The sequence below is a fragment of the Amblyraja radiata genome, chromosome 6 (genome assembly GCF_010909765.2).
Source record: "Amblyraja radiata isolate CabotCenter1 chromosome 6, sAmbRad1.1.pri, whole genome shotgun sequence".
Lineage (NCBI taxonomy): Eukaryota > Metazoa > Chordata > Chondrichthyes > Rajiformes > Rajidae > Amblyraja > Amblyraja radiata.
The window spans coordinates 90,661,324-90,793,542 of NC_045961.1; the positions used below are offsets into that span (position 1 = coordinate 90,661,324).

The window sequence follows — 132,219 nt, forward strand, 5'->3', positions numbered from 1 at the left end:
TAGATATTCATCCTCCATCATATTACTGAAAGTGTATTTTATTCATGTTATATGAAACTCAAAGAGAGATTGGCAGGGTAGATTTCGCAATGATAGTGTCCTCAATGATAGTGTCTAGAGCTAAACACAAAATGCTGGGGGAGCCAGGCAGCATCTATGGAGGGGATGGACAGATGACGTTTCAGGTCTGGACCCTTGTTTTCATGTTTAACAATAATTAATATTTGTAGGAAGGAACTGCAGATGCTGTTTTATACCGAAGAAAGACAAAATGCTGGAGTAGCTCAGCAGGTCAAGCAGCATCTGTATTTATATATCTTAGCCAGGACTCCTGCTATTTCTTTCCAAGCTTCCCACAGCCATCTCCCAGTTCTGATAAAAGTCACGCACTCAAAATATGAACTGTTTCTCTTTCTCTGCCTGACCTCAGCTTTTTCTGTTTTCATTTCAGATTTCCCAAATCTGCAGTTTCTTTATTGTCAGGCTACTTCTGTTGGTTGGGGAGTCTAGCACCAAGGGGCACAGTCTTAAAATGAGAGTAGGTGAAGTTAGAAAACAGGACAAGGTGGACATTTGAAAGTCTCTTCAGTAAATGTCAATTGCAATGAGATAAATTGACTTGCACATATCCAAAATGTATGGATTTGTGTCAATTAAATGTGTTAAAAAGATATCAGACAAACTTGGATATAAGGCTTTCAGACATAAATAAGCAGCACAATGGTGCAGCAGAGGGCCTGTTACCTCAGCACCAAAGACCCAAATTTGATCCTGACCTCATATATGCTGTTTGTGTGGAGTTTGCATACTCTTCCTGTGACTGCGTAGGTTACCTCCGAATGCTAATTTCCTCCCACATAGAAACATAGAAACTAGGTGCAGGAGTAGGCCATTCGGCCCTTCGAGCCTGCACCGCCATTCAATATGATCATGGCTGATCATCCAACTCAGTATCCTGTACCTGCCTTCTCTCCATACCCCGATCCCTTTAGCCACAAGGGCCACATCTAACTCCCTCTTAAATATAGCCAATGAACTGGCCTCAACTACCTTCTGCGGGAGAGAATTCCAGAGATTCACCACTCTTATCCTTAAACTGTGACCCCTTGTTCTAGACTTCCCCAACATCGGGAACAATCTTCCTGCATCTAGCCTGTCCAACCCCTTAAGAATTTTGTAAGTTTCTATAAGATCCCCCCTCAATCTTCTAAATTCTAGCGAGTACAAACCGAGTCTATCCAGTCTTTCTTCATATGAAAGTCCTGACATCCCAGGAATCAGTCTGGTGAACCTTCTCTGCACTCCCGCTATGGCAAGAATGTCTTTCCTCAGATTAGGAGACCAAAACTGTACGCAATACTCCAGGTGTGGTCTCACCAAGACCCTGTACAACTGCAGTAGAACCTACCTGCTCCTATACTCAAATCCTTTAGCTATGAATGCTAACATACCATTCGCCTTCTTCACTGCCTGCTGCACCTGCATGCCTACTTTTAATAACTGGTGTACCATGACACCCAGGTCTTGTTGCATCTCCCCCTTTCCTAATCGGCCACCATTCAGATAATAATCTACTTTCCTGTTTTTGCCACCAAAGTGGATAACCTCACATTTATCCACATTATACTGCATCTGCCATGCATTTGCCCACTCACCCAGCCTATCCAAGTCACCTTGCAGCCTCCTAGCATCCTCCTCACAGCTAACACTGCCCCCCAGCTTTGTGTCATCCGCAAACTTGGAGATGTTGCATTCAATTCCCTCGTCCAAATCATTAATATATATCGTAAATAGCTGGGGTCCCAGAACTGAGCCTTGCGGTACCCCACTAGTCACTGCCTGCCATTGTGAAAAGGACCCGTTTACTCCTACTCTTTGCTTCCTGTCTGCCAGCCAGTTCTCTATCCACATCAATACTGAACCCCCAATACCGTGTGCTTTAAGTTTGTATACTAATCTCTTATGTGGGATCTTGTCGAAAGCCTTCTGAAAGTCCAGATATAACACATCCACTGGTTCTCCCTTATCCACTCTACTAGTTACATCCTCGAAAAATTCTATAAGATTCGTCAGACATGATTTAACCTTCATAAATCCATGCTGACTTTGTCCAATGATTTCACCACTTTCAAAATGTGCTGCTATCCCATCTTTAATAACTGATTCTAGTAGTTTTCCCACTACCGACGTTAGACTAACTGGTCTGTAATTCCCCGTTTTCTCTCTCCCTCCCTTTTTACAAAGTGGTGTTACATTAGCTACCCTCCAATCCTCAGGAACTACTCCAGAATCTAAAGAGTTTTGAAAAATTATCACTAATGCATCCACTATTTCTGGGGCTACCTCCTTAAGTACTCTGGGATGCAGCCTATCTGGCCCTGGGGATTTATCGGCCTTTAATCCATTCAATTTACCTAACACCACTTCCCGGCTAACCTGGATTTCACTCAGTTCCTCCATCTCATTTGACCCCCAGTCCCCTGCTATTTCCGGCAGATTATTTATGTCTTCCTTAGTGAAGACAGAACCAAAGTAGTTATTCAATTGGTCTGCCATGTCCTTGTTCCCCATGATCAATTCACCCGTTTCTGACTGCAAGGGACCTACATTTGTTTTAACTAATTTTTTTCTCTTCACATTTCTATAAAAGCTTTTGCAGTCAGTTTTTATGTTCCCTGCCAGTTTTCTTTCATAATCTATTTTCCCTTTCCTAATTAAGCCCTTTGTCCTCCTCTGCTGGTCTCTGAATTTCTCCCAGTCCTCTGGTAGGCTGCTTTTTCTGGCTAATTTGTACGCTTCATCTTTTGTTTTGATACTATCCCTGATGTCCCTTGTTATCCACAGATGCACTACCTTCCCTGATTTATTTTTTTGCCAAACTGGGATGAACAATTGTTGTAGTTCATCCATGCAGTCTTTAAATGCCTTCCATTGCATATCCACCGTCAACCCATTAAGAATCAATCGCCAGTCTATCTTGGCCAATTCACGTCTCATACCCTCAAAGTTACCTTTCTTTAAGTTCAGGACCCTTGTTTCTGAATTAACGATGTCACTCTCCATCCTAATGAAGAACTCAACCATATTATGGTCACTCTTGCCCAAGGGGCCACGCACAACAAGACTGCTAACTAACCCTTCCTCATTAATCAATACCCAGTCTAGAATAGCCTGCTCTCTCATTGGTTCCTCTACATGTTGGTTTAGAAAACTATCCCGCATACATTCCAAGAAATCATCTTCCTCAGCACCCTTGCCAATTTGATTCACCCAATCTATATGTAGATTGAAGTCACCCATTATAACTGTTTTACCTTTGTTGAATGCATTTCTAATTTCCTGTTTGATGCCATCCCCAACTCCACTACTACTGTTAGGTGGCCTGTACACAACTCCCACTAGCGTTTTCTGCCCCTTAGTGTTTCGCAGCTCTACCCATATCGATTCCACATCTTCCAAGCTAATGTCCTTCCTTTCCATTGCGTTAATCTGCTCTCTAACCAGCAACGCTACCCCACCTCCTTTCCCTTTCTGTCTATCCCTCCTGAATATTGAATATCCCTGGATGTTCAGCTCCCAGCCTTGATCACCCTGGAGCCATGTCTCCGTGATCCCAACTATATCATAGTCATTAATAGCTATCTGCACATTCAACTCATCCACCTTATTACGAATGCTCCTTGCATTGTGACACAAAGCCTTCAGGCTTGTTTTTACAACAGTCTTACCCCTTATACTATTATGCTGAAAAGTGGCCCTTTTTGATTTTTGCCCTGGATTTGCCGGCCTGCCACTTTTACTTTTCACCTTGCTACCTATTGCTTCTACCCTCATTTTACACCCCTCTGTCTCTACGCTCACAAATTTAAGAAACCCTTTCCCTTTAACTCCATCCTCCACTAGCCCATTCGACACCCCACCCCCCTTATTCAGTTTAAAACCACCCGTGTAGCAGTGGCAAACCTGCCTGCCAGAATGCTGGTCCCACACCTGTTAAGATGCAATCCGTCCCTTTTGTACAGTTCCCCCTTACCCCAAAACAGATCCCAGTGATCTAAGAATCTAAATCCCTGCCCCGTGCACCAGTTCCTCAGCCACACGTTCAGGTCCCGTATCTCCCTGTTCCTGCTCTCGCCAGCACGAGGAACTGGAAGCAAACCGGTGATAACAACCCTGGAGGTCCTGCTTTTCAGCATTTTTCCGAGCTCTCTAAAGTCACGGTGCAGAATATTCATCCCCTTCTTTCCGACATCGTTTGTGCCGACATGCACTACCACTTCCGGATGTTCACCTTCGCCCTTGAGGATTTTCTGCACTCTGTCCGTGACATCCTGGATCCTGGCACCAGGAAGGCAGCACACCATCCTCGCATCCCGTCTGTTGCCGCAGAAACCCCTGTCCGTACCTCTCACAATGGAGTCTCCCACTACACTGGCGTTGCCTGCCTTAGGCCTTTTTGGTTTTGGCTCAACAGCCCTATTCGCATCGCAAGCCAGTCCGCCGTTCAGTGTAAACACGTCTTCTGTCCCGACAGCTTCTAAGTGGGTGAACCTGTTCACAAGAGGTACAACACCCGGGGACGTTGGCATTCCATGCTTCCCTCCCTTTCTCACTGTCTCCCACCTTCTCTCTTCCAGTACCTTAGGTGTAACAATCTTACTGTAGGACTTGTCGAGGAACGACTCAGTTTCTCGGACGAACCGGAGGTCATCCACTTTCTTCTCCAGTTCCCCAACACGGTCCTTCAGGAGCTCTACCTGGATGCACCGTGTTGCATCCAGGTAGATGCACCACATCCCAAAGGCATGCCGGTTGCAACTTAATTGGCCTCTGTAAATTGTTCCTATTGGATGGATGTGAAAGTGGGATAATGTAAAGCTAGTGTGAACGGGTGACCGATGGCTGGCGTGGACTCAGTGGGCCGAAGGGCCTGTTTCCATGCTGTGTCTTTCAATCAAGTAACTTCTTTTCACGGTTCTTTGAGTCATTACAAGGCTCAAGGTACTAAATGGCCTTATCTTGCTCCTGTTACTGAGAGGGGATTTTTTCTAAATCAGAAATGTTTAAATTATTTTTTTTAAATCACAGCCTCTATATTGATCAGACATGTTTGGTGATTTCTCTCCCAGCTCTAATTCCTTGGATGAGAAGAGAGCAATCAACCAAAACCCCACAGGTTTATCACCTTCATCATCAGTGTACTGCACTTCCACCTCGGGGAGTTTAGTAAGTTAAGTAGCTTCCGTACCACAAATTGTAAGATGAGAAATATACTTTGTGCACTTTCTGGAAATGACATGAAAGAAAGTTATTTTCAGAATGTGACTGTATTTCTGGATCCTTCTTGCTGCAAACTAAATTATTTAGATGCTTGTTGATGGAATGTTCCTCCCTGGTGGAACAATCATCTGAGTCACCATATTTTCCTGAATCTTGTAAACCAATGCAAAGGAGTTTAGTTTATAGTTCAGTTTGAATTAGAGATAGCCTAACCCAAAACCCGAACACTAACACTATCCCACACACACACTAGGGACAATTTACAATTATACCAAGCCAATTAACCTACTCTTCGGAATGTGGGAGGTAACCAGAGTACCCAGACTAAACCTACGCAGGTCACGGGGAGACCATACAAACTCCGTAGTTCGGGTCGAACCCTGCTCTCTGGCGCTGTGAGGAAGCAACTCTACCACTGCGCAACCGTGCCTCCCCTCTATCACTTCTCGCAATACCTTTGGGCGCATGAAAGTGGTTAATTACCTTCTCGATTTGAGATGGTCAAACTGCTTTAACACATCACAATGCAGGCGCAGCAGCAGAGTTGCTGCCTTACAGCGCCAGAGACTTGGGATCGATCCTCACTACGGATGCTGTCTGTGCAGTTTGTACGTTTTCCCTGTGATCGCATGAATTATCTCCGGATTCCACCCATACTCCAAAGATGTACAGGTTTGTAGGTTAATTGGCTTTTGTAAATCGTAAATTGTCCCTGGTGTGTAGGATAGTGCTAGTGTACGTGGTGATCGCTGGTCGGCGTGGACTCGGTGCGCTGAAGGGCCGAATTGCACACTTCCTTTTTTTTTTACATTTTATTTATTAGAAGTACAATACAGTGGTACCTTTTTACAGGTTCCCAACATTATATTAACATATTACATTCTCTGTACAACTTCCTTTTTTTTTTCTTTTTTTTTTTATAAAGAAAAAAGAAGAGAAAAAAGAAAAAGAGGTAGTAAAGAGCGACGGATAGATTAGTGTGTGTGAGTAAAAGGCAGAAAAAGAAAATGGTGAGGAAATGAAATAAGTGAGGAGGGAGAGCAGGAAGGAATTTATTCAATCGCCACAAGGAGATTATTTTTTATGTTCTAGATCGTCTTTCACCCATACCTGAAACTTTTAATTTCCGGGATACTATACTGTAGCACCACATGATTCCAAGAAATCAGTAAATGGGGACCAACTCATTAAGAATTGGTGAATTCCACACTTCCAAACTAAACTAAGACAAACTATAACAGAAGCAAATAATAGAGGATCCTGTACCGATCCCTGTGGTACATCGCTGGCCAGACCTCCAACCTGATAAACAACCTTCCACTGCCACACACTGACTCCTTCCACCAGGCCGATTTTGTATCCATTTGGTTAAATCATCCTGGATGCCACACGATCAAACCTTCCAGACCACCCTCCATGTCAAAGGCCTGACTAAATTCTATGGAGACATCCACCTGCCACCCTGCCAATCCTCAGTCACTGCTTCAAACATGGCCACCTATGGATTTTTATTCCTGATCGTTGAAGACTGATTTTCTTTTTTATTTGAATGGTAAAGTGGTACTTTAACTCCTGCTTCCAGATTCTTAAAGCAGGTCTCTGGATTACCAGTCTAATTACATAACCATTATGCTTTTGTTCGTATTAAAAATAGAGATGGCATAGAACAATTTTATCGGATTCTCCCAACTAAGTCAACACCGTCTCCTGGCTCCCCATTTAACACAGCTTAAAATGGCCTCCCTAACTACAAGAACAATTTGGTGAAACTGAAATCTCTCGATTTCTTTTTTTGCGGGAAGTATACTTTGTGTGCAGTTTAATAATGGGTGATTGAACAATGCCAGATTCTGGGCCAGGAATTAATTATTTAAAAAATGTACAGCTAGATTTTTATTAACACCAGAACTAAATTATTGAAATGTCTTTGATGTGTACTGATCCCTCAAAGGTTATTTTGGTGTTGGAAGATTTATTACTCTGAAGATTGCTTTGACTCATTTGTCCATCAGGAATTTGTTGTTATTTGGGAGTACTCTGGCTGGTTATGCTTCAGGGGGCCAGTTACTGTATCATAGTTTTTTTCTGGGCATTAATCATTGATGCCTTGATCACTAAGTGTGTATATTTACTTATATCAATAAAAGATGACCCCCACTACAGATCTGTTCCATTACCATTGTCTCAGACTGACCATTGCAGTCCCTACTTATCCTTCCACTCCATCATTGTTTGTGGGTAGATAGACACTACCTTAGTTGCACGCATTATACAGATGAGTTTTGGGCTCCCTAGGCAACAGTGACAATTTTATTATTTAGATATGCTGCTTTCATTTGAAGACATTGACAAAGTGGGGGCGAGCTTGTATTTACCCATAGGTACAGTATGTGCAATCTTCAGCAAATGCATTCCAAACTTAATGCTAGTTTTATCAATTTTGAAGAGTGCCGGTAGTGACAAATCAGCTTAGAGTCATAGAGCATGGAAACAGGCCCTTTGGCCCAACTTCCCCCACACCAGCCCACATGCCCCATCTACACTAGTCCCACCTGTCTGCGTTTGACACATACCCATGTACCTGTCCAAATAACTAATCTCATCCCAAAGGAACTCTCAGGAACAAGACAGGAAAGTCAAGGGGAGTTTTTTTTTTGGTCAGTAATAAATGTGAGCCTCATGTGCCACGGCAACCCTACAACAGGCGGCGTGATGGCGCAGCAGTAGAGTTGCTGCCTTACTTTGCTTGCAGCGCCAAACACACGGGTTCGATCCCGACTACTTGTTTGCACAGAGTTTGTACATCTCCCCGTGACCGCTTGCGTTTTCGCCAAGATCTTTGGTTTCCTCCCACATTCCAAAGACATACAGGTTTGTAGGTTTAAATAATTCGTCGAATTTGTAAGTTAATTGGCTTGGTATAAGTGTAAATTGTCCCTAGAGTGTGTAGGATAGTGTTAATGTCCAGGGATCATTAGTCAATGCAGACTTGGTGGGCCAAAAGGGCATGTTTCCACGCTGTATCTCTAAACTAAACCAGTCATTCAGTTTGCATTGAAGTTCCAGCCATCCAATATTGAGCAGCTGCCCACATGCTAGTGCAGTTCGCCTATCCATTCAATGTACCCTTACCTGTTCATGCAATGAACCATAGGAGTGACTTGGGTCACTGAGGATCTTCTGGGACACGCTTCAAAGCTGCAAGAGCTGGTACAAAAAAAACTTTTTTTTTAAAAAACAATGGGCAAATCACTGACATTATGCCTGTTGTGTTTATAAAAAAGTGCTGATTTCTGCAGGAAATGCTGTCTAAAACATGATTTAAACAAGTAGACACAAAAAGCTGGAGTAACTCAGCGGGACAGGCAGCATCTCTGGAGAGAAGGAATGGGTGACGTTTCAAGACCCTTCTTCAGACTGAAGAATATACATGATTTAAAGTATTCAAACCAAGACAAGATATTATTATGGGCCAAGCACATCCGGAGATTAGGCAACTCGAGTTGCAGAGGATGAATGACTTACTCCAAAGTTAACATGTGGTCACAGATGTGATAGCGATACTTCTTTAGTACTACTTTTGTGAAAGAATTATCATCTTCGTCAATTGATTTCTATTCCTATACAGATTTTGAGGATGTCCTAATATTGTGGTATGATTTGAAATGAGACCACATTACACAATGGCTTTCTGTATGAGACAATAAAAATGAATCATTATGCTGGGTGCAGACAGCCCAATAGTTGTATTGCTAGTGACCATTTTAACATAATGTGTGGGCTTTATTCCACCAACCTCCCACTGGGTTGCAGTCAATTAATTAGCTTAGGACAGCAGAAACCATTTTCATAAAATTAAAATGTATTACATCTGAAATGCATGTAAAACAGGGACGGCTAGTTATCTTTTTCATAAAACGAATACCCACACACATATTAAATGCAAAATATTACTGGCAAGGAATTCAAATATAGTTAGCCCTCGCCAATGAACTTGCAGGGGAAATAAAATTACAATCATATATTTCCAGCTTGTTATAGCCTGACTCATTGTTTTCACTGTCAAACAAGCCAGCTTCACAATTAATTTAAATAGCCATGCCGTATCCACTGTTAATTCAAGTTAAGATGCTAACAGAGCACCCTCTGCTGGCTTTCCAACCATTTTCCTGTTTTAGATTGTATCAACCATTTTCTACAAACTTCTTTAAAAATCTTTTCCTCAGCATTAAAAATCCATTTAAGATAATAGCAAGGGATAAGGAGGGAAAGATGGAATACCAAACCCAAAATAAGGCAAAGAATATTATTGATGATCGCCAAAGTTTAGTTTCATTGTACTATCACAACCCTGTTGAGTAATATTGGATGATTAGTTAAGGTTAGAAAACAATTGAAGTATTGTTTGAATTGTATGAAGGATTCCAAATGGAAATGTCGTCAATGTTCTCCAGAGATGCTGTCCAATCAAGAGTTACTCCAGCATTGTCTCTCTTTTGTTTTGTAAATCAGCTTCTGCAGTTGCTTCTGTCTAAACAAATTGCTGCCTTACAGCACCAGCACCAGATTGCTGCATTACAGTGCTGGAGTACGAGTGCTATCTGTACGGAGTTTGTACGCTATTCCTGTGACCGTGTGGGGCTTCTGGTTTCCTCCCACATTGCAATGACGTGGAGGTCTGGAGGTTGATTGGCATATGTAAATTGTCACTTGGGTTTAGGATAAGGTGTCAAGAGTTTATGGGGAGAAGGCAGGAGAATGGGGTTAGGAGAAAGATAGATCAACCATGATTGAATGACGGAATAGACTTGATGGGCCAAATGGCCTAATTCAGCTCCTATCACTTATGATTATGAACTAGTGCAAGGGTGATTGATGGTCAGCGCAGACTCAGTGGGCCGAAGAGCTTGCTGCCACGCTGTATCTCTAAAACTAAACTAAAACTACATGCACACAAAAACATTAGAACCAAATACCAAGTGTTTTGTAGACTGACCATGGGTGGTGCATCCTAGTTGTTTGCTGCTTGTTCCAAACCTCGGCTAGAGCAGCGCCGCTTGTGGCTCAAGAGACCAATACAGGAGTGACAGTCTGTCGCAAAGGTCATATATGTGTGTGTGGTCTCTGGTTTGTCGAAGTTGCTGCGCTCCTTTCTGCATGCCTGCTTGTCTGCCGCGGCGTTCATCAGCGTTCATTAACCATAAACTATGTGTTTATAGTTACGGCCCTTCAATCAGTCTTTGTAATCAATCTACCAGCACCAAAAGCAGTCCTTAAAGTGGTGAACACTTTAAAGCAGCAATTACAATATTAAATATACTACGTGGCTTTAACTTTTTCATGAAAAAAAAGATTTAACATATCTACAAAGGAGCCACTGGTTTGCACATTCTCTATGGTTTTCTCAGTGGTACTATTGTTACCAGTTTTGAACTTTTGAAATCTGGACTCAATTACATTATCATATGTCCACTCTCACCAGAAATTATATATAGACTCTTCCTGAACAAGTACGAGATTAATTTCAGAACCATCTTGAAGCTTCGGGGTTTTATTTTGCAATTCTATCAGGTGCAAATGATCCACATGGACCTTTCTAAACTAATTTTCATGAGTTAATTTCTACACCCATATACCTCCACTATTTCCCCATGTTCTAACTTCTCTTCTCAGACCAGCTAAAGATCTCCGTACATCAATCAATTGTGCAAACAAAACATTTCTTGCAATGTGTGCCACAAATGTTTTTTTCCAAGCTGTTTGCTGCCAAATTGGGCTGAATAAGAATCAACCACATTGTGAACCTCCTACATACTATATTTCTGTGGAAAAGTACCCTGTTGTGAAGTGTGGTATCGTTCAGCAGATATGAAGAAATGCTGCAAGACAATGTTTCTTTGTGATGTTTAATCCAAGTTGGGTTTTTTTAATTTCTCTTCTGCCAGCCCAACTGAGCTTTCTTTTCCCCACTCGAAGGTGATGTGAAGTAAACTGGTGCTTTAATTGCATTGCTATCCCCAAACTGATCAAACCAAACTAACCTAATCTGTGGACTAGAATCGGATTTGTTTCCAAAGATTATATAGGGCAAACAAAAAGATCTTAATCTTTCTACCATGCATTCTGTGGTGAGGCACAATCCTATATGTTCAATTTCTAACCACTATGGCTAGCTGCTGATTAATATTAACAAACTGTACACACCCTTTTCACAACGATCTAAAATGGATCTGCTGCTTTGGTCTTGTAGGCCGTTTCACAGCTGGAGTTGTGCTTTAGCAGTGTGGCCCTGACGTGGCATATCTGCGGGCCAGATCCTCTCTATCTTTGCCTAAGCCAGGTCAACAGACAAATCCTCTGGCTGAGGTCTTCATATTCACTACACCAGACTGTTATAGAAACATAGAAAATAGGTGCAGGAGGAGGCCATTCAGCCCTTCGAGCTAGCACCGCCATTCATTGTGATCATGGCTGATCGTCCCCTATCAATAACCCGTGCCTGCCTTCTCCCCATATCCCTTGACTTCACTAGCCCCTAGAGCTTTATCTAACTCTCTCTTAATATTAATTAATTTCAACAATATTCTATCTAACTCTCTCTTAAATCCATCCAGTGACTTGGCCTCCACTGCCCTCTGTGGCAGGGAATTCCACAAATTCACAACTCTCTGGGTGAAAAAGTTTTTTCTCACCTCAGTCTTAAATGACCTCCCCTTTATTCTAAGATTGTGGCCCCTGGCTCTGGACTCGCCCAACATTGGAACATTTCTCCTGCATCTAGCTTGTCCAGTCAATTAAAAATTTTATATGTTTCTATAATATCCCCCCTCATCCATCTAAACTCCAGTGAATACAAGCCTAGTCTTTTCAATCTTTCCTCATATGACAGTCCCGCCATCCCAGGGATCAATCTCCTGAACCTACGCTGCACTGCCTCAATCACAAGGATGTCCTTCCTCAAATTAGGAGACCAAAACTGTACACAATACTCCAGATGTGGTTTCACCAGTGCCCTATACAACTGCAGAAGAAGTTATGCATCAGGATCTTCTTCTTCTTGCATGCACAGCCTAAAGTTGTAGGACAACTTGTTCTATTTTATCTTATTTGATTGTGCACGCCAGGTTGATTACATTCGTCGAAACAGGGCGGACCACGTGAAGGTTGCAATCTTCCACCCCCATCAGGATCTCACCACCAGTCACATCTTCCCACACCCACCCCTTTCCGTTTTCCATAGAGACCATTCCCTTCAGGTCTCGAACCGAAACATCACCCATCCCTTCTCTCCAGAGATATTGCCTGATCTGCTGAGTTACTCCAGCATTTGTGCCTATCTTCTAATTTAAACCAATATCTGCAGTTCTTTCCTACATTCCCTTCTAAAAATGGTTTCACTCATCCCTTCCCACCCAAAATTCCCCCTCCCCAGATACTTCTCGTGCAACTGCAGATGTAACACCTGCATGTATACCTTCTCTCTCACCACCATCCAAGGATCCCAGCAGCCCTTTCAGGTGAAACAGATGCTCACATGCACCTCCTCTAACCTCATCTGGTGTTCCAGATGTGGGCACCTGTACATCAACGAGACCAAATGTAGTCTCAGTGACTGAATACTTACATCTGGTCTGCCTGACAAAACTTTTGTCTCTTCTGACAAACCTTTCCCTTAGTAATTTATAAAAATCTTCAAAGCTAACTGGAATGGATAACAGGGAGAGAGACTTGTGATCTTGCAATTATATCAATTCCAATTCCAATCATGTAGGCCAGATTTTGTATATTTTTCATTTTGATCTTTTCAAAATTGATATATTTAATGGGATAAAAATTTAATCTGGTTGGAAACACTGAGAGCAAGCATTTGGGAGAAATTCTGGACCGAGTTGTTTGGTAGAAGTAATTGAGATAAGACCTTTTGTTTTTAAAGGGAAAGGTAGAAGTAGATTTAGAATAGTGTAGGAAAATTAGTGTGGGATCGTATTAGTAACAAGAAAACAAAAATATATAAACAAGGAACTGAAGTTGCTGGTTTATAAATGAAGTGCTGGTGGAGCTCAGAATCAGGCAGCATCTCTGGAGAACACGACAGATAAGGTTTGAGGTCAGGACCCTTCTTCAGACAAGCATACTTTGCACAAGGACCCACCTGTAAAATTCCATTGTTTCACGGCTGTAGAAATAGAGAAACATAGAAAAGTAGGTGCAGGAGTAGGCCATTCGGCCCTTTGAGCCAGCACCGCCATTCAATATGATCACGGTTGATCATCTAAAATCAGTACCCTGTTCCTGCTTTTACGCAATACCCCTTGATTCCTTTAGCCATAAGAGCTAAATCTAACACTCTCTTGAAAACATCCAGTGAATTGGCCTCCACTGCCTTCTGTGGCAGATAATTCCAGATTCAGAGTGAAGAGGTTTTTCCTCATCTCTGTCCTAAATGGCCTAACCTTTATTCTTAAACGGTGACCCCCTAGTTCTGGACTTTGGGAACATTTTTCCTGCATCTAGCCTGTCCAATCCTTTAAGAATTTTATATGTTTCTATAAGGTTCCCTCTCATCCTAAATTCCAGTGAATACAAGCCCAGTCGACCCATTCCTTCATCATACGTCAGTCCCGCCATCCCGGGAATTAACCTGGTGAACCAACGCTGCATTCCCTCAATAGCAATAATGTATTTCCTCAAATTAGGAGATTAAAATTGCACATAATTGTAATAGGATCTCCTTGGTCCTAAACTCAAATCCTCTCGCAATGAAGGCCATCATGCCATTAGCTTTCTTCACTGCCTGCTGTACTTGCATGCTTACTTTCAGTGACTGATGTACAAGCACATCCAGGTCTCTTTCCACCTCCATTTTTCCTAACTTGACGCCATTCAGGGACTGCCCAGGAGCCTTAGTAGCATCGCCCTTTACGGAAATAACACCAAGCTCCAGCTGCCCCTGAAGTCCCTGGAGGAAGAGTTCAAGGTGACTCGGGCCAGAGGTGATGATGTACAGGGACTCCAGCGACCCCAAGGTGGCTCAAGCAGGGGTGGAGGTGAAAACTGGGAGGAAGTGGAGAGCCGGCGAAGCCGTGCTGCAAGCAGAGTCCCGGATACGCCACAGAGTCCTGGTGGGAGCAGTGACTCGGGGAAGAGCAGGCCTGGGAATCTTCCCATCTCCCCAGTTTGACAAGGCCAAGGGGAAGGAGAGGCGCAGGCTGGTCCAGGAGGAAGTGAGGGCAGTGGTGGAGGAGGAGAGGTGTACCAGAGCAGTTGGATTGAGGCAGCAGGGAGCCTGGACAAGGTGGGAGCAGGCCATGGACCGAAAAGTCACATGGACTGAGCTCTGGCAGGCTGAACCACAGCGCATCAAGTTCCTGGTCCAGGCAGTGTATGATGTCCTGCCCAGCCCATCGAACCTCTTCATCTGGGGCAAAGCGGAATCTCCAGATTGCCAGCAATGCTCAGGCAAGGGGACGTTGGAACACATCCTGAGCTGTTGCCCAAAGTCTCTTGGGCAGGGCCGGTACACCTGGCGTCACGACCAGGTTCTCAAACCTATTGCAGAAGCCATCAGCATGGGAATCAGCAGCTGCAGACGAGAACGCCCCACCACCCAGATGATCCTCTTCATCAAGGCCGGAGTGCAGCTGCCAAGAACCACAGCAGCCAGGAATCAGTCAGGAATCCTGGCGACTGCGCAGGACTGGCAGCTTTCTGTAGACCTGGTGAAACAGCTGAAGTTCCCACAGCGCATTGCCATGACCACCCTGAGGCCAGATATCCTCCTGGTTTCAGAGGCGACCAAAAACATCGTCTTGTTGGAACTGACAGTGCTGTGGGAGGACCGTCTGGAGGAGGCCCACGAGAGGAAGATGGCCAAGTATGAAGAGCTGGTCATAGACTGCCGTAAGCAGGGCTGGAAGGCAAGGTGTATGCCCATCGAGGTTGGCTGCAGAGGTTTTGCAGGGCAATCGCTCTACAAAGCCTTGAATGCACTGGGCATCAACGGAGTGGCAAGGAGAAGGGCCATCAAGAACACCACAGAGGCAGCGGAGAAGGCATCAAGATGGCTCTGGATCAGGAGAGGAGGTCCATGGGGAGGAGCGAATGCCACCTGAACACAAGTCGTGGTCTGATCAACCACGGCTGGGTCGCCTGGGTGAGGGTGTCTGATGTTGAAAGACCCGAAACACCCAATGACCCTAGGTTACATCACTGATGATGTGTTCAGGAGCATCTATCGATGTATTTGTATCAATGCCTTCCTGTTCTTGCAACTAAAGTGGATAACCTCGCATTTATCCACATTATACTTTATCTGCCATGCATCTGCCCATTCACCCAACCTATCCAAAACACCCTGCAGCCTTATAGCATCTCATCGCAGCTCACACTGCCATCCAGCTTTGTGTCATCCACAAACTTGGAGATGTCACATTTAATTCCCTCGTCTAAATCGTTAATATATATTGTAAATAACTGGGTGCCCAGCACTGAGCCTTGCGGCATCCCACTAGTCACTGCCTGCCATTCTGAAAAGGACCAGTTAATTCCTACTCTTTACTTCCTGTCTGCCAACCAGTTCTTTATCCATGTCAATACCCTACCCCCAATACCATGTGCTCTAATTTTGCCCACTGATCTCCTTTGTGGGACCTTCTCATAGGCTTTTTGAAAGTCCAGATACACCACATCCACTCGCTGTCCCTTATCCATTCTACTTGTTACATCCTCAACAAATTCCAGAAGATTTGTCAAGCATGATTTCCCCTTCATAAATACATGCTGACTTTGATCGATCCTGTCACTGCTTTCCAAATGCGCTGCTATAACATCTTTAACAATCAACTCAAGCATCTTCTCACTCCCGATGCAAGATCAACTGGTCTATAATTCCACTTTCTCTCTCCCTCCTTTCTTAAAAAGTGGGGTTACCCTCCAGTCCACAGGAACTAATCCAGAGTCGAGAGAACATTGGAAAATGATCACCCATGCATCCACATTTCTACAGCCACCTCGAGTACTCTGGGATACATGGCAGATGCAGTTTAATGTGGATAATTGTGAGGTTATCCACTTTGGTAGCAAAAACAGGAAGGCAGATTATTATCTAAATGGTGTCAAGTTGGGAAAAGGGGAAGTACAATGGGATCTGGGGGTCCTTGTTCATCAGTCAATGAAAGTAAGCATGCAGGTACAGCAGGCAGTGAAGAAATCGAATGGCATGTTGGCCTTCATAACAAGAGGAGTTGAGTATAGGAGCAAAGAGGTCCTTCTGCAGTTGTACAGCGCCGTAGTGAGACCAAACCTGGAGTATTGTGTGCAGTTTTGGTCCCCTAATTTGAGGAAGGACATTCTTGCTATTGAGGGAGTGCAGTGTAGGTTCACAAGGTTATTTCCCAGGATGGCGGGACTGTCATATGCTGAGAGAACGGAGCGGCTGGGGTTGTATACTCTGGAATTTATTAGGATGAGCGGGGATCTTATTGAAACATATAAGATTATCAAAGGTACACAAAAATGCTGGAGAAACTCAGCGGGTGCAGCAGCATCTATGGAGCGAAGGATTATCAAAGGTTTGGACACGCTAGAGGCAGGAAACATGTTCCCGATGTTGGAGGAGTCCAGAACCAGGGGCCACAGTTTAAGAATAAGGGGTAAGGCATTTAGAATGGACATTGAATTCTCTACCCCAGAGGGCGGTGGAGGATGGTTATCTGGATACTTTCAAGAGAGAGCTTGAAAGGGCTCTAAAAGATAGTGGAGTCAGGGGATATGGGTAGAAGGCAGGAACGGGGTACTGATTGTGGATGATCAGCCATGATCACATTGAATGGCGGTCGTGGCTCAAAGGGCCGAATGGCCTACTCCTGCACCTATTGTCTATTGTTGCAGACCATCAAGCCCTGGGGGTTTATCTGCCTTCAGTCCCAACAGTTTGCCTAACACAATTTCCTGACTAATGTGGATTTACTTCAGTTCCTCCCTCCCACTAGATCCTCAGTCCCCTAGTATTTCTGAGATTGTTTGTGTCTGCCTCAGTGACACCCAGGTTTCTTGGCAAATAAGTATTTTCTTGTTACATTAAATGCTTTTTGTTGATATAAAGATCAAATGACTGCAGGATGTTATGCACGCACCTTTAATTTGCTGCAAACCACCTAAAGTTATTTGTGTTTTTGTTCTTCCTCCTCTAACCTATAGAGGGTGATGGTGCACCTAAAAACATTTCTGGATTCTTTAAATCATGATGAATTCTCACCTTAAATTATGTAATTTACTACATATAGGCAAATGGTAAATACAGTTGTTTAATTTATGGGCTGTTATTAAAGGGCTTATCCCACATGGGCGACCTAATCCGCGAGCCCAGAAGAGTGCCTTCGACCTTCAAGCTCGAGGGCACTCGCCTGGAAAGCCTCGAGCTCGATCGACCGGCCGCGTTGAAACCGCGAGCTGGATCGACCGAACCGCGAGCTGCATCTACCGACCGCACGCACACACACACACATCGCGAAAGTGGGGGCCAGGGACAGCGGAGGAGCTCTATCTGCGTGATGAAGAGGAAGGTAAACAGCTGCCACAGAGTCCTTTAGAGAGCGCAGGGGGGAGGGCGGGGGGTGGCGAGGAGAGAAGGGGGAGAGAAGGAGGGGAGAGAAGGAGGGAAGAGAAGGAGTGGAGACACTTTAAAAGTTTAGCAGGCATTTTACCTACCAGCAGATCTCCCAAGGTCGTGAAACTCCAATGAGCCAATCAAAATGGCCGGTCAGCGAAGGAGATGGCCCACGGCTGCCCTCGAGTGCCTGTAAGTAAATAGCGACCCCACTCCACCACGAGTTAAAAAGTCCCATGCCAACCAAAGTTTACTCGTGGAAATTTTTTAAATATGCTTAAAATGTTTCCGCGACCTAGCTGAGGAACCTCCCTAGAGCATGAAGGAGAGTTCCAGCCACCTCATACGACCTCGTGTTGACCATGCTGCGAGTCTGAGTCCAGGACAAACTCATCTAAACCCGCAGCTTAGGTCGCCCAAGTGGGACAGCCCCGTTACATTGTAAAGCAAGTAGTTGATGAAAAGACAGCAACATTAAAAGTGCACCTGCAAACATGACAATGGCATTCCAATAAATGCAAGGAATCATGGGATTTGTCAAATGTCATTTGAGAATAAAAAGCGGAATCAGCGCTGTATAAACTGTGTATAAATTGTGAACTATTCTACCAATTAATTAATCTAGAATTTTTTTTTTTTTTTTTTTTTTTTTTTTTAAAGCTTTAAGAAAAAGATAGAAGTAAGGAAAATAAAGAAGGTGCGCAAGAGTTGTGAAGTGCAAGAGAGTGTTGGGAAAAGAAAGCCCCTTAGAAAAGAAGTTAGAGAAGGAAGTAAAGTAAGAAAGTAGACCCTAGAAAAGAAAGAAAAAGAAAGTAAGGACAATCGCTCTATTATAACATTAAACTCCGCAGAAAGACTACCAACCAAGTCTGTTTTTGTTGTTTTACCTCCCAATGCCAGGTCCTGATACCATTTATTTATTTATTTATTTTTAAAATTACTATTGCACCTCATGCTTGTAATAGGTCCATAAACGTAGACCACGTCTTTTGGAATTGGTTTGCTTTACCTGCTAAGAGGAATCTCATCTCTTCCAGATGTAATGTTTCAAACATATTTGATGTCCACATTTTTATTGTTGGTGTGGGCGCATTTTTCCAGAATTTAAGTATGAGCTTTTTTCCCATTATTAGCCCGTAATTGAGTAAATTCTTCTGATACACGTTTAATTCAGGGATACCTTCCGATATCCCAAAAATGATCCATTCTGGTTTTGGTACCAGTTTTATTTTAATTAATTTTGAAAAAATATCAAATATTCCATGCCAGAATTTTTGGATTTTTGTACAAAAAACAAAAGAATGCGCTATGGTAGCTTCTTGACACAGACATTTATCACAGATTGGTGAAACATTAGGAAAGATTTTATTTAATTTAGTTTTTGAATAATATAGTCTATGTAATGTTTTGAATTGGATAAGCGTATGTCGTACATTGATCGAGCATTTATGCACCTGTAGTAAATGATTATCCCAGCTCTCTTTTGAAATTTTTATAGCTAATTCTTGTTCCCAGTCTCTTCTAATTCCATCTGTTGTGGGTATTTCTATGTTTAAAATGATATTATATAAGTACGATATTAGATTAGCTGATTCCGCCTTTGTCTTCATTGCTTCATCCAGTAAGTCGGAAGGCATATTATGATAGTCTTTTGTGTATTTTTTCAAATAATCACAAATTTGAAGATATTTAAAATATTGGTTATTTTTCAAATTATATTTCAGTTGTAGTTGTTGAAATGATAGTAATTTTCCCACTTCATACAGATCTTCGAGCGTTTTGATTCCCATTCTTTCCCATTGTATAAATGATTTGTCTATGATTGATGGTTTAAACGATGGGTTATTGGCTATTGGTATTGAGAGAGATAGGTTTCTTAATTTTAGATTCTGTTTTATTTGTTTCCATGTTCTAATTGTGCTATGTATAATTGGGTTTTTATTATAATTTTTATTATTCAGATTTATTGGTGAGAGGATAATCGCTCCTATATTACTCAGGGAGCAGTCCCCTTTTTCCATTACAATCCAGTCCGCCTGCTGGGCAGAATTGTCCAGCAGGTGAATCATATTTTTAATATTTACTGCCCAATTATAATACATAAAGTTAGGGAGCATTAGACCCCCCCACTCTTTTCGTTTATTAAGGTGTGTTCTTTGTATTCTATGGGGTTTATAATCCCATATGAAATTTGTAATGACTGAGTCCAATTTTTTGAAAAACTTTTTTGGGAGATATATAGGTATTGATTGAAATAGGTATAGAATTTGTGGTAAGAAAATCATTTTTATAGCGTTTATTCTGCCTATTAAGGACATCGGAAGTGTTTTCCAGAATTTAATCAAATTATTTAATTTCTTAAGTAGGGGATTATAATTGGCTTTAAACATATCCTGGTAATTTCTAGTAATTTCAATTCCCAAATATTTGAATTTTTCTGTAGCTATTTTAAAGGGGAATTTCCTGAGATGTGTTGAGTCTTGGTTTTATCGACATAATTTCACTTTTGTTCCAATTTATTCTATATCCTGAAAAGGATCCAAAGTCCTCAATTAAATTTAATATATTCGGTATACTAATTTGTGGTTTTGTGATGTACAGTAGTACATCATCGGCATATAGGGATATTTTGTTATTTGAATATTTTGTATTATAACCGTAAATATCCAGGTGTGTTCTTATTTTTTCAGCAAGGGGTTCAATTACCAAAGCAAATAACAGCGGAGATAATGAACAACCTTGTCTATTGCCCCTTGATAGTTCAAATTTCGAGGATAATATATTATTAGTTAGTATTCTAGCCGTAGGTTTGTTATATAATAGTTTTATCCATGCAATGAAGTTCTCTCCCAATTGGAATTTTTGCAATACTTTAATCATATAATCCCATTCTACTTGATCAAACGCTTTTTCTGCGTCCAGTGAGATGATAGCTAACTCTTGGTCGTGAGATTTATGTGAGTGCATTATGTTAAGCAAACGTCTCAAGTTATTGAATGAATGTCTCTTAGGTATAAATCCTGTTTGATCCTCATTTATTAGTCTACTAACATACCTGCTTAGTCTACTGGCTAGTGTTTTCGCTATTATTTTTTGATCCGTATTTAACAAAGCGATAGCTCTATATGAACCTGGTTCTTCTATATTTTTTATCTTTTTTAAGTATTAATATGATCGTTGATTCTGCTAGTGTTTCAGGTAAGCTTTGCTCTTCAAAAGCATATGTATACATTTTCTGTAATCGTGGAGTAACTATGTCATAAAAAGATTTATAAAATTCATTACTGAATCCATCTGGTCCTGGTGTTTTTCCATTCTTTAGTGTTTTTATTGTGTCTTCTATCTCCTTAAACATCAAGATCAGACGAGACTGAGGGCGAACTGGATAGGCCAAACATTTCACTCTTCATTTACTTCCAAATCTAGAGGTACCGCTATCATTATTCGTAAAGGAATTCCATTTAAATCAAAGAATATTATTTCAGATAAGGAAGGGAGATACCTTATAGTAGCAGGAGAGATCAATAATACGCCAATTACGTTGGTAAACATATATGCGCCCAATTTTGATAACCCTCAATTTTTTAATAAAATTCTGAATATAATTGCAGAATGTAATTATCAAAATGTTATAATTGGAGGAGACTTTAACTGTGTTTTAGACCCTTATCTATGTAAATCGATGCAAAAACAAAAAGGTAATAGGAAATCTAAAACCAGTGAACTTTTACATACATATATGGAAAACACAAATATAGTAGATGTGTGGAGGATTGCAAACCCGACGGGAAAGGATTATTCGTTTTATTCAACGGTGCATAAAACATACTCACGGATAGACTATTTTCTTGTGGATACAAAATTAATTCCGCACACTATGAACCCTAAATACCACACTAATGCGATCTCAGACCACTCTCCGTTAACTTTTGTTTTAAAACTAGAAGGAATGTCTATGAATAAATCGTTCTGGAGGTTTAACTCGCAAATTTTAAAAGACCCACAAGGGAGTATATATCTAAAAAAACAGATGGACCTATTTTTTGAGATAAATGATACACCAGATATATCCCCCACGCTATTATGGGAATCCTTCAAAGCATTTATTAGAGGAGTCATTATTTCATTTCAAGCTTATCAAAATAAAAAGAATAAGAATGAACAAAGACATTTAGAAGAACAAATAAAACAATTAGATACAGATAATGCTATAGATCCAACTATGGATAAACATAATAAAATCCTATTATTGAAATTCAAGCTAAATAAATTACTGTCAGAGAAAGTTATAACATTATTTCAAATCACAAAACAAGAACACTTCGAATTCGGGGATAAACCCCACAAACTTTTAGCACGCCAACTGAAAAAACGGGAAAAAGAGAATGCAATATTAAAGATTAAATCAGATAGAGGGGAATTATTAACATTACCCAAGGATATCAATAAAAGATTTGCTCAATTTTACCAGAATCTATACACATCTAAAACGTTAATAGACAATAATAAAATTTCAGAATTTCTAGATAACTGTAACCTACCACAATTAGAACTGAGGGAACAAGAGGAACTGGGAGCACAAATTACTTAATCTAGAATTCTGACAACTCAATAGCTTCCTTTCTTGTTCTGCTGTTCACACACTACTTACAGTCCCAGTTCTGGTTCAGTTCATTAATCTGCAATTATGAGATATACAAAAAGTTAAAGAATTTATTATTTTCATTTAATCCTTAATGTGTTTGCTACTGGAATAGGAAAATATTACATGGGTATGAAACATTTTCTTATCTTTATTCATAATTTATGTGTAAAAATATTTAATCTGAGGCAGGCAGCGACTGTATCAGTGTGATGTGGGCGGATGCTTTACCTACAGGCGGTGTGAATGTACCGTTAAGGCAGGGGTCAGCAACCTACAGACCACAGGCCAGATCCGGCCCGTAACCCGAAATCATCCGGCCCGCATGAATATTTTTTTTGTGACTAGAATGTTGTTCTTGCCTTCAGTGGGACCTTGCCCAGAGTTGTCCCAGTGCTCGGGCAAGGCAAGGCAGCTCTCCGGGATGGTTTTGACTAGGATGGTTTACATTGTGAAGTTCTGAGTTATTGGTCAGAGTGAACACCCGCTCCTGTGGGCACGTCTCACTGTGGAGTCTGTGGATTCCACCACCTGGTGGTCAATAATTGGATCGATCTCCTGAACCAGTGGCTGCGGATCTACCGGCGTGTGTTTTTCGGAACTGAACTCAATGTGGAATTAATCCATTAACAGAGCCACTCTGATGCCGGATTTATGTGTAAAAATATTTAATCTGAGGCAGGCAGCGACTGTATCAGTGTGATGTGGGCTGATGCTTTACCTACAGGGCGTGTGAATGAACAGGAGGTCCCATAATGGAGAATACGCCCCAATCTCCATCTACGGGGAAAGTGTGGAGTGTCCAGCTTTAAGTTTCTGGGCACGCACATTTCAGAGGACCTCACATGGTCCACCAACACCACTGCGCTGGTCAAGAAGGCACAGCAACGACTGTTCTTCCTGAGGACATTAAAAAAGACTGGTCTGCCCCAACAGCTGCTGACAACGTTCTACCGCTGCACCACAGAGAGCATATTAACGTATGGCATCTCTGTGTGGTATCTCAGCTGCACGGAGGCGGAGAGGAGAGCTCTTCAGCGCGTCGTCCACAGAGCAGAGGATTATTGGGACACAGCTACCAGCCTTGGAGGGCATCTACCACACACGGTGCCTCAGGAAGGCCGTCAGCATCCATAAAGACTCCTCACACCCTTGTAATGGACTGTTCGAACTACTTCCCTCCGGCAGACGTTACAAGGCCTTCTATGCCCGAACCTCCAGACTCAGAAACAGCTTCATTCCCAGAGCTATAGCGGCTCTGAACCGGCCCTGCTGAGTGCCCCCCATCCCACCTGGACTGTCTCCCCACAGATGGTCACATCGGTTGGAAGCTGCATACCAAATCTCGTTGCACTGATGTGCAATGACAATAAAAGATATTATTATTATTATTATTATTAAGTTGTCCGTGCCTTCCCTCTGGAACCCTCCTTGCCTCCGTCAGATGCCGAGTTCCTAGAGCCCTGGTTAAAGGCGGCCGGTCACGGTTAAGTCTGTGAAACCGGCCCCATCAGTGACTGCAGGCAGGATTAACGCAAGAAAGGACCATTCCGCCTATTGTAGCGGGTGGCTGTTCGTTAGGCGTTTGAGGGAGAGAGTGGAGGAGTGTGGGGCGAGATTTAATTTCCAGCGGCATGTAAATGATGGACCCACAAGGGTTGACACTGCAACGGCAGTAGCGAGAGCCTGTTTCAACAGTTTGTTTATTTTCAGCTGCTGAAAAAAAACCACAAAGCGACCTGAATGATCACCCACTTACTGATGATGTCCTACATACTGCCATTGATAAAGTTACATTACTATACATTGCTTAAAGCAATATTATGTCTACTGAACATAGCAGTTAGTTTGAGACGCTGGTATAAGTTATATGCTCCGAAGCATAAAGCAATAAAACCAACAAAATCAGCGTAGTTTTATACAAATGAACCATAAATACACCTAGTTAATAGTTTTGAAAGCAGTATATTCTTACCTCGAAGAAGCAAAACTGGAAAATACGGATGAAACGCAGCAGCTCAGCTAGTGAGAATGTTTATTGCGAATGACCTATGACCTGGGCTGTTGAAATACCGAACTCACTTATTGTCTATGGGACTAAAATATAAAATGAATATTTTGAACTTCACTTTTGAACCAAAAGGCAGCATATTTTGAGGCTGATTACTCCAGCTATTTTCATACCAAAATTTGAGAGAAAATGGTATTTGTCTACTAAAAATGGCCATCCACTGTACACACGATGACAGCACAATCTGTTATAACTTTGCCCGGAATCGTAGTGTAGGAGCCATTTATGTTTAGGCTAGCTGCTGTAGGCATATTATATTATTTTGTCTGGATATGTCCTGCAGTATTGTTTTGCACACTTGGGAGCAGTGATTAGATGCACAGAGGGGGGTTTACATATGGGCTTAGTGGACAGGGAGTGATCAGACTGGGCACAGGGGTGGAGGGTAGGTATACAGTTCTCACCAGATCAGGGAGAACAGAAAGCTACAACTTGGGTGCAGAATAAGGAAAACCTTGTACATTCATCTCTTTGTTTGTACAACTACTTCAATAAAGAACCACTGGAAATAACGACTGGAAGATCTTTTTGGTCTGCGGAAGATCACTCCTACTTACCTGTGTAGTAATGGCAAAGGAACGATGGATGCTGGAAGAATTGAAAAGAATTGCCATTACACATAGTCTGGACATTTGTTGAACTTGGAATAAAATACACAGTATGGAAATCAGCCTCACAACGGGTCCATTCATGCCTCCTCCCTTCAGTCCTTTCTCATTTAAATTAATGAGTATAAGCCGCTATTCTCCACCTCATACTTGTGTTAATTTTCTACACCATTTGATTCAACCACTCCTATAGTGCAATCTCATAGAAACATAGAAAATAGGTGCAGGAGTAGGCCATTCGGCCCTTCGGCTGATCATCCAACTCGGTATCCTGTACCTGCCTTCTCTCCATACCCCCTTATACCTTTAGCCACAAGGGCCACATCTAACTCCCTCTTAAATATAACCAATGAACTGGCCTCAACTACCTTCTGTGGCAGAGAATTCCAGAGATTCACCACTCTGTGTGAAAAATGTTTTCGTCATCTTGGTCCTAAAAGATTTACCCCTTATCCTTAAACTGTGACCCCTTGTTCATATGTCATTGTTTAGGTCAAGAAGCTAGTTTAAAATTCCTTGTGGATTCACTCCATATCAGCTGATCAACTCATTTTAAAGGGCATTGATAAGGTCACCTTAACTTTCTTTCTCAAATAGAAAAAAAAAGAAGAAAAAAATCAGACAAAAAAGGAATTCAGTAAGTGATATAGTGGATCTTAATTATAAAACCTAAAATTAGGTTGAAATTATACTTGTTTTAAGTTAACAATTATATGCTACAAACAAACATTTCAACATATCAATTTTTAGATTAAATTTAGAAAAGTTTATCAATGGTGGAGTATTAGGAGGAAAGCTATAATGGACAATAACCAGATGAGATTTAATTAGCCATTCGTGCCATCCAATTTGTGTATTTATCCATCTTGATTGCAAACAGTGCCACCACCCCTAACCCACCATTGTACTTTTGTAACCAAGGCAATCCAATGTTACGCCATCCCCACATTCTATTGACTTGCCTCGAGAAACCACATCCCATGGTCAGTAAAATAAGCAACAAATGGGAATGAACAGAGTTATGTTGGTCACACCTGGTTTAGAAATATGGATATAAATTTATGTCCAGAACTCAATCTTAAAATTGTGAACATTAGAAACAAAATAGAAACAATTCCAATTGTTACCAGACTTTCCTGCTTTAACCAATGCTTTTAATGCTCAGTGGAACTTGAAGTCACAGTGACATCAATAACAGCAGTGCCCAAGAGTAAGGTGACATTCCTCAATGATGCTAATCGGTGCCATTAACATCCTTGGTGATGAAGTGCTTTGAGCAGGGAACCTCATTGAAATATACCGAACAGTGAAAGTCCTGGAGAGAGTAGATGTGGAGAGGATGTTTCCATCAGTGGAAGAATCTAGGACCAGAGGCCAGTCTCAGAATAAAAGGACATATTAGAAAAATTAGGAAGAATTTCTTTAGTCAGAAGGTGGTGAATCTGTGGAATTCATTGCCACAGAAAGCTGTGGAGGCAGTCATTGGATATTTTTAAGGTGCAGATCGACAGATTCTTGATTAATAAAGTGTCAGGGGTTATAGGGAGGAGGCAGGAGAATGGGTTGAGATGGAAAGATAGATCAGTCAGGAGTAGACCTGATGAGCTAAATGGCCTAATTCTGCTCCTTTAACATGATCTTCAAGAGGTTAGTTATGGCACAAATCAACTAACTACCTCAGCAAGAACTTGGACCCAATACAATTTGCCTACTGCCACAATAGATTAATGGGGGGGGGGGGGGGGTGTGTACGTGCTGGCACCATTCCGCAATGGTCCACTTGGACAATAAAAACATATACATATTGTTCAGACTACAGCTCAGCATTCAACACCATCATCCCCTCCAAACGTGTAACCAAGCTCAGGGGAAATGGGCCTTTGCAATGGGATCCCTGACTTCCTTACCAACAGAGTACAAACGGTACGAATTGGCAACACTTCCTCTTCCTATTCGAACACCTCAGGGTGTATGCCCAGACCACTGCTCTACTCATTCTATACCCCACAGTTCCAGCTCCATCTTTAAATTCACTGACAACATCACTGTTGTTGGACAAATTACAGATAATGAGTCAGAATATAGGAGGGAGATCGATCATCCAATTGAATTGTAGCTGAACAACCCTGCTCTCATCGTCAGCAAAACCAAGGAACTGATTGTTAACTTTAGAAGAAAGCGGAGGATCTGTCTGTTTTCTGTCTTCTTCAATAGGTCGGTGGAGTCAACAACTTCAAGCTCCTGATCTCTGAAGATCTGTCCTAGATCCAGCATATTGATGCAATCATAAAGAAAGCCCTTCAACACATCTACAGCCTAAGGAGATTTGGTATGTTGACAAATACTCTCCTGAACGTCTAGAGGTGTAGGGAGCATATTGACTGTGTCTATCACGGCCTGGTTCGGCAATTCAAACGCCCTGGAAATAAGGAGATTTCAAAAAGTGGTGAACACTATCCTGTCCATCATAGGTACTGACCTCCCCACCATCGAAGGGATCTAGGGGCGCAGTCTCAAAGACAGCCAGTATCATCATGGACCCACACTATCCTAGCCACCCTCTCATTTCCCTCATGCCATCAGGAAGGTGGTATCGGAGTCTGAAAACTCCTGGGTCCAGGATCAGGTACAGCTTCTTCCCAATGACAATCAGGCTACTGAACACTACAAACTCCCCTGGTCGCACTAGGGACTTTGTTTTATTTCTAGCACTATATTTGTTTTTTATATTATTTTATATTATTTATAATACTGTGTTTACAAACCTGTTGTGCTGCTGCAAGTAGTAAGAATTTCACTGTTCTGTTTCAGTACATATGACAATAAGACACTCTTGATTTATAGTTGAATTCATGGAGTTGACGATGGGTGGGACTGGTATAATATTCTCTCACATAAAGAGAATACATTTGCAGCAAATCTTCAAAACAGTAATAATTCAAAATAAATGTGAAAAGTAAACATCGATTTTTCTGGAGGTGGATAAACCATCAGTGTTAACAAGGCTCTCTTTAGGCTGCGTTATTCCCAATGGTTTTGATAAATGTATACAACTATGACAACGTTAATAACAATTTAAAAAAAACAAAAATAGGAAACCTGGAAGGACTAATTATTAAACAAATCACATGGTTTATCTAGCCTGCTATTACCTCCAGAATTAAATATGGTGAAAAGCTGTTACACTGGATCTAAAATTCCAGGAGAAATGACTGTTTTTATATCATCTATTTTGAACGATTACTGGTTGAGAATCTGTCATGAATGCACTCTGAGCTGGTATTAATATTTTTCTCTCAGTTCCGAAAATACAAATCAATGATTTTGCCAAATGGAAGTACAGACTAGAGCAAATGTCAAAAGGAGATGGGTGTTTAACTAAGAATAGTACACACATGGTTTGTTTGGCCTGCTACAGATTCTACAGATCTCCTTTCCACACGTAACATGACTTCAGAAAGCAGGGTGGAGTAAATGCCCCAGTCTACAAAGTAGCTGATGTGCTGATGTCGACAGTTTCAAGCTCCTAGCGGAAACATCACCAACAGTTCGTCCTTGGAGCTACAGCCAAGGAAGCACAGCACTATTTACTCAGAAGACTAAAGAAATCCAGCATTTTTTAAATGACATCAATTTCTACTATAGAAAGCCTCCTATCTGGATACATCATAGTTTGCTTTGGCAACTGGTCTGCCCAAGACCACAAGAAATTGCATTGTGTATGCAGTACAGACCATCACAGAAACCAGCCTCTCCCCACCCCACCATTGACACCACGTTTCCTCAGGAAAACAGCCAAAATAATCAAACACCACACACCCCCGTCATTCTCTCTCCCATCTGGCAGAAAGTACAAGTGCTTGATAGCGTATACCACCCGAATCAAACATAACTCCTTCCCTGCTGTTACCAGAGTCTTGAACAGACCTATTATGAGCCAAGGATATATTCACAATCCCCCAATCTTCCTTATGCGGCAATTGCACTTTTATTTGCACTTTTTCTGCAGCTGTAACATTACATTCTGCATTGTTTGATTGCAATCATTATATGAATGATTTGCATGGATGGTATGCAAGACAAATACATGATATATTCAATTCTTACCTCTGTCTTCACCTGAAACACAGTACAGTTAGTTATTAGGACATTGGTCACAGTTTTCTTTTGCTAATGTTGAAGATATTGCAATTACTGCAAATGGCTCCATGATTCCTAACGGTAACAGTGAACAAGCTATTCAACTCAAGTTTTATTTCATAGCAAAGTAATCCTCTGTAAAAGGAATGAATACCACACCTACACCTGAATATTGTGCCACTTCATCAAATACACATTTAAAAAAGGCCATTAACAAGTCATCCAATCTTACACTTTTGCTTTCTACAAAATAAATAGATAGGCTAGAGAGAAGTCACAGTGGCGCAGCGGTAGAGCTGCTGCCTTACAGCTAATGCAGCGTCGGAGACCCATGTTCGATCCCGATTACGGGTGCTGTCTGTACGGAGTTTGTACGTTCTCCCCGTGACCTGCATGGTTTTCTCAGAGATCTTCAGGTTCCTCCCACATTCCAAAGACGTACAGGTTTGTAGGTTAATTGGCTTGGTGAATGTAAAAATTGTCTCTAGTGGGTGTAGGATAATGTTAATGTGCGGGAATCACTGGTCGGCGCAGACCCGGTGGGCCGAAGGGCCTGTTTCCGTTCTGCATCTCTAAACTAAATTACTTTATATTTTAGTAGATACATTCAGAACAAGAGAATCATTGAATACAAGAGGGAGACATGCTTAGTTCAGGAATAAAGCAGATTCTTTTAAAAGTTCACATAAAGAACCTAAATAGCGTAGAACAACAGCGACCAAAAAGTGTACATAAAGAATCAATTGGACTTATTAGAATGCTAAATCGGCAATAAAATCGACAAGATGGGGCTAGAAATTGTTGAAACTATAATTAGGTGAAAACAGCCATAGAAGGCACAAATGGGCATACGTGGTTTACACAACTGCACCAAAATATAAATCAGTCATTAACTTCCACATTAAGTGGAAGTTAGTCAATATTTCTGCGCTGAATATATGTAGCAAAGGATATAAAACATTTCACTCAGGCCTATTTAAACTCAATGCTAATTTCTCAGCATGGTTATCTCATTGGCTTTGTTCCAAAACTCACCCTCGGATGTACATCGCTACTACGGAGTAAGACAAAAACACAAATCACATTTATATCGTGAATGTGGTAGCTTTAATATCCAGTTTAAAATCGAAGAAATAGATGAGAAAACACACACCAATTAAATATTTTGAATAGGCAGGTGTTTATTTTGTTCAGGCTTTGGGTTTTTTATTTTACATTATCAAACAGAGCTGAGGTACTAGTGATATTCTAGGACAAAATTTTCCTTTTTTTAACTTCGGGTTATCATAGTAACAAGACATACGCAAAAGTAGTAATGAATATACAGTTGCATGGGTACAACAGTCAAGCCAAGTAAGCCATATTCTGTTCAAAAACCAGTACTATTGAAACTGCACACTACTGCACCACAGAAGCCTTGAGAGCTCAGCTTGTGAAATAATCTTCATTCGTACGTAAAAGAAAAATGCCGCTCTCCAAAAAAATTGTCCACAAGCTTGTTAGTTTTGTCAGTGTATAAAGAAGTTCTGATAAAAATCAGCATGCTCTTGTTTGGCCTGATAACTTCCCCAGTTGAGCTTTAATAATTGTTTAAATACAGAGGAGGAAAAATGCATGGGCAATCCATTTAGTGTTATTTCCTTGTACTCTCAAGAAAAAATGTGGATCACAAATGGGAACATATAGAAAGAACCCAAGCCACACCGTCTTACAATATTTTCAGTAGCAAAATGAAGAACTTAGTAGTTATCTAAATGGATAAGCAAAAAAAATCTGCAATACATTACAGCTCTGGCATCCAGGGGGAAAAGTAGCCATTTCCAGGCAATGTTTCAAAGTTTGATATGCTGGTCACGTTTTGTAGAGACCAGGGAATCTCCGTGCCTGTACATGCCACACCAAAAGTAAGGCAGAATTATGAATCATAGCAACAAGTGAGACCAACTATACCTGCAGCCCTACTTTAACAACGCATGAGGTGTAGGCACTTAAAGGATGCAAAAAATCCTAAATGGAGGGCACGACAGTGTCATATGATTTTACTTTCTCCAATAAAAATAGTAAAAGTGGTGTACAGCATTAACTAGAAACAGTTTCTCCAACCCTCCCCCCCCCCTCCCCCCAACCAGTTAGTCTAAACATGCTTTGATGTTTGGATTGGAATGAAATTCATAAGATAAAGCTATAGTGTTCTATGCAGAAAAATCGTTTATGACAAATATCATTAATTTGGTTACACTTATCTAAGACTTAAAAAAAAATCTGGAGCACAGAAATAAATTAGAGGGGAAAGAAACAATGTGTTCTTAAATTAAAATGCTAAATCATATCATTCCAGATAGGTTAATCAAACTATGGAGAGCTACAAAACCCTAAACAATATGGAAGCCCTGTAACAAAAACGAATAAAAGATGCATAATTTTACAAGTTCTGCATGTGAATGCTCTCCTTCCTTCAGATGCACAATTGAAATAGATCTCTGTATGCTAGAAGACATTCTAGTTTTGAAATGTGCAAGTGAGTAAAGAGAACTTTCAATTATTTTCCAGCCTTTCAAATGCAACTCCTTTAACAGGAAATTATGCATCATTATTTGAAAATTCGTATCTGAGAAGCTATCACCATCTTAATTCACAGGTAAATTTAGGAAAAATATATACGTTGGGCTCAGATGGTGAAGAAAAATGGGGAAAATTAATTCATATACATGATGATTTGGGGGGTTTAAATACTAACAGGCTTCAGTAAGACTACAAGCAATGTTTGCTGTATTTTTTTGTTCTCTTTGCACACTTGAAATTTACTTAACGATTCAGTTGAGAAACTTATCATTTGGAAGTAATTAAAAAGGTCCAATTCACTGGTGTCTCATTGTTCGGATAATATAGTCACTGTCATAAAGCCACTTAGCATTCAGATGTTATCTGCATAAACTGTCCTTTACACTAAACAGCTACAGAGTTCCATCATTAAAAGTGCAATATTATACAATGCAAAGAACAAAATGTGTCTTCCAATTAAAAGTAAACTGATGCAAGTTGAATTTTGGCAATTACATTTTTTTTGTATCTGTTTCCAATGAAGACACTGACATTTTCTCCACATTTTGTACTTGTGAAGCTAATAGATCAATTACAAGACAGCCAGCAATGATGAATTGCAATACTTTACCAACAGGGTAAGATTACTAGCCAATATTCACACTGTGGTGGATGGCAATGACAAATAAGCAGTAGGCTATAGAACCATTATTAGCAGGAGCATCCTCCCTCACTGACTGGTTGTTCTTGGGTCTTTTCCAGTTTTATATCGATCACTGAAAGTCGACTGTGTTAAGGCAAAATCTTGTCATACATTTTAAAGCCATTTTTATTTTTTAAAGTGCCTGATCACGGACATATGCGAATGCTACATTTAATAGTTCGGTAGGTGGTAATCAGAGTTTGGTGAGGCATTGAAATCTTCTCAGATTGCAAGATTTCAGTGCATTTTATAGAGTGTCACACGATTCAGGTAATCTTTTATTATGTAATCTGAAACGGACAGTAAATTTGGGATTTCTGGTTTAAACTACACATGCAGTGACACAATGGTTCCCAACAATTTAAAAACAATGTTTACACTTGTGCATGCCAAAAGGATACTGTCTTCCCTGCTTTTATCCTGTGTGCTTTCCATTCCAGGCAAGGCAGCAGCTACACGCCGGAAAAGCTAAGGTAAGAAATACACAAAAATAAAAACTTTTGATTTTGCAAAGCATTGTAGCTAAAATGACTAAAGATGGAGCGGTGCAACGGGATTCTTAAAAACAAATAAGAATCTTGGGAAAAATATCGCACCGAAGTGTCTTTGATTTGGCTCCTCCTTGCATCTTTTAGCAACTAAATCCCCAGAGTTCAGCCAGCCACAATGAAGGAAGTAGGACAGTTTTCTGCAGTTTTAATGCTACATCTTCCATTCAAATTTCTTTAAAAGGTGCAGATAACTGCAGTCTTATGTTGTCGATCCCAACAAAATGTCCAGTGTGATATACTTTTTGGAAAATATTGCTACTTCCCTTTGCAAATGCCATAGAAAATATGCACAACCCTCGGGCAATTTTGAATTCACACGTCAAATTTGCAATTATCAACAGGTTTTGAAGACCCAGAGGAAAATAAATGAGCAAATTATTGGGGATCTAAGAATTCATAAATATTTAGTAATATAACTAATAGATCCATTTATAGAATACCACAGCTGACAGGAATTTTGCAAAAAGCCCAACTCCATCACCATGGGAGGGTATATATAAGAAATAGCCCTTTTGGACTAAGTACTGTAGGCAATTATTGAAGATACGCCTTAAAAAAATGGTAGCCGGTCACTTAGGAAAGAAGGGTTTGTCCTTTTTGAGATAAGATTGAACTACTAATTGATTTAGAAAGCCAAAGAGAAGTGAACAGCTGCAAGCACATCAACCCAGTTTAGTGAGATTAGCAAGTTGGCCTACTCAATTATTTTTAGTACTAAGCAGACCATAAAATTGGATCAAAGTTGATGGAATAACATTGTCGATGCTACAAAATATTATTATAGAAAATAAAACCTCATGTTGAAATTTGCTTGCTAATTGGCTGGCTAATAGAGGATGGAGGGTTATAGTAGACAGGATCCAATGTCTATCCAAGAGGCACCATCTTTTACTCTGGCACCTGAGCAAATCATTAGATGATACTAACTGCACAGAGCAGTTGATGTCACCTTTGCTTCCCATTCTTCAATTGCTAACCGCTTGACCCTTTAACACTACTCACACAAGACTGAATAGTCAGCTTTATCTGTAAAAATCACCAAAGTGATTCCAAGAGGAGGAAACTTGAATGTTCTTGATTACGAAAAACAGATAACTAAAAAAAACAGGAGTTCCTTGCTAATACAGTAAAAGATGAGTGTTAATAGACTGCTGACTTCTGTTAAACTGTTAAATGCAAAAGTATTCATCACCAGCATATTTGAAATGCAAATTGAAGAAAGCAGCTATATTTAACAGACTACTTCGACATGCATACTGAGTCAGAGTATTAATCGAGGAAAAGATTTTGTCATTATTACCATCACTAAATATTTATTTGTCACTGCTGGCATTCAGCATGTGTTACACTTTCTATTTGAATATTATTAAAAAATATAGGAGTAGACTATATTGTCCTAAATATTGAGGATAAGTAGTCACAATATGCCTACCATGGTGCATTAGGTCATGAAAATTTTATGAATATCATGTTATTCCAAATAATCACACCCTCCCCTTTGAACCAGGGCTCATTCTTTAGGGAACGGGAGTTCCCCTCATCGACTATAGATGAGGCTCTCACCAAGGTCTCCTCTACATCCCGTAGCTCTGCCCTCACTCCCCATCCCCCCCCACTCGTAACAAGGACAGAGTCTCCCTTCTCCTCAGCTTCCACCCTACCAACCGTCACATACAACAGATAATCCTCCGACATTTTCGCCACCTCCAACGGGATCCCACCACTGGCCACATCTTCCCATCTCCTCCCCTTTTGGCTTTCCGCAGAGACTACTCCCTCCCTCCCATGTCAATTTGTCCCTTCCCACCCAAACCACCCTTTCCCCTAGTACTTTCCCTTGCAACCGCAGGAAATGCTGCACTTGTTGCTTTACCTCCCCACTCGACCTTCCAAGAACCCAAGCAGTCTTTCCAGGTGAGGCAGAGGTTCACCTGCACCTCCTCCAACCTCATCTATTGCATCCGCTGTTCTAGGTGCCAACTACATCGGTGAGACCAAGCGCAGGCTTGGCGATCGCTTCGCTCAATATCTCCACTCAGTTTGTATTAGCCATCAACCTGATCTCCCAGTGGCTCAGCACTTCAACTTCCCCTCCCATTCCGAATCCGACATTTCTGTCCTGGGCCTCCTCCATGGCCAGAGTGAGTCCCACCACAAATTGGAGGAGCAGCACCTCATATTTCACTTGGGCAGTTTACACCCCAGCAGTATGAACATTGACTTCTCCAATTTCAGGTAGTCCTTGCTGTCTCCCTCCTTCCCCTCCCCTTCCCAACTCTCCCACAGCCCGCTGTCTCCACCTCTTCCTTTTTTCTTCCCGCCCCACCCACCCCCACATCAGTCTGAAGAAGGGTGTCAACCCGAAACGTCACCTATTCATTCGTTCCATAGATGCGGCTTCACCCGCTGAGTTTCTCCAGCATTTTTATCTACCCTCCCCTTTGAATGTTTTGTTAGTCAGAGTCATATACATGGAAATGGGTTCTTCGGAGCAACTCACCCATGCCAACCAATATGCCCTTATCCTTCTATCCTTCTAAACATCCTATCCATATACCTGACCAATTGTCTTTTACATGTACCCGTCTCAATCGTTTTCTCTGACAGCTCATTCCACAGTGTGAAAACGTTTCCCTGGAGGTCCCTATTGAATCTTTCCCCTCTCACCTTAAAACCAATGGCTTCTAGTTCTTGATTACCCAAACGTTGGAGAAAAAGACTGCATTTACTCTATCTGTGCCCCTCAAGATCTTGTACATCTCTGCAAGGTTGTCGCTTACTCTCCTATATTCCATGGAATGATGTTCTAGCCTAAGCCTGCCTTTATCTCTAACTCTATCCCTTGAATTCTGGCAACATCTTCCTTATGGCCTTGGTTAAGGACATCTATAATAGATGCATTAAAACCCAATTTAGCATTGAAAAAATTGTATAATTTCCATTTCCAACAGATGATTAAAAAAAATGCTTGATAATGTCGAACATCAGCACAGTGTGCGTAAATGGTCGTTTTCTTAAAATGAACAGAAATGTAATAACTTTATGGCTTCAAATTGATCAAAAAAAATTTGGCAAAGCAAGTTCAAAAGTGGAATAGATAGGGTCTTAGCACATTTAATGCAGGAATTGAAATATGAACATTGGACGAAATCTTGCTAAAATATGAACGCCAAAATGAATTTCCTGCATAGGCAGAAGACGGAATTGTGTTAATGCATCTAATGGATGGAGGAGAGCAGCAGAATACAGATATTGTGGTGCTTGCCACAATTTCCAGACATGTAAACATGCTTGCTGCCCTGCGCACGAGGGTAACCAGCATTGGCACGATTCAGTCTGAAACATTTGGCGCCAAACCAGTTAAATGCCAAATCTTCACATAAACCTAGACGGTCACTCCCTCTATCACCAGTATACCCTGGATGGGAGAAATATCAACAAAATGTACTGCAGAAATTCTCCAAGGCCTCTTCCTTAAAATCCTGAATGACAAGAACTGTTCCCCCTCAAAAATACATATCATCCTAACTCAAAACAACGCTATAAATATCACCAGCTGTGGAAGACTATCTAAAGAGATAAATTAACATCAAGTTTAGAGCAATTGGGGACAGGTTTAAAATACTAACCTTGCCAGCGAAGTTAGTAACCAGCCGACTGGTTAGTATGCAACAAAAGCTTTTCACTGTACCTCTAAACACGGGACAATAAACTAAACTGGAAGTCAAAATCTTTTGAGCAAACAAAGTGCATTTTAAACTAGTTTGAGTTTCATTTATGTCCACTCTAATAAATCTCTGCCTCTTATAAACCCGCACTCCATTCTACATGAAGGAGGATACTATGGGAAGAGCATACACTCAACCTCGCTGCTAATTTATGTAATTCTGCATCTATTTGCTCTGGTTAGTATCATAAAAAATGCTTCGAGCTATCAATATTTAACGCAAATCCTAAATCTTACAATTTTTTAGGTGATGGAAGCATTTGATCCACATTACCAACAGCAGTCACTGGAGTCGTACAAAAACAAAATCAGAACTGATGATCTTGTTTAAGCTTTTTACTGATTTTGCGACACATTTTCTTTAGAAAAACTACAAACTCAGCAGATCAGGCAGCATCTGTGGCGGAAGGTGGATAGTCGACATTTTGGGTCAGGATCCTTCAGAGGCTGATGAAAAGTCCCGACCTGAACGTCTTCTGTCCATTTCCATTCACAAATGCTGCCTTACCTGCCGAATTCCACGCACTTTGTTTCATTACTCAACATTCCAGCAACTGCAGTCGCATATCTCCCTTTTTCTCCCCATGGCTATATGAACTCTGTAATATCCCTATTTTCAGGTAAGAATCTTCAAGATCAGTAAAAAAAACTTCATGTCCATTTTGAATTGATCTACAACGAGTCATTAAACCCTGATCATGTTATAAAAACCCAGTATGAAAGGTTACAGCAATAATGAGCACCATCTAATACTGCAAAGATATTGACAAGATAGACACAAAATGCTGGAGTAACTCAGCAGGACTGGCAGCATCTCTGGAGAGAAGGAATGAGTGACGTTTCGGGTAGAGATCTTTCCTCAGACTGATGTCAGGGGAGTGGGCGGGACAGAGATAGGATGTAGTCAGAGACAGTAGGACTGGTGGGTGAATTTTGAAGGGGAAGGGGATAGAGAGAGAGAGAGGGAAAGCAAGGGCTAGATTAGATCAAGAAGCAACTCTGGAACTCCAATGTGCTCAAAATGCTTTACGCATTTTCACAAACGACGTCAAAAGTGAAAAGGCTACACATTTTAATGCAAGAAGCCATTGCTGAGAACTCTGTACTAGAAATAGATTTTAAAAGCAATTTTTTTATGGTCTGGAAAAAAGAAAAACATCTTAGAAACTGGCATTAAATAAACCTGTAAATTATCTATCATGCAAAATAAAGTGCAATTTAAAATATATTCCACAATTAATCTTTTGAAGAAGTGGTTATATTCCAAGCCCCACAAAGCAAAAGTGAAATTGCCACCAGCATCAGGCTTGATTGGTTCAAATCTGTAAAGGCAAACAATTACAAGAGAGAAGCAGAAGCCCTGAAACGTGCTTCCACCAGTGTCTGAAAGAAATTGTAATTTACTGAAAATATGCAGCAAAATAAATGGCTGATTAACATTTGAAGTTTTTACCAAAGAGAAAATTCTGAAACGACAAGTGTTTGGGGCCAAAATGCAGAAATTAATATTTTATGGCAACCAATTTAACAGCAATCTCAGTAAATTATTATGTAAGCTGCTAAAATTCAAGTATTTTTCCAAAAAGTGCACAACTGTCTCATCAGTTGGAACTATTTTTGGACTTGAATGCAGCCGAATAGGTACAATGTTTTTATTTCTTCATAACAGAAGCATGCAATCAATTATCTAGCAAGAAGGCAGGATAACTAAACACCATTACAAATGCCACGCCATGGATACACCAAGCTCTACCTGCTTGACATTGTAGCCTATCTTTGCACTGGTGTCAATAAACAGAACATTCAGGTCTTTGGCTCTCTGTTCACCTTCTTCGGTAGTTATTTGCCTGGACAGATAGCAAGACACAGAACAGAAACTTTAAAACTAAGCACATATATATTTGAACTGCAATTTTTGCTTGTTTCTGGGCTACATACAGGAGGAAAAGATCAAAATGTCAATTCACAAAAGCTACCCTGCAGTAAAGAGGTAAAATGCCCATTTTTTAGTAAATATGATATTGGATCTTAAGTCTAAAATTAAGTTATCAGGTGCTTTTAGCAAAAGCTGATCTTGTGCAGTTGTCACAGTTGTCACAGCCAGGAAATCAGAGATGAGTCTTCCTAGATGCCAATTTAATCACGTTGCATAAAACTCAGTCAGGTCATGCATAAAACTTGACCGTAACATCCCACTGATACCAATATTAAATAAACATTTTGGTTTTCCACTGTCGCCACAGAAGCAAGCAAATCCTGCAGTATATCCCTATTTCTCACTTACCTGTTTTACATTGTAGCCTGCTTTAGCACTAGTTTCAATAAACATTACATTCAGTTCTTTGGCTTTCCTTTCTCCTTCCTCGATTGCAACTTGCCTGCAGCAGATAAAATAATGGTTGACAATAAATTGTAAAGTATGCAGGAACATTAGGGAAGTTGAACTTCAGGAAGTAGAAACTTGCAGTTGACTACTGGCATCCAAAATCAATGTATCAGAAAATGCTCTTCCAAGTATTATTGATCACTTTTGTTCATGAGGCAACTTTTTCAAATTAAATGAGCAGTCAGGAAAGCTGCATTTAGCAGCAATCTGAATTTAGATACGCAGGAATTTGGTATTAGTTTCAGCTGTCCTTTCACATTGGTGAGAACATAAATGTTTGGCAAGTAAAAAATTATCCTCAAAAATAAAATTCCCCCTTACAGTAAAGGACAATTCAAAGCCATCAGATGCTAAAAATCCACATTTTAAGCAGAAAACAATGTATGTAAACATTTAGCAGGTCCAGCAGCATTGCACAAAGAGAAACTGAATTAGCTTTTCAGGCCGAAGATCCTTCAATGGAGCTGGAAAAGCAGATTAGTTTCAATTTGCAGAGCAGATTAAGGAGAAATGGATAGACAAAGGAAATCCGCCTGATAGGGAGGGGCCAGGATTGTTAAATCTATTTCACTTTCCACAAATACTGCTAAACTACTGAGTGTTTCCGACATTTTTATTTTTCTATTCCCCGATCATAGGACCTGAACACAGAGTCCCTAATGAAGGAGATAAGACTAGTGATTCAAGAACACTCAATGTGTTGACAAATTATTTTACTCATTGATAAAAATCTGTTTTTAAACTAGGTCACAATTTTTTTCTAATATTTTCTATGAAAGACAGAAAATGCAGGAAATATTAAGCAGATCAGGCACACTGGATAGAAAAACAAGGTTAATACTTCAGGCGAGTGAAAGCTCATCGACGAAATGAGGGGTTGAACAAACTTCAATATTTCTCTGAAACATTGCAGGGTGAAGGGAGGCATGACAGACGATTTAAACATAGAAACATAGAAAATAGGTGCAGGAGTAGGCTATTCGGCCCTTCGAGCCATTCAATATGATCATGGCTGATCATCCAACTCAGTATCCTGTACCTGCCTTCTCTCCATACCCCCTGATCCCTTTAGCCACAAGGGCCACATCTAACTCCCTCTTAAATATAGCCAATGAACTGGCCTCAACTACCTTCTGTGGCAGAGAATTCCAGAGATTCACCACTCTCTGTGTGAACATTTTTTTCCTCATCTCAGTCCTAAAAGATTTCCCCTTTATCCTTAAACTGTGACCCCTTGTTCTGGACTTCCCCAACATCGGGAACAATCTTCCTGCATCTAGCCTGTCCAACCCCATAACAATTTTGTAAGTTTCTATAAGATCCCCCCTCAATCTTCTAAATTCTAGCGAGTATAAGCCGGGTCTATCCAGTCTTTCTCCGTATGAAAGTCCTGACATCCCAGGAATCAGTCTGGTGAACCTTCTCTGTACTCCCTCTTTGGCAAGAATGTATCTCCTTCACTGTAGAATATTACAAAGCTTTCTCTGCTCTCCTCGCACCAGTCCTGAGAGATATGTACAATGAGGCGTTTTTACATCGTCGCCTACCGCCCACCTTGTCGTTGGCTACTATCTCCCTAATTCTAAAAAAGGAGAAAGATCCTCTGCTTTGTAGTAGCTATAGACCAATTTCACTCTTGAATGTGGACCTCAAAATCCTCTCTAAAGTTCTTGCGCTCCGTCTTCAACAAGTGATGCCCTTTATTATCTCATTAGATCAAACGGGGTTTATGCCAGGCCGACAGTCCTCCCACAATACTAGGCGTCTCCTTAACATCATCCATTCACCAAGTAGTGAGACCCCGGAGATAGGCGTCTCCCTCGACGCCGAAAAAGCTTTCGACAGGGTCGAGTGGAAGTACCTATACGAGGCGATGGACAGGTTTGGCCTCGGCAATAGTTTCATTCATTGGGTCAGTCTATTATACTCGTCCCCGGTGGCCTCAGTACAAACAAACGACACACTGTCGCCCCACTTCCCCCTTCGGAGAGGTACCAGACAGGGTTGCCCGTTATCACCACTTCTGTTTGCTGTCGCGATAGAACCCTTGGCGGTTTGGTTACGCTCAGAGAAGGGCTTTAAAGGTATTACACGGTTCGACACAACTCATAAAGTCTCATTGTATGCGGATGACCTGCTCCTGTACATCTCGAATACAGTCACCTGTGATTATGAATATTTTAGAACGGTTTGGGGTGTACTCTGGTTATAAACTTAACTACCAAAAAAGTGAACTATTACCGATTAACTCATTGGCTAAGCAGCTCCCTCGCTCTTTAACCTCATTCAAATGGGCGGAGGACGGATTTCGCTACCTCGGCGTCTTTATCACAACACCCTTATCTGATATGTTCCGCACAAACTTTCTGCCTCTGGTTGAGAAAGCTGAAAGAGGCTTTGACCGCTGGTCAGTCTTACCGTTATCCCTCGCGGCCCGGATAAATCTGGTCAAGATGGTCGTCCTACCCAAATTCCTGTACCTTTTCCAGCATGTTCCTATATTTATCACTAAATCTTTTTTTGATAAATTAGAAAGGAGAATATCTAAGTTTTTATGGGGTAGCAAACCGGCCAGAATTCGAAAGACGCTACTACAGTCTCCTAAGAGTGACGGCGGTTTGGCACTTCCTGACTTTAGGCGATACTACTGGGCTGCTAACTTGCAAAAAATCCTGTACTGGATGAATGATGATTGCGACCACCTACCGACCTGGGTACACATGGAAAAGGCGAGTTCACATCTCCCGTTGCGGTCTGTCCTATGCTCTCAACTCCCCGTTTCTATAACATCTGCGGGTGCAGGCCCAATTGCGTCCCTCTCGCTCAAGATATGGAGTCAATTTAGGAAAAACTTTGGTTTACAAGGCCCTTCCATCTTGACCCCACTGCTTAAAAATCACATCTTTAATCCTTCAAGTACAGACTCCGCATTCAAAACCTGGCATAGTAATGGCATCAGTAGTATCAAAAACCTATACAAGGATGGTATTTTTTCGTCTTTTGCGGAGCTTTCGTACAACTATAGCCTCCCAAACTCCCACCTTTTTCGTTTTTTCCAGATTAGGAATTTTGTGAAGAAGATATTCCCCCATTTCCCAAATCGTCTCCCAGAAACCCTGACCGATTCCATCCTAGCTCTAGATCCCAACCGGAAGAAATGCATCTCTTTTTTGTACAACTTGTTAGGGTCGGTTATATTGAAACCTTATACCTCATTAAAAGCTGCGTGGGAGGGCGAGCTGAATATGAAACTAACAGACCAGCAATGGGACTCTGCCTTGGATTTGATCCATTCTTCCTCCATATGTGCCCGTCATGGCCTAATCCAATGCAAAGTCCTTCACAAAGTCCACTACACAAACGCAAGATTATCTAGAATATACCCCGCTGTTAAAGACACCTGCAACAGTTGCAATCAATCCCCTGCCAACCATAGTCATATGTTTTGGTCTTGCCCTAAGCTAGCAACCTTTTGGAGGAGTGCTTTCGACGTGCTAAGCAGAGCCTATGGCCAGACTATTCCTCCAAACCCACTGTCAGCTATTTTTGGTATTCCCCCCAACACCAACCTCTCTGTTGCGTTGAAGCGGGTCCTGGCTTTTACAACCCTGTTAGCCCGGAGACTGATTTTGCTTAACTGGAGACTTACCTGTCCCCCGACACACGCCCGCTGGATCAAGGAGGTGCTCTACAATTTAAAGCTTGAAAAACTTAGGTTCTCTCTCAAAGGCTCTACCAAGACATTCCTAGATACATGGAACCCTTTCCTGGAACTTGTTAACTCTCTTAACTTGTTTCCGGACTCGGAAGAGGACTGAGTGTCCTCTATCACAGCTCTGTCTTATTGCAGCTGCTATCCCCTCAACCCCCCCCCCCCCCCCCCCCTCCCTCCCCACAATCTATTTATTTATTTATTTATTTATATATATTTTTTAAAATCTATTTCTTTTTATTTATTTATTTATTTATTTTTATTTTTTATTTTATTTTTTAAATCGTATTTGTGTGGATGTGTACGTATGTGAGTGTTGTTTGTTCCCGGGTGGCGAGGGTGGGTAAGGGTAAGGGTAAGGGTTTTGAGGGTCGTTTACATACTGTTGTACAATTATGTCCTGATTATCACTGTCTGTTATCATTGTATGTATGCAAATTGCTGTTAAATTCAAAATTCAAATAAAAAGATTTAAACTAAGAATGTATCTCCTCAGATTAGTAGACCAAAACTGTACGCAATACTCCAGGTGTGGCCTCACCAAGACCCTGTACAACTGCAGCAGAACCTCCCTGCTCCTATACTCAAATCCTTTTACTATGAATGCTAACATACCATTCGCCTTCTTCACTGCCTGCTGCACCTGCATGCCTACTTTTAATAACTGGTGTACCATGACACCCAGGTCTCGTTGCATCTCCCCTTTTCCTAATCGGCCACCAGTAAGATAATAGTCTACTTTCCTGTTTTTGCCACCAAAGTGGATAACCTCACATTTATCCACATTGTACTGCATCTGCCATGTATTTGTCCACTCACCCAGCCTATCCAAGTCACCTTGCAGCCTCCTAGCATCCTCCTCACAGCTAACACTGCCCCCCAGCTTCGTGTCATCCACAAAATTGGAGCTGTTGCATTCAATTCCCTTCTCCAAATCATTAATATATATTGTATTTAGCTGGGGTCCCAGCACTGAGCCTTGCGGTACCCCATTAGTCACTGCCTGCCATTGTGAAAAGGACCCGTTTACTCCTACTCTTTGCTTCCTGTCTGCCAGCCAGTTTTCTATCCACATCAATACTGAACCCCCAATACCGTGTGCTTTAAAACTATGAGAGGCATAAATAGGGTAGATTGTCAGCCTTCTTACCAAGGAAGTAACATCACATACAAGAGGGCATAGCTTTAAGATGAAAGGGGGGGGGGGGGGGGGGGTGATACACGGCCCAATTTTTTAAACACACGCAGGTAGGTGCCTGGAACATGCCCACAGGGAAGGTGGTTCAGTCCAAGTAAACGGATGGGAATTGGATAGCTTCCCCCCATCAGGTATGGAGTCAGGCAGGGATGCCCATTCCCCCGTCTTGTTTGAGAGCTGTACAGAACCATTTGCCAAAACCATCAGGAAGAACGAGAGTATAACAGGGATAACATTGCTGGGCATTGGGAGTACTCCGATCAAAACCTCCCCATACATCAGGGGTCGACAATCTTGTTCTGCATAGGGGCCAGGACGCATGTCGGTGAGCGGATGGCAGGCCACATCTATCACATGTACACATGATCCCGCCCCAGATGCCAGGCATCAAATCACGTGTTCACATAAATCCCGCCTCTCGAGGACGCCACCCAGAGCACTGACCTCCTATTTACGGGCACACACTAACATGGCGTACCTACGGACCATTGCCTTGGCTCTGTCCTGAAGGCAGTGGTTCAAATACTCATACTCCCTCGTCCCCGGCCTATTGACAACCCCGATCCCGACAGCGAAGCCCAGACACAGAAGGTGCGAGCCCACGCCGGCAGCTTTGCGCAGGATACGGTACAGCCAGAGCTCTGTGCTCGGCTGCTCCACGATTGCGGCCGCCAGTGCAGGCCTCCTTGTGTCACCACGCCTGGGCGCCGCAGCCACGGGCCCGGGTGGTACCGGAGAAGAAGGAAGCCTGTGGGCCGGATGACGGGGAAAAAAATATATACGCCTGCGGGCTAGATGATTTTGGGTTACGGGTCGCATTCGGCCCGGGGGCCGTAGGGTGCCGACCCTGCCATACATAAACGATGTTGCTGTTTTTTTGCTGGGATCCGCGGTTGGTGTTTGTGGAAGCAGCGTTCCCTCTTCATAATGGGGAGAAATTTGGTCATCAGGTGTTAGGTGCTCTTGGGGCTGCTGTACTTGCCGCAAATGTAGCCTGTCCCCTGCTCAGTGAAAATTTTCATTTAGCCTCAGTGAAAATTTAACATTAATTTATTTGAATCATTGAAAAAAATGGAATTTATGTAATGTTAAAAATGATAACATTTCTACAAGTAAATTATCTTCATAACTCATTGATCTAATCCTAAACTAATGGCATCCATTTTTTATCAATATTAAATGATTTAAGCAATCCTCCTACTGTTTAATACTAAAGAATTTCAGATGGCAAAATAACATACATCTAAAAGTCATGTTGTTGTAATTAATTATGTATAGTCAAAATAAAGCACTAGATGGCAATCATTAACTACCAATTAGAATTCTGATTATTATAGTGGTGGAACAATTGGCAATGGCCAATCCAAAGAAAAAGATGATAATGAAGCTCCTTCCCCCCCCCCCCCCCACCCCAGTGCCTGCATTTTACCACTACCCATCGGTTCCACACTTTAAATCTACTCTAATCCGAATACAGAAGGTTTAGCCAGGTACCCCAGGAGTTTCATAACATGGTACTGCATGTTAGCAGGGCCATTTAAATAATAACAGGGCCATAGTTAGATAAAACTAAGCAACACGAGTAAATTGGATCAGGCCCACTCATGAAACTCTAGTTGAAGCCTTTAATAGCCAGCAAAGCCCACTTCATCAATCATTTTCTCAAAACCACATGGTTTTGACAGCAACAATTCTAGCTTATTTAAAACTCTGTAAAAGCCTGGAGAGTTGCAAGATGTCGTAGCTCTCAATGCAATTTAAACTTTGGGGGGGGGGGGGGGGGGGGGGGGGGAAGAGAAGGAAGTGGAGATCATATTAGGGCAGAAATTTACCTAGAAGAACAACAATACCAAGGATGATAATAAAATAAAATGAAAGAGTGTTGAGTGCAGAATGTGAGGACAAGGAAAGCTATTGAGCAATGCATAATGACCATTATTTGAGGGAGTCCTTAGTGCCAGGGATGAAGTGGGATTTATAAGCCGTGATAATATTACACGGTGGAACAGCAAGCACTCAAGAAATAATTGCATCAAGCAATTCTGCTTGATTATGCGACTCCGGACTGTCAAAGCTGCCACAGCCAGACATAGAAACAGTTTTTATCCACGAGTAGTTGCTCTACTCAACAGCCAAAAATCTGTAGCCTCCCTTTGATCTGGTATTTTGTCTGTTCACATGCTTGATCAATGGTGTTTTATCATTAATGTTTTATTATTATTAATGTTTAGTGTTTTCTGAGTCATTCGTAACAGTCACTGTATAATAATAATAATAATAATGGATGGGATTTATATAGCGCCTTTCTAATACTCAAGGCGCTTTACATCGCATTATTCATTCACTCCTCAGTCACACTCGGTGGTGGTAAGCTACTTCTGTAGCCACTGCTGCCCTGGGGCAGACTGACGGAAGCGTGGCTGCCAATCTGCGCCTACGGCCCCTCCGACCACCACCAGTCACTCACACACTGTATGACATGTTGTTACTTGTGGGCGGAGCACCAAGGCAAATTCCTTGTATGTGAATACTTGGCCAATAAACTTACTTACTTAAAGAGCTATTGAAAAATGGGTCAGTTGCTACCTTGCAAAAGAACTGCACATTTCTACCTAACTGAATATAATGATATAACCTCTAAACATAGCTCTCAGATCAGTTCCACCTGTTTTTCAAAGGTTATGGTGTGATTTATTTTGACTGATGTACAACATTGAAAATTCACAATGCTCTCAATATTCTGTGCGTGCAAATGCCCGTTGTTTGGTTCCACAAAGTAAATCTGCAACTGTATTAATCAGATTTAATCAAGAACTTTACAGATTTATTTAAATACTAGGAAAACGTTGACACTTAAGTTTCCATTACACTTGATGAAAATTGATTGGATTCTCAGACTGTTAAATTTCAGATTGTAATTACTTATTTCATCCAGCAGACAAAATTAGCTTTTATAGTCAGCACTATTCATATACTTAACTGGGTCACTGCAATCATTTGTTGCAAGCATTCAATCAAATGCTATCACACCCAGCCGCAAAGACATTAGAAGTTCGCTAAGATTTGACCCCCAAGAGCCTATTAGACAATTCAAGATATCCAAGTGGTATCCTTAGTAAGGATTGACATTCACTGTCAAACTATGTTTCACAAAGATCTGGATAGATTCTCAAGATATGTGATATACAAGAGTTCAAGCCTATAACAATCCTAATTAAAATCAAATTGTTTGATGTCCATGGAAGATGTCCATGGAAGAGAACTTAAGACCTCTTGCCATTATATCAAGCTCGTGCCGAGAAGAAAATGTATGCCTAATGTGCCTGTCCCACTTAGGCAACTCCTTAGGCGACAGGCAGGGACTAATTTTAATAGAATTCACCTATGACACCTGGTGACAACCTACGGCAACACCTACGTCAACTTAAGACAGCAAAAATTGGCACCACTGTTGCCGAATATTTTCCATCATGTTAAAAATTTTGTGGCAGTCGCCTGTAGTCGCCCAAAAAATCGCCTAAGTGGGACAGGCCCATAACAGTCACTAACATTAAAAGTAGCCATGCACTGGTAACTTCTATTCTTCAATGTGAAATTACATATGTGGAACCTCAGGGGTAACCCAAACAGTAATAGACCCGAATGCCACTCCACTCCCTCAGTCAGAGAACTTGGAAACTTGAATGCTCTGACCTGGACATCAAATGAGATACAATGAATAGGAAATAGTCAGGTAAAAAAAAAAGTAAGTACACCTTCTCCTGGAAGTGTAAATCAAAAGAAAAACCATTGCCATCAAGAATGTCCTAATTTTACTTACTCCAATCAACTAAGTAAATCTCAATCTTGCAACTCATTCCGATGCCAGACCAGCATGGAACGTGCACACATGACCTGACTCCGGAAGTTGCAGGTGAGGCCAAGACTTCTATCATAGAGATGCCCTGCCGAACATCCCAGAAGAGATGAACTTCTCTTTACCCAGTTTAAGGGTAAGGGGGAAATCTTTTAGGACCGAGATGAGAAAAACATTTTTCACAAAGAGAGTGGTGAATCTCTGGAATTCTCTGCCACAGAAGGTAGTTGAGGCCAGTTCATTGGCTATATTTAAGAGGGAGTTAGATGTGGCCCTTGTGGCTAAAGGGGATCAGGGGGTATGGAGAGAAGGCAGGTACAGGATACTGAGTTGGATGATCAGCCATGATCATGTTGAATGGTGGTGCAGGCTCGAAGGGCCGAATGGCCTACTCCTGCACCTATTTTCTATGTTTCTATGAACTGATTCTCCTGGACAACTTTGATTCAATGGTCCAAAAAGACATTCTCCAGAAAGGCATAAGTTGCAAAAAGAGTAAGAAAATGTGACTGCAATGGAGAAGTCCTCCTGATAAAGTGTTGCGAGTACAGTTTTATGAAACCAAAATGTTTTCAGAGACATAAACACATGACCTCGTGGCACTGTATAGCATCATCCAATTGTTGGCATCGCCTGCATCCTTTCTAGTACCAATAATTGGTGAGTCGAATCTGCTCGTCTCCATTTGTTTGGCCCCAAAACATGAGAAATGTGACACACCAGTTCTTGAAGACCTTGCAGATACAGTACTTCATTGACTACCTGATGGTCTCCAACCAAAAGGAACTGCAAAGTTATACTATAATTAGATCCCACAAAGAGACTCCTGGCTTCTTTATCAGAAAACTGAGTTTTGGAGGCACTGCAAAGCTTGGGTGGTGCTTGGGCTTATCAGATAGCCTGCAAGTTACTTTTTGGAAGAGGTATTTCTGCTGGGTAACTAGACACCAGTGATGACAACCAGGAGCCAGTTAACTGCAAATGTGGGACATTTTTGGCCTGAGAGCTTCAACACGGAAAAAAATAGCAGCTCTTCAGGCACCCTAAGACAAACATCCAATCGGAAAAAGGTGACCCAAAAAAAAAATGACACGTGGAAAAAATAACAAAAATCCAGCAACTTGCATGATGTACACCAAATCATTAATGCAGTCAGGAACATCTTTGGCCCATGCATACAAAGGTTGATCTTGTTAAGAGCTAAGAATAGCATGGAGTGGTAGCCAACATCCACTGTAAAAAAGCACTTTGAAGACCGAAGACCTCTAAATGTAGCTCTGCCTTCAACAAAATAATGTTTGACACTATCCAACAGCAAATTATCTAGTCCAGCTTTGCTGCCATCCTAAATTGGCAAGTTGAAAAACTATATTTTAACTGAAGAACACGACGAACTCAGGATCAGACTTCATCTTTTAAGTTTGAAGAGAGAAACCCGATTCATAATCTCACATGGGAGAAAAGGAGGAAGTACCAAGAGACATCACAGTTATCATGATTGTGACCATTTTCAGCAAGGGGGCAATCTCAATTGTTGTAACTATATGGAGGCCTCCCGACTGTCCGTAACAGGAACTGCCAACACAAGTGTTACCCTCACCCCATCTTCTACCAGTAGTAGGAGATCTGCTTTCCAACTCAGCTCAAATTACATCTACCTTCACTGGGTGAATAAGCTTCACTGCATGGCATGACTCCACAGAAATGCAATCATCAGCAACTGCACAAGGTTTTTTCTGATACAAGTTTTCAACTTCAATTACTGAGGATCAAATGTGAAGCATCCTCTTCAAATTTGGCTGCAACATCTCTGCAGACGCATCTCAGCAAAGACTAGATTATTACCCCAACTCTGTCAATTTTCCCCAGCATAATACTATACTTCATTGAAATGGAAACAATCTACTGAATCCCTTCAACCTACATCATCGCCATCTACGTCTGTGGAATTCTCTGCCTCAGAGGGCGGTGGAGGTTGGTTCTCTCTGGATGCTTTCAAGAGGGAGCTCGATAGGGCTCTTAACAATAGCGGAGTCAGGGGATGTGGGGAGAAGGCAGGAACGGGGTACTGATTGGGGATGATCAGCCATGATCACATTGAATGGCGGTGTTGGCTCGAAGGGCCGAATGGCCTACTCCTACACCTATTGTCTATTGTCACCACTCCACTACTAAATTTATTAAATCTGTGCCTGCCCTTGTTCAGAGAACAAGATTCAAGTCATCATTAACCTGCTCACTGAAGCATTTGTCTACATTTGGCCCACTAAATCCTCCCTATTTGGACAGATATGTGCATACAAAGTTGACGTTTTGCTTTATAGGACATTTGTTGGTTGGTTTCACATCACTGATATTCCTAATGTGCAAGTGCCCATGAGGAATTTCCAGTATTAAAATTTAATTAGATCTGAAAATTTAAAAGAAAACTGCAGTTTTAAAATTAAGATTTTATAGGTAAATAGACAGGGAACTGTATAGAAAAAAACCACATAGAACTGAGGGTAAACGATCTGGATAAACCACCGGGTGGCGCCAGCAATGGCTGCCTCAGCAACCGTCTGTCTGTCCCTTCCTTCTTTTGTTGTTTGTATGTGTTAAATGTGTTTTTAGTGTTCTTTAGCTTGTTTTATGTGGGGGGGAGGGGGGGGGGGGTGTTTGGGGGAAATTTCTTCTAATCTCTCTCCTCGATGGAGATACAATTTTTTTCCCATATTGTATCTCCGTCCGCACTACGGCCTAATATCGAGGAGTTGGCGGCCTTTGCTGGAGACCGACTTCGAGAGCTCCACCGCAGGATCCAGCGGACTTAACACCGCAATCCCTGGGTCGACTTTGGGGCTCCAACCGTGGGAGCCTGCAGACTTTAACATTGCGGAGCTCGCGCTCTCTGGTTAGAGATCGACTTCGGGAACTCCAAGCCTCGGGAGATTCGACTGCCCCAACGCAGGAGTTTCGACCGCCCCGACTGCGGATGGTTTGACTACCCCGACCGCAGGAGAATAAAAAGAGGAAGAAGATTGGCCATTGGCCTTCCATCATAGTGAGGAACGTGGGGTATCCGCTGTGGTGGATGTTTATGTTAACTTTCATGTAGATGTGTCTTGTTGCTTTTTTTTTAGTATGGCAACATGGCAATTCGAATTTCACTGTCCCTTAATTGATACATGTGACAATAAACTGACCTTTAAACCCTGAAAATTTAAGACAAACATGACATTTGGTTTCCTTTAATTTGTTTGGCATAGCAAATTGAGTGTGCAATGTTGGTTGCCATTTGCAATGTTAACACTAGCCTAACCTATATAAAAGAGACAAGTGCATGTTGTACATAAGATTTCAGATTAGAGTGAAACAAATACAATAGTTCTTTATAGCTAGATTTTAACACCAAGCCAGATGAGCGGCTTTCAATTTAAGTGTTTAATGTAAACATGTTGATCATCATATGTCTTTCCAGGTGAGGCAGAGGTTCACCTTCACCTCCTCCAACCTCATCTATTGCATCCGCTGCTCTAGGTGTCAACTGCTCTACATCAGTAGGACCAAGCGCATGCTTAGCGATCGCTTTTCCCAACACCTCCGCACAGTCCGCATTAACCAACCCGATCTCCCGGTGGCTCAGCACTTCAACTCTCCCTCCCATTCCATATCCAACCTTTCTGTCCTGGGCCTCCTCCATGGCCAGAGTGAGTCCCACCGTAAATTTGAGGAGCAGCACGTCTTATTTCGCTTGGGTAGTTTACACCCCAGCAGTATGAATATTGACCTCCAATTTCAGGTGGTCCTTGCTTTTTCCCTCCTTCCCTTCCCCTTCCCCTTCCCAGCTCTCCCACAGCCCAATGACTCCGTCTCTTCCTTTCTTCTCCTGCCCCCCCCACCCCATCAGTCTGAAGGGTCTCGACCCGAAACATCACCTATTCCTTCGCTCCATAGATGCTGCCTCACCCGCTGAGTTTCTCCAGCATTTGTCTACCTTCGATTTTCCAGCATCTGCAGTTCTTTCTTAAACATCATATATTTTTCTACACTTAGTAATGCTCCAAATAAACTTTCAACAATTTCACAATTTCCAAAACCAATGTCACAAATCAGGCAAGAAAATTAGGCCTGCCAGGCTTCAAGAATTTACGGGTAATTAATTGTCCATCGTTCTTAATACAAGCTTAAAAAATTGATGACAAGTAAGATGAGAAGATATATGGAAGGTTGCAAAATTATTAATCAATGGCAGTCTCTTTTTTTTTTTATTTATATATATATATATAGTTGCATTTATGAAAACCATCTTACCTTTTATCTGCAAGGTCCGTCTTATTTCCCACTAACATAATGATAACGTCACTTCCTCTCTCTGTCCGGACATCATCGATCCATTTTGTGGTTTGTTGGAAGGAGTTTACATCTTTTGTTTTAAAAAAGAATGATTAGTTGTAAATTTATATCAATAAATAATACAGATGCATGTCCAATGAACAAACCTAGATTTAAAAAATGGGAAAATTGGAATCTATACAAGCTAACACCTTCAATTATGTTTTTTCTCCAATTTAAGACTGCAACCTGTTACATTTGCCCTGTGTAACTTTCTGAACAAGCAATCAAAGGACTAATTTCTCCATACGCAGCTACCCAAAAAGATCAAACATCAAATGAACCCCTCTGAAGAAATACTCGCAATTTTGCAAATAAAAATTGATGAACTGTACTAATAGCCAAATCAATGAGAAATAAGTTTTGTTTCGAAAGACAAACTACTCTTCAATAAATTAGTAAAGAAGTGTCTCCCTGCAAGACATGGCACAAACTCAAATTCTAAAACAAAAGATTGCAGACACTTTCACTTAACTACATCTCAGCAGCCACTAGTCTGTCTGATTTGTTCAGAAGACAGACAAAAAGTATAAGATAACACTGCAAGAAAGCAATTTTCAAATAATCTGACACCTTACAATCAGTTTCAAAAACCTTGGGACTATCACCAGTTCTGTATCTTTACTAATCAGGAATTGTTCAAAGAATGATTGCCACTTCCTCCTTCCAAAAATTCTTATTTCAATAATTAAAAAAATTAAATGTTTACCACTCACCTGCATTCTTATTTGATTGTATTTCAATCACCACACATTAAAAAAAAGATACTGCCCTTTACAATGCAAGGGAAAATATTTGGGGATTTTAAAGTAAAACTGATCGAGAAGTGACAGATTATAAACTTTAAGGGCAAAGAGATATGTTAAACGTTGAAAAAAGGTGACAAATTTATTAAAACAAAACAAAAATTTAACAAGTACAAATGAAAAAAGATATGGGCAGGTGAAGTGAAATGGAATGAGGAGACGAGCAATAAGCAAAAGAGAGGGCAGGCATGTGAGAAAGAGGGTGGTGTGTGCGTGTGAGTAAGAGGCAAGAGATGCAAGGAGATAAACATTTATTGTAACATTTAGGATATCTCCATCCCCTATGATAAATCTCCTAAGATTTTGTAATAATGGTTTTAAACTACTTTTTATTCATCTATGTAGAGGTGCCTCTAACCTGATTTACTTTGAAATAATTTTCTGGATTTGACTTATCACTTTTGAAAATTGAATTGTCGATTTAATTTGAAAATAACTGCTCTTCCTAAATGCCCATCTCAGCAATTTTCTTGCAATCCTATGTTAGCCTTTGCTTAATTGCATTTCACCATATTGCACTTCTTCACAGTAATATTATAAAAACAAATTTTACTGGTCTCATTTTATAGTCAATGTAACTTTCCTTTGTCCAACTATATTTACATCCCCACATAATGCAAAATATTACCAAGTATTATGTAATTAGAAACAAGGTGGAGAAAATTCAACAAACATGTTAATGTACTCAATGTTTTTTCGGAGTTTACCACTGCTGTATACTGCTTCAGTATAATTAAAACATTTAGATATGATTCATGACCCTTGTATCCAGTATTGTGTTTAGAAGTAAATCAAACCTGTTTTTATAGAAAGAAGAAACTAATAAAAATCCAACAATGGTGGGTGAGGGTGGATTGCTTAAGACTTGCCCAATGAAGAGCAAAATTGAGCGATTGCAATTCAAACTGGAGTGTTATTCAAATGCAAGAAAAACCTAACTATGGTTGTCCATCTAAAAGAACAAGCTTGGATCCTTTCATCATGGAACTTCAGTTAATTAACAGGTGAAGTATGCGTTGCAGCTGTTGATCACAAGACTAAATTCAGATCTTCTGCCTAAAACTACAATCAATGGAAGCCAGGGCAGAACTCAACCAAAAACCAACCTTCCAATGTTAGATGAACAAAGCAAGACATTACAACATAGGCACACTTTGAAATCTACAAGGATTGAAAAACAGAAAACTGACAAAACTTCAGTAACTCAGCGGGTCAGGCAGCATCTTTTGGAGAACATGGATTGGTGATGCTTCAGGCTGGGACTCTTCCTCAGACTGATTGTGGTGGGGGCTAGCTGCGGGAAGAAAGCTAAAGGGGAGGATAGGAGGGACAAGGCCTGTTGTGATAGATGGATACAGCTGCGGGACTTTCAAGAAAGACAATTTCTTGCCTATTTACTCCACTGGACTCATGTTTATAATCCTCACTTGAATTAGATAGAGCTCTAGGAGCTAGTGGAATCAAGGGATATGGGGAGAAGGCAGGCACAGGTTATTGATTGGGGATGATCAGCCATGATCACAATGAATGGTGGTGCTGGCTAGAAGGTGCCGAATGGCCTCCTCCTACACCTATTTTCTATGTTTCAAATTAAAATTGCCATTTTTTAAGGGAACACCTTTCAAAAGGCATTGAGCATTCAGATTATTTGACCCAGTGATCAGGTTTAACACTTTGTTTTAAATAAAGACTGTGAAGTACACCTTTAAGCCAAAGAAAAAACTACACGAGAGGACCATCCCACAAAAAACATAAGTACTAAGAACTTGCAGGGGAAAGCTCCAAAATAAAACATATATTCAAGACAGTTAACCTGCACGTCTAACTTTATCTGCATAAATAAATTATGTTGTCAATCTTCAGCATCTTGGTAAATTTTTGTTTAACATGTGGAAGATCAAGTAAACTTCATCAAACTTTCAGCCAGTGTATGTAGCCTTTACAAGGCTGCTCATTATCACCAACATAATTATAATTGTGGCAAGCTTCAAGCTGAAAATTGACCTTCAATCTACTACAACACAATATATTTTGCAAATGGTTCTCAATACCATGTTCTCAATTTTAACTGCATTGGTGCGAGATGCTATAAAAACAACTGAATTTTGGAAGGAGGGTGTGCTATTGGCAATATCAAATCGTCAAGTTTTTTTTTGTAACAAAAAGGAATCTTTCTAAAATTAAAAGGCCAGCCTGTTTGTTTTTGTTATTTGCCATTCCTAAAACAAGTTCAATGTTGAACTTGATCCAGGAATACTACTTTGAAACAAAACAGTAAATCCAATGAGCTGGTAACATTTTACAGGACATTTTCCTCCCAGTTTCACATTTATTCAAATTCAGTTCCTAAATCAGTATTTACATGCACACATGCCAAGCACAACATCTATGATCGAGAGAACATGCAGAATCCACACTTCGCATAGCTCCAGGCCTTAAATGAAAATGGTTGTGTTTCATGTTGACAATGTAAATATTTCGAGTGGATCATTTCTTCAGTTCGAGGGCAGTTATGTTCTCAGACTGTTAAAGACTGAGCTACCTACACAAAATAAATGTGTAGCCTTAATTTGTTGGTGCAGTTAAGCACAAAATTAGCAGTCTCATCACACATAACAATTGGCAATGCAAGAAATTGTTCATAATGATGCAATGTTGATATGCCAAATCTGGTTGAATGGCTGGTTCTTGAAGAAATTAGCCTTTACTGAACTTGGAACAGATTTCAAATGCATTTTCGATATGGAAGACAGTTCTTATAATTACCATGCCTCACCATTACACTGAAAATATGCAGTCATATAATAACATGTGCAACTCCAATCAGGTAGGGTTACAATCTTAGTTATTTCTACTCTCCAAAATTCATTAACAGCCCCTTTCAGAAACTGGCACAAACTACACAAGTAAAATGCATTTCATAACAAAAGAGAGCCAATTTCCTTTGAGTATATAATTTGTTAATTATCACAGCTGCAATCAAGACCAAGTACTCTAATTAGCTTCAGCATTCAGATGAAAAATAGCTGGCAAGTGGCAAAGACTTATTTTTATCCTGCAGGAAAAAAATCCAGTGTGGACGAGCAAAAGAAGAAGCTAACTGTGCGGTGTTCTCACACACTTTCACGTAGATATCCATCAACTTGGCTGAGAAATTGAACAACTTCCAGTGACATTAAGGTAGCTAGGAGTTAACAAAGAAAATCAAGGAAGCTTTATAAGGATCAACCTCCAATCGCCTTAAGAATTACAATTAACTTTTGTATTCATAATATGGAATATTCAAGTAGTGTTTGTGTTCCCTCTGCTGACGGCTCCAGGTAGCAATACCATGATCCAAAGGGATTTCACATCGAAAGGTCATAATTTCAAAGTCAAGTGACTCAGAAGTATCCAAGCTAAAATTTAAATATTGCATCTCATCTGGGTAATCTTAAAGCCAGACAACTCACATATCAGTCTTCAGCCACAAATAAATGGGTTCCCTGTGGATTTCTCTCCTCAGCAGAATCACCAGATTAGCTTCTCAAAACATTTATATTTGAAAACAAATCATTATGTTAATAGAAGAGGGAGAAATTTGATTTTTTTTTGGTCTAAGTATTCTTCAAGCATTACCATCATAGAGACAAATAAGTACATGCTACAATTGTACAAATTGGTAATGGCCCATAGAGAAAATAAATATTATATATACATATATACACACACATATATATATATACATACATACACACATGCATGCACATATATACATAGTGAGCATGTGTATATATACACACACTGAACTTTTCTTTTCTCTCTCGTTTATCATTTAATCATCCTAATTTGAGGAAGGATATCCTTGTGATTGAGGCAGTGCAGCGTAGGTTCACGAGATTGATCCCTGGGATGGCGGGACTGTCATATGAGGAAAGATTGAAAAGACTAGACTTGTATTCACTGGAGTTCAGAAGGATGAGGGGGGGGTCTTATAGAAACATATAAAATTATAAAAGGACTGGACAAGCTAAATGCAGGAAAAATGTTCCCAATGTTGGGAGAGTCCAGAACCAGGGGCCCCAGTCTTAGAATAAAGGGGAGGCCATTTAAGACTGAGGTGAGAAAAAACTTTTGTATTCTTAATATGGAATATTCAAGTAGTGTTTGTGTTCCCTCTGCTGACGGCTCCAGGTAATTTGTGGAATTCCCTGCCACAGAGGGCAGTGGAGGCCAAATCACTGGATGGATTTAAGAGGGAGTTAGATAGAGCTCTAGGGGATAGTGGAATCAAGGGATATGGGGAGAAGGCAGGCACGGGTTATTGATTGGGGACGATCAGCCATGATAACAATGAATAGCGGCGCTGGCTCGAAGGGCCGAATGGCCTCCTACTGCACCTATTTTCCATGTAGACAAAAATGCTGGAGAAAATCAGCAGGTGCAGCTGCATCTATGGAGCGAAGGAAATAAGCAACGTTTCGGGCAGAAACCCTTCTTCAGACATAGATGCTACTGCACCCGCTGAGTTTCTCCAGTATTTTTGTCTACCTTCGATTTTCCAGCATCTGCAATTCCTTCTTAAACACCTATTTTCCATGTTTCTATCATATCATACTATGTTTACATATTCTGTTGTGCTGCAGCAAGTAAGAATGTCATTGTTCTATCTGGATATGACAATAAAACACTCTTGACTTATTTTCAGATCAAACTGGAATCTTCACAATGTCTGATAGTGATGGTGGATGGAAACTTGGTCAATGGTCACAGATTTGGTAATGATCTCAAGAACATCTTAAACCAGTAAGTTTTCCTAAAATCACTATTTCACAGAATTTGTAGAACCTTTTTTCTTGTCTGGTCCGATGCCTACATGGGCCCGTGGTTACCCAAATCATGTGTAAAGAAAAGGACGATTTTAGGTCCAGCAATAATAAACAAAAAATTGAGCCAAATTTCACAGAATACACAAAACATCTACTAGAATATTAGAGGTCAATGAATTTACAATATTGCGATAATAAAGCTTTTGATAAGGTCCCACATAGATTAGTGGGCAAAATTAGAGCACATGGTATTGGGGAAGAGTACTGACATGGATAGAAAATTGGTTGGCAGACAGGAAACAAAGAGTAGGGATTAACCTTTCCCTTTCTGAATGGCAGGCAGTGACTAATAGGGTACCGCAAGGCTCGGTGCTGGGACCGCAGCTATTTACAATATATATTAATGATTTAAATGAAGGAATTAAAAGTAACATTAGCAAATTTGCACATGACACAAAGCAGGGTGGCAGTGTGAACTGCGAGGAGGGTGCTATGAGGATGCAGGGTGACTTGGATAGGTTGGTTGAGTGGACAGATGCATGGCAGATGCAGTTTAATGTGGATAAATGAGGTTATCCACTTTGGTGGCAAGAACAGGAAGACAGATGATATGAATGGTGTCAAATTAGGAAAAGCGGAAGTACAATGAGATCTGGATGTCCTTGCACATCAATCACTGAAAGTAATCATGCAGGTACAGCAGGCAGTGAAGAAAGCCAATATAAATCTTGGCCTTCATAACAAGAGGAGTTGAGTATAGGAGCAAAGATGTCCTTCTGCAGTTGTACAGGACCCGAGTGAGACCACACGTGGAGTATTAAGTGCAAGGCCACACCTGGAGTATTGTGTCCAAATTTGAGGAAGGACATTCTTGCTATTGAGGGAGTGCAGCGTAGGTGCATGAGGTTAATTCCCGGGATGGCAGGACTGTCATATGTTGAAAGAATGGAGTGACTGGGCTTGTATACACTGGGATTTAGAATGAGAGGGGATTTATATTAAAACATAAGATTAAGAGATTGGATATGCTAGAGGCAGGAAACATGTTCCCGATGTTGGGGGAGTCCAGAAACTGGGGCCACAGTTTAAGAATAAGCATGGGGCATTTAGAACGGAGATGAGGAAAAACTTTTCCACCCAGGAAGTTGTGAATCTGTGAAATTCTCTGCCTCAGAATCAGAAGGCAGTGGAGGCTGATTCTCTGGATGCTTTCAAGTGAGAGTTAGATAGAGCTCTTAAAGAAAGCGGAGTCAAGGGATACGGGGAGAAGACGGGAATGGGGTTGATCAGCCATGACCACAGTGAATGGCGGTGCTGGCTCGAAGGACGAAATGGCCTCCTCCTGCAGCTATTGTCTATAATAAATGAAAATAGTACTCCTGAAATTAGCAAGACTGAAAACTGATATATCCCAAGGACCTCTTCATATTTCCCAGAATACTCAGAGCTACTACAGGCTTAATGGTGGCATTATCTTTCAATTTTCCGTAAATTCCGGGTCTTGCAGATTGACGGGTGACAAATGTGACACCGTTTTTTAAGAAAGGAGTGAAAGAAAATGAAATTATAAACTTAACTTCAGTTTAAGGGAAAATGCTGAATCAATACCAGAATCAATATTGAAGGATGAAATACATGATAGCTTTATAAAAAGGATTGAACTGAGTTAGCATTGATTTATAAAAGGGAATTCATTCTTTGACTCAACAATCAGAGTTCTTTCAGATGCAACTACTAGTAGGGGAGAAGAAACGACAAGATAGCGTATTTAGATCTTCAGACTTGTAGCCAGGTCCCATGCTGGAGATTAGTTAGGACAGGCAGCTTCTCTGGAGAGAAGGAATGGGTGACGTTTTAGGTCGAGGCCCTTCTTCAGACTTGTTAAGGATAAGGGAAACGAGGGTATACGAGAGATATAGACGAAGATGTGGAGATATAAAGAAAAATGATTAAAAGATATACAAAAAAGTAACGATGATAATGTAAAAGGCCATTGGTAGCTGTTTGTTAGGTGAAAACAAGAAGCTAGTGCGACTTGGGTGGTGGAGGGATAGAGGGGGAATGCCGGGTTACCTGAAGTTAGAGAAATCAACATTCATACCACTGGGCTGTATGAGATGCTGTTCCTCCAATTTGCATTTAGCCTCACTCTGACAATGGAGGAGACCTAGGACAGAAAGATCTTTGTGGAATGGGAAGGAGAATTAAAGTGTTTAATAAACAGGAGATCAGGTAGGTTCAGGCGGACAGCGAAACAATCGCCTAGTCTATGTTTGGTCTCGCCGATGTATAAATCAAATCAAATCAAATCAATCTTTATTGTCATCTTGCAAAGCAACAGTTGTACAGTGCAAAATGAGAAGACGTTTCCCAGGGAATACCAGAGCATCGCACATAAAACTTAAAACATTTCACACATAATAACAATAAAAACAATCCAGTCCCTGATGAAACAGTATAAATAGTTAAAAGCAGGTAAAACAGCAACATTAAAATACAGTAAAACCAATCATTAAAATGTCCAGGGCAGCTGATTTGAGTGGCCAGTGCCAGAGTTATTAAAATGTCAGTGCAAAGCCGCAGAATCAGGTGACTGAGTACAGAGTGACTGTTTAGCAGCCTCACAGCATGTGGCAGGAAGCTGTTTAGCAGTCTTGTAGGCTTTGATGCTACGGTATCTCTTGCCTGATGGCAGGAGATCCAGGTGTGTGTGGAGGGGGTGCAGTTTGTCCTTAGCTATTCTCAGAGCTTTTTTCAGACAGCGGCTCTGGAACAGTTCTTGTACGGAGGGTAGGGAGACGCCAATGATCTCCTCACTACCCTCTGCAGAGCCTTCCTGTCTGAGCAGTTGCAGTTGGAGTACCACGTGTTTATGCAGTACGTGAGTACAGACTCCACCGTGCCCCTGTAGAAAGTCCTGAGGATGTTGGTGGGGTGTGAGGCCTGTTTGAGTTTCCTCAGGTAGTGCAGTCGCTGATGGGCCCGGAGGAGGCGCTGTCCTGAACGGCTGCCTGTCCTGCAGCTGTCCGTTTTTTCCCCTTCTTTTTTATTATTTTGAGTTCGTTAAATGTACAGTCAGGGGGTCTAAATCTTTTATGTGTGGGGGGTGGTGGGGGGGAAGGGGGAAACTGCTTTTCTAAGTCCCTACCTGGTCGGAGGGGTTTCCTTCCTCCGAGCAGCATCTTCGACCTGTCCTTGCGGCCTACCAGCGGGTCCTGGAGCGACGTTTCCCTGAGGGGACCTGGCCAGAACATCGGCTTTGGCGGCGGCGCAGGGCGTTGGCGGCGGCGGCGGCGGCGGCACGGAACGTCGGCTTTGGCGGCAGTGCAGCGCTGGAGCGCTATTGCGGAGCGGGCGATGCCTTTCCTGGGTCGCCGCGCTGGAACTCCAGTATGCTGGGACCGCCGAGGAAAACATCGTGGAGCCGCGGTTCTGCGGAGCGGCCAGCTGCGACGTTGAACTTACATCTCGCCGAGATCACCAGTGTGTGGAGCTCCGTCTGGCGTGGTCTGTTGGCTTGGAAGCCGCAGGCTCCGGTGGGAAGGCGGCCGTTCCTGGCACCCCAAGCTGCTGGGGGTTCTCCCGACGCCGGAGTACCATCACCCGGCGAGAACATCGGGCGCCATGGCGGCGACTGTGGAGGCCTCAATTGGGCCCGACTTTGGGTGGACAAGGTGGACAAGGGGATGGGGACTGGACTTTGTGCCTTCCCCCACAGTGGGAATCACTGTGGGGGGATGTTTTGGTGTTGAATTTCTTTACGAATACTGTGTTGTTTTTTTTATTAGTGTGCTGCATGGACATCAGAATTTCCCCTGAATAAGGGGATTAATAAAGTATTTATCTATCTATCTTGACAATCCCAGTGTTGTTCCTGGACCAGGTGAGTGTCTGTAATTTGCACTCCGAGGAACTTAATATTCTCCACTCTCTCCACTGTGGTGCCACTGATGTTGAGGGGTGTGTGTTTTGGCTACGCCCTCCTGAAGTCGACAACCATCTCCTTTGTTTTGTCGACATCTATATTACTAAATCTCTGATCTTGACCGCTTTTGGCCGACTGTGCTGCGATTTCCGAGAGAACGCCGCCACCTACGGCCGTCATTTTTTGGCCACCTCACTCAGAGCCCCCCTCCGCCTTATGAGTGCGGAGGATTTGTTCCGTCGATGAAAAATGAGAGAGATATTAATTTTTCTTACAAAATTCCCCATTCTCTCTGCTGCCCCCGCTGGCGACAGGGGGAGGGACTATAAAACCAGGAAGTGTCGTGCCTCTCTCAGTCTCTACCAGACCAGGAAGTGAGAAGGTCACGGGCTGCAAATAACACTGAACGCACGTCTACTCAACGGTGAGTCCCCCTCGACGCGGCTGTAAAGTGGCTGCAGCCCTTTTTAACAAGTTTGTGTTCACAAAATGAATTTTGGTTGTCGGGTGTCTGCAGACCAATTGTTTGCCTCGCTTTTTTTTTTTTAAACAAGTTTGTGTTCACAAGATGAATTTTGGTTGTCGGGTATCTGCGGCCCAATTGTTTGCCTCGCCTTTTATTAACAGGTTTGTGTTCACAAGATGAATTTTGGTTGTCGGGTATCTGCAGCCCAATTGCTTGCCTCTACTTTTTGACAAGTTTGTGTTCACAAAATGAATTTTGGTTGTCGGGTGGCTGCAGCCCAATTGTTTGCCTTGGCTTGGCTTTTAAAATCGTTGCAACAGTTGGATGCCTGCCCAAGCATTCATACGGCCCACAATGTCTATACTAGCCCTCTGGAAACCAGTACCTTCAGACCGCAACACCCATGATAGCGCAACAGACAGCCCCCCCCACTGGCGAGCAGTATTGGAATTGGTGGAGAGGTGGAATATTGCGTTGGTGACCAGCCCTCCCGTATAATGCTGGTACCCAACGGGTCCCACTTAGTCTAGTTTAATGCTAGATTGTTGTTGCCGCACCAGTCCACTAGTTGTTTTACTTCCTCCCTGTACATTGATTCGTCATCTCCGCTGATGAGTCCCACCACTGTTGTGTCATCCGCGAATTAAGATTCCACATCTTGAACAACGGATACAGTAGCTGCGGTTGGAGGTGCAAGTGAACCTCCGCCTAACCTGAAAGGACTGTCGGGGTCCCTGGACAGAGTTGAGGGAGGAGGTATAGGGACAGGTGTTGCGTCTTCTGCGGTTGCAGAGGAAGGTACCTGGGAAGGGGTCTCTGCCTCTATAGCCCTCTTATTCCCTGCATATCCATGTGCTTATCTAAAATCCTTTAAAATGCCACTATCATATTAAGAGATAAGGGGTTAATACAGCAAAGTAGCATCGGAGTAGATAACCCATGATTTTATTGTATGGTGGAACAGACATGATGGGCCATATATCCTAATCCAACTTCTTCCAAATTTCTTATGTTTGATTTGGATGGCAATATCAATAACGCGTGCTTAAAACATGCATTTACTTCTGATCTATGTCAACATGACATCACAATCACACTTTATTAGCCAAGTATGTTTTGCAGCACAGAAGGAATTTCATTTGCCAAGTCAGTCATACAAATAAAAAGCAACGGAACACACAAAACAGTGACTCCTCCACATTCCTCACCGTGATGGACAGCGAAAAAAAAGTTAAATCTCTTCCCCGCTTTGCTTCCGAGCCCTCCGTTGACGGGATGATCTTGGGCGCTTGGGCCCTCTGCATCGGGGCTGGTCGAACCTCTGCATCTTTGGAGCTCCTGACTCGGCCTCTCCCAACTGCGAGCTCTCGAAGGTAAAGTCCGCAGGCATCGGACTTAACAGACTCTGATGTTAAGTCCGCGCCCCCCAGTGGGGCTCAAAGTCAGTCTGAGGAGGCCTCCAGCTCCTTCGATGTTGAGCCACAGAGCGACCGGAGATGCGACCCGGAAAACAATCGCATCTCCGGCAAAGTAAGAGATTGAAAAGTTTCCCCCGACCCCCACATAAAACAAACTGGAGATCATTTGCACAAACTTTTAAAACACACTGTGTTGGCGGGGCTGCCAATCGTGTGGTGCCCCTGGTGGTAGAAGTCTTCAATCGTTCATCTTAAACAGAAGAGGGGAAGCCTCTATGTCAATAGGAAATAGCCAGAGCAAGACAAGTATGTCTGCAGATCAGAAATGAACAAAATGGCAGCCAAATGGCAATCATTACTTGATTAAAAAGTGCAATTTCATCAGGCAAGGGAACATCCTTTACATCAAGGGTGTATTCAACTGGATGCAACAAGGAGCCCAGGGGGGGGGGATTTATGAGTAGGTACAGTCACAACTAGCAAAATGAACATAGTTATGTTTGTGAAATAGTTGTTGGAAGGTATTCTTGATCCTGGGCAATTGTGCAGGTTATCATCAGAGAAAAACATGAAGCAAGTCTATCTTCAAATGTTCCTGTTATCTTCCTGCCTTTGTATATAGGCGAGAAATGGCCTATTGTCCGAAGATTACTCAATTTCTCAAAAAGAGAAACAATCTAGACCCATAAGAAGAAAGTCCTGGGTAACTTCATAAATTGGGCTAATAAATGTAAACTTCGGCAAACTCAGGCAATAATCACCTCTAAGAAAGCTTAATTATCAGCTCTTCAAATTCCAATACCACTATTTAACCAGCATCTCATTATCTGAGACCCTCGAAGAAGATTCCCAACCCAAAAGGTTATCTGTCCATTCCCCCCTCCCCCACCCACAGATGCTGCCTGATGCACTGAGTTTTGCCCGCGGTTTGTTTTTTTCACTCAGGGTTTAGTACTCTTCCATTGAATTTTGTAATGTTTTATACTTGAAGGTAGTGGTTATGATAGAGTTGTAAACAACACAAGAAATGGCCGGTCAACAGCAAGATGGAAAACATTCTACTGATGTAATGTAAAGATTATATAGTCATCTGGGCAGAAAAACAACAAATGTAATTTAATCCAGAGACATGACAGGTAATGTTTGGAGAAGAGCAAAGATGGCAAGAAAATGCACATATATCGATCAGATTTTGAGTGGTGCAAAGGTGCACGAGGTGCTCAAATCTACCATCATAAATCATTAAAGGTAGCAGGGCAAAATTAATAAGGTGATTAGAAAAGCATACAAGATTCTTTCGTAAGTTAGTCAAGGCATTTAGGATAAGAGTTGGGAGGTTATTCCACAATTGTATGCAACTATAGTTAGACCACTGCTTGATCAGTGTATAGTTCATACTGCAGGAAAGTGATTGCACCAGAATGTTGCAGAGGTAATTACCAGGACTGAAACATTTGCTACTAGAAGGAAAGATTAGACAACATAGGATTGTTTCTTTTGGAACTGATGCAGCTTTAGTGAGATAATTGATGTGTATAAAATTACGAGGTTATGGATTAAGTAAATAAGAATCCATTTCCCTTGGAAGAGGCATCAAACATAAATGTATGTAATTGGTAGGAGGACTGGAAGGAAGATTAGCTCTGTTTACTCAGGTGGCAGGTTTGGAATTCTCTGTCTTGGTGATGAAAAGCTCACCTTTAAAAGTGAGCCACAACATAGGGACTAGGGTCACAATTCCAGCAGATGAGATTAGGATGGTAAGAGTGCAGAGAAACAATAGACCAAGTGACCTCCTACATCATAACTTTTCCAAGATCCTAGATGCATCAACAGAGCTAATCCAAAGCATTGAATTTTGCAATAAATAATTCGCCTCTCAAATCCACCAAACACATGCCATACACCAATAGTGTGCTGGATCCAAGGGCCATGCCTAAATGGAGGAGCTGTAACAACCAGCTAGAAGTTCAACATTGTCCAGCGTAAGAATCCACTTTATTAGCAGCATTCAATATCTTGAACATCTATTTCTAATCCCAAAGCCCTGTGGCTGCAGCATAGGATGTGTGGTACCAACCCGACTATTTTAAGACGTATAGAAGCAATTTGCCAATCCTCTTTAGTGACACCTTCAAATTCACCATCTACCTCAATTAAAGTGCAAGAGGCAAAATCATAAATGTCCCTAGCATCAGCACCTGGACAACAACAACAATGTCCATGCATGGATTTCCCCCCCCCATAAATGATAGTCAGACTGGAGATTTTTTTAACTCTATAAAGAGACAGTTTGCAAAACTGAAAGGAAAATTATGAGAACATTTCTGTCTACAGTTTGAGTTGTTGTTATGCACCAACTAGAGAATTTAATAAAACACATTGTCAATGGAATTTAATCCATGGCAACCATGGTCACCAGAAACACAACCAGGTTTTCTTCACAGACCTGTTGAGGTTAGGATATTATGTAAGTGACAAAGGGGATGCACATGCCAATTAGAAGCCAATGTTAGAATAGCAAAAGGCCCCACTCACTTGTGATATCATAGACAACAACTGCAACAGTAGAGTCACGAATGTAGCTAGGAATCAAGCTCCTGAAGCGTTCCTGACCTGCTGTGTCCCATAACTGCAACCGCACCTAGTCATCAGGCAAACAACAGCAAGAAAAGGGAGGAATAAGAACATCAAGGGCTGTTCCCTTTTGAACATGAAAACTTCAAATACCTACTTGTGATATCGTAAACTACTACAGCTGCAGCTGAATCACGGATGTAACTGGGAATAAGGCTACGGAAACGCTCTTGGCCTGCAGTATCCCAGAGCTGAAGCCGTATCTGTAGGATGGGAAAAAAGGTCAAAGAGAACAAAAGCAGTAGCAAGCATTCAAATACAAAAAGGGCAAAACAAAAAAAAGCTAATGCAGGGGAACAAACGAAGGCAGAAAGATAATTGTGCGGAATCAGCATTAAACTTGCATCTAAGAGAACTTTAGAGCGCTACACATTAAGGGCTGGAACATTTCTGCCATGTGCACACAGCAATCTGTAGCAAATTAATCATTTTTTAGTATCAACGGAGAACTCGCAAAATTGGCTCCTGGAGACTAAAACAACGGGCATTATTCAAGCCTAAAAGCCAGAAAGATCAGCGTACTTGACCTAGATTTCATTAATCAATGCTGCATTCAAATATTCATATCAGCACAATAACCATAAAACAACATATACATTTGATATATGTAGGAAGGAACTGCAGATGCTGGTTTAAACCGAAGATAGACACAAAATGCTGGAGTACTCAGGGAGCATCTCTGGAGAGAAGGAATCGGTGACGTTTCGAGTCGAATCTAAAAGAAGGGTCTTGACCTGAAACATCACCCTTTCCTTCTCTCCAGAGATGCTGCCTTTCCCGCTGAGTTACTCCAGCATTTTGTGTCTATACATTCGATAAAATAGCTTTTCTCTAGTTAGATTCCTCATCCAGAAAAAAACTCTGGATCAGGAGTACAAGTGACCCCTGTGTTTTGTGGGTTGGCATTCCTATACAACTGCCTGCATCACAATGTTTCCATTTTGCAAACCTGTGTTATCTGCACAGGCATCAAGGAATGCAAGTTAAAACATTGTATTTGTTTACTTTATTCAACCCACAAATTTCATGATAGCGGATTTTTATGCCTTATCTTTGGCAGTGATTTGTGAATTCTGTAAGAGTGAATCTCTATTACACAATCTGCCATAACGCATGGGTCACCTGCCATTGCATTGACACAGATTTATCCAATTTGATCAGTCACAGTGCATAAATGTTTTATTTGCACAGAAATGTAGCATCAATCCATTAAGTAGAACAGAATTTAAAAAACTGTTTTCAATTTTGAAGTTTTGTGTACTCAATCCAACTTCGTAATACCTTTTTTTAACCGCCATTGCCACATGTTGTGGGTAATGGACAAATGGCTATAACCAATTTTGATCCTGCCTTCATCAAAAGTACAATCTTCAGAATCATACTAGACATGATCAATTCGAAAATTTTGAATTCTCATACTGAAACAAAAATACTTTCAGAAACAAACATTCAGCAAAAACAAACAACAAATGGTAAATTTCAAATTAAATGTGTAAATTATGGGTAGATAAATAAGCACCTGAGATTCAGGATCAGTTTCAAGTCAAGTTTCAAGTCAAGTCAAGTTAATTCGTCACATACACATACGAGATGTGCAGTGACCATTACCTGGTCTCAACCAGCCATAAGTATTTTAAATTCAGCTGATGGATGATATGTTACAAATGAATCTAGTGCTTGTATCATGCTAGGATACCACACTAGATAGCTGCTGCCAATTCAGTCCATTCATTCCTGGAGGTATGTATAAATTAGTGAGAGGAATCTGACAAAAGTGGTAATTCCTGTATGTCTGCATTTCTGAAAAGCCATCATTGATCATACAAGCCACATAAAAATGGTCATGTTGGTAAGGTACTATATGGTACTGTGCTGTGGCAAATCTCAGTTCCTGCTGTGTGATAATGCAATAAGTGATTAATACAAATGAATCGAAAACTAAAAACTGTGCGTTCCTTTGCTTCTGACATAAGAGCCTACTTATTCCAAATTGGTTACCCACAGGATTAGACATCGAAACCAAAGGGTAGGTTTTCCAGAAATGAATGGGGTGTCCAAATAAAACATTCCTTGTACCAGAGAACTGCTATTGCATAAGACACCCGTCAAAAATCATTTCATAAAAGATGGCGAATGTTGTCTTCCAGGCCTCAACTCTCTCTTACTTCAATGTGGCAAAGTGGCTTATTGTCAAAACCAGCTCGAATCTCAAATCTGTTTCAGTAGGGATAACTAATTTTCCTTAAAAGCAAGGCAGTCACCTTTCCAATTTTTACTTGAAAGAAAATGTGACCTAGTTAAGATGGTGGCAAATATTGGGAGCACATATCAGTGGGAAAATGCTGCATGGTTACAGAGACATTATGTTGAGTTAGAGTTTTACTGGAGCAGCTAAGGGGTAGAATCCATCCATTGATTTGTGTAATTTCAAAATAGGAATGGAATTGTAATCCAATCCAAACATGGATATGTAATAAGAGAGGAGGAGAATAAATATATATATGGGCCTAGATGTGTAGTGAGCAGTATATCGGGGAATGTATCAAGGGACCATAATTAAATTTAAAGAACACAATAAGCTTGGAGAAGTTATAAGGAAAGAAAGAATGCAAAACCCCAAACCCAAATAGAGATGCAAATACAGGGGTAGAACAATGTGAAATATGTAGCCAATCAATGTGGTTGAGACCTTTCAGATTCATATTGAGACTGTAGAAGATCAAATCATAAACATCTTCTCCAGGTCCAAAAGATGGCATGAAATAGGGAAAAATGTACATTATGTTTTACTCTGCCCTCGGGAGAAATGGCGAGCTCTGCATATCAAATTTTACATTTGTGCTCAATGTTCAAGTGAATGTTGTCAATGCTTTATAGATGATTAATAATTCCCTATAGGGTAGACTTTCAAGAGCAGAAAGTATCATAGCATTTGATGGTTTTAGAATCAAATAGAGGCTGAAGATCAAGGTGACCAAATCAATTAAATCGATCAACATCTTGAAGAAAATATAATCAAACTCAAGATCAAGAGACGATGACAGCTGCACATACTAGGAACTGCACATTAGATAATACGGGAAAACATATTGTGGTTTTGATAGAGAAACCCTTCTCTGCATGTGAAAAGAAAACAGAATAGAAAAAGGGCCTCAACAAAATTAGCACATTTTGTAGATTTAACATACTGTGCATTATATCATTAGCCATTTGGATTTATAATCAAAAAAATAATTACAGCAAAATCAAAATGTAAGAGACAGGAAGATCCATCTTTCTGAAAATGTCCGAATGCCTTATGGAAAATTAGAATAGCGATAATACTTATTTCAGTTTAAAAAAAACTGCAGGCTCTTTGGAGATCTGACTTAGTTCTTAATTCCTTCTGACAAAGACACCGTTAAGATTCATTGGGTGCAAATAGTCACTGCTGGTAAAACATTTATAACATTCTCACTACTACATGCTGAATACAACTGAATAACTTGATATGAAGTACCCCAACTTCTCCATTCAGAAGAAACTACAGTAATATATTAGTTAGTGCAAAAAAAATTCAAACACTGCAGATGCTGTAAATCTGAAAGAGAAACAGAAAGTGATGTAAACACTGAGAAGGTGGTGACATCTTCAATCTGAAATGTCAACTGTATCTCCTCCGTGATCTGCCGAGTGCTTCCATCAATTTTGATTTGATTACTAAATCAGATTCAAGGGACGAAAAGCAGGTCTACATGCAATGGAAAGGAAAAAATGATCTGCAAAGCAGTTGTTATAATAAAGCTGAAATTAACTGTTGGGTTTTAACAGGGTGCAACAGAGACCAAGCAATTAACTTAATAAAACATGTCATGTGGTTAAGAAAAAAAACTATATATTTTTATAACCATTTGACATCCCCCAGCTCTACTCATTCAATATCTTAACAAGTAAATAGAGTTTGGAAAAGTTAATGTGATCAATGTTTCCACTTTACAGAATACAAAATCAAACAATCTTCAACTTTAAAAATCAATGCTTTTATGTTACTTACTGTTCGATCTTCCAAATACATAGTTTTTGACAAAAAGTCTATTCCAATGGTTGCCTGTAAGAGGAGAAAAATATTAAAACAAATGTTCTTACCAAAAAATATAAAGCCTATAAATAATAAAATTGAAAGTTCATACTGCTAATGTCCTAAACAAATATTAACCCCACAATATTCTAGTTATTTTTCCTTTGTGCGTAACCTTAACCACAACCCCCAAGAATCAACAATCAGTTACAGCCACAAAATCCACTCATTTTCTCATTATGCATACTAACGGATATAATGAAAAACATCATATTTTATAAAGGGAACATAATGCACATGATTTAACAATTTGACTATGGATAGTTTTCAGATCCAAGAATGAAGTATTCAGCCGTACGCATTATCAGCACCTATCACAAGGCTGACAATTTAGCTTGAAATCCTTGAGGCAATGGATTCAAGAAAACACACAAGCGTTGGAGTAACTCAGCGGGTCAGGCAGTATCTCTGGAGGACATGGATAGGTGACATTTCAGGTTGGAACCTTCTTCAGGCTAATTTATAAGCCAAAGAATCAACATATTCTTGCTTAATAATCATTTGCTTTGGTGACTTACTCAGCTAATATTATTCAAAACGCAACAAAATGTAATTGGTTAAACATTTGGCAAAAAACAATGAGCTGTGTATAGATTTCGCTTGCTGACTTTCTATTGACAAATACAACTCAGTGCACTGGATGTATCATACAAAGCACAGCCAAACTGTCTGATTTTTTAGATTCAACGTCACTTTATCTAGCAATGTTACAAAATTTTGAGATTTTAAAAATCAAGTCTGTAACTTATCCCATCAGATAAAGCATAAAAATAAGTTTAATTTGACACCTAATTCACTTTCATATCTCAAGTATTTAAAAAGTTATGGCCATTTTCATACTGGGAAATGAGCATCTTGTTCCCTATTGATTTTCTATGGACATAACAAAAAAGCTGTGATCGTGAACAGTCAAAAGCCCATAACTTTCTTAAAAATTAAGAGAACTGAATGAAATTTTCAGTTATCATAGATTGAAGCATTCTGAAACAAATATAAAATAATCTTACTTGGATGACCTGAAATTAAAGCATATAATTAGTTAGTTACCTAATTGTAGCTAATTTCAGACTTCAATGACTAGATCTAAACACCTATCCATTTCTTAATAAATGATTAACATTTTTAAATAGCCTAAATGTCCAAATAATATTCACAAATAATTCACAATAAAACATGATTTTTAAATCTCATTTACATTAATTTATAGGCCAAATGGAAGGAATTTAGTGTTCAATTGCTGTAAATAAATGCCCATTTAAATCAGCTTTCCAGTGGGTCCCTGTGGAACGCGCTGGTTTAGAACGTTCACATTGCGGTAGATTTGTGCCCCCAAATGCCCAGAAAAATACTGCGCGATATAATGGGCCCAAATTGAGCTACTCGCAATATTAAATTTTGTATAAAAGGATCTTTAGAAGCCCTTTTGAATGTAAAAATATACAACCTAACTTCTGCTATTTTCTTTATGAGACCATGCGGTTGCTGACGGTCGCGGGTTTAAAGATTGATTTTTAAACTACTATAACTATTATTCAAGGCCTTTAAACCTAATAATAGCTTTTGCGACGGGGTCTATCAGCGATTTTTCGTTAATAATTAACTAGGCTGAACATTTTCGATTGGAACAGCTTAGAGAAAATCGCGTTTTAAACCCGCCCCCCTCTAAACGGCGCCAAAATCGCGCACAACCTCAGCGGCAGATCTTCAACGACGCTTCAGGTAGGCTTTGCAACATACCTACTTTATCCATTAAACACTATGTTGCAATAGAGCTTTTGTTTTAAAGTTGGAAACATTTATAAGCCGCCAAGAAAAATCCAGAGAATCAACATATTATTCTTTCATAAAGATCATTCTGCATGATTAATATAGATAGCATTACTCAAAATTCAACAGTGTAAAAAGTTGTGAGATAAAAAACAGCAATAATCCCCAAATAGTACAACTCAGTGAGATAGAGTAAAGCTATCTGCCAGGTTACATTAGTCACCCACAATCAACATCAAGTTTAACAATTTTCCATTTGGTATGTATTTACCACTCATTCATCTAAAGTACAAATCTTTGCTCAGAGAATGTAGAATGAACCATGGAGATAAAAGAGACTCCGATGTTGTAATCAAAACAAATTTTAAAAACGATAAATTTACCCCAGGTTGGGAACCCCTTAAATTAGTACTGTTAAATATTTTAAAACCGGCACTAAATAAGACGTGGAAGCAGGAACTGCAGATGCTGGTATAAACCGAAGATGGACACAAAAATCTGGAGTAACTCAACAGGACAGGCAGCATCTCTGGAGAGAAGGAATCGGTGACTTTTCAGGTTGAGACACTGCTTCAGCCTGGTTAGGGATAAGGGAAACGAGAGATATAGACGGTGATGCGAAGAGATAAAGAACAATGAATGAAAATTATGCAAAAAAGTAACAATGATATAGCAAACAGACCATTGTTATCTGTTTGTGGGGTGAAAATGAGAAGCTAGTGGGACTTGAGTGGGGGAGGGAATGCCGGGGCTACCTGAAGTTAAAGAAATCAAAGCTAGACACAAAACGCTGGAGTAACTCAGCGGGACAGGGAGCATCTCTGGAAAAATCAATATTCATACCAGCTATTCATACCAATATTCATAAGCTGCCCAAGTGAAATATGAGATGCTTTTCCTCCAATTTGTGTTCATCCTCACTCTTACAATGGAAGAGACAGAGGACAGAAAGGTCTGTGCAGGAATGGGAAGGACAATTGAAGTGTCCCTCGCCCATCAGGCAAGAGGTACAGAAGTTTGAAAACGCATACCTCCAGATTCAGGGACAGTTCCTTCCAGCTGTTATGAGGCAAATGAACCATCCTATCACCAACTAGAGAGCAGTCCTGATCGACCATCTGCCTCATTGGAGACCTTCAGACTATATTTTATCGGAATTTACCTTGCACTAAATGTCATTCACACATACACTGTGGATGGCTTGATTGTAATCACGTATGGTCTTTCCACTGACTGGATAGCAGGCAAGAAAAAAGCTTTTTATTGTACAGTGACAATAAACTGAACATCTGCAGTACATGGATACATTGTTCCAGAAGACAGTTACATCCCTTAGATTATGCACTGTAGAACTTGTCACTTAAGAGGGACAGGAGCAAATGACTGAGTGAGGTACGTATGATGGATAGTATGAGTCCAAGCTTTTACACAAATCCAAACTCTTGTGGAGTTTGTAGATGGGAGCATAATGATCACAATACTGTTGTAACTGTGAGGTATTCAGGTGAGGGGAGTGGCAAGGAATGCAGCAGTAAAAGGGAACAGTACATTAGGAGGGTTGGTGATGTTCAGAAGGACCTGTCTGTAATGCATTAATCATGAAAGATCAGCAAGCAATTCGAAAAGGCAAATATTGTATTGATATTTATTGCAATGGGACTCAAGTACAAAGTAGAGATAGCGTGCCCCAATTATATGGAGGCCTGGTTAGATCATATCTACAATATTGTTTACACGCAGGCAGCAGTTTTTGTACAAAGCAAGATTAAGTGGACTAGCCTAAACATTCACGCTAAGAATGTGGAAGATCTCATTGAAACTTCCAAAAGTGTTTTAAACAGGTAAATGGTGAGGCATTGATTCCCCTGGCTGGGGCACCCAGTACCGAGTGTCAAACTATCAAAACAAAGGTTCAGCCATAAGAATTGTTGTTCACAAGGGTATTGAATCTTTGGAATTTGCCAAGCACGATTAAACTCAAGTCACCTCGTATATTCAAGAAAGATACTGTACATTTCTAGATATTAAAGGAGTTATGAAATATAGGGTTCATTGCAGGAAAAGGATGATGAGGTGAAAGATCGGCTGATTTTACTGGATGGCAGAGCAGGCATGAAGGGTCAAATGTCTTACTTTTTATATTATTTCCAAGTACTAAACCAAGCGAGAATGTTGTGCTCTGCAAACAACTGCCATCGCATTCTTCCAATTGCATTTAATTTTATTTCTTCTTCCCACTCTTTTTCTAACTTCCCATTGTTTTCTAACTTCTCCATTTCTATGATGAGGCCAAACATAAACTGGAAGAACATCTAATATTCTGCTTGGGGAGCTTATAACGCAAAGATTTGAACAACTCCAACCACCCACCCTTGTCAGGAAGTACACAAAAATGCTGGAGAAACTCAGCGGGTGCAGCAGCATCTATGGAGCGAAGGAGATGGGCAACGTCAAAGATCTTATTGCGAAGCTATAAGATCTTTGGGCAACGTTTCGGGCCGAAACCCTTCTTCAGACTGATGGGGGGGTGGGGTGGGGAGAAGAAAGGAAAAAGGAGGAGGAGCCCGAGGGCTGAGGGAGCTGGGAAGGGGAGGAGACAGCAAGGGCTAACAGAACCTCCTCTCTAACTGCCTACCTTGTCAAGAAGTCCCTTGTAACAACATTGTTTGTTTCCAATCGCACAACAATAGCTAATATCAACTAATACAATTAAGCACATTTTCAAAGAGTTTTTTTTTTTAAAGCAAATGATGGAAATCCAAAAATAGAGAGTGCATGAAACATTCAGTTGGTCAGGCAGCATTTGATGAACAGTCTTCACTTGAAGTTGAGCTTTCACTATTCACAAATGCTAAACAATCTGCTTTCCAAAATTGTATTGTTTAAAATTACATTTTGCATAAACAATATAAACGTAATTATTGTAATCAAGAAAAAGCTTTTATATAAATTGGCATAAAATCTATTTACTGGTTTTCAAGTTCCTTCATGGTCTCCATCCTAAAGAAACACAATCTTAAACCTAAATTGCAAACAGTGCAGTCCTACTTAATTGGTCTGAAAACACAGGCAAATCCTTACATTTTTATCTCTGTCCTGCAACATTCTTTTCGTGTTTTTCTTTTAAAAATTATTCCAAAGCAAAAAAACTACTCAACTCATTCAACACAAGTAGCTACAACGGCTGGTGATATACAGCAGCCTTTATTCGGAATGGTTCAGCCACAAGCCAGGGTGAAATCGTGATTATCCAAAGAATGAATGCTTGCAAGAGCTAGCCAGCCATTAAACACTGGATATTTGTTTCAACATTTTATTCCACTCTTTTTAATTATATTTAATTACTTGCTTGAGGGCAAATAATAACTTTCCTTTTCAAGTCTACCAAGATAAACCAGAAACACCTGTTTACCAAACTGCAAATTCCAACATAGATATCAGATCATACATTCCATTCCGGCACTGTGGCGCATCGATAGAGTTGTTGCCTTACAGCGTTTGCAGCGCCGAAGCCCCGAGCTCGATCCCGACTATGGGTGCTGTCTGTTTGGAGTTTGTACGTTCTCCCCATGACCTCGTGTGTTTTCCCCGGGTGCTCTTCTTTCCTCCCACACTTCAGACATACAGGTTTGTAGGTTAATTGGCTTGGTACAAGTGTAAAATTGTCCCTCGGGTGTCTAGGACAGTGTTAGTGTGCGGGGATCGCTGGTCGGTGCGGACTCGGTGGTCCGAAGGGCGTTTCTGCGCTGTACCTTTAAACTAAACTCCCAATAAAGTCTTTTGCAAAAGTAGTCAACTTCTACCAACATTAATGAAGCACTCAATTGTGAAAACAGAAAATGCTCAAAACACTGCTGGTTAGGCAGCATCTGCAGTAAGAGGAATAGATTTAACATATCAGGGTCAAAGATCCTTCGTCAGAATAAACAAAAGGTGCTCAGTCTGAAATGTTAACTATTCCTCTTGCCACAGATGCCTGACTTGTTGAAAGTAGAGAGCATTTTCTGTTTTCATTTCAAATTTTCACATCTGCAATTTTTTTAAATATCATAGAGTCAATATTGGGAAACAATATTGTTTTGGAAGGAACTGCAGATACTGGTTTAAATCAAAGGTGGGCAAAATGCTGGAGTAACTCAGCGGGATATGCAGCATGGGTGACGTTTCGGGTCGAGACCCTTCTTCAGAATGATGTTAGGGTAGTGGGCGGTACAGAGATAAAATGTAGTCAGAGACAGTAAGATCGGTGGGAGAACAAAGGACATTTATTGTCACATACACCAATTGGTGCAGTGAAATTTGAGTTACCATGCTGCACACAAATAAGATAAACACAACACTTTAGAATTTAACATAAATCATCCCCCCACAGCGGAATCAACGTTTCCCACTGAGGGAAGGCACCAAAGTTCAGGCCTCTTCCTCTGTTCACCCGTGGTCGGGGCCTATTTGGGCCTCTGCAGTCGCCGCTACGGCGGCCTTGTTGTGTCAGGCCCTCGAACGGAAGAACTCTCAACGGCCCGGAGCATCCGAATCGGCCGCTTCCTAACGGAGACTGCGGCTCCTGAAGTCGACAGGCCGAGTGGAGATTCAACACTGGCGACCTCGGCGAGAGATCCTAGGCTCTGCGATGCCAAAGTCAGCGACGCCCGCGGCTGGAAGTTCACAGCTCCATGGTGTTGAAGTCAGCAGTCGCAGCACTCCGGAGCTCCAACACGGCAATTCCCGGTAAGGCATCACTCGCTCCACGATGGAATCCAGTGTTGCGCCGCTGCTGAAGCTGAAGCTCTGGGCAGTCTCCGGCAGGAAAGGCCACGCCAATCCAGATGGTAGGCCGCGAGGAGGGGGTAGGGAATGGAGAGAGGGAAAGCAAGGACTTGCCCGAAACATCACCCATTCCTTCTCTCCAGAGGTGCTGCCTGTCCCCGCTGAGTTACTCCAGCATTTTGTATCTACCTTTGAGAAACAATATTGCTGGCTTTCATTACATAAATACCTGCATGCTGGATTGAAAGATTCAATGATTTCATTCTTAAACTCTGCGCTAAAGCAGAGATGTGACAACTATTAAAAGCAATAAGTAAATTCCTTGCAGGGAAGAAATGTCTCCTAAATGTTGCTGTGGCTATAACACTGGACTAATTACAGCATAATTGAATTCATATTCTACAACTGTAACCATGAAACTGAATTCTATGATGATCATAAATGCTGCTATACTGATATCGAAAATCCAAATAATTTACAATGGCCTCTCTACAAAGGAAACCCAGTACTCCCTAACCAATCAGAAATGATTGCCTTAATATCCTCAGAGCCTGGAATTTTATTTTTAATAAAATGCCATTTTGCCAGTTACATTCACATTGCAGGAATAAAAGGTGCAATTTATGTGGGTCATAGTGTACTTCCAAAAGATTCCTTTTGAATTATACTTTCAGTTTATGGTCAGATTCATAAATCCTGAATCTGAGCAGCAGCCATCTGACCAATGTGGATTAGTGACAAAATGGTGTATTATAAACCAACATTTACAGCTATCACTTCCCACTGCATTTAATTGTAAGGACCATCAGCTTTTGTACAAGCAGTATAAATCCACTAAACATTTTGTTTCATTTACATAACACAAGCCATTCTTAGCCAACTGGAGCAGCCAAATAAGTTAGTGCCATCGTGCTACTCAGAGTATTTGAACGCCAGATTGGCATTGTCGCCTCGACTACAGCTATCAGGCATCAGTCCTGACTCTTAATGTTGTTTATGTGGAACATGCACATTCTTCCAGTGATCTCAACCAATACCACTGAAAAAGTATTCTTATACTGTGTCTGTGGTTGTTTTAAAGCAACATTAGGTAACCAAATTACAATGAAGCATCCATGGTTTGGAATCTATTACACAAAATCTTTAATAAAGTACGAAAATTGTCAATAGGTCAGGTCTCATAACCTTTGACACCCTTACTAATCAAGAATCTGTCAATCTCCACTTTAATAATATCAAATGACTTGGCCTCCACAGCCGTCTGTGGAAATTAATTCCAGATTCACAACCCTCTCACAAAAGAAATTCCTCCTCATCTCCTTTCTAAAGGCAAGTCGTTTTATTCTGAGGCTGTGCCCTCTGGTCCTAGACTCTCCCACTTGTGGAAACACCCTCTCCACATCCACTCTATCCAGGCCTTTCACTATTCGATAGGTTTCAATGAGGTAATGAACTTGCCTATCCATGCACCTATTCAAGTGTCTTTTCCTGCCTCAAATATCTCCTCCCAAAACTATCTCCTTTGGGAGACATTTCTTCCCTGTAAGGAATTTACTTACTGCTTTCAATAGTTATCATTCCATATACCTATCATATTCGCCATGGACATTATGGACCGAAGGGTCCGTTCATGTGCTGTACTGTGTTCTACAATAATAAGATAATTTTGAAGGAGTTCACATGCAAACTTGAAGTTTTAAAAACCTGACTTTTGTTCTACCTTTTCTTATTGGATTAATGCTTTCAGCATCATTGTGGATTGGCACAGTACCAAACAATGTCTTCAGTGTGGATAAAGACACTGCATGGTACAGCTTTAATTCACTTCAGCCAGTAAATGCTGCTTTTAATCCCAGATCTATGGCAAGTTAACTGATCATCATTGCAATATTCAGAGCGTTCTAGTGGTCTCATCCAAAAAAGCCATGGACAATAACATTAATGGATTGACACAAAAAGCTGGAGTAACTCAGCAGATCAGACAGCAGCTATGGAGAAAAGGAATAGGTGCTATTTCCAGTCTGAAGAAGGGTCTCGAACCAAAACGTCACCTCTTCTTTTGCTCCAGAGATGCCAACTGACACTGCAGCTCCAGCTTTGTGTCTATCTTCGGTTTAAACCAGCATCTGCAGTTCCTTCCAACATAAATAACATTAATGCCCCTGATTAATTGGCTTGCTGAAACTAACCAAAAGCAAAGAACAGTTAGCCACACACTAAACTTCTGCAGGTGCATGAAGGAAAAAAAATGCATGGTAATATACCCACCTTGAAAGCCCTAGAATTATTTGTAATGTACTTCAATAACTCTTCTTAGCAGCACTTAAACACTCCACGTACAAAATTTAAAACTTTGAAAACCAAGCAAAGAATCAGTAACCATCCAGCTAAAAAGCTCACAATTATGTGATTCAAATACACTGCCGACCAGTATATTGTGAGAGTGGTTAATAAAGAGAGACACCAAGACGTGCCCAAAAGCATCATCGTTCTCTGTTGCCCATTTAAGTTCTGCTTCAAAGCCAACTAAGAGACATGTCAGGATTGTAAAATGGAAGGGGGCGGGAGAACTCAACCTATCTCTGCAATGCAATACAGTCAATCCCAATTTTACTTTTTCTATTACAGGTTTTTTTAATTTCTCAACTACCTTTTAGAAAATAACATTCCCCTTTCAGCATAGACGTTTAAATCATTCAGATTCAGATTCAATTTTAATTGTCATTGTCAGTGTACAGTACAGAGACAACGAAATGCATTTAGCATCTCCCTGGAAGAGCGACATAGCAAATGATTTGAATAAATAATAATAAGTGTCCGGGGGGGGGGGGGGTGATTGGCAGTCACCGAGGTACGTTGTTGAGTAGAGTGACAGCCGCCGGGAAGAAGCTGTTCCTGGACCTGCTGGTTCGGCAACGGAGAGACCTGTAGCGCCTCCCGGATGGTAGGAGGGTAAACAGTCCATGGTTGGGGTGAGAGCAGTCCTTGGCGATGCTGAGCGCCCTCCGCAGACAACGCTTGCTTTGGACAGACTCAATGGAGGGGAGCGAGGAACCGGTGATGCGTTGGGCAATTTTCACCACCCTCTGCAATGCCTTCCGGTCGGAGACAGAGCAGTTGCCATACCACACTGTGATGCAGTTGGTAAGGATGCTCTCGATGGTGCAGCGGTAGAAGTTCACCAGGATCTGAGGAGACAGATGGACCTTCTATTGTCCATTGTCATGACTGTCTATTGACTACCTACTCATTTCCCTTTATTTTCAACTTCATTTTCTTTCCCCCACAACTTAATGATTGTCAGCCTGGTTCTCAGGAGATTAGGTTTCTCCAGTTTATTTCCCATATACGTTTCTGCAGACCCCTTCTAGAATTGTATTACATTTCCTTTCCCCATTCTTCCTTACAAAAGGGCATCACCAATCATTTCTCTTCATTAACTTACACTGAATGCATGTCTGGCCCTTCCATCTGTTTATGAATATATTGAAGTTCATCACTTTTCTCCTAACCTTTTACCCTTTGCACCATGAACCAGCATCTGCAGTTCCTTCCTACACATTTTGTCTGCTCCACTGCAAAATCTCCTCAAGGTATGTCTACTTTGAAGTTCTCCTCCTCTCTCCAACGAGAGTTCTGCAACATCCTCTCTTGCTGTTCTTTATCTCTCTACATCATCATCTATATCTCACGTTTCCCTTTATCTCTAACCAGTCTGAAGAAGGGTTTTGACCTGAAACGTCACCCATTCTTTCTCTCCAGAGATGCTGCCTGTCCCGCTGAGTCACTCCAGCTTTTTGTGTCTATCCAATGGTGGAAGAGGATTGGAAGATTATAGACAGTATATCTGCCCCTTCAACCATTCCTTCTGTCAGAACACAGTACAAATCCTGTTTAAGAAGGAACTGCAGATGCTGGAAAATCGAAGGTAGACAAAAGTGCTGGAGAAACTCAGCGGATGCAGCAGCATCTATGGAGCGAAGGAAATAGGCAACGTTTCGGGCCGAAACGTTGCCTATTTCCTTCGCTCCATAAATGCTGCTGCACCCGCTGAGTTTCTCCAGCACTTTTGTCCACCCACAGTATGAATCCTACCGAGACCCAGTATTGAACCTACCTTAAATGCCCGGCTTTCCAGAATCTCGTCAATTTATGACCTATTGATTCTCAATCACCTCTTCTTTTATGATTTATTTGATATCTGCATCTTTCAGAAAAACATTTTTTCCTCAAATGACTTGGTATCTTAGTATCATGCTCTTTGCATCCAAAAAAAGTCTCTTATGCCAACTTTGATCCACTACTTCACCACATATTAGTTAAATTGCCTGAGCGTTCGATTTCTTCTATTGACTACCATTCTATTTGTATTCTCTTTGCCCTTCTTTGATATTTCTGATGGTCAAGAACTGTAACACTCACAATATTAATCTAACCTATTGAAGCCTTGTTCAAATTCATCACCAGGGAGTTGTGGTTTTGATTGCTCCATCCTTACTGCTGCTAACTATCACAGAAAATGTATAACACAGGGGACGTCGCTCTGCCCATCACGATCATATTGATCATTAAAAAAATACCCAGTCCAATTCTGCTTTCCATCACTTGGTTGAAGCATGAAGGTGAAGACTCTTTAAAGACACATCCAATTACTTCAAGTTGCAGAGGCAGAAGCTTTCTTCCGCACAATTAGGTAGCGAGATCCAGATCTCCTTAAGACATAGGAGGCTTGTCAACCAATTGAGACTGCCACCTCTCAAAGCAACCACATTTATCCCATTCCCCATTTATTTCTCTTTAACATGTTCAGGCTTGAACACTCAACAACAATCCAATTATCCTTCTACCCAGCTTCATGATGGTGAAGTTACAGCAGTCAATTATGCTGCCAACAAGCAAGTCTTTGGGATATGGGACAAAATTGAAACCCCAAGGAAACTCGTCACAAGAATACATTTCATCGGGAGAACATGCAAAGTCATAAGGACAAGGACAAATCCAGCTCTTTGGAGCTCTGAGGCAACAACATGTGCTGTCCCATTGTGGCATCCTGACGATTATGATCAAACTCGGGTCCTTCTCAGACTTGTGGCAGAAATAAAGTATTCCCCAGAAGAACAGCAGTGTTATAAAATGAAATGTTTTAAGCATCAATAACATTCAAATTTTAAAGAGTAAAAAAAAATTACCTGATAAGTGTTATCAAAGCTGTCATACATGAACCTAGTTATCAATGATGTCTTTCCAACTGAAAGAGAAAAAAAATACAAGTTATAAATTTATTCCAAATACATCAAATCACTCGCACAGACACAAGGCACGAAATAGGGGCACAAACATTTTTAAGAATAGATGCATGTGAAAGTTCAATGAAGCAACAAAAATATTTAAGAGATGCCAATAGTTTAAGGATCAGAACTAAAAACTAAAAGCAAAATGACATCTTTAGCTTCATTTCCTGGACAAAAAGAAATTCCTGTTCATTTAAATGTTCAAAATGTACCCTCACGTTGAAAAAAGTATTACGGTGGAAGTGTACACAATTCAGTTTAATTTTCTTCATGCACTTCAGATATAAATTTGGGTGCAGATCAAACTGATAATTGATACAAATAAAGAGCAATTAGTTTAATAATGTTAAAAGTAGTTTTGGAACAGAACAAGAGTATGGATTGCTTGTTATATGCTCAAAAGATTGTAGGGATGATCTAATAGCTAGAGATGAGGCAAATTCTCACACATTTCCTTCAAAATAGGAATTGACCAGGCCCAGTTCACTGTTGCTAGATCAAACATCTGTTGTTCATTAAGTATTTGGTAGGCAATAATAAAATCAGATTCAGAAGTGTTTATTGTCATATACACCAGGGTGCAATAAAAAATTCCTTGTTTGCAAGAAGCTTAGAGTAAACTGTATGCATGGTAAATGATAAATACACCAATAAATACAATGAAGAGAGTAATGATGCCCCTGTCCCACTTGGGAAACCTGAACAGAAACCTCTGGAGACTTTGCGCCCCACCCAAAGTTTCCGTGCGGTTCCCGGAGGTTGCAGGTGGTTGCTGGAGGTTGCAGGTAGTGGAAGCAGGAAGGGAGACTGACAAAAACCTCCGGGAACCGCACGGAAACCTTGGGTGGGGCACAAAGTCTCCAGAGGTTTCCGTTCAGGTTTCCTAAGTGGGACAGGGGCATAAAGCAGCAGAATGGTGCAAAGATTGCAGGGCAACCTGAAACGGCCTGAAAAACTGAAGTACAACAGAATAACCGAATGAGATAAGATTAAGAGTATGAATACATGGTGGCAGTTCCAGGAAGGGAATGTAAAAGAGGTGATTGGCTCAGAGGTTGGATAGAAGAAGAGAAGAAGTCTGGATACCCAGTATTTCAAGCTCCTGTATCTTTTTCCACAAGGTAAGAGAATAAATGGAATAGCCAGGGAGGCAGTCATCCTTGACAATATTTCCATCCTTCCTGATGCAAGACACTGTGAAGATGGACTGAATGGGCCTATGCTCACCATTCAGTATAGATGCAGATGGTCAAGGGCCACCGAGCTGTTGCCATATCAAGTAGAGTTGTAACCCATCAGAATACTTTGTCGTGTATCTGTACATGCAGAAGCTACATGCTACGATGTAATAACAATCTGATGTTAAAATGCATTTATAGATCTGTTGCTTTAATTAAAAAAAACCTGGGGAATTGAGTGACACATATTAATCTTGGCGCCTGAAATTATGTTCAATGGGAGATTTCTGGATAAAAGTCTACCTGCAGTTTGTGAAAATGTTTAATTTAATGAAAGGATAACATTTACATTCCTAGGGAACCCTTCCAAACCAGGACCAAGTGGTGCCCTTGCAAACCCTGGCCTTGTGCTGGCAATTCCTGCAGCAATTGCCCATGGCTTAGTGAGAAGAGGCTGCTGGCGAGTACAACAAATACTGGAGCCACTCAGTGCAGAGATTTGGGGCTCAGGATTGAACCCTGCCCAGCATGGTGAGTACAGGATATTGCTGGGGACTGGCAGCAGTTGCTACATGTGTTTAAGTGGGCTACCTAGATTCTACAGCCAGGCACCAAGTAAGCTCATCCCTAAATCTCTGGACATTGGCCTTTGGGCCTCAATCTACAATTGGCTTCTGGACTCTTGACCAGCAAACTTAAATCAGTTGAATTGGTCATAACATTTACTTAAACCTGATCATCAACAATCTTGGCTTTCAAGGTTGTGTGCTCAGTCCCTTACTCTTCTCCTTGTACATCCATGACTGTGTGGCCAAGTACAATAACACAATCTTTCACCGATTATACCAATGTTGTCGGCCATATGTACAACAATAAGATAATGTACAACAAAGAGATCAAGAGCATTACGTCAGGACAACAATCTAGTCCTTAAAATCAGTAAGAACAAAAGAGTTGTTTGGATGCTGACCCAAGGATGCGAGGGGGTGAATGCAATCCTGTCCTCATCAATGGAGTTGCTACGGCGCTGGCCAATAGATTCAAGTTCCTTAACACCATATCACTGGCAACTTAACCCGATGCCTTCACACTTATGCAAGAAAGTGCATCAGTGTATTTACTTTCGTTGGAGTCCGAGAATAATCAGCATCTTCATAAGATTCTTTTGTACTTTATTAAAATGCGTTACAGAACATATTCTGGTAGGATGCACCTAATCCTGCGATGGCAGCTGTGTTCCACCTAACCATCTGAACCTGAAGTGGGTGCATCTTCACATTGCATCAGGAAGGCTGAAGTAACGTCAAGGATGCCTGCCACTATGGCCATTCTTTTCTCTCCTCTCCCTTCTGGGAACAGATACAAGAACTTCAAAGCTCAAACAAGCTGGGACTTCTGACGCCCAGACTTAAGAACAACTTCTTCGCCATAGCTTTGACTCCTGACAAGCATCTCTACCGCACCTCATTCCCAATGGTGCGGTCATGTATTCTTAACTCTATTTCATTGATTACTCATTATTGTACTTTAATATTCTTTTGCACTACTCAGTTTTTGCACAACAATCTTGCACCATTGTGCTCTTTTGCACGTCTTTTCATTTATTGTTGTATTCATCATTAATATGTAGTTTATTCTTTGAACTTCATGTGAACAAGGAATTTCATTGCACCTTCGTGTACATGACAAACAAATCTATAATCACACATCACCTGCTGGATCTAATAAAAGCTGCTGTCTTCTCTTGGACTACACTGCTCTTCCCAGCCCAGAGATTTCTAAGGTAACAATCTCAGTGGTTACTGGGTTGTGGGCTTGTTACATAAAGAAACCACTGGGCTGAGGGATACATTTGCTTCCATCACCTGCCAAGGTGCAATGACAGAGACCATAGGATCTGAAAAATATTCCAACATGCAGCAGTGCAGCCCTGAGCCCCATACCTTGTCATGTGTAGGTTTTCAGTCTGCAGAGGCAGCCTCTCCACACCAAGTCATGGCAATTCATGGCTGTGAAGGTGTCAGTGGGATATGTTTGTTATTTTGACCAGCAAGCCTCAAATCGGTTAGAATTTTAGTGCCAATTCCACTAGCTCCAGTTTCAGGAAATGCATCCTGAAGCCAAGAAATATGATCTGAAATCCTGCAAAGAGCTTCTGGTATTCATTTGCAAATTTTAAATTTAGGATGATATTTCTTGGCACCAAAATCAAAAAGAATAAATGCAATTGCATAACAAGTTATACCAAAATCATCCACTGAATGGCAAAATTACCTTGGGCAGCTTAGTATCCTACCCTTGTTTCGAAACACTTGGAATGAGACTTTTTATAGGTTGCACTACATATTTCAGCTTGCACTATTTTAGTCCAGAAATGTAATGAGGCTCTATAAGGCCATTCAGGCCGTGTTTGGGCCATGTTCAGGCCATGTTTGGAGTACTGTGAGCAGATTTGGGCACCATATCCGAAAGATGGGCTGGCTTTGGAGAGGGTCCAGAGGAGGTTTACAAGAATGATTCCAGGAATGAGTGTTTGAGATATGTAATATATTGTTTATATGTGATAACACTGGGCCTCTACTCACTGGAGTTTAGAAGGTTGAGGGGGGACCTCATTGAAACTTACAGAATAATGAAAGGCATAGAGTGGATGTGGAAAGGATGTTTCCACTGGTGGGAGAGTCTAGGACCAGGGGTCATAGTCTCAGAATGAAAGGGTGCTCTTTTAGAAAGGTGAGGAGGAACTACTTTAGTCAGAGTGTAGTTAATCTGCGGAACTCATTGCCACAAAGGAGGCCAAGTCAGCAGATATTTTTAAGGCAGAGATAGACAAATTCTTGATTAGAACGTGTTTCAAGGGTTATGGGGAGAAGGCAGGAAAATGGAATTAGGAGGCAGAGATCAGCCATGATTGAATGGCGGAGTAGACTCAATGGGCCGAATGGCCTGGTTCTACTCCTATAATCTGTGAACTTGTGTAAAATGGTTGAAATATTAAAGACTACTGACTTAATAGCTGCACAGAAAATTTCAGAACTTACTTCTAAAGATTTAATCAGTAAGTTCACACATTTCTCAATAATAAATAATCAGGTAACATTATTGAAAACTGAAAAAAGCACTGAGCACAGCAAAGGACAGACTGCACCCACTCCACACACATCTAGATCTCCTGCCATCAGGAAAGAGATACCGTGGCATCAAAGCCCGGACAACCAGACTGCTAAACAGCTTCCTTCCACAGGCTGTGAGGCTGCTAAACAGTCACTCCACCCGATTCTGCTGCTTATGCACTGACAATTTAATAACTGGCACTAATCAGCTGCCCTGGACATTTTATGACTGTTTTTACTGTATTTTAATGCTGCTGTTTTTACCTGCACTATTTTAAACTATTCGTACTGTTTTATCAGGAACTGGATTGTTTTTTTTTTTAATCGTTTTTATTTAATGCGTGAAATGTTTAAGTTTTTATGAGCGATGCTCCGGTATTCCCTTGCACTGTACAACTGTTGCTTTGCAAGATGACAATAAAGGATGATAATGATAATTGAGCAATACTTTGAAACTAGAATGGTGAATTGGGAAATAAATGCAGTAATATATTGACACGCTACTGCAATGCAAAATGAAATGTAGGCATGTTCAGCACGATACGTCCTACTGACCAATTTCTCAAATTTCATTTACAGCCATTTCAATTGTAAATAATGAAAATCTCGAATACACAAAATCTGTAGGCGTGTCAACATTTTTTAGACCTTTTTTAAAAAACAAAAGGCTAATGTTGAAGCACATATCTCAAAATGGGTACATGCGAAGGATGCATTCCCGCCCGATCTTCCAATCTACCTTGTTGCATGGTTTTCTTAAATTTGCACTCCACTATTTTTTCCTTTTGCACTACTTGCTGTACTCAAGTATGGTATGATCTACCTGGATAGCACGTAAAGCAGTTTTTCATTGTTTCCTGGTACCCGTGTCAATAATAAATACCAATTAATTCACAATGACAAAATATAAATGCACCTCTTAAAAGGTACTAATTTAATATTGACATTAGAAAGTACAGAAATCAAAGTCCAGTGCTAACTTTGGTACTATTTGAATTCCACATATGAATGATGTTTTTAGAAAAACTGCACAGTACAGAATATATAATTAAAATTTCATCATATCAGTAATAATTTCAGTCAATAATTTTATTTTTAAGTATTTGCAACATGTTGATGTTGCTGACATATACAAGCCATCACTAATTATATCTCCGAAACAGAAGGTCATTTAGAAGCCAGTTAAAGAGTCAACCACATTGCTCAATCTAACAGAATTTGGCAGATCAGGTAAAAAAAAGGATAGGTTTTTCTGTGAAGGCAGTTAGAGTACCAGATAGATGGCCACCATTAAACATGCTGGGATTTTTTTGAATGCCTGAATTTAAACACATCAGCCGCCACACTGAATTTGAATTCAAGTCTCCACATAGTCCACCAAGATACGGTAGAAAACAAACCAAAAGTTGCCAAGTTTGATCACTATTTATTTCTTCTTTTCCCTTAGCCAATTTCAGAAAAGGCCTCAAACATTTCCGGATAGACTGCTTGTCCCAAAGCAAAACATATTTTAACCACAGTCAGACAATTATGATTTAATACAAATCAATTAAAATCTTCCAGAAAAAAAAAGAATGCGCCAATAATTCACATCTACAGCCAGGATACAAGGCTTAAAATGAGAAGGCTATTCATGACCGAGATAAACATATTTCTTCAACCAGAGGATAGTGGCATTTGCAATTCTCTACCGAAACGCAGCTGTTCTGGCTTAATCATTGAGTATATATAACGCAAAGAGATTAATAGATCTTTGAAGTTAAGAGAACTATAGTAGGATTCTTAAAAGAAACTGGCAATGACCTCGGTATCAGGCTTCTGAACAGTCCTTCCATAAGCTGGGGTACTGTCCAATTCACCTCTGCTTCATTGCTGACATCGGACTTTGCCTATGGAACTGATGCACTGCAATGCTGCAAAATATATTCTGCACTCTGTATCTTTCCCTTTACTTCATCCATTGTACTTAAGATTGACTTGATTGTTTTTATGTACAGTAATATGTGATCTGTTTAGATAGCATCCAAAACAAAGCTTCTTGCTTTACCTCTATACACGTGACAAGAATAAACCTAAAAAGTTACGGATTAACATTTTATTGAAGGGAAATACAAAAGATTGTCTATTTTATACTGAACTACAAGTGACATCACAATGACAATTTTGATTAATTAAAAAACAGAATTACATTAATAATGGGAAAGCTACATTGAAAACTCAACAATTCCAACACAAAACAGTACAGATGCTGGAAATCCAAATGTTTAAAATTTTCAGCTATCAGGTCTAACCTACCTAGAATTTACAGCATTTCCTATTTTTATTTCAAATGCAAAAAGGACAAAGCATTTATTTAAATAAATGCAAAGGATTTATTTCCTTCCTTTGTTCACAAATCTGCACTTTCACTGATCTAATATGTTTTGTATAATGACCTCAACATGAATGACTTGCAATAATTATGTAATGCAGTAAAAGCAATTGACTGGAGTTTTTTTTTCAGACAAACATCAGTAATCCAAACACAGAGACTTAAGGAAAATTGATAGGGTGGGGAAGATTGGACAAGGTTCAGAAAATAGATTTTAGAATCTGTCCCCCTCTATTAGAACCTAGAAATCAAAAGAATCTGTTTAATCTGTGAATAGTTTCAGATTATTTAATCTGTGAATCGCTCCAAATTAGTCCCCCCGTCATTCAATAATTTGCATTCAAAAACATTTCAATGCCTCACTTGACTCAAAACCCTTGACAAAGGTCTGCATATTATAGAATCTGATGAGAAATTAAGTTTGGAACCAAATAAGGGATGGGTGGTGGGAAGTTTGGAAGCGAGGAGTGAGGGGATAGAGAACCCAGTGGTTGGGCAATGGGTAGATGGAAGAGTTAGAAGTGGGAGGAAACTGGTTGATAGTAGGCTGGTGAGGAAGAGGGGAAGTTGGAAAGAGAGATGAGTGAGAGAGAACATGGATCGATCAGAAGGAGATGGATGGGGACAAAGGGAGATAGACACAAAATGCTGGAGTATATCAGCAGGTCAGGCAGCATCTCTGTGGTAGACAAAATGCTAGAGTAACTCAGCAGGTAGACATAGGGGAGCAAGGTTATCCAAAATTAGAAAATTCAATATTCACACCATTGGGTTGCAGATTACCCAGGTGAAATACGAGGCACTGCATGAAGGCATGTTGGCTGTGTAAGACTGGGAGAACATATTCAAAAGTATGACAGTAGATAAGCAATTGTTAGCATTCAAATAAATAATTCGCAAGTTGCACAAAACATCTGTTTAAAAGCCCACAAATATACAAAAGGAAATGTGATCCACCCATGCCTTAAAATCTAAGGGGTACCATTAAACCAAGGGAATAAGCTTGGAAAGCTGGTAGAAAAATCAGTAGGTCTGTGGTTCAGCTAAGAATCACCTAAAAAATCCAATAAAGTAATGATAGACATGAGAGTAGACTAGCAAGAAACAAAAACTCTGAGTTTTTTTAGATATGTTGAAAACAAAAGATTAGCAGGAACAAGTGCCCCTTTAAATAGGCTGGGAAATATGAAAATGGCATCCTCACATTGGAAGACATGCTGGGTATTTCCAGCAGTTCTAACTTTCCAATCTTTAATGTTCCTTTATTCATATACTCGCTAACTACCCGAGATGGATATGAATGAAGGAAACAAGTTCCTTGGACCACTCTACATGACCTCATCTACAACTTCTCACCACAGCAATACTGGTTTGAGGTATTGCATTTTTCCTATTCATCCCTCATTTCTCCTCTGTCCTACTTACATGTGACATTCCACTCTCTCTGTTCAGTCAAAAGGTATTTGACTCTAAATGATAATTCAGTTTTTCTTTCTCGGGAGCAGCCTAAACTGCAGAACGTTTTGAACATTCTATTTTTAATCTCTATTGCAATTATGGGTTTTGAAAAAGTAGCTAAAATGTTCAAATCTAGTAATCAGAGATTATTACAGAGTAAAATACTCTGGCTACTTTGGGTCAATGGCAGGAGAAAGAGGTTAAGAGGGAAAGTTAGATCAGCCATGGTTGAATAGCGGAGTAGACTTGATGGGCCAAATGGCCCAATTCTGTTCCTAGAACGTATGAATTCCTGGAAATCACTGCCTTTTTGATGAAAGATTGATCATCAATAGCAGGTACATCTCTCTGAGAAAATTTGCTTCAGGTAATACAAGAAACAGTCTTCCTGCCCACGGTTTTGTGACACAAGCCTTGGGATCAAGATGCTTCTGCAATATTAAGCTTTTGTAGATGTTGTATGCACTTGATTTATTGTTGCACATACGTTATTTATTGTCTGGTTATGGTTTAAAGAAGAACTTTGTTCAATGTTCAACACACTGAAATTTTGCTTATAAAGAAGATAAACAGCGAAAGAAATGTTCATGGAAACAAATGCTGACACGATCGATCTTTGCAAAACCTGTAAGGCAATTTGGAAAATCGAACAGCATGTTTCTCTGTTTCTCTCTTCCCCCCCCCACCAAACTTCAAAATTCACACTCCACAGACCTCTCATTTTAGAATCCAATAATTTTACTGCTAAGATCCTATCAATCTAAACCACTCCATCTATGCTTGCTCCAAACAGTCAATCCACATTTTCAATAATGATGGAGCCACATATCTTCTTGGCTGATGCATTGATTTGTCTTCATCATCCCTTCTGAAGACCCGAAACGTCACCCATTCCTTCTCTTGAGAGATGCTGCCTGCCCCGCTGAGTTATTCCAACTTTTTGTGCCTTTCTTAAGTCATTAGTGATTGTTCTTTTAATACAAATATAGATTCACCACCGATTTTCCAGCAACAGGTGGTCCTCTGACACCTCCTTTAATCTGGACAAAATTACAAGAGCACACTTGAAATCAACCCTGGAGGTCCCCCAAAAAATTTGGCAACGAGGCAGCCAATCTTTACTGTAAACATCTCACAAAATAAATCAGTGTTTGTTTAACTTTAACACGGAGTCTAGTGGATAACTGGAATTTATGGGACATTGGTACGACTCGCGTAGGCCGTGACTATCAGCTAGTACATTCTGCCGTAACATTTACTTCATCGGGACTCATGCGTCCGATCAGCATGTAGAATTTGCCACTTGCAGCCGGAACTCTGGAACTCCGGCCCGGCCAGAGCAGGCAGATCCGTTCCCATAGTAGACTAAAACTGATTTTGCGGCCGTTACACCCCCCCCACAGACACCGATCTGACCCTCATCGGTACTTCCAAGGGCAACACGTTAACCGGTGCCCCGGCTGCCCATGGAAGGATTGCAAGTCATGCTGTAAAGTTAATTTACATTTAATCTTTGTTTTATTTAAGTTTTAAGCAGCCCAAGGCATTTTAGCAACACGGGACGAGTATAATTAGTGGGTCAGAGATGTATTGTTGTATCGTTATTAAGTGGCCCCTGTTGGTCCAGCAAAATGGAAAATGCAGCAAGGTTCTGGAACTACGGGTACCGGAAAATTGATGGTGGACTTGTATTACAATAACATCCAGCAATAATTTTTGTTTTGATTCTGCTGATACAAAAACATGGCTTCAAAATTAAAAAAAAAACTTTTCATGTGCCATGTCACTCTGCCAATTTGTTACTAACTTTGCAAATATATTCTTACAAATGGTTTAGAACTGATACTGTGATTCTATTCACTTTCAAAATCATGTAGACGTGCAAATGAAAATAAATGACCTGATCATTTATTTATCGCGATGCCAAGATAAATGCTTGCACTGACACATGGAGCACTTTTGTGATAAATGGGCAGCCTGCAAGAGGTAAAGAACACATTTTTGGTCTGCCCATCCTACCAAAAATTGAAATAGTGACCTTATGAAATCTACAGCATGTAATCTACTATGCCTCAAATTAGCTTTGTATTTAGAGAAAAAAGCTTCCACTTGGCAGTCCGTCAGAATTTGTCACACCACAATGCTATGGCTCAAATTTCCCCTCCACTGCTCCTAAGCAACAAATGTCATGAGAAGTCTTAAAAGACTTGCTCCTGTATTAGATACTGTCATCATTCTTGTACACGAAGCATTATTGACGACGCATAAATTAATTGACAGTTCTGTGCAAACCACATTTTCAAACAAATTGACAGGCAGATTGAAGTTAAACTGTAGTGAACAAGGAAATAATTAAACATTTTTCCTTTTATTTAGTAAACTTTACTTCTTTGACAGGTGGTGCACTAAAGTTTGAAGCTGGCACAGTGAGGGTGGGAAATCAAACACCAATCAAGTTTTAAGCAACCATTTAAGGTTGGCCCTTTAATACTGAGCAGAGGAATCCCTAAAGTACCATCTTTTTCTGAAGCTGGTAGCCAGCCCATCTGCCTAAAGTAGATTAAAAAAATCTCCCAACATTATATATTTTTTTTTTAAATGGCACCCGGACCAATTTTTCACTGCCAAAATATTGCTATAATGAGTACCTCTATGAAGTTGTAACATATTTAATGGAGTTTATTGGGAAACTGAACAAAGACACGTTTAGGAAAAAGTAAAAGAAAACCACATCAAACCAATAGATCTAATTTTGATGGGTCAGACAGCATATCTGGAGAAAAGGAATAGGTGACATTTAGGATTGAGGCCTTTCCTCAGAAGTCGGCTCTCGATCCGAAACGTCACCTATTTCTTTTCTCCAAAGATACTGTCTGGCCCACTAAGCATGCAGATACAACAGGCAGTGAAGAAAGCGAGTGGCATGTTGGCCTTTATAACAAGAGGAGTTGAATATAGGAGCAAAGAGGTCCTCCTGCAGTTGTATAAGGCCCTAGTGAGACCACACCTGGAGCATTGTGTGCAGTTTTGGTACCTTCATTTGAGGAAGGACATTCTTGTTATTGAGGGAGCGCAGCATAGGTTTACACGGTTAATTCCCGGGATGGCGGGACTGTCATATGATGAGAGAATGGAGTGGCTGGGCTTGTATACTCTGGAGTTTAGAAGATTGAGAGGGGATCTTATTTAAACATACAAGATTATTAAGAGTTTGGACACGCTAGAAACATGCACCCGATGTTGGGGGAGTCCAGAACCAGGGGCCACAGTTTAAGAATAAGGGTAAGCCATTTAGAACGGAGACGAGGAAACATTTTTTCTCACATTCGGTGGAATTCTCTGTCTCATAGGGCGGTGGAGCCGGTTCTCTGGATACTAGAGAGAGCTAGATAGGGCTCTTAAAGATAGCGGAGTCAGGGGATATGGGGAGAAGTTAGGAACGGGGTACTGATCGGGGATGATCAGCCATGATCATATTGAATGGCAGTGCTGGCTCAAAGGGCCGAATGGCCTAGTCCTGCACCTATTGTCTATTGTCCTAGAAAATTATTTGCCTTAACCATGGTGAGCTCATCAAAAACAAAGCTTAAGCATTTCCAACATAGATACAATCAGTTCAAACTTAAGTACAATATATGGAGCAATGGGGAACATACACAGTGCAAAATAGAGCCCTCAGCATTGTAGCACATCAGTTCCTTAGACAAAGTCTAAAGGCCTCAATGGGGAAGAGATGAATCAAACAGTACCCTAACTTGTGGAAGGACAGATCAGAAGCCTGATAACAGAAAGGAAGAAGCTGTTCCCGTGTCAGGTGGAGCATGCCTTCAAGCTTCTGTACCTTCTGCAGATAAGAGCGGGAAGAAGATGGAATGACTAGTGTAGGACAAATCTGATTATACTGGTTGCTTCTCCGATGCCACGTGAAGTGAAGATGGAGTCAGTGATGGGAAAACTGATCCGTGAGATGAACTGGGCTATATCAATAACTCTCTGCAATGTCTTGGGCAGAGCTATTCTCAAACCAAGCTATGATGCAACCCAAGGTGTGCTTCATATAGTGCGCTTGTAAGTTTGTAAGAGTCACTGAAGACGTCAAATTTCCTCAGCCTCCTTGGGAAGCAGAGGCGTGGTGTTCCTTTTTGTCTGTCGCATCAATATGGTTGATCCATGACAGATCGTCAGTAATATTAACGCCAAGGGACTTGAAGCTCTCAACCATTTCCACATTTGCACCAATGACGCTGCCTGGAAAAACTGACCACAGTTGATGTGGCATGGCAATGTCTAGTCTATGAACTTCAGCAAATTTGTTGATAATATTATGGACAAATTGGGCTGAAAGGCCTGTTTCCGTGCTGTATGATCTATGGTGAATCTTCTCCGCACAATAGACTTTCACCAGTTCTGTCCTAATATCATTCTAATAACTTTTATTTAAAAGTAGAGCACTAGTTAGGGACCCATATTTCATTCCCTCAAACTGAATTTAAAATGTTACCATACTATGTTCACTTTCCATGGGGATCCTTTACTTTAACATTCATTAATGCTGTCTCATTACACAATACAAGATCAAAAATTGTCTGCTTCCTAGTTGGTTTCTCAATGCATTGCTCTAAAAAAAAATCCATAACTTATCATGACCTCATCCTTCAGGTTGATTTTCACCAAATTTGTCTTATCCACAGAAAGAAAATTAAAAATCACCCAAGACAATCACAGTGCTCGTTTTACATGCTTCCAGTATTTCTTAATTTATACAGGTACATAGTCTTACAATTATCTATTCTTACCCATGACTTCTTACTGTTACTATTTCTTATTTCCATCCAAACTGATTCAGTAGCTTAAGCTTCTTGTGAATATTATTTCCCACTACTGCATTGATGTCATCCTTTATTAACAAAGCTCCCTACATCCTTATGAAATGTCAAATATCCCTGAATATTTAATTTCAAGCCTTGGTCACTTTACAACCATGTCTCTGTAAAGGCTACAAAAATCAGCTTTCAATCATCTACATGCCTTAAAATCATCTGTCATGTTGCAAATGCAGCATTCATTCAACTGAAGAGCATTACATTTTATCTTAACCTTATTATTTTCTCCAATGCTTGCACAGTCTGCTGCTTCCCATTAGTTATTTTTAAATTCACTGCTCTGCATATGTGTCATTCCTTTCTCTTGGCCTTCCTAAATGAATCCCCAAAACCCTCTCATCTTAAGTCCATTTTAGTTTTTCTTCTACTGATTCTACACATCTACTGCTAAACTAATTTAAGCCCTTGGATGGGTGTGAGGGAGGAGGTATACGGACAGATGTTATATCGCCTATAGTTGCAGGGGAAAGTACCCGGGGTGGGGATGGTTTGGAGAGAAGAGATCAGAAATGTAACACTTGCCCCGACACATCCATCCAGGGGCCACAGCTACCCCCAATATGAGGTGTTGTTCTGCACGTCCTATTTCATTTGGGCAGCTTACAACCCAATGGTATGAATAATTAATTCTCCAATTTCAGCAAAAGTCTTGACCCAAGCATTAGGAAGAAAAATACCATCCTGGAGTCAGTCTGCTCCACTGTAAAATCTCCTCAAGGTATGCCTACTTTGAAGAAGGTCTCCTCCTCTCTCTGACGAGTTCTGCAACACCCTCTCATTGCACCCCCTGTGATTGTTTGCATATCTGTCATTCAGTTGTCCTATACACCTTCTATATCTCTCATTTCCTTTCCCTTGACTATCAGTCTGAAGACGGCTCTCAAACCAAATCGTCACCTATTCCTTTTCTTCAGAGATGCTGCCTAACGTGCTGAGTTACTCCAGCTTTTTGTGTCAATCTTCTAATATTTAAAAGACGTTTGGATAGGCACATGGATACAAAATGTTTAGAGCGATATGGGCCAAACATAACTAGCTAACATGAGACATCTTGGTTGGCACAGCCAAGTTGGGCCAAAAGACCTGTGTACATACCCTATGACTCAATTATCTCATTAACGAGAAAACAGGTTAAAGAGGCTGAATGGTCAGTTGCTGATACCACGTGAAATCACCAAGTAAATTTGTTATTAATACTAAACCAACAAAATGCCATGCAGTGTTTTAGTACGAAAATTGCTGAGTTACTTTTAATTTTTGAAACTTTGCCAAAATGTAAAATGATGCTAGGTGGGAGGTTCTGTTGAATGAGACATCAAATGGCCATCAAGGTCACATCTGCTTACTCAAAGGGAGATTACAGAGTCCATGCTATTAATCCAAACTGAAGGCATGGAATTCTTCCAGTATTCCAGCTAACACAACTCCCACCACCATAAAGTATCAACGAATCATTTTTACTGCTTTTGGCAGAATGTTACAAACCTAAATTGCCTGCTGGTACATAGCAGTCACCAGGTTCCAAATTAATTTATTGTCTGGAGAGGCAAAGACATTTTCAATTATACAGCAGAACTTTAATCATGTCTGTATCAAGCAACTGGAAAGGACAAGGAGGTGGGGAAAAGGCAGAGTAAAGCTTACATCTTAAAGCAGAAAAGTACAAGTGCTGAAAACTGAAAAATCAAAAAACTAGAAATACTCAGCTGCCAGACAACATCTGTGAAGAAAGAAAATAGAATTAGCATTTCAGGTCAATGACCTTTTACAATATATTTTTTTAAATGAGTGACTGTATGATGTGCATCCTTCACTGCCCTGAATGTGCAAGGAACTAACATGTACTTCAATATACTTAAAATATTGTTGGCCAAAATGTGTTCTGCTTAGTGAAGCCTTAGCAGTTGACTTGCAATTTCAAACACGAGCTTCAAGAAGAAATAAAAATCATCTTTTGCAGGAAATTGTAACAATAAATTGATGTACACACATTCCATGAGTATCTTGCATACCTAGAATAACATAATTCAATATGAAAAATATTGGCCTTCCTATTAATTCCTAAATAAATAAGATTACAAAATTTAGAACACGCTTCAACAACTAGAAAATGTTCCCTAGAAAGCACTTTCATTAGCAGTACCGATAAAAAGGGGTGCCAAATCAAAGCAATGTTACATAACCAAATACATCCTAATCAGGAGTGCAGTATAGAAAGCCAAGCAATCCTACAATCTCTGATCAAAGCTCTGCAGCTCTGCCACTTCCACTTATGAATGGAAGCAAGTCTATAAACACCCAATGAGACAACTTTGAGAACATCCATTTCTCACTGATGGTGGAACTCAGCATGCAAGTTTAAAAGTCAAACTAATTAAGTCACCAAGGCCAATAGAATGAACCATCCCAGCTTCCTCTCAAAATTCCCACTTTCACAGAAGACTGTCTTCAGCCAAGTGGATTCGTTCCACATGAAAACAAGAAATACCAGAGATCACTAGAGACAGTAAAGGATTCAAGTTACAGTAAAAAATATCACTGCTGTGCAGATATGTTCAATCCACAAAAACGTAAATTCACTAATGTTTTGGGAGCATGGCAGCAGGCAAGTGAAATGCAGGTTCAGTTTAGGCCTTTGATTTCAGTAGTCTTGCCTCAAAATGCGAATAAAAGAGCCAATTTCCAGATACAAATGGTACTTCATTGCCCAAAGCACCAAGAAATCTCAGTAAAATTGAAGTAATGGAAACACCTTCAGTGGTTGGTCATAACATGTATAAAAGACAATGGTATGACCGTCATCTCGGCTCCATGATACCACTCCTCTATCCAGTGCTGCAGGTCCAATTATCTTAATTTAATTCATAAGGTAAATAGACAATAGGTGCAGGAGTAGGCCATTCGGCCCTTCGAGCCAGCACCGCCATTCAATATGGTCATGGCTGATCATCCACAATCAGTACCCCGTTCCTGCCTTCTCCCCTTATCCCTTGACTCCGCTATCTTTAAGAGCTCCATCTAACTCTCTCTTGAAAGCATCCAGAGAATTGGCCTCCACTGCCTTCTGAGGCAGAGAATTCCACACATTCACAACTCTGTGTGAAAAAGTATTTCCTCATCTTCGTTCTAAATGGCTTATCCCTTATTCTTAAACTGTGGCCCCTGGCTCTGGACTCCCCCAACATTGGGAACATGTTTCCTGCCTCTAGCGTATCCAAACCATTAATAATCTTATATGTTTCAACAAGATTCCTGCTCATCCTCTAAATTCCAGAGTATACAAGCTCAGCTGCTCCATTCTATCAACATAGGACAGTCCCGCCATCCCGGGAATCAACCTTGTGAACCTACGCCACACTCACTCAATAGCAAGAATGTCCATCCTCAAATTTGGAGACCAAAACTGCACACATTACTCCAGGTGTGGTCTCACTAGGGCCCTGTACAACTGCAGAAGGATCTCTTTGCTCCTATACTCAACTCCTCTTGTGATGAAAGCCAACATGCCATTTGCTTTCTTCACTGCCTGCTGTACCCGCAAGCTTAGTTTCAGTGACTGATGAACAAGGACCCCCCAGATCCCGTTGTACTTGCCCTTTTTCCAACTTGACACCATTTAGATAATAATCTGCCTTCCTGTTTTTGCCACCAAGGTGGATAATCTCACATTTATCCACATTAAACTGCATCTGCCCACTCACCCAACCTGTCCAAGTCACCTTGCATCCTCATATCATCCTCCTGACAGTTCACACTGCCACCCAGCTTTGTGTCATCTGCAAATTTGTTAATGTTACTCATAGGTAAGGTAATACCTCTTCAATGATCCTGCCATTATTCAAAGATCAGGAGTGGAAATATTTAGATATGCTTGCCTGGAATTCAACTCCTTTGAAAATCAATAATCTACAGGCTGCTTGTGCTGCAGACTCCCCACCTCTTTAAATAATGTGCCATCACAAAAAATGCCATATAAAAACTCACCAATGCTTTGCTGACTCATTGATGGTTCAACTTCCTCCAACACCTTTGCGCATCTCCGGCAGCACCTTGACTACAATGAATGCTGCAACTCAGGCCATGACTCATCACAACTACCATGTACTCAAAGGTAATTTGAAATGGGCATTAAATAACATGGTCAACAATTCCCTTCTACCATAAGTGTTAGAGGCAAGTGATAGCTAAAATCTAATGTGGTACATCTATGGAAATCTTGGTCTCTTCACTTGATGATTTTAATATTAAGTGTATTGATTTAGCATCACCAACATACCTTAATTCTCCTCATTCTTCCATTGAAGGAATTGCTAGTCAGTTATTTTGAGATTTAAGAAACTAATATATTTATCAAATTTGAATAATTTAGCGCTATAATATTCCAATTTCAAAGCTAGAATAGCATCTGATAAAAGTCAAAGGATGCAGCATCCAAAAACTCAAGCATTCAACTACCAATGGAAATGAATGTGAATTGGTATGAAAAAGACTCAAATATAAGCACTAAGACATAATGGTTAAAATAAAACTCACTGGAGTTCCAAACCTAGTTTGGCACCCAATTAATTGGATAATCATCATTAAATTCAAGAAGACAAGCACAAATTCAGGATAAAACTAACAGATAATTCACGTCTTCTATGTTGAATTCCTGCCACCCTAGAAGATATTCACTAATAAGCTGAAAATTGGTATTCTGCACTTGAAAGCAATTCCTAAAATAGTCTTTCATACATCGGAGAGAGAAAAAAAATCACATCAAACATAAATTCTCGAAAGTAAAACAAAAATAGAAAACACTGGGAGAGGCACAATAAGTAGGTCAGCATCTGCAGGGGAGAAGACAGGTTAAGACTGGGTGTAAATCTTCTTTAGATCTTGTCACATGAGAGGTGTTTACTCATGCATCACCCTAAAGGATGGCGAAAGTACTGAGCAAACATATTAGGGTTTTTCTTTTCCTCCTACTGCTTGCCGCAACCCTTAATTCAATATCCTTTGCTAGTTAGAGACAAAAGCAAGCTTCAGACAAGTCCATAACTTGCCTTTTTATTTAAATACGTTAATTAGCTTGGATGCCTTTTCAATTTTAATTATGTTATGGAGATGACTTTTAGCAAGATTAAACACCTGCCACAGAAAAACAAAATTTGGAATTACTAACTTCAAACTGCAGTAATTATAGAAATTTAGAGCAGCCCACAGTACGGTTAACATTAAGATGTTCAAAAATAGAAGTACTTTTAAGTTCAGCTATTACTTACAGGGCTTTAATCCATAGACACTGAAGATAAAGACATTGTGACAGCAGCTCCAAGAGCTTTAGATTCAATTATAAATGCAAAATTAAAGTATGATAACAGCTGAGTGAAAATCTGCAAGAAAATGTTTTCCACTCAGAGCCTGGCAGAGACAACAGCTACACAAAAAAAAGTATTTCCTGGAATTCACAATTAGTTCTCCCTACGTTGCAACAAGATAGTGATTCACAAGTTCACGTGAAAGGAGCAGAATTAGGCCATTCGGCCCATCAAGTCTATGCCATTCAATCATGGCTGATCTATCTTTCCCTCTTAATCCCATTCTCATGCCTTCTCCCCATAACTAGTGACAACCGATTCTACAATTTTTATTTTTATTTTTTAATAAACATGCAGTTTTTGGAATCTGGCACCACTGGCAAAGCCAGCAATTACTCCCAATCCACAAACACCCTTTAAGAAGGAAGCTCAGAGTCACCTTCTTGAAGCCCTGCAACCATTTTACAATGATGCTGTTGTGGAAATGCAGGACCTGGATCCAGCACTTAAGAAATTTACAAAACAAATATATCAGAACTTCTAATATATTTCATAATCCAAATAATGCATGACCAGGACAGGAACCTGTTGATGGTGGTGGTATTACCTTGCAATTGCTATCCTTGACCAACTTTGTGGTATAGGCTTGGAAGGTGGTGTGGAGGTAGCCTTGGTTTATAAGTTGAATATTATAAATGGCATACTGTAACTGCACTAGACTGTGGCTGGAGGTGGGTGGGTGGGAGTAGATAGTTATGGTGCTAAATAAACAGCTAATCACATCAGCATTTTACCCTGGATATTTTCAAGCTTTAAATGCGTTTTGGGCAAAACAGCAACGTAGATAGAGTTGTTGTTTCAGTTACAATGAGCTGCGCTCAATCCTGAGCTCTGACGCTACCAGTGTGGAGTTTGACTGTCTTCCCTGTGACCACATGGGTTTCCTCACTGGTATGTAATCGTCAACTGTAGCTTCCCCTAACACGTAAAGAGTGGTAGCATTCATGGGGAATTTATGGGAATGTTGGAAGAATAAAATGGGATTAGCACATTATCGTGGGCCAAAGGGCCTGCTTCCATGAAGTACGAGTCTATGATTCGAGTGGCACACATGTACACAAGTGGCAAAGATCACATTACACCCTGCTTGCATCTTTTAGATGGAAAGGCTCTGGGGTGTCAAGAAACAAGCCACTTGTCACAAGAGATCCAGTTATGTTCTGCTTTTGTGCCAAATATATGCCTGTATATACCAGTATATGCCTGGCAGATCCAGATGAATTTCTGGCCAACAGGCCATATCTGGTCTGATGCATGCAATCCTGGTTGATTATACCTAACTATAGGAAATAGAGGTGAATGCAATCACCTCCTACAAGGCGAAACCAGGAAGCAGCTCGAATGTCGGCGAAACATCACTCCCTGACGAGCTCAATGCGTTTTACGCACGCTTTGATAGGGAGAATACTGATGTGCCTTCCCGAGCCCCCATTCGCTGTGATGGTATCTCAGTCTCAGTCACAGAGGCCGACGTCAGGAAATCCTTCAGAGGGGTGAACCCCCGAAAAGCACCTGGACCTGATGGTATACCCGGTCGTGTTCTAAAAACCTGTGTGGACCAACTAGCTGGAGTTTTTAACGGACATTTTCAACCTGTCACTACTGAGGTCTGAGGTTCCCACCTGCTTCAAAAGGGCATCAATTATTCCAGTGCCCAAGAAGAGTAAGGTGACGTGCCTCAATGACTACCGACCTGTGGCACTAACGCCTGTGGTGATGAAGTGCTTCGAGAGGTTGATCATGGCGAAAATCAACTCCTACCTCGACAAAAACCTGGACCCACTGCAGTTTGCTTACCGCCACAACAGATCAACGGTGGATGCGATCTCGCTGGCCCTCCACTCCGCTCTGGACCACTTGGACAACAAAAACTCATATGTCAGGCTGTTATTCATTGATTACAGCTCGGCATTTAACACAATCATCCCCTCCAAGCTGGTTACCAAACTCGCAGAACTGGGTCTCTGCGCATCCCTCTGCAATTGGATCCTCGACTTCCTCATCCACAGACCACAGTCTGTTCGTATTGGTGGAAATGTGTCAGCCTCGATAACAATCAGCACGGGAGCACCTCAAGGCTGCGTGCTCAGCCCCCTGCTGTACTCCCTCTATTCTCATGACTGCGTAGCCGGTCACAGTGCGAACTCCATCATCAAGTTCGCTGATGACACCACTGTCGTGGGACGTATCACTGATGGGGATGAGTCAGAGTATAGAAGAGAGATTGAGCAACTGTCCATACGGTGCCAGCACAATAACCTGGCCCTCAACACCAGCAAAACCAAGGAACTGATTGTGGACTTTGGAAGGAGTAGGATGGGGACCCACAGTCCCGTTTATATCAACGGGTCAATGGTTGAAAGGGTCAAGAGCTTCAAATTCCTGGGCGTGCACATCTCTGAAGATCTTTCCTGGTCCGAGAACACGGATGCAATTATCAAAAAAGCACATCAGCGCCTCTACTTCCTGAGAAGATTACGGAGAGTCGGTTTGTTAAGGAGGAATCTCTCTAACTTCTACAGGTGCACAGTGGAGAGCATGCTGACCGGTTGCATCGTGGCTTGGTTCGGCAACTTGAGTGCCCTGGAGAGGAAGAGACTACAACAAGTAGTAAACACTGCCCAGTCCATCATCGGCTCTGACCTTCCTTCCATCAAGGGGATTTATCGAAGTCGCTGCCTCAAAAAGGCTGGCAGTATCATCAAAGACCCACACCATCCTGGCCACACACTCATCTCCCTGCTACCTTCAGGTAGAAGGTACAGGAGCCTGAAGACTGCAACAACCAGGTTCAGGAATAGCTACTTCCCCACAGCCATCAGGCTATTAAACCTGGCTCGGACAAAACTCTGAACATTAATAACCCATTATCTGTCATTTTGCACTTTATCAGTTTATTTATTCATGTGTTTTGTAGTCAATGCCTATTATGTTCTGTGTGCTGAAGCAAAGCAAGAGTTTCATTGTCCTATCAGGGACACATGACAATAAACTTGAACTTGAAGGGTGTGATTGCAATGGAAAGTGCAAAGATTCATCAGGGCGTTGCCTGTGATGGAGAATTTCACTTATGAGAAGAGTCTGGAGAGACTACGTTTGTTTTTCTAAAGTGGGGGAACCTGAATGGGCACACCAGAGTTATACAAAATTATGATGGATAGTAGGTAGATGAACATTTCTTCTTAGCAAATGTGTGTAAAATTAAGGTCATATGCTTAAAGTAACGGGTAAGAGGTTGACGGGGTTCTAAGGATTTTTTTTTCCCCACCCATAGGTTGGAATCTGGAATGTCCCACCAGAGATGTTGGTGGAGACAGTGTGCTCTTATGAGTACTTGAATCACCAAAACCCAGTCACGGTGTTATATAGATGGATTTAGGCAGTACCCAGGTTATGATAGTACTGACTTACAAATTTTCATTTCTATGTAAATTTTCCAATACATTTTGACCATTTTTTTTGGATATGAGCAAAACTTCCTTAACTTTAGACCAGAATTTCACAGGTGAAGCAAATCAAGTGATTTGGAGTTTGCCATCATAGCTGGAGCCTGACCATGCAACTGTATGTTTCTGGGTGAAAGTAATATTTTCATCAGGAATTAATGGTTTGAATCACGTTGCCTGCTATAAGTAGATGGATTTGTTGGCTGCTGCAGGCATCTTCTGCTGGATGGGAATTGGATATTTCCACATGCCATCTTCCTGAAGCCAAACAGAGCTAGAAGCATAGAGTAAACTCACTTGCTCCCGCACTGAGACCGTGAAGCCAGCTAGCAGCCATTCTCTTCCACATTGCCCGCTCTCCTGCCACAGTTGCCTGTGACACTTTCTTGCACACTGTTTTTGATCGCCTCTGACTTTGTATACCAAATTTTCCATAACAGCTGAGGAACGGAAACCCCGTTATAACTTGGAGACAGCCTGGACTTGATAACCAGCATTGGCATAGTGAGCAAGACAGCCTATTTTATGTTGTGTGACTGACTCGAACGGTAATTTCCTCAGGACATTGATCTAGAGAGACTTGGCAATTGCAGTGCCACTTAATGTCAAGAGTAGTCATCAAGATTCTCTTGCCGGAAGTAATTATTACCTACTGTGTGTGCGATTCAATGTTATGTGCCACTTAACATCCCCTGTCTTAATGTTGCCTGGGTTATGCTGGATGCAGGAATCATTTGCTTAATTTTCTGAGGGTATGAAACCTCTGACATGGTTAAAGAAAGGATGGTCATTGATGAACCAGCAGAACATGATAGATCCTGGACAACTGCCCTTAGGAATCCCTGCAGCTGGGTTGATTGACCGACAACCATCTTCCTTTGTATTAGATATAACACATATTTATGTGCTTTTAAACCCACCCCCACCTTCAGTTTTACAAGAGCTCCTTGACGTCACACATGGTCAAATATTTCCTGATGTCAAGTACTTTCACCCTACTTGTGGACTAATGCAATCTAGTCCATGTTTGACCAAGGCAATTCTACTCAAAATGGCCACTGATATAATTGCTGAGTAAGTGCCATTCGACAGTACAAAACATATCAATTGCTTCAATGATGACTGAGGGTGGTCCAATTTTTCTTCGGTCAGAATACATTTGGCCAATATTCCATGCTGTTGAGTAAATGTCAATGGTGCAACAGCACTGAAACAGCATGACCAGAGGTAATGCTAATTCTGCATTCTGTACTACAACCAAGATGTTTTGTTCCAGTTTTCTACAAATCTTGAAAACGATGTCAATCCAAGTTACTGGAGAGGCAACATATTTATTTAGGTCTCAAAAAATTACATTAAACTGCAGTAAAAATTAGCTTAATTCACAATACAACTTGATATGTCAGTAAGTGTTTGTCCATATCCAAACTGTAACTGAAGTTTTCAGTGGGAGTATCATGGGATGCTGCGTTAGAACATGTTATACATCATCCATGTTCGGTGCAGAGGCCCACAACACAACTATCTACCCTGAACCATAGACTCTTACAGATTTAAGGACTCAAATGTTAATGCATATATACTTTCGGCTCCAAACTACGATTTACAGAGTTTTAAATTTTACAACAACACCAGAGCTGAGTCTTCACTGAACAATAAATCAGCTGCCTGTGATATGGGAACATTCAAATACATTTTAAAATGTGGTTCTTGGCAGCTTTGTGAGGTCCAAAGGGATAAAATGTCATGTACAGCACACCTGGACTAAGGTAGAGCTAATATTTGCTTTCCCTGTAACTACAACTAAACCATGTGTAGTGGGAATCCTTTTACAAATGAGTTGGAATGACTCTCAATGGACTGCCTTCTATGGAATAGAAGCAACGTCACAGTCCTGCAGGCCATTCAAAATCTAAATTCTGATCCAGCAATATTTTTACAATTTCCCATTTGTTCGTCCATTATATTATAATTAATATAATCACAAATCAGACTGAGGCCCAATCCTGTAAGCACTCAATCTGACAATGGAGAGAGAAACACACACACACACACATGAAAAATGCAGATGCTGGAAATAGAAAATGCTGAAAATAAACAACACATCAAGCTACACCTTTACTGAGACAATATCTACTCTGATGAAATAAATCTGCCGTGTTACCTCAGTTTCTCTCTTCGCAGGTGCCGGCTGACCTGCCCAGTATTTTTTTTTAAATTTCTGGTCACTAACCTAATTTCCTCATCAAATCCATAGCCACCATTTCTTTCACAAGTGATTTTATGATCTAGCTGGAGAATAACATTTAGATTCATAGCAAAGCATTGAAAAATCATATTTTCAAAATATTGGGATAGTTCAACCAGGTTCTCCAAACAGCATAATGATAAAATTAATTCTGTTATTTCCAAAAAGGGTTCAGGTAAATTGCATAACTCATGTCTATTGTGATGTGGGAGTGGGAGGTTGTACCATACCTCAGTACTTAAAAAAAATCTTCTGCATTAATATACCGAGGACACATTGGTTGGTGTATGATATGTCGTGGTTAGTTATTCGTGGCTAGAAGCAGTCAATATGGGCCTGCGCTGCTGTATTCTGTACTGTGAATGATGCAGACTGCTTCACCACGCCCAGATTCCATTCATCTGAGGTTCTTTTAATCAAGATAATCAGTCAAACATTAATTTTAATTTTGTACTTCGCAAGACTTCTCCAAGACATTAAAGAACATTTTATATCGGCAGGGTCACCTATCAGGTACACATTACGACAAAAAGAACTACAAACAAAAGCATACTTCAATGGGAATATCAAACCACTATATTAATTGTTTGAAAGGTGATTCGTATTTAATTATACAGAATTGTTCTTACTCAATATCATCTGACAACGTACGTCTGTATCGTTAATGCTCAAAACTCAATGGTAAAATTTATAAAACGATCCCACCAGCGAATCAATAACCCATCACCTGCTTTATCGAAATCATTTCACAATTGCTATCTGTAAAGCTTATGCTTTAAAAACAGATACAGTTATATCAAGACTATGTATCGAACAAAATTTTTACTTCCAAGTAATATGACAATTAAATGTAGGTTTACGGTGCTACACAATCGACATTCGCAGTGTATATTCAAATCAGTGGGATCCTTGCCCAGTTCATGCGCTGACAAAATGCAAATTATTCCTGCTGAATCTCAATTAAATCATTTGTAGAACTCGATCGTTTTGATTTAAAGTGAATTGTTGGTTCGCCTGCTTAAATGTCAGATTTTTTTATATCAAGGTGTGGCTGTATGGATCTTTCCAATATAACATTACCCTGCTTGGTAGGCCAGATTACAATCAACTACCAGCAGTCTTGGTTCTGGAAGATTAAAAAAACATCTCTTCCTGCATGTTTCACGCACAAGAACTGAACAAATAAATTGCCAAAATCACAGTCTTGATTTGGTACTGGTAGCGATTGTGGTAATTGGTGAGATTAAATGAAAACGCCCTTGTTTAGTAAACAGGGTTAGTCAATAGTAATTTAGACAGTGCAGGGAAATGCGGATGAATGCGAGTGGATTTTAACACTAAAGGGAAAGGTAGGAGAAACATGCGTTGATTAACGACAGCAAGATCGAGGAGCTCCTACATCAAATGCATTGCAAAGATAAACTCAGCAACGAATGCAGAATATAAAAACCATGTCATCAGCCTGTTAAAACCATGCCATCACAAAAAAATGTTGGGTGTCATTTACAATATGTAGTCAACTCAGTCTTAAAATTGCAGATTTTTTAAAATCCCGTTTCTTTAAAGAACCTTCATTTTCATTCCCCTTGCAACCCCACCCCCGAGGCCTCAGGTCGACCGTGTGCCCACAGGGCGGGGTAGAAACAATTCAATATCGCCCGCTAGTCATCCCAATGCGAGAGGCGGACAGACCCCGACATCAACTCCATCACCTCGGCGCCCCCTCCCCAACACCGACAACCCCACCCTCAACAGGCTAACTCTTCTCATTAATCAACTTCCCAACCCCCCCTCTTTCCCAGTGCCAGCACCCACACCTCCTTAGATACCAACACCCCGATGTCCCAGGTACCAACTCACCCCTCCCCACCCCCCGCCCTCGAGTCACAAGCTCCCCCACTCACAGGCAGCAATTCCCACCTCCCAACCCCCAGACACACCATCATCCTCCCCCACCCCCCAGGCATCAGCTGCTCCACACCCCGCCCCCGGCACCAATCGCCCCCACACCTCAGACACCATCAAAGATCTTTGGACACCATCTCCTCTCCATCCCTCAGGCACCAGCTCCCTCACCGCTCAGGGACCAGCCCACCTCCACCCATCTCTCTGGCACCAGTTCATCCCCATCCCTCAGACACCAGCTCCCCCACCCCAAGACCCAACTCTCCCACCCTCAATCCTAAGGCACCATCTCCCCCACCCCCACCCCCGTCCCTCGGGCACCAGTTCGTTCATTCATCCCCACCCCTCATCACTAAGACACCACCACCCCCCGCCTGCCCGCCATCCCCACCCCTCACCCCCACATCCCCCAGCTCCCCACCTCCTCACACCCCCCAGCTCCCCACCCCCAGCCCAAATCCCCCACCTCCCCACCCCCCCCCCTGCTCCCCACCCCTCACCCCCCAGCTCCCCACCCCTCACCCCCCCCCCGAGCTCCCCACCCCTCACCCCCCCTGCTCCCCACCCCTCACCCCCCAGCTCCCCACCCCCCCCCCCAGCTCCCCACCCCTCACCCCCCGCTCCCCACCCCAGCCCAAACCCCCCAGCTCCTCACCCCTGCTCCCCCCCCCAGCTCCTCACCCCCCCCCCCCCAGCTCCCCACCCCTGCTCCCCACCCCTCACCCCCCCCCCCCCCCCCCCCCCAGCTCCCCACCCCTCACCCCCCAGCTCCCCACCCCATAGGTACCACCTCCTAACCCCCTGACATCAACTTTCCTTCCCCCAAGCCACCCCCACCCCACAGTACGACCACACACACACCCCTCACTCACCGCTCTGCTCGCCCAGGAACACCAGCTTGAATTTCCGCAGCGGGTTCCCGAAATCGCCTCCCGAAGTCATCGCGCGGAAGAGACAGAGAGGATTTTAAAACAAAACCGACGTCTATTATTTTTCTCTCCTTCAGAACTCGGAGCCGAAACGTTAGGTCTGACCGCCAGCGAGTGCGTCTACCGGCTTCACCTTCTTTTCTTTAAAAATATATATGATTAATAAATGTAAAATGATCCGCGCTGCATTGAAAGCGCCTCAACCAGACACACACACACACACAAAATCGCCGGGCTCCTTCTTCACGGTTACTACACGAACCGTGTAGGCTGCGCGACAACCTAACCTGCTGGCGGGAAACGGCTGTTCCCGTGGAGAGGAGGAAGCGGCGTGACTGACAGCCCGCCGGCCAATCAACACGGGCGCCAGGTCGTCACCCGTCCAATCCGCGGCGAGAGAGGGCGGGACCAGCAAGTGCCGACGTCCAAGTTCGGTTGACCCGCAAGTGACCTGCGCAAACGCGCAGCGCCACGTTACTATCCCGCCCACCTGTCACGCAGGGATCTTTGCCCTGCTCTCTGGAGTTGAGTGTTGCAAAATGTACCATTGATAAGGTTGTCCCTTTTTACTGTTCCCTGATATGCCGTCTTTTACTATTGCATGGTATAATTTATTGCATTTTTCTCCTTTCAGATGTCTGCTTTCAGAACCTGAAGAGTGCCTTCACCAACAGACTGGTTCTTGGTTTCTTGGTCCTCCAAAATATTCCAAATGGAGGTGGTGAAGGAAGGGCTTAAGCCAGAAAAGGTTATTGGGAAGAAAGAGCTACTTTAAATTTAGTTGCATCTGGTTGGGTAACTATAGTTGGGTGGAGATTATTCCATGCTTTAATTGTGCGGGGGAAGAACGAATTGCTGTATACATCTGTCTTTGTAGCTGGGATCACAAATTGGATCGAATGCCCTCGTCTGCTCCTAATTGGTTTGGGTTTGGTGTAGGTCTTGTAGTCTATGTCGAGCTGACCATTTAACATTTTGTAAAAACAGGTCAAACGGTGAGCTTCACATCTGTCTTGGAGAGGGTTCCACCCCAGAGAATTAAGAAGTTTGGTGACACTCGCTTCTCTCTCATAGGTGTTAGTAACAAATCGAGCTGCCTGTCTTTGGACACGTTCGATGGAAGAAATGTTTTTATTTGTGTATGGGTCCCATGCTGCAACTGCGTAGTCCAAATGAGGTCTAACGAGGGTGAAGTATAGCTCCTCCTTGACAGAAGCTGAACAATGATGAAAGTTGCGCCTCAGAAAGTTTAGGACACCTGTTGCTTTCACCGTTCCACCAAGATGCAGTACAGAACACCACAGGAGATTCTTTTTGGTGATTCTTGCCCTGGTAGTTTGGCGCACTGACCTCTACCGGGCTGAGGCCAGGCAACAACCTCCTCCAACTTATCCATGGACCATGATCCCACAGATGAACACCAGGCCTTAATCTCAAACACCATTAGTGATTTCATCCCTTCTGGCTGTCTGCCTTCCACAGTCTCCAACCTTATCGTTTCCCAGCCCCGCCAAGCCTATTTTCACCTTCTCCCCAAAATCCACATACACAACTGCCCTGGCAGACCCATTGTTTCTGTCTGCTTCTGCCCCACGGAAATGATTTCCGCGTACCTCAACTCCATCCTATCTCCTCTGGTCCAATCTCTCCCGACCTAAGTACAAGATACCTCACATGCCCTTCGTCTCTTTAATGACTTCTGTTTTCCGAGCCCCCACTCCCTCATCTTTACTATGGACGTTCAGTCATTCTACACCTCCATCCCCCACCAGGAAGGCCTTAAAACCCTCCGTTTCTTCCTCGACCAAAGAACCATCCAATTTCGCTCCACTAATACTACTCCGCCTAGCGGAGCTGGTCCTCGCCCTCAACAACTTCTCCTTGGACTCCTCCCACTTCAAGTCCAAGGCGTAGCACCCGCATGGGCCCCAGCTATGCCTGCCTCTTTGTAGGGTACGTTGAACAATCTCTGTTCCAGGTGTACACTGGCCCTAACCCCGAACTCTATCTCCGTTACATTGATGACTCCAGCACCCATGTGGAACTCATGGAAGTCCATCAACTTCAACTACAATTTTCATCCTGCACTCAAATTTACTTGGACCATCTCCCACACCTCCCTCCCTTTTCTTGATCTTACAGTTCTCACATCAGGTAATAAAGTATTGACTGACGTCAACTACAAACCCACTGACTACCGCAACTATCTTCACTATACTTCTTCCCACCCTGCTTCCTGCAAAGACTCTGTCCCCAACTCCCAATTCCTCCGTCTACGCCACATCTGCGCCCAGGATGAGGTGTTCCATTCTAGAACATCCGAGATGTCCACATTCTTTGGGGAACGGGGGTTCCCCTCTCCCATCAGAGATGAGGCCCTCACACGTGTCTCCTAGGTACCCCGCAGCTCCGCTCATGCTCCCCCTAGTCGCAACAGTCAAAGTCCCCCTAGTCCTAACCTTCCACCCCATCAGCCATCGCATACAACACATAATCCTCCGAAATTTCTGCCACCTCCAATGGGTTCCCACCACTAGCCACATTTGCCCATCTCCACCCCTTTCTGCCTTCTGCAGAGACCGTTCCCTCCGCAACTCCATGGTTAACACATCCGTTCCCGCCCAAACCACCCCCTCCCCAGGTACCTTTCCCTGCAACTGCAGAAGATGCAACACCTGTCACTATACCTCCTCCCTCGACTCTGTCGAGGGACCCCGACAGTCCTTTCAGGTTAGGCAGAGGTTCACTTGCACCTCCTCCAACAGGGCTCGAAATTAACGGTTGCCCAGGTGCCAATGGTCACCAAAAGTCCCGCCGGGCAACCTAAAAGTCGTGTCATTTTGCCCGGCTTGGCCCCCCTCTCTATCTCTATCTCTCACTCTCTCTCTCTCTCTCTCTGTCACTCTCCGTTTCCGTCCGCCATCCGTATCCTGGCCGCCGAGTTTTCCCTCCCCGGCCGCTCCTCATCTGCTGGCACGGCCGGCCGCCTTGAACATGCGCACTGCCACGGCCTGCACATCCTCCCCCTGCACATGCACACAACCACGGCCAGCACATCATCCAGAGCCCCGACCGCAGGGGTAGCAAATTCCACCCGCCAATCAGCTGCGGAAGTCCCGATGAGGTCGTGACCCGGCATAGGCGCCACATTTTTGGGGGGGATGTTAAGGGCACTCTCATTATTTCGTCAGGATTAAAGAAGATGCCGGAAAATTTGTGGTGGCCCGGTATGATCTGCGACTGCCAAGTGTAACTCATGTGGACCATGCATTGTAAGGTTTATATGTTGAATCAATTGCATTGTTCATTGTATGAGATCAGAAATACGGATCCTGCATTCAGATGGAGCTGGATCTGTTTGGCATTCATTTATATCCATGATCTGCAGCTTTATATACTTTATAAATGAGCACATGCTCAAGATTATCCATTAGTGTCTTGGTTCTAGCATTCAAGCAATTTGTTGCAGCAGCCCATTTTTTCAAATTGTCCAGTGTATGAAACTGCTTTATTAAAATCGATGGTGAAAATACTGCCATGGTGGGCTTTTGCGATGTGATCTTTTTAATTTGTGGTCGTATCGTGCATTTAATATTGGTCAGGATTAATTAACTAGTTTTGTCTTTGGCTAAATTCAATGCTTTATAAAGCACTGGCTATTAACCTGTAGGGAGGAACTGCAGATGCTTGTTTAAACCGAAGATAGACACAAAAAGCTGGAGTCACTCAACGGGACAGGCAGCATCTCGGGAGAGAAGGAATGGGTGACGTTGTAGGTCAGGACCGCTCCTCAGACCAGTCTTAGGAAGGGTCTCGACCCGAAACGTCACCCATTCCTTCTCTCCCGAGATGCTGCCTGTCCTGCTGAGTTACTCCAGCTTTTTATGTCTAGCTTCTGGATATTAACCTCTTATTCTGGTATTATCCCAACATTCTGTGATAGGAATAAATCGCTAGCTTGAAGCCCACATCTCTACCATACTTGAATCAGGGTAGATTTTAATTGATGGGTGTAACCGCAATTGGACTCTGTAGTCCAGTATCAGTTGTTGTGGAATTAAAAAATTAAATATTTAAACCGAGAAAATAATGGAAGAATAAGGATTTAGTGTATGGCAACAGTGGATTTTAATTACCACAGAAAACTACTTCTTTCACTTTTCTCAGTAGAGGTTATTTACTTATCCAATCCCTGACTTTTATCCTTGTCTACAGATTTCAACCAGAAACATCACCTATTCCTTCGCTCCATAGATGCTGCCTCACCCGCTGAGTTTCTCCAGCATTTTTGTCTACCACAACAGATAATCCTCCCGACATTTTCGCCACCTCCAATGGGATCCCACCACTGGCCACATCTTCCCATCTCCTCCCCTTTCGGCTTTCCGCAGAGACCGCACCCTCCGTAACTCCCTGATCAATTTGTCTCATCCCACCCAAACCACCCCCTCTCCTGGCACTTTCCCTTGCAACTGCAGGAAATGCCACACTTATCGCTTTACCTTCCCCCCCTTGACTCCATCCAAGGGCCCAAGCAGTCTTTCCAGGTGCGGCAGAGGTTCATCTGCACCTCCTCCAACCTCATCTATTGCATCCGCTGCTAAATGGATTCTTGGGGTGGCAGTTCAGTTCCTCAAGCCTGATGTGCTGGCAGCTCACTCACGGCTGGTGGAGTGGTAGTTGACTCCTGGCTATTCCTTGAAATTCCATTTCAAGTAGGGTGCAAGGCCACCAAATTCAAATCCATTTTCCTACCATTTCAAGCAGGGTGCAAGGCCACCAAATTCAAGTGCAGTTTCATACCACTTCAAGCAGGATGCAAGGCCATCAAATTCAGGTGCAGTTTCCTACCACTTCAAGCAGGGTGCAAGGCCAGCAAATTCAAGTGCAATTTCCTACCACTTCAAGCAGGGTGCAAGGCCACCAAATTCAAATGCAGGTTCATACCATTCAATGCAGGGTGCAAGGCCACCACAATCAAATGCAGTTTCATACTGTCTCATGCAGGGTGCAAAGCCACCACATTCAAATGCAGTTTCATACCATTTCAAGCAGGATGAAACCACCATGAAACTACACAAAACACCACACTCACAGTTCAGTAGACATTCAGTGTGTTCAGTTGATTCACAGCTCAGACAGAGTTGTGACCTCTCCCTCCCCCATCATGCAGAGACTGAGCCACACCCACACTTCCGGGTTTTATAATCCCTCCCCCCTCCCACCGGAAAAGGTGTGGCCTTCATGGCGTGATTGACAGGAGAGATACTCAACATTTTTTAAACACTAATAACACATTTATTTTTCATTGATGGGAAGAATCCTCTGCACGTGATGAGCGGAGGGGGACTGAGTAAGATGGCCAAAAATCACAGCCGTAAGTGGTAGCATTTTATCTAAAATCAAGATACAGTGCAAACAGGAACTTGTCAAGTTTAGACCACCAACCACTTGCAGTGCTTTTACATCAACCCAAAACCCCACCCAACTATTTGCAGTGCATTTACGTCAACCCAAAACATCACCCAACTATTTGCAGTGCTTTATCTTCAACCCAAACACCCACCCAACCATTTGCAGTGCATTTACTTTAACCCAAATCCCCACCAACCATTTGCAGTGCTTTTACTTCAAACCAACCATATTTTCATTTTCAAACCACATTAAGGGCATTCAAGGTCAGTAAAACCACACTCACAGTTTATTAGACATGTGTTCAGTGTTATTCACAGCTCAGACTGAGAGACATGACCCTCTCACTTCCCCCCCATCTTGCAGAGACTGACTGAGGCACAACACCTCCGGGTTTTATAGTCCCTCCCCGCTCCCACCAGCAGGGGCAGCAGAGAGAATGTCAACATTTTTAAAACATTAATAACTCTTTTATGTTCCATCGATGGGAAAAATCCTCTTGTCCTGCACAGCGGATGGGGACTCTGAGTAAGCTGGCCAAAAAACACAGCCGTAAGTGGCAGTTTTGTTTTCTAACATCATGAAACAGAAAAACAGGAAGTGGTCAAGATCTCACTTTTAGTAATATAGTGTGTGTGTGTGTGTGTGTGTGTGTGTGTGTGTGTGTGTGTGTGTGTGTGTGTGTGTGTGTGTGTGTGTGTGTGTGTGTGTGTGTGTGTGTGTGTGTGTGTGTGTGTGTGCTGCAGATGCTGGTTTAAACCGAAGATAGACACAAAAAGCTGGATTAACAGGTCAGACAGAATCTCTGGACAAAATATTACGTTTTGGGTTGGGTAAGAAAAAGGTTCCTGCACACCTTTAAAATGTGGAAGGAAACAAGAGCACCCAGCTTATACCCATGCGATCAAAGGGAAAAGGAGCAAACTCCATCCAGACAGCGCCCATATTCAGGATCAATTCCGGGTCACTGGCACTTTTAGGCAGCAACTTTATGGCCAATGTACTGCCCCATAGTCTTGAACTGAATTAACACATACAGTAGCTGTAAAGGGGGACATAGCATGACTTAGAGATTTAAGACTGAAAATGGATAGTTTATTTTTGTTAGTAACCAAAATTATCACGTATGATTTTTGTGTGTGTTGGAAAACAAAATATAGTGGCACAGCTGGAAGACTTGCTGCCTCATACGCCAGAGATCTATGATCGATCCCGTCCTCGGGCACTGTCTGTGTTGAATTTGCACACTCTCCCTGCAAGCATGTGGGTTTCCTCCCACATCCCAAAGACGCATTGGCTTTGTAGGTTAACTTGTCTCTGTAAAATTGCCCCTAATGTGTAGGGAGTGGGTGAGGAAAGTGGGATAACAGAACCTGTGTGAATGGGTAGTAGACAAAAAAAGCTGGAGAAAATCAGCAGGAAATGCAGCATCTATGGAGCGAAGGAATGGGCAACGTTTCGGGTCGAGACCCTTCTTCAGACTGATGTCGGGGGGAGGGGGGCGAGAAAAATAAAGGAAGAGGCGGAGACAACAGGCTGTGGGAGAGCTGGGACCGCTCCTTCATAACTTCCTGGTTAACACATCCCTTCCCACCCATACCACCCCCTCCTCAGGTACCTTCCCCTGCAACCGCAGAAGATGCAACACCTGTCGCTATACCTCCTCCCCCGACTCTGTTCAGGGATCACGACAGTCCCTTCAGGTTAGGCAGAGGTTCACTTGCATTTCCTCCAACCTCATCTACTGTATCCGTTGTTCAAGATATGAACTCTTATACATTGGCAGACCGGGCGATCATTTCAGGGAATACCTTCGCTCAGCCCGCCTGAACCAACCTGATCTCCCAGTGGCTGGACACTTTAATTGTCCTTCCCATTCCTACACAAACCTTTCTGTCCTAGGTCTCCTCCATTGTCAGAGTGAGGCTGATCGCAAATTGGAGGAACAGCATCTCATATTTTGCTTGGGCAGCGTGCAGCCCAGTGATGTGAATATAGATTTATTTCGCTTCAGGTAGCCCCGACATTCCCTCTTTCTCCATCCCTCCCCCACCTAAGTCGCACTAGCTTCTCATTTTCACCCTACAAACAGCTTATAATGGCGCATTCCCTTTATCATCTTTACTTTTTTGCACATCTTTCATTCATTGGTCTTTATCTCTCCACATCACCGTCTATATCTCTCGTTTCCCTTATCCCTAACCAGTCTGAAGAAGGGTCTCGACCCGAAACATCACCCATTCCTTCTTTCCAGAGAAGCTGCCTGTCCCGCTGAGTTATTCCAGCATTTTGTGTCTATCTTCGGTTTAAACCAGCATCTGCAGTTCCCTCTTACACAGAATACATTTAGACCCTTGTTGCTGGGGCTGTTAGCCTGACCTGCTGATGTTTATTTGCTTATCCTGCTGATAGATTTGAACATTTAGTTTAGTTTTGTTTAGACATACAGTATGACAGCAGGCCCTTCAGCCCACCAAGTTCACCCTTAATCACCCATTCAGACTAATTCTATGTTATCCCATTTTTTCATCCACACACTCAGGGCAAATTGCAGAGGCCAATTAACCTATAAACCCGCACATCTTTTGGAGGAAACCCTGCAGGCACAGGGAGTATGTGCAAACGCCATACAGACAGCACCCGAGGTCAGGATTGAACCCGGGACCCTGGCGTTGTGAAGCAGCACTATGCCAACGTACTGCACTGTGGAGACAGATTATGTGGTATCTCTCTCGTATTCTAAGTTGCCTGCTAGAGATAGTCTGCAGATGTTTCAGCAGCATGCATAAGAGAAAGGATCACTGCTGCCTAATAGACCATGAGATTACCATGTTTGGGCTCTTGATCTTCATGCACTAATGTTCTCAAACTTACAAATGCTGTGTTGATGCACTGAAGATGATGACATTGACTGCCTTTGTTGAGAAAAAGCTACCAAGATATGTTAGACGATCCATGTTTCCATGTGTCTGATTGTGGATATTAAATATCATGGGGGATTATTGTACAACAAGGTCAGATTGGCAAAAGCTTCTGTTTTGTGGGTATCAAGTGTTTTTATATGCTTTGGTGAATGAATTGATGATAATTTGGAGCTCAAACTCCAAACATGCATATATGCAAGAAATGTCTGTGTGCAGAATGATGGCTGAGTGTGCAGAGACGTTGACCCTTGAGTGCAAGTGACATTGGGTGATCAGTTTCCCCATTGTCTTGTGGGTTAGTTACACTCCATTTGGATGTTTGTTGGAGTAGAGGTGTGTCATAGCGGTGGGGAAGATTGACAAAAGTGTTTGTACAATGAGGTAGCTTTCCTTGACATCAGGCTGCACTGAGATTGGGTTTATTCTGGAACTTTGTTTAAAATCACAGATTGCATCCTTTCATGTAACAAAGGACTGTTTATCTCCAGATAGATTTCTGAGGACAACTAAATTTAAGAAGGATACTCCACAGTCACTTCTGATTTATAGTCAAAAGATTCTGTGAAATCAAAGTGGTCAAAGGTTCTATTTTCATTTCTCTTTACAGAAAGATACTGAATGGAAACAGGCCATTTGGCCCACCAAGTCCATGCTGACCATTGATTTTTATATTATTCCACTTTCACATCCACTCCTTATACACTAGGGGCAATTTACAAAGACCGGCTAATATAAAAACCCACACGTCTTCGGGATGTGGAAGGAAACCGGAGCACCCAGAGGAAACCCACACGGTCACGGTGAGAACGTGCAAATACCACACAGACAGCACCAGACGTCATTGTTGAACCCATGGCAATGGCACTATCAGGCAGCAGCTCTACTAGCTGTGCCACTGTGCCGCACTTGAGTTCTGTACCGTGAAAATTATGGCCATTATGCCTCTGGAAGGATGGAATTTCCATTGCAATTCAAGAAGCTGTTGATCAATGGGAACAGAGGAGAATCCTAGTGATGACATTACATGCGGCAGACAACAAGGAGGCTCTTCCTTTCTTGATTATGTTTCTGATTGTGGCATCTCTGAGGTCCCCTGACATTCTCCTCAAATATGGGAGATGAGATTGTATGTTTATGCTTATATGCCGAATTTCTTTTAGTCAACCAGAATATTTGGGATTGCACACAATCACGCATGTGTGGAGGAGGACAAGTTGTCAAAGGCAGATATGCCATCAAATCCTTAATCTCATCACCTGCCTTAATGTAAAAGGTAAATATGCATAAATCAATAAATTATACAATTCACTGTATTAATTTGGTGTTAACATAATATTTGTGAGAAAAAAATCTCAGGACTTTTGTTCCATCAATAAATTCAACTTATTAATGATTTAAATTGTTGTCATTATATAAGAGGAAGGTAAAGTCAACATTTACTGACAAACATCAAATCTTGCTTATTTTCTTTAACCTTATTTTAAACATAATGTTTCCTTGCCTGGACCCTGCCAATAGCAGATAAAGTTTCACTCTATTATATCCTTTAAAAAATCTAGATGGATTTGCTATAGATATATACATAGATTCTCCAAAGAATTTGGATAAAGTCCGACTTAATAAACATGCAGAAAATGGAAGTCTGTGGTGTGAAAATTTTGATTGGTAACTCAGTTATGTGCTAGAGATAAAATAAAATAAACCAAATAGTAAAGATGGACTGACACCAGAAACATTTGCTTTGGATTCAATATTAGGATATAGCATCCAGAAATGTCATTGTACATTTTATTTCCAAAAATGACATGCAATATAAATGATTAACATGTCACTTCATGTGAGTCTGGAAATGTAAGCAAGCTTTTCTAGACATAAGTTATCCATGATGCAATTTTCATATCAGTCATGCACAGGGGAATGTCAGTCACGTTGTGTAGAAAAAAAAAAGTTACCAAAGCCTTTATGTATTCAGAGATCACAGGAACCCATGTTCATAGCTAGACTTCTTTGAGGAGCAATGCCTATGCATTTTAGGCATCACAAAGTCAAGCCTCACAAGGGTCGATGACCTCCTGCAACCTTAAATACTGCCTCATACATGTTATACCCTATTAGAACAATAACATGGACCCAGCCTCAGGATTGGGGTGGGAGATTGCAACCTTCACGTGGTCCGCCCTGTTTCGACGAATGCAATCAACCTGGCGTGCACAATCACGTAAGATCAAATAGAACAAGTTGTCCTACAACTTTAGGTTGTGCACGCCATACGCAAGAAGAAGAAGCCTCAGGATCATTCCAGGTTGTTATGTGATTGAAATTCTAGACTTTTAACTTCCAGTATGTCAATGGACCAAATGCCTGCTACCTTGGATCAGATGCCATGACCCTTCTAGGTCTTCTCCCACTGGTTCACAACCTACACCCCTCCTTCCATCCTCTTAGGTTGCCACGTCCTTGTTCTTTGTGATGCTCCTTTTTAATCTCTTCCACTTTTGTCAAATCTGTTATGACATCAGACCTACAGCATATCAGGAAGTGTGAAAACACACACCACCAGATTCAGGGACAGTTTCTTCCCAGCTGTTATCAGGCAACTGAATCATCCTACCACAATCCAGAGAGCAGTGCTGAACTACTATCTACCTCATTGGTGACCCTCAGACTATCCTTGATTGTACTTTGGTGGCTTAACCTTGCACTAAACGTTATTCCCTTATCATGCATCTATACACTGTAATGGCCTGATTTCATGTATTGTCTTTCTGCTGACTGGATAGCACGCAACAAAAGCTTTTCATTGCACCTCGGTAGATGTGACAATAAACTAAATGGACTGATTTCCCCATATCAATGTTAGGGGCAGTACAGTGGCTCAGAGGTAGAGTTCCTGCCTTACAGCAGCAGAGACCCGAGTTCGATCCTGACCACGGGTGCTGTCTGTATGGAGTTTGTACATTCTCCCTGTGACCGTGTTGGTTTTCTCCATTTGCTCCGGTTTCTCCCCACTTTACAAAGACGTGCAGGTTTATAGGTTAATTGGCTTCTGTAAATTATCCCTAGTGCATAGGATAGAACTAGTGGACGGGTAATTGTCAGTCAGCGAGGACTTAGTGGGCCGAAGGTCCTGTTTCAATGCTGTATCTCTAAACTGGGGTGGACGATTGCAACCTTCACGTGGTCCGCCCTGTTTCGACGAATGCAATCAACCCGGCGTGCACAATCAAATAAGATCAAACAGAACAAGTTGTCCAACAACTTTAGGCTGTGCACGCCATACGCAAGAAGAAGAAGATCTCTAAACTAAAACAAACTGTATTTGATTCCAATGTAGACAGAACTCTTTGACTGTTCATTCTCATACCACAGCTGTCACATTTTAATTGCTCAAGTTATATCCTTGAGTCTGGCAGTTACGAAGGAACACAACATCTTGGATCACATCTTGATTTGCAGAAAAATACATATACCATTTGGATCCTTTGTTTCCCAAGTTTTCTAACCTTTTTGCACCCACAATTTCTTTACATACATGGATAGAAATATATTAAAATTACAACATGACACCCAATGGCTTTGTTGAAGCTACTTGCTCTTATCCATTTCTAACCGTATTCTCAACCATCGTACAATCCAATCTTGAATATTGAAACTGTATACTTTATCAATATTCTACCTTATCAATCTTGGAGTATATGAATCCTACCATTGTACAAAATTAGTCAACAGAAAATGATTAGGTGATACATGACACCAATCTGTCACAAGGGGTAGACCATCATGATAAAAGACTTCTTCCCTGTGTCTTGTCTAACACTCACCCTGTTCTGTCTCAACAAACTGAAAAGGTGGAGAATGGATTACATCCTTTTTTGAATTTCCCCCACCCCAAGTCTGCTGAGTGCACATGCCTGCAAACGCAGCCCTTTCAGGGAACAAACATGATGACACATGCCAGAGAACAAAACAATAACTTAAGAGAAATCCCCAAAAGTATGACAGACTCTGCTGGCTTCAAGGAACACAATTGTCAATTATACACATGCAATTACAAACAGAAATTACTATATGCCCCACAGCCCATGTAATTTCCCGAAACCGACCCAAGAAACCAGAGATAAAATACAAGGTCAAGCAGGTAAAAAGTCCGTTCTAACCCAGTCAAGCAAGCAAAGTCAAACCAGGAGATCACATGGATGAGTGATATTTTTCTTTCTCCTGCCCTTCCAAACAGCATGTTATTGTACAAATTGCCCTTCATCCTTGATCCTCCTACGTGGAAGGAGCCTACTTCATTGTAGGTAGACAAAAGTGCTGGAGAAACTCAGCGGGTGCGACAGCATCTATGGAGCGAAGGAAATAGGCAACATTTCGGGCCGAAACCCTTCTTCAGACTGATGGGCGGTGGGGGCGGGGAGAAGAAAGGGAAAAGGAGGTGGAGGAGCCCGAGGGCTGAGGGAGAGCTAGGAAGGGGAGGAGACAGCAAGGGCTAACAGAATTGGGAGAATTCAATGTTCATGCCACTAGGATGCAGACTACCCAAGCGGAATATGAGGTGCTGTTCCTCCAATTTCCGGTGTTGCTCACTCTGGCCATGGAGGAGGTCCAGGACAGAGAGGTCGGATACGGAATGGGAGGGGGAGTTGAAGTGCTGAGCCACCAGGAGGTCAGGTTGGTTAATGTGGACTGAGCGGAGGTGTTCGGCAAAACGATCGCCAAGCCTACGCTTGGTCTCACCGATGTAGATCAGCTGACATCTAGAGCAGCGGATGCAATAGATGAGGTTGGAGGAGATGCAGGTGAACTTCTGTCGCACCTGGAACGACTGGTTGGGTCCTTGAATGGATTTGAGGGGGGAGGTAAAGGGACAAGTGTAGCATCTCTTGCAGTTGCACTTCATTGTAGACTGCTTCATTCATTCTATGTTTTAAACGTTTAGTTCCATATACTCACACTGAAAACTGTTATTGTTCTAAAAATATAGAGTATTTTAAATATGTATTTCCTCATGTCAGAAAACATCTTGGCATAGGTAATACATCTTTAAAATCTTAACATCCTTTCTATCCTGTAGAGCCCAGTAGTGCCGATAATGGTCAGTGATATTATTCAGGACTTACACAAGATCGCCATTACCTCTGAGATTTTATTATCTGCACAAAAAACCATTAGCTTTTTTAACAGCCTCATTGACCTTTGGTGCTGCTTTTAATGCTTAGCTCTCTAAATTACTCTAAATTCCTCTGTCTTCTCCCACAGCGTGCTTCCTGCCATTCAGACCTTAATTATTGCTGCCAATATTTCTCACACAAAAACTGCAATGCCTTACACACACTCAAAATATATTCTGCCTGTCACTTGTATGATCCATTCCTCCATTTTATAAATATCATGAGGCAGCTTCTTTCGTCCTCTAAAGAATTAATTATGCCTGATATTTTGACATCATCTGCAAACCCTATTAATGCTCTCTCTAGTTTTAAACTCAAACCTTTGGTATGCACAGTGAACAGAAATGGCTGCAGAATCAAATTCTGTGAAACAGCACAAACCCCTTCAACCAACCACACCAAACACTGGCATTTTCAGATGACCACAGGTTGCAAAAGAATACTAGTTTCACAAAGTAAGCCAAGAACCACAACTTGCAACTGTCCAGAATTGTAGTAGTTTAAATTATTTTGAGTAAATTAATATTTATCACGCAAAGGAAAGCAGAATGGAAGGCAACCTTAATGGAAATATGAAATTCTGAACAAATGGAAATAACTTTTAGGGTCAATGTGGACCAATAATTAATGGTATGGAGGTAGGCAAATCAGTGCAATATAAGTCAGACTAACATTTTGATATTACAGTGCTACAGTGCATTTAGTCAAGCCATATCTTTCTCACTGATAAATAAGGCCAATTGTACTGTCAGAGGACTGTTGAGAAAACGATCTAATTTTTAGAAGGGTCTTTCAGAAGTTTATTGGATTGTAAATTTAATATAATAGATTCAGTTTGAAGCTTTTTTAAATGTAACCATTGACTATGAATGGAGCTTAAGTATAAACAGTTAACAGATACATTTAAAGCTGTTATCACAAAGATTTAAGAAATCAAATGATGAACTCCTGTTTCTTTTCTGTGCAACATAGCAGAAACAAGAAACCTGGCAACCATTAAGCTGATGCCACAGTGAAGATGAACTAAATGCATCAAATGGGTTTTATTCTGTATTTGACACACAGAAAAGATGCAGGAGAAAGGAAGAGACCAATTTCATAATTGATCAATAAATTCAGCTCTGAAAAACATCCCTCATTCAGTTGCAATTAAATATTAATTTAACAATGATTTATTATGATCTATGTTTCTCTTAAAAAATCATTTATTTTAATGGACAGGGTATTATTTCTTCCAATTATAAGCGATAAGTTTTCTCAAGTATTGACCAGTAGTGGAAGAGTCAGCACTGCCCACACCCAATCGTTTTCAAATTGTCCAATGCAACTTCAAAGGATTCCTTCATATTACCCACAGAAATCTCTCACTAGGTGTGATCTCCCATGTTCAAACCTAACTTTTTTAACTGAGGTTAGCAAAGTAACAGAAGATGTTTGTGTTAACTAACAGAGAAGATATGTGGATTTTTTCCCAATTCCCAGCATGAGCCCTTCATACTCTCTCAATTGACTTTGGCATCAACCACATCTCTTCAATCTTCACAGGTAAAGAAACCCTCACTGATGTAGGGGGTTATGCTAAGGTATGTATGATGCAGTGGCTAAATCACAAAACAACAATTTGTGAAGCAGTTCAGTACATTTCATCTGTCAAAGCACCTTGCAATACTTCCCTTTGAACTAAAACATAGTTTCTGAAATAATCCCATCAAAAAAAACAAAATGCATCTTTTATTGACTATTATGCCCCTGTTAAGTAATAGTAAATTACACATGAGTAGTTTTGATCATTGTGGAGTCAAAGTGTCTGGCAAAAGAATTTCACCTTTCTAAGAATTCCACCACCAGTATACAAGATTGTGCTATTTTTAACCCAACACATTGAAACATAGAAAATAGGTGCAGGAGTAGGCCATTCGGCCCTTCGAGCCTGCACCGCCATTCAATATAATCATGGCTGATCATCCAACTCAGTATCCTGTACCTGCCTTCTCTCCATACCCCCTGATCCCTTTAGCTACGAGGGCCACATCTAACTCCCTCTTAAATATAGCCAATGAACTGGCCTCACTTGTGCTAATGTCTGCTGGCAATGAACACATCAGACATTAGCACACATTGCATAATTGTGAAAGAATGGATTTATTTTATAATTCATGTTTGATATTTTAATTTGTATTTCAGTAAAATACCAAGCGCGCCGTCATCATCAATTACAACTTGCGCTTTATATGATAGGCTAATGTAGAAAAACATCCCAAGAATCTTCACTAAAGTAAACCAATAGCATTCAATTTGTTTAAAAAGGAGTAATTATTCTGGTCCATCTGAACCAATCTCTGTTCAACTTTCTGAAATCACCCGGCCTCCACAAGAACGTTTACACAGATGATTTTTATTGTTGTACATTTCGAACCCTATTCTTTCTGAAGTTCACTCTCTCTGAAACATGCTCCACCTTAGTCCCCAGAACTACCTACAGCATGACTTACTTCCAGGTTGAATTTGAAACATGCTGACTAAAAATGTTATTTTGGATATAATCCAGAAAAGTTGTACTTTTATTGGCTTTTACACTCCGACTGTCTTATCTGCACATTGTTCATCACCCCACTCAGTACCATCTAGTATAAGCACAAGACTATATGCCCCTCTGCTATTGTTTCTTGCTGGCCATACTGCCTCTAAAATCATAAGTATACATTCTATATATTAATTATCTCATATATCTTTATTAACATATTTAATGCACCTCCTACATATATTAATATTCCTCATCCTACCAATGAAGATAATATTGTTTTACTAATACCGATTAAAAATGTAAAGTAATTATGAGTCAAAATACAAGTAAAATACTAGAACATGTTAACAGCAAATTGTCAGTCTTATGGCTTCCCAGCCATTCCTTTTGTGCGGTTTTAGTTTGATATTCTGCTCAGTGGGCCCATTGTTTTAGATTAAAAATCAAAATTATCCAGTCTGATCTGCAGTACTCCGCAAATATTCACATTTCTATTATTATTATTCATGTTATAAGGTATAACATTTCTAATTCATGCACAAACTGGTAAAACAAAAAGCTGGTACTCAAAGCAACCTCCTTTGGCTGATGTTCATAGGTTAGCTGGTTACATCTGTATGGAAGACAAAACAAATGACATCATCTTGTTTGGTTGGGCCGAGGTACACAGTCGCCACCAACCTTGATGGAATAACAACACCAGAGAAGTTTAAAATCAAGAACTTATATTTTTCTCATTAAAATTAACCCGAGAAAAATGAAGTAGCATGAAATATCATACATAAATAAGATTTAAGAAACAAACTATAGAATTAGCAGCCTCTATTTTCTATTTCATTCCCAAAAGAGAATGTCTGTTGCATCTTCATCATTTAGTATAAGCTGCTTTACATTTTATAACACTGCCAAGTTTCTGCCATTTCTTTTCATCTGGAGACAGTGATTCACTTCAGCTTAATTCCCAAACACCAGCAAGCCCAATTAATTTGGACAGTGAATGTTGCCAAATTATATGAGGGAGTTGGAAAAACGTAGAAGGTAGGAGACGGAACAAATGTAATTTCCGAAATCTTGGTCTTCTTGAGATTGATTATCAATGTCTCATTATGTCCTGAACATCAAATAATGCATGAATTGAACAAATAACAGAATGTCAGAATACGATAGAATTGTTTAACGGGGCTTTGAGAAATTATGAATATGTCAAAAATTACCAAATGGAAGAATTGTAGGCAGTACCAAGAGTGCATTAGCTTTAAGTAGGACCTAGATTCCCCTTTAAAATGTTTTTTTTTAACAACATGTCTCTGTCTCCCCGGTAAATTTGTGTGTTCTAGGTTTACCTTCTTGTGTCCAGTATTTCCAGTTGATAAAATGATGCCAATGAGATCCTGTTTTTATGATGTGGTGATGCCTCATTCTGTTGGTACTTGTAGATCAGTGCATGCTCCTTTAACATAGTGACCTCACCACTACTAACCACTCCCCATTGTCTCTTGTATAATTGTAGCTTCCCCACCTCCAGCTCGCTCTCTAGCTCCAGTGATGACCACGGACAGCTAGGGCATAGTGTGTGTAGTGCCTATAATAAAGTTATGTAGTAAAAGACTTTGTGTGTCAAGTAAGTCCTTTTACAGTACTGATAAACACTTCACAAACCTTGTTCTTCTACATATACAATATGGCTCCAAATAGGTCACCCATTACAGAACAGGTAATGGGAAGATCAGAAAACAGAGTAATTTTCAAATTATCCTTTAAAACAACTATATTTTTACAACGTTGATGTAGCTGTAAATATTATCAAGTTTGTGCTCCTTTCTGCTGCATACCACTTTAAGAAAAATGCATTTTGGGTACATGCTAGTAGCCGATAGCACTCAATTTATGAAGGGAATGTAATCACTTTCTGTCACCAAAGTCAGGGGAAGAAATAGCAATCCAGGCTAGAACCAAGTCATTTCAGAGTCTCATAAATTTTGCGTGCATTCTTACCCTGGTTTCCTCAATACAATGTATTAGCATAAGTGTACACAGGTGTTATGCCAAAGTTTAATTAAATCAGTAAACTTGATGCTGCATTACCCAAGGGTCAGCAATAGGAAAAATATTTGCAAATTGACATCTCATCTATGGAGACATCTCAAACGTAATAAGTTGAATATAAATTCAAATGAAAACTAGAAAAGAGCAAATTAAAACAGACTATTGCGATTCTCTGTGGTATTTACATGTTTTATGCCCCGTGGTTGTCACCGGTCACAAAAAAGGTGCATTGTCTTTTCAAATTAAACTATAGTTTTATAGGTTGATAGATGACAGCATCTAGGGCCATAGTAGGCAATTAAATATAAGCAGATGTGAAACTTTCCGAAGAAGGATGGGTTCAGAAGGGAAGAAGAACAATTATACTGATTACTGACAATATCATGGTAACAGCAGCAACATGTAATTTTCACAATAAAATGGATCACAATGCTTCACTGGAGCAATAGCGAACATATAAATGAGGGCTTTGGGAGCTGACAAACTGAGGCAGAGTTGGCTATAGATAATTTTATTAATAGCATGGATAAATAGCCAGAGCCTAGCAGTAGAGTCAGTAAATTCAGTTTGCCGTGCTGGGCAGAAGGAAATAATTGGATAGGTGAGATTATGGTAAAGATTGCACTCCAAATGGCTGCCAAGTGGAACAGAGTGGAGGAGCAGTTGTGGTTTGTGAGGAATGCATAGAGGAAGACAGAGGCAAGGTGCAACATCAAGAAGGAATAATTGGGGTTCTTTGGGCAAATCAACCTCTGTTGGGTCCAGCATCCAATGTCTTCAGAGAACCTTGAAAATGATTGATTAGATCCATTGTACACCTCAAAGCTCACATTCTACACGATTGACAATCCTTTAATCAGAAGCTTCTATTTGAGGGTCCAGTATATTTGAGATCTATTCTACAATACAATACAATACAATACAATACAATTTTATTTGTCATTTCTACATTTCTACATTTCTACATTCTACATTTTCCTTGATCTCCAGTCAGGAAATGGTGTTGGGTAGACTGATGGGACTGAATGCTGATAAATCCCCAGGGCCTGATAGTCTGCATCCCAGGGTACTCAATGAGGTGGCTCTAGAAATCGTGGACGCATTGGTGATCATTTTCCAATGTTCTATAGATTCTGGATCAGTTCTTGTGGATTGGAGGGTAGCTAATGTTATCCCATTTTTCAAGAAAGGAGGGAGAGAGAAAGCAGGGAATTATAGACCAGTTCGCCTGACATCGGTGATGGGGAAGATACAGGAGTCATTATCAAAGATGTAATAGCATTTGGATAGCAGTAACAGGATCGGTCCGAGTCAGCATGTATTTACGAAGGGGAAATCATGCGTGACTAATCTTCTGGAATTTTTTGAGGATGTAACAAGTAAAATGGGCAAGGGAGAGCCAGTGGATGTAGTGTATCTGGAAATCCTTTGATAAAGTCCCACATAAGAGATTAGTGGGCAAAATTAGAGCACATGGTATTGGGGGTAGGATATTGACATGGGTAGAAAATTGATTGGCAGACAGGAAACAAAGAGTAAGGATGAATGGGTCCTTTTCAGAATGGCAGGCAGCGACTAGTGGGGTGCAGCAAGGTTCGTCAATTAGGTCGTGAAATTGGAATAGGGGCTTTAGATATAGATCTTAGGGCTAGTGGAATCAAGGGTTACGGGGAGAAGGCAGGAATGGGATACTGATTGTGGATGATCCGCCATGATCATATTGAATGGCGTTGCTGGCTTGAAGTGCCGAATGGCCTACTCCTGCACCTATTGTCTATGTATCCATTCCTTTGTCCTGTTTTCCCACCTTACACTTCCTGATCTATACAATTCCTCATCTATGGTCCTCCCTCTCCCCTGACATCAGTCTGAAGAAGGGTCTCGACCCGAAACGTCACCCATTCCTTCTCTTCAGAGATGCTGCCTGTCCCGCTGAATTACTCAGACATTTTGTGTCTATCTTTGATATTATGTGAGCTCAATTGGGTAAGCAACCCCAAGCAGTGTGCGATAATTTTATTTTCACCATATGAAATAACCATTGCTATGGATCTTATCACATTGAAAGACCATTTCTGTTTTGCAAGTTGGAGAGAGAAAATTACTAATGTTTGTAACAGCTGTCATTTTTGTTATGCACAAAATACAGCATAACACATTACTCCTAGTTACAGAAAATTGATCCATGCACATTTAAGTATTCATCATGTCAGTATGTCCACCCACATGCTTGCAAGTTGCATATTTTATGTGAAACTGGAAAAAAACAAAGAATAGCCCACTGAGTTACTGAGTCCACTACTTAACTTTACGTTTCGCTCAAGATTCCAGTGCCTGTTGTTCCTTGTGTCTCCAAAGAATATTCTTCCCAATTTTCACATTCAAAATAAGCAGATAGCTACTCTCTCAACAGGTATAATTCATTAAAATAAAATACAAAATACACTATTTAAACATTTATTTTCTTCTTTACAAAAAAAAAATCATGCAGAAATATTTTTAAACAAAGAATTTTATTGTCGGTAATTAAATAACTTTGATAGCCATGTACTGGGGTATCTAAGCGGGTGAGTTAGTATCTCTGGAGAAAAAGATTGGGAAACGTTTTTTATCCGAACCCTTCTTTGGAGGAGGAAAAACTTCTTCACCCAGAGAGTTGTGAATCTGTGGAATTCTCTGACACAGAAGGCAATGGAGGCCAATTCACTGGATGTTTTCAAGAGAGAGTTAGATTTAGCTCTTAGGGCTAAAGGAATCAACGAATATGGGGAAAAAGCAGGTATGGGGTACTGATTTTCGATGATCAGCCATGATCATATTGAATGGCGGTGCTGGCTCAAAAGGCCGAATGGCCCACTCCTGCACCTATTTTTCTATGTTTCAGACTGCTATTTATTTAAAAACTAGACTAAGTGGGACCCAGCTTCACATGGGAGGGCTGGTCCCCCAACGCTATATTCCACCTTTCCACCAATTCCAATATACACACACAGACTCACACACACACATACACACACCCTCCAACACACACACACACACACACACACACACACACACACACACACACACACACACACACACACACACACACACACACACACACACACACACACACACACACACACACACTCTCTCTCTCTCACACACATTCACTCACTCACACACACACTCACTCACACACACACTCATACACACGCATACACTCACCCACATACACTCATACACACACATACACTCACACACACACACACACACACACACACACACACACACATACACTCACACTCTCACTAACACACACTCACATACACACACACTCACACATACTCTCAGATACACTCACACAAACACATACTCACACACACATACTCACACACACACACACACACACACACATACACACACACACGCACTCACCCACACACACACACACACTCACACAAACATGCACTCACCCACACACACACAAACTTACACACACACACACACACTCACACACACACAGACTCACACACACACACACACACACACACACACACTCACACACACATACACACACACATACACACACACACACTCACATACACACTGACTCACACACCATATATATTAACGTAAACTTTCTTGAATCTACTCACATGGCTGAACGCGGCCTCTGCACTGCGGGGCTTCTGCAGTCAGCGGCACTTCCGCAATCAGCACAACCTCTGCACTCACCGGAAATTATGCAATCAGCGCGACCTGTCCACTAAGCGGAAGTCACGAAATGAGCGGGACTTTTGGACTAAACACAGACAGACCTAATAAAGCATTTATTCGTTCCAAACACAGTCGGACCTAATAAAGCATTTATTCGTTCCAAACACAGTCGGACCTAATAAAGCATTTATTCCTTCTAAACACAGTCGGACCTAATAAAGCTTTTATTCCTTCCAAACACAGTCGGACCTAATAAAACAGTGCAGTTTCAAGCACATGCAGGGCAGCAGGCCAAACAACTCATGGCATTGTCATTTCATTTCATTTTATTTCATTTCCAATTATGCATTGCACTTACAAGCACAGGCAGGGCAGCAGGTCAAACAACTCATGGCATTGTCATTAAGGGCTAACAAATTATTTATTGCAAGTACATTGCAGACTCACAGTTCAGTTGATTCACAGCTTAGAATGATACTCGTGGCCTCTCCCTCGCGATCTTGCAGAGGGACTGGCTCATGTCCAGGTATCCAGGTTTTGTAGTCCTGCTCCCCCCTCCCCCCCCGGAAGGGGCGTTACCTTCATCGCGGTGAATGACAGGCGAGAGGATCAATCAGCTGATTTCAAGGTTTTTAAAACACTCATAATTTTTTTATTTTGCATCGATGTGAAAAATCCTCGTGGCTAGCTCAGCAGAGGAGGACTGTGAGTGTGATGGCCAAAAATCACAGCGATACAGGGTAGCGTTTTTTCTAAAGTCAATATACAGCGCTGACAGGAAGTGGTCAAGATGAGACTTTTCATTATATAGATATCTAAAACTGGTGCCTGGCCTCAGCCCGGTAGAGGTCAGCCCCAAGATCACAGCCCTTCCCTTGTCGGTGGGTTTGATAATAATGTTGGGAAAGTGAGCGGGCTGTACGTTCGGAGGGGCTGAGGTTAGAGTAGGTAAAGAGAGTAGAAAAGTTAAGCCGGTTGATATCCCGCCAGCAGTTTTCCAGTCTGAAGAAGGGTCCCGACCCGACCTGAAACGTCACCCATCCTTTTTCTCCAGAGATGCTGTCTGACCCGTTGAGTTACTCCAGCACTTTGTGTCTATCTTTGCGTCTATCTTCTGTATATATCATCTTCATCATCATCATTAAAATAAACAA

At 41.3% G+C, this 132,219-nt stretch overlaps 1 protein-coding gene across 4 annotated transcripts; it reads right to left on the reverse strand.

Moving 5' to 3' along the window:
- Positions 1–30,509: 30,509 nt before the first annotated feature.
- Positions 30,510–109,590, reverse strand: rab6a (RAB6A, member RAS oncogene family). Of its 4 annotated transcripts, none has more exons than XM_033023183.1 (8): positions 109,233–109,590; positions 82,297–82,355; positions 70,490–70,543; positions 66,358–66,463; positions 52,316–52,427; positions 38,624–38,717; positions 32,994–33,060; positions 30,510–32,665 (listed from the first exon to the last, which is right to left on the reverse strand). In XM_033023183.1, exons 1-8 carry the CDS (start codon positions 109,300–109,302, stop codon positions 32,601–32,603), a joined length of 627 nt encoding a protein of 208 aa, XP_032879074.1. In that variant the 5' UTR covers positions 109,303–109,590; the 3' UTR covers positions 30,510–32,600. The 4 variants fall into 4 exon arrangements, with proteins under 4 accessions (XP_032879074.1, XP_032879072.1, XP_032879073.1 ...); XM_033023181.1 differs by lacking the exon at positions 38,624–38,717 and adding an exon at positions 39,155–39,248; XM_033023182.1 differs by lacking the exon at positions 66,358–66,463 and adding an exon at positions 66,554–66,659.
- Positions 109,591–132,219: the final 22,629 nt, after the last annotated feature.

What these genes read in the sequence shown, in the direction of transcription:
- rab6a (XM_033023183.1), bottom strand. Translation starts at nt 109,302, where the DNA reads ATGACTTCGGGAGGCGATTTCGGGAACCCGCTGCGGAAATTCAAGCTG. An exon ending in GTTCCTGGGCGAGCAGAGCG is followed by an intron (nt 82,356 to 109,232) that starts GTGAGTGAGGGG and finishes TTTCTCTTTCAG; the next exon opens with TTGGAAAGACATCATTGATA. An exon ending in ACGGACCTTGCAGATAAAAG is followed by an intron (nt 38,718 to 52,315) that starts GTAAGATGGTTT and finishes CTATCTGTCCAG; the next exon opens with GCAAATAACTACCGAAGAAG.